Genomic DNA, 126025 nt, shown 5'->3' with positions numbered 1-126025 from the left:
TATGTATTCATTTTCTGTCCGAGTCCTTTGTCCATTTTTGAATTGGATTGTTCATCTTATCGCCACTGAGTGGTAGGAGTTCTTTATATATTCTGGTTCCGGGTCCCTTATCAGACATACTATTTGCATTATTTTCTCCTAGTTTATAGGTTGTTTTGTGGCTTGGAGCGGGTAGTGGTGAGGATCAGATCCAGGCACTTGGGAATTCTAGACAAGTGTTCTACCACTGAGATATATCACAAGCCCTCTTGTGATTTTCCTAATGAAGCCTCTAGTACAAAACGTATTTCTTCCTTCTATCCCCTATGGACTCTACATGGCCAATTACATGATCCTGCCTACAACTTTGAATGTTGAAGAAATAATGCAAAAGTGTGCAGGGTCATTTAGTGATTTTTCAAGACAGCTACTAAAGTCGAGAATTTAATAAGAGTTAAGCATGATGGGCACACACACAAAATCCTAGCCCTCAGGAGGTTGAGGCATTATCAAGAATTTAAGGCCACTTTGAGCAACAAAGTGAGACCTGGTCTCAAAACAAAATCTGTGGGATAGCAGGGTCCACAGCTATATGGGTAAGTGTTATATTGCTCATGGGTGAGAAAGAATTATCCTATCAATCAATGCTATTCTTAGCTTTATATCATGCCATGCCTGGTTTATGACCTTGCCTTTTCCTCCAGGATTCTGATGGACTTTATGGATTATGGGACATTCCTTTCTATTAGCTGGGGTAGGCTGACTTAAGCTTTGAAAACTTAACAAAATCTTGAAATGACTTCACACATACAGATTCTTCCCCACTTACTTCAACAGGATCTTCTCCACAGCCCAGACTGGACTTAAACTCATGATCTTCCTGATCCAGCTTCCTGAATGCTAGGATTGTAGGCATGCAATATCACACCTAGTCAAATATATTTCTTGTTTATGCAAGATTTACTGCAGGTCTAGCAGCTTTTTAGAATAGTTCCGTTCCAAGTGGTAACTCAAGGTGCAGGCAGATGAATATTCCACCATCTTGTGGCTGATTCGTCTGGATTTTAGGAAAAGAAGAAGGAAGAGAGAGCAGGTGGAGTGAGTACCAGCTATTAAATGCACAACCCATTGGCCAGAACTAGCCACATGGCTTCACTAAAGAAAGTTTAGTAAGTAGTAAATGTCTCTGCCACATTTACCAATACTTCTAGTTTCAATAATTTCAGTCTCAATAATGAAATTCCAATACTTCTGATTTCATTTTCTGTTATGTTAACCAGAGACATTGCTGACATGGCTGCAAAATTGATCCACGACTATTAAAGACTATGGGGATGCAAATATTTGAGTTAACCTTTTCTGACAATAAGTGATAATGCGTTAAAAATTGGTATTACACATATATTTAATGAAGAAAATGAAAAGTCCTTTATAATCTCACCCCAAGATAACTATTATTTATGGTTTGTTACATATTCTTTCTATTCTCCATGCTATACAAACAAAAGAGTTGTATATACATAGTATTTTTGCAAGTGCCTTATTTACTTGCTACTGTGCATTTGAAATCATCCTATGAATACAACATAATTTACTTGAGCAATTCTCTATCAATGGATAATCAGCTTTTGGTTTTTAGTGTGGGATTTATGCAAATATTTTCCCAAGTTTATCTCTTGATTTCACTTGGAATGGTTTGGTTTTGTTTTGGTTTGGTTTAGGTTTTTTTTTTTTTTTTTTGGTTTTTCGAGACAGGGTTTCTCTGTTGCCCAGGCTGGCCTCGAACTCACAGAGCTCTGCCTGCCTCTGCCTCCCGAGTGCTGGGATTAAAGGCGTGTGCCACCACTGCCTGGCTTGGAATGTTATTTAACGAATGTTTAACTTTACACAGTTGAATTTATCTACCTTGTATTGTTAGCTGGAAAAAAAATGAGAAGTCTGTGTATGGGATTACACTTGTATACAAAAGCAGAGAGTAAGAGTAAGAAAATATGTTTACATAAAGAAACAATGGGGGTGAAGGATTACTCAGTTGCTAGAGTATATGCCTTGCAAGCACGATGACCTGAATTCAATTCTCAGAGCCCACATAACCACGGCAGGTATGGTAGCCTACACTTTTAATCCCAGTGCTGTATAGACAGACACATGAGAATCCCTGAGACTCACTGACCAGCCAGTCGAGCCTAACTAATAAATTCTCTTTATCTGTTTGTTTTTCGAGACAGGGTTTCTTTGTGTAGTTCTGGCTGTCCTGGAACTCACTCTGTAGACCAGACTGGTCTTAAACTCATAGAGATCCACCTGCTTCTGCCGCCCAAATGCTGGGATTAAAGGCATGCGCCACCACTGCCTGGTTAATTGATGAGTTCTGAGCCGCTGCCTTGAAAAAGGTGAGTGACCCTCCTGAGGATGACACTGAAGGTTTTCCTGTTGCTTCCAAGCACATGCACACACACAAACATACACATATAATACAAGTCCAATAGAAAAAGAAGGAATGAATACACCAGAAGTTAATAAAAATAGTTACTATATAGAGTTCAAGGGGAACAGCTGTGTGAGGACAGATTGTTGATAATAATTTCCAGGGTACACTTTACATACAGTTTCAATTTTTTTTAACTATTTGTATTAGTTTCCTATCTGTGGTATAACAAATTACCACAACCATGGCTAAAATAATGTACTCAGGGGTCAGTAAGATGGCTTAGCAGGTAAAAGCATTTGCCACCAAACCTAACAACCTGAGTTCAATCCTTGGTATCCACATAATGGAAGAAGAGAACTCCTCCAAGCTGTCCTTTGACATTCACATGTACACCATGACACATGCACACGTGCACACACACTAAATAAATCAATGTAAAAAAAATAACATGCTCAGCATGCAGAAGGCCATGGGTTCAAGCCTCAGTTTTTGAGGTCAGAAGTCTGAAATGGGTTTTACAGGGCCAAAAGCAAAGGACACGTTCTTTAGTGCTAAGGGGAGTATTTCTGTATTTCGTTCCCTGTCATTTCCAACCTCCAAAGGCTCCCCACATTCCTTGGTCTATGAGCACTTCTTTCAAAGTCAGAAATGTAAACTCGTTGTTTCTCTTCTTTCCCCTCTTTCCCCTCTCTCCCCTCTCATTTCTGTACCCTTATAATTAGATTGATCCTACCTAATCAATCCAGAGTTTTATTCATATTATCAAGATCCTTAACATCTACAAAGTTCCTTCTGCTGCATGCTATAGTCTATGTGTATATGTTCTCACAAAATTCCTGTGTTGATCCCTAACCTACATGGTGTTAGTATAAAGAAGTAAGGCCTTTTGGAGGCTCAATCTTCATGAGTGGCATTAGTTGATACTATAAAAGAAAGGCCTGAGAAATCTTGTTAGTTCCTTTCTTCCCATTAATCATGTGAGGATGCATTAAAAAAGCTGTCACATATCAAGGACAGACTGTCATTAGACACTGGATCTGCCAGTGCCTTGATCTCATACTTTTCATCCTTCAGAAGTATGAGACATAATTGCATTGTTTACAAAGTACCCATCTGGCCTATGAACTAAAACAATGACCAGTATGGCACATTATCCATAAGGGTGCAGTAGTGGTATACACACCTTGGCAGTAACCAACAGCTGTCTAATTGGACTTAAGGCCTGCTCAATAAGAAGGAAATCATGCCTGATACTGGAAACCTACTCAACTACCGAGAGCTAATTAGGTCACAGATCTCAAAGGAGAACATATTACCACCACTTTACGAAGCCAGCATAATTCCTAACTACATTTTAAATATTTATCCTTATACTCACAGATAAATTTAAGTTTCATCCGTTATCAAAGAAACATTTCCTTGTAACAGATGGAGACTATTACAGAAAACCACAACCAATCAAAATGCAGAGTTGTGAAACTCACTGATACATCTACAACACAACTCCTTCGCATGAGGAGGTGGAAAGACTGTAAGAACAGGAAGTTTCCTGTGAGATTGTGTCTCCTAGAAATGTCAGGGACGCTACATCCATGAAGTCTCAATAATATGGCCGCCTAAACATGACCTGAACAAGGACAACACTAATAGACATGCTACCAAGGACTGGGAAAAGCTCATGGGGTCTTAACCCTAGACAAAGAACTACAGGCAGCTACGGAATGCTGACAGCAGGAGGAATAGTCTTCCCCAGAGAAGAACCTCCAAACTGCTTGTCTAATACCAAATGGTCAGCCTTGAAATCACACATACACAAGTAACTTTATATGGACTGAGCATGTTGCAGTCATACATTTAGGTGCGCGTGCGTGTGTGTGTGTGTGTGTGTGTGTGTGTGTGTGTGTGTGTGTGTGTGTACACTAAAGAAATAAAGGCCACAAATTTGAAAGAGAGCAAGACAGTACATAGGAATGGCTGGAGGAAGAAAACGGAAAGGGAAGAATTGTGTAATTATATTTTAATTTAGAAAATATTAAAAACAAATTATCCATCTAAAGCAGCTATTCTCAACCAGTGAGTCATGACCCCTTCAGGCATCACATATCAGATATCCTGCGTATCAGACATTTACATTATGACTCATCACAGTAGCAAAGTTATGAAGTAGCAACAAAGTAATTTTATGGCTGGGGTTACCACAGCATGAGGAGCTGTATTAAAGGGTCACAGCATTAGGAAGGTTGAGAACCACTGGTCTAAAGCATGTTCTTATAGCATCTAAACTGCTTAAGAGGCCATGTAAAGTATGTATTTTCAAGTTATTGGGAATGATGTAGAAAATCTTGGAAGGTAATTCTTTAGCATTCCACACTATATAAATAAATTACCTATTCAATAAAATAACAAAACAAAGTACGCTGAAAACATCATCTTTTCAGTCACATGAAAAAGCCCTTTCCCACTCCAAGCTATAAAACATCTATTCATACTTTCTTTTGAAACTTTGAGCGCTGTTGTAACTAATAATAATAACAGTTTTTATTGGGGTATAATTTACATAAAATGAAATGCTCAGATCTTAGTGAAAAGTTCAATCGGTTTCAACAAAGACATGAACCCATTGTAACCCACATCTCTATCAAGATACATAATATTTCCATCCTCCTAATGACCCTTCAAAATCAGCCTTCTTACCAAGTGCTATTATTCTTTCTTCTATCCAATGCTTTATGTTATTCTGAAAAATAAAAATTGAATCACACAGGATGTGCTTTAGGGCGAGGGTTGTCTGGCTTTATTCAGTCAGCATAATGACTCTGAGATTCATCCCAGTTGTTGCTTGCATCAGGATCCATACCTTTCCTGCTAAGCAGTCCCCTTACGTGTGCATGCTTGTGTCTTAATTTCCTTATCCATTCACCTGGTGGCCATATGTGGCTTCCATTTCCCCTTTTTCAATAAAATATGAGCGCTTAAAATTTTTTTAAATTAATTATTTTTATTTCTATGTATGTGTGTGAGCCCACATGAGTTTGTGTGCACTATGGACAGAGGCCAGAAGAGGACGTTGTATCTCCTGGAACTGTTGTTACAGATGGTTTTGAACTAACATGTGGGTGCCGAGAACTTAACCTGGGTCCTCAGCAAGAGCAGTAAGTGCTCATACGTGTGGAGCCATCTCTCCAGCTCCTAATATTTCTACTTTTTTGAAGACTTGTAATTTATTTGGGCATAAGCAATAAGATGGAGATATGACTTTATTTTGCCAAATCACAAGGGAATTGAACAATTCATCTTTTCATAAATAAATTTATCATTGTTAATAGGCTAAATTCTTCATGAACCTAATTTTAAAAAGCATTCTGCTGTATTCCATTAATCTAGTTTTCAGTTTTGAACCAGTACCGCTATATTTTAACTCCTACAGCCTCACAATTTCTTTCATTAAATGCTAAGACTGGTGGTTACTCATTACTCATTACTCATTAGTCATCTCAGAATTTTCCTTGTTATTTCTGGATCTTTATTTTTCTAAAGGAAAACAATTTTTATCTACAAGATCAATTTAAACTTATTTTAATTTCATGAACTGTATGAATCAATTTGAAGAGTATTAACATTTTTATAAATATTGACTATTTCCCACATTTTTATTTGATTACAGTATTTATCTATTTATTGTGTATACATGTGTGTGCCTGTGTGTATGTGCCACAGTGGTGGTCAGAGGACAATTCGTAGGAGTTGGTTTTCTCCTTTCATATTGTGTACCAGGGACTGAGGTTAGATCGCTGAACCCTATGCACATATATTTTATAACCTATAAGGGAGTCTCTTAACTGTACAGTGAGGTTTCCAGAAAGATACAAGGACAAGGTTTAGAAAGAAATACAGAAATTCAAGTATGGCTCAAGGGAGGGGAATGCATAACTGCATGAAATACAGGAGAGAACAGAGCAGAGGAAGTTACTGTGTTAGTGGTGATTACCGTATTAGTTATCTATTGCCGAGTAGCATCCACACATTTACTGGTTTAGAACAACAACCCTATTTATCTCAGAGATTCTATTGGTCAAGAATCTAAGCACAACTTAGCTCAAGTCCTCTGTTTCAGGGTCTCACAAGACCCCAATAAAAGTGTCAGAGGAAGGGCCCACTCCCAAGATCACACGGTTATTGGCAAATTTTTCAATCCTTCTTTAGTGACTGTTGGACTGAGAACTCCCTCAGTTCCTGGTCTTCAATTTCCTGACACATGACCTCTGTAACATGGCAACTTATTTCATCAAAGCCAACAAAGGGGCTAGTGTAAATCACAGGCAAAGCAACTGATGGAATGTGCAGGGCCCTGGGTATGCTAGCCATTCACACACACACACACACACACACACCCAACAAGGTTATAGAAGTCTCGGTCCTAGATAATCTAAACACTTAAACTAAATCCCATCACCTTTGCCATACACACAAATTATACACAAGTCTGTATGTCAACTCACACCCAAAAGGAGGGGTTACACAGGAACACCAATACAAAAAGTAAGAATCATGGAGGGTCATCCTAAAGGCTACTTATCACAGTTACTAAGAAATATAAAGTTCCGTAAATTTAGAATCTTTAGCTAATTCAAAATTTGCCAAAGGATTTTCCTAGAGTCTCCCGATACATGGGAAAAAATACAAGTTTCTCCATACAAGCTTAATTTCTTTGGGGTTTTTTGTTTGTTTCTTTTTCTTTTCTCTTTCTTCCTTCCTTCCCTTCTTTCTTTCTTCCTTCCTTCCTTCCTTCCTTCCTTCCTTCCTTCCTTCCTTCCTTCCTTTCTTTCTTTCTTTCTTTCTTTCTTTCTTTCTTTCTTTCTTTCTTTTTTGAGACAGGGTTTCTCTGTGTAGCCCTGGCTGTTCTGGAACTCCCTCTGTAGACCGCCTGACGTCAAACTCAGAGATCCACCTGCCTCTGCCTCCTGAGTGCTGGGATTAAAGGTGTGCGCCACCACTGCCTGGTTTTCTTTTCTTTTCTTTCCTTACTTCCTTTTCTTTTCTCTTTTTTTAAATAAATTTATTTATTTATTTTACATCCTGCTGCAATATCCCCTCCCTCTTCTCCTCCCACTCTCTCCCCACCCACCCCCACCCCTGTCACCCCCAGTCCACTCTCCTTTTTCTGTTTAGGAAAGGGCAGGGCTCCCATCAAAACAAAACAAAACATGACATGACATATCAAGTTGCAGTAAGACTAAACACCTCCCCTTGTATTAAGGCTGGATGAAACAACCCAGTAGGAGGAAAGGGGTCCCAAAATCCAGCAAGAGTCAGAGACAGCCCCATTCCTGCTATTAGGAGTCCCACAAGAGGGCAAGCTCCACAACTGTCACTCATATGCAGAGTGCCTAGATCAGTCCCATGCAGGCTCCCTGGTTGTTGGTTCAGTCTCTGTGAATTCCCATGAGCCCAGGTTAGTTGTTTCTGTGGGTTTTCTTGTGGTGTCCTTGACCCCTCTGGCTCCCACAATCCTTCCTCCCTCTCTTCAGCAGGATTCCCCAAGCTCTGCCTATTGTTTGGCTGTGGATCTGTGCATCTGTTCCCATCAGTTGCTGGATGAAGCCTCTATGATGACAATTGAGGTGGCCAGTTCAGGCTACATATCCGCTATTGCTAGGAGTCTTAGCTGGGGTCATTCTCCTAGATTCCTGGGAGATTTCCTTGCACCAGGTTTTTACCTGACCCTTTCCAGTAATCTCTTTCAGTACTCTCTCCCAATGGCCCCAAATCTGATCACTAATGTTCCCATCTCCACTCACTCTCAGTCCATTCACAAAATCTCTTCTATTTCCCCTTCCCAAGGAGATCCACATGTCCCTCCTTGGGACCTCCTTGTTACCTAGTTTCTCTAAGTCTGTGAATTGTAGCATAGTTACTCTTTTTTTTTGTTTTGTTTTTTGTTTTTTATTATTATTTTATTTTATTTTACAATACTATTCAGTTCTACATAACAGCCACGGATTCCCTTGTTCTCCCCTTTCCTGCCCCCCTCCCCTTCCCCCCAGCCCACCCCCCATTCCCATCTCCTTCAGAGCAAGGCCTCCCCCAAGGACTGAGATCGACCTGATAGACTCAGTCCAGGCAGGTCCAGTCCCCTCCTCCCAGATTGAGCCAAGCGTCCCTGCATAAGCCCCAGGTTTCAAACAGCTAATTCATGCAATGAGCCCAGGACCTGGTACCACTGCCTAGATGCCTCCCAAACAGATCAAGCCAATCAACTGTCTCACCTATTCAGAGGGCCTGATCCAGTTGGGGGCCCCTCAGCCTTTGGTTCATAGTTCATGTGCTTCCATTCGTTTGGTTATTTGTCCCTGTGCTTTATCCAACCTTTCAGCTGGATCAAGAACAGAGAGGAGAACAAGGAATAGGAGACCATGGTAAATGAAGACCACATGAGAAAAGGAAGAAACAAAGTGCTAAAGAGGCCCACAGAAATCCACAAAGATACCTCTACAAAAGTCTGCTGGCAATGGCCGAGAGACAGCTGGGACTGACCTACTCTGGTGATGGGATAGTCAAACACCCTAATAGTTGTGCCAGAAACCCCATCCAAGGACTGAGGAATCTGGATGCAGAGATCCACAGCTAGGCCCCGGGTGGAGCGCTGGGAGTCTAATTAGCAAGAAAGAGGAGGGTTTATATGAGCGAGAATTGATGAAACCAAGGTTACTCTTTATTTTACAACTAATATCCACTTACAAGTGAGTATATATCACGTTTATCTTTCTGGATTACCTCACTCAGGATGATATTTTTCTAGTTCCATACATTTGCCTTCAAATTTCCTGGTGCCCTTGTTTTCAACAGCTGAGTAATATTTCATTGTATAAATGTACCACATTTTCTGTATCCATTCCTCGGTTGAGGAACATTTGGTTGTTTCCAGGATCTGGCTATTACAAATAAAGCTACTATGAATATAGTTGAGCAAGTTTCCTTGTGGTATGATTTAGTATCTTTTGAGTATGTGCCCAAGAGTGGTATAGCTGGGTCTTGAGGTAGATTGATTCCCAGTTTTCTGAGAAACCACCATACCGATGTCCAAAGTGACTGTACATGTTTGCAACCCTACCAGCAATGGAGAAATGTTCCCCTTGCTCCACATCCTCTCCAGCATGAGCTGTCACTTATGTTTTTAATCTTAGCCATTCTGGCAGGTGTAGGATGGTATCTCAGAGTCATTTTGATTTGCATTTCCCTGGTGGCTAAGGATGCTGAACGTTTCTTTAGGTGTTTCTCTGCCATTTGAGATTCTTCTATTGAGAATTCTCTGTTTAGATGTTATTTTGATGTCTAGTTTCTTGAGTTCTTCATTTATTTTCGAGATCAGCCCTCTGTAAGATGTGGGGTTGGTAAAGATCTTTTCCCATTCCGTAGGCTGCCGTTATGTCTTATTGATGGTGTCCTTTGCCTTACAGAAACTTTTCAATTTCATGAGGTCACATTTATTAACTGTTGATCTTAGTGTCTGTGCTATTGGTGTTCTGTTCAGGAAGTTGTCTCCTGTGCCAATGTATTCGAGGTTATTTCCCACTCTCTTTTCCATCAGATTCAGTGTATCTGGATTTATGTTGAGGTCTTTGATCCACTTGGACTTGAGTTTTGTGCAGGGTGATAGCTATGGATCTATTTGCATTCTTCTGCATGATGACATACAGTTGGACCAACACCATTTGTTGGAAGATGCTTTCTTTTTTCCATTGTATAAGTCAAAGTATTGTTATTCACAGATAATATGATAGTATACATAAGTGATCCCAAAAACTCTACCAGGAAACTCCTACAGCTGATAAACACCTTTATTCAAATGGCTGGATAGATTAATTTAAAAAAAATCAGTAGCCCTCCTATATACAAATGACAAATCGGCTGAGAAAGAGATCACGGAATTAACACCCTTTACAGTAGCCTCAAATAAAATAAAATACCTTGGGATAACTCTAACCAAGCAAGGGAAAGACCTGTATGACAAGAACTTCAAGTCTTTGAAGAAAGAAATCGGAGAAGATATCAGAAGACAGAAAGATCTCCCATGGTCATGGATCAATAGGATTAACATAGTAAAAATGGCAATCTTACCAAAAACAATCTACAGATTCAATTCAATCCCCATTAAACTCCCAACACAATTCTCTAAAGACCTCAAAAGAACAATACTCAACTTCATATGGGAAAACAAACAAACAAACAAAAAACCCCAGGATAGCTGAAACAATCCTGTACAATAAAGGAACTTCCAGAGTTATCACCATCCATGACCTCAAGCTCCACTATAGAGCTATAGTAATAAAAACAGCTTGGTATTGGCATAAAAAACAGACAGATGAATTAATGGAATGGTATTGAAGACCTTGAACCAAATCCACACACCTATACACACCTGATTTTCAACAGAGAAGCCAAAATTATACTTCTTTTTCTTTACTGAGACGAAGTTATGTAGCTCAGGATGGCCTCCATCTCCTTGTGTAGCCAGTGGAGACCTTGAACTCCTGATCATCTTGCCCCTACCTCCCTAGTTCTGAGATTGCACCACAGTCAGCTTTCTTTGATTCTTTGAGGCAAGGCCTCACTAATTAGCCTAGACTGACCTGGAATTCACTATATAGTCCAGAGCATTCTCAAACTCTCTATTCTCTATAATGTACATTGGTAAATCGTCATGTGTTGTTATTTTGAGTTCACCGAAAAGCTAACTTTAAATTGGGATTGTCCTCAACCCATTTCAGACCAAAACATGTTTGTCTCAAAGTGTCCTCCAAGTTTACTTGATTGGGGATGGATTCCCCTGCCCAACTCAGTGACAGAAGGGGACAACAGTAGGACAGCCAAAGAATTAAAATACTGTGCCCTTGCCAGGCGGTGGTGGCACACACCTTTAATCTCCACACTAGGGAAGCAGATGTAGGTGAATCTCTATGAGTTCGAGGCTGGCCTGGAGTACAGATGGAGTTCCAGAACAGCCAGGACTACACAGAATCTGTCTTGAAAAAAAAAATATTGTGCCCTTAAAAACAGCTAGAGGGTAAACCATTTCTAATAGATGTGACTATTATTCATCCCATGGTGTAAATGTGCCCACAGTGGAAAAGTGAAGCTGCAATTTCAGCCATGGACAGTTCTGTCATTGGAAGCACAGCGTGGAGAGAAAGCGCAGTGGGGGACTTCAGTTGACTGCCTCAATTTCTGAAGTCAGTTTCTGCTGCGTGTCATGAGCCAATCTGATATGATCTCTTTCTGTTGCTATTTGGTCTTTTGTTTTATTTTTTGTTTTTACTTGAAAGCTTTGCCCCAGGGGGAATCTCTTTATGGTGAAGTTCAGCTGACTGCCTTCGAGGAGCTTCCTCAGTGGATCTCTACTGGATGTTTTGAGTACCTAATTTGAAGGGGTTTTTTTGTTATCTATCTATCCATCAACCATTGGCTATTTATTCCTTTACTTTGGCTTGCTCTATTCTTAATGAATTTCATTCAAACCCTAAAATATGGCTGTCATAGGTCATTCTCTGTACCATACAGAACATCTTCCTGTATCCACATTCTGAGTGCTGCGATTACAGGCACGTGACACTATGTTCAGCTCAACTTTAATTCGATGAAAATTATGATCTCTGGCAAAAGAGACTCCAGGCTCATATAGCCAGATAAATAGTAGTCACATCCATTTATGTAGCATTTCAGCGCTTTACAAATCTGCTTTCCTGTCATGTTTTAATTTGATTTCCTTAACAAACATATGATGTAGCCAGACAGTAAAACTAATGTTTAAAGAGAATATATAGCTACTTCAGATCTCACAATCAGTGGGAGGCAAAACTAGCATGAGAATGTCGAGTTTTCAGTTTGCAGCTTATTACATTAGAGTGCCTTCTCCAAATACCAGAGATATATTATTGCTTTTCCTCTACAGCAGGTAGCGTCTTCCACCATCTTATCTTTCTGAGTTTTTTTTTTATTTATTCATTTATTTCACATCCTGACCGCAGCTTCCCCCCTCCTCTCCTCCACCCCCAATCCATTCTTTGTCTGTCTCTGCTCAGAAAGGGGCAGGCCCCCCATGGGTGTCAACAAAGCATGGCATATCAAGTTGAGGCAGGACCAAGCTTCCCCGCCCCCCGCGCCCCCTCCCCCCGCCCGCCCTATTCAGGCTGGGCAAGGCAACCCAGCATGAGGAATAGGTTCCCAAAAGCCAGCCACAGCCAAAGCACTAGGGACAGACCTTGTTCCCACTGCTAGGAGTCCCCCAAGTAGACCAAGTGTGTAAACAGTTATCTTAGTCTTTCTGAGTTCTTATCCTGCCTCAGTTATATCTAGCCAATCATACCGGTCTCACTCCATCTTCCAGAATTTCCATAGGGAATAAGAGAAAATGTTTATAAGGCTCCCAGCACACTGTATGGTACTCAGCAGTTCTCTCTAAATGGAAGCTGGTAGGTGTTAGCATCCTTTCAAGTGTTATAGCCCAACCTCATTGCCAATCACTTCAAGTGCCACCTCTTCACCTTAATCTCTATGGTAATATGTCACCAGATATAAGTTGCTTTTAGAAGATATCAAAACAGGAAGACACTGTCAATCTCCCATCACTTTCAACAAAGCGTATTTAGTTGTCAGCAGTGTGCCTTTAGAGTTTCAACCCCCCACTCAAAAAAAGCAGAGTCTTAAATATTATAATAAACACCAATTATCCAAAATTTTGTTTCTTAGTGTCATTATCTGTCCAAAACAACTAGGCTTCTTGGAAAGTTGGCGAATTCCAGGGCTGAGGAAAGGAAAATGTAAGAGGTCTGGAACATCTTCTGGTGTGAAAAAATAAAGAATAGCTCAAAGAAAGATGGAGTCACAAAGACTAAAAGCATGGAGGAGCCAGCCTGAATGGAGTGGTGGTTAAATTTGTCTATCAACTTGGTTAGACTGACGGGTGCTAGAAAACGGGTAAATCACCGCTTCCAGGTATGTGTTTCCAACAAACTGAGTGAGGGAGACCCACTCCAAATAAGATCAAGTATCATCTAACTAGATAAGGACCCAAATGGAATGGAGAGGAAGAGGGGAACATTCTTTCTCTCTCCAGTTCTTCCTTCTAGAATGAACAGGTTTTCTGCAGTTGCTGGCCTTGGACATCGGATTTCGGGGACTTTGAGCTCCAGGTGTTAGAAATCTGGGTACCAGCATATGTCTATATACTGGTGGGTTCTTGGTTCTTTGGTCTGGGCCAAGGTTGAAGGGCTGTATCACAAGCTTTCCTTGTTTTTAGGCTTTCCACTCTGCTACCCAAAGATGACCACTTTTCAGCCTCTGTGGTGTTGTCAGCCAATCTAATTAAAGCCCCTTATATGTGTTTTATTGATTTTTTTTCCTATGAAGGATCCCGACTAATAGAAAAGGTTTCCTCCTAGTTGAATATGGGACATTTGAATGTTAATATAAAGAATGAGCCTGGCAGCAGTGGTGCATGCCTTTAATCCCAGCACTTGGGAGGCAGAGGCAGGCAGATCTCTATGAGTTCAAGGCCAGCCTGGTCTACAGAGTGAGATTCAGGAAACCCTGTCTCAAGAAAACATGAGCAAAAAAAGAATGATACTAATATGCTATAACTTGCTGAGTCCTATATATCCACATATATTCATATATATCTCCATATATATATGTATATGTATGTATATCCTTATCCAGTGGTAAGAATAATTCTCCTCTACATTAGAAAAACAACGTTATAACAATGATAGCATTTGAAAATCACCATTTGACAATCCCAGTAATGATAATTGTTTCAGGTGAATGTAAAAGACGAGTAGGTTCAAGTCTGAGTAAAGATATAATTACAGTAAGTGTGATGCATCTTTCTGCAAGATACTATTAAGGACAGTAACTTAACCATGGAGAAATCTGGAAGCTATTCTTTAGCCATGTGATCACCATTAGTAAAACAAATAGAAATTTGTACCAAAAAGGACACATCATCACTCCTGTGATCTTCAGACCAAAATGTATAACCAAATATAATGACGAAAATTACCAGAAAAACTCAAATTGAGGGATAGTCAAAAAATAACTAGTTTGTACTCTTGAGAAATGTCAGTGCCATGAAACACAAAGACTGAAGAATTCTACCATAGTGAGGCTAACGAGATGGAATAACTAAATACACAGACTTCAAAGGATTCTTTTGATATAAGAAACATTGCTGGGGGCTAGAGAGAGATCTCAGTTGGTAAAGTATTTGCCACACAAGCATGAGAACCCAAGTTCAATCTCCAGGACCCATGAAGAAAGCATGTCCCTGTAATTCCAGTACTGGGAGGTAGAAACACAAGGGTCCCTTGGGTTCACAGGCTAGTCAGCCTACCCTAATTGTCAAGCCCCAGGCCTCAGTGAAAGATTCCACCTTAAGAGAGAATGTGATGGCTCCTGAGGAATAACAATGGGTTTAACCTTTAGCATCCACATACATGTACACTCGCACCCACACACATACATGCACATGAACACACACAAGGCATGGATGTGTGTTTTCATCACTCCTATTTAACATCATACCATGAGATAAAAGGAAATAAAAGAAAGGAGATAAAAAGGTATGCAGATTGGAACAGAAGAAATAAGAAATGAAAGTGTCTCTGTCCGAATATATTACCTATGTTGAAAATGTAAGCCTCTTGTAACTAATAAGGAATTATGGCAAAGCTGCAAGATAACAAGGTCGGGCTACAAAGGCCAACTGCTTTTTTATATAGTAAAAGACACAGTATCATCTGCATAAGAATCCAAAACTTACTTAGGTATAAGTCCTAACAAAAATATGTACAAGATCTGTATGAGGAAAGACACAATGCTCCAATGATAGAAATCATAGAAATCAAAGACAAACAAATAAAAAGATATTCCATGCATACATATAGGAAGAAATATCAAGATGCAGCTCTGCCCACCTCAATCTAAAGCAGTGGTTCTCAATCTGTGAGTGATGATCCATTTCGGGGTCATATATCAGCTATCTTGAATATCAGATATTTACATTACTGTTCATAACAGTAGAAAATCACAGTTATGAATTGGCAACAAAATAATCTTATGGTTAGGGGTCAACACAACAGGAGGAACCGTATTAAAGTGTCCCAGCATTAGAAAGGGTGAGAACCATGGATATAGAGACTCAATGCAATCCTAAACAAAATCCCAACAAAATCCCCCCAAATTTGTTGGACATCAACAAAGTATTTCTGAAGCTTCCCTTAAAAGGTAAAGAACCTGGCCGGGCAGTGGTGGCGCACGCCTTTAATCCCAGCACTCGGGAGGCAGAGGCAGGTGGATCTCTGTGAGTTCGAGGCCAGCCTGGGCTACCAAGTGAGTTCCAGGAGAGGCGCAAAGTTACACAGAGAAACCCTGTCTCAAAAAACCAAAAAAAAAAAAAAAAAGGTAAAGGACCTAGAATATCCAAAATGACACTGAAAGAGAAAAAAAATGAAGACTGATGCTACATGACTTCAAGACCTACCCTAACACTGTAATAAACCAGACAGTGTAGTACTGGTGAAGGAACAGATAAATATGTCAGTCAAATAGAATAGAAAGCACAGACGTGAGCACAGACTAGTGAATGATCTGAACAAAGGAGCAAAGGTAATTCAATAGAGAAAAGATGGTCTTTTAAACAATGTGTCTGGGACAACTGGACATCTACATGCCAAAGTGTTTACCTAGACAGACTTTACATTCTTCACAAAGTAGCTCAAACTTGATTATAAGCCTTAATATAAAAATGCAAAATTATAAGATTCCTAAAAGATAACAGGTAAAACACAGTGGCCTTGTCTTTAGCAATGACTTTTTGGATCTAACATTACACAGACACTGTATGAGTGAAAACAATCAGTAAGTTGTGTTTTGTGAAAATAAAAAATTTCCCTGCTGAAGACACCGTTAGGAAAAAGAAAACACAAGCCAAATAAAGGGAGAAAATATCTGCAAAACACATGTCTACTACAGGAAGGCCTGGTATTCAAAACATGTAATGAACTTTTTTGGTGCTGGGGACCAAACTAGGGTGTCACACCTGCTAAGCATGGATTCCACCACAGAGATACACCCCCATTCAACAAAGAAACTTACAGTTTTTTTTTGTTTTTTGAGAAAAGGTTTCTCTATGAAACAGTCCTGGTTGTCCTGGAACTCACTCTGTCGACCAGGCTGGACTTGAATTCACAGAGATCCGCCTGTCTCTGCCTCTCATGTGCTAGGATTAAAGGCGGGTGCCACCACCACCCAGCAACAAAGAACCTTTCAAAGGCAACAAGGAAACAAACTAGCTTTAAAATTGGCAAAATTTCTGAACAGATCCTCAGTAAAGGAAATATACAGACAGAAAAGAAGGACATTAAAAGATGTTCAACATCATGTGTCATTAGGAAATTGAAAATTAAAATGATTATCAACACACACTTATTAGAAACAGCGCATTCCAAACCCTGACAACACCAAATGCTGATGAGGATGTGAAAACAGGAATTCATTAAGTGCTAATAGGAATGCAAAAACAGAACAATCATTTCGGGATATAGTTTAAGAGTTTCTTACAAAGATAAACATCATCTTCCCACATAATCCAATAGTTGTATTTCTGGGTATTCACCCAAATGGCTTAAAAATAAATCCATACAAAAATCTGCATATAAACATTTATAACAGCCTTTTCATTACTGCCTTTAATTGGGAACAACAAAAATGTACTTTCGCAGGTGAAGTACTACAATAATCCATACAATAGAATATTAATTCAACAATAAAAAGAAATTAAAAAGCATGGATAAACCTTGCTAAAGGTGGGGGCCTGGAGAGATGACTCAGTAGTTAAAAGCACTGGCTGCTCTTCCAGACCCGGATTCAATTCCCAGCACACACACACGGCAGCTCACAATTATCTGTAACCTCAGTTCCAGGGGACCCAACACCCGTGGCAAAACACCAATGCACATAAAAGAAAAAGAAAAGCCTTAAAGGTGTATTGTGAAATGAGGAAGGTCAACCTAAGATGACTACATCCTGTATCATTCCAACTACGTATTCTGGAGAAGACAAAACTACCATGACGACAAAGATCAGTAGTTGTTGAGTAGAGTAACCCATGCCCTTAATCCTAACAGTTGAGAGCTTGAAGTGAGAGGATGAAAAGTTCTAGGCTAGCCTGGGCTACATAGCAACACCTTGTCTTCAAAAATTCATGATTAGGACTGGTGAGACGCCTCAACAGATGGAAGTTGGGCTGTGAAACCCTGGCAACCTGAGTTTTGATCCCTGGAATCCACGTAAAGGTGGAAGGAGAGAACCAACTATAAATTGTCTTCTGAACTCTAAACATATGCGTGCTCAGAATAATAATAACAATAATAACAATTATAATAGTAAATTTAAAAATAGTGCCTATTGAGGGTTGGAGGAAAAGGGATAAACAGCATAGAAAAATTTTATTATATTTTTATTATTTAAAACAATTTTTAACTTTAAATAAATTTTGATCATATTCTTGCCCTCCCCCAAGTCCTTCCTGGTCCTCCCCCCTCCCTACCCATATAACTTGAAGTTCTTTCTCAAAAAACAAACAGAAAACCAATACAACAACAAAACCAAGGAAATAAGATAAAATACCACCCCAAACAAAACACCAACTGTAACCAAATAAAAGCACACAGACAAACTGTGGCGTCCATTATACACTGGCCAACTACTCCTAAACACGAGGCCTATCTTGGAGTGGTTGATATACCCAGTGTCATTCATTCCATTGAAGAAAACGAATTTTCCCTCTCCCAGAAGGCATAAATGACAGTTCAGTTATTAACCTTTACCCTAGTAGCTAGGTTTTCTTTCTTTCTTTCTTTCTTTCTTTCTTTCTTTCTTTCTTTCTTTCTTTCTTTCTTTCTTTCTTTCTTTCTTTCATTCATTTTAAAAATAGAACTAAATAAAATATTATAAGACAAGACAAAAACTATCACATCAAAGTTGGACAAGACAAACCAACAGAAGGAAAACAGCCCAAGCGAAGGCACAAGAATCAAAGACCCACTCGTTTGCACACTCTGGAGTCTCATAAATACACTAAACTAGAAGGCACAATATATACACAGAGGACCTGGTATAGACCTGTGCAGGCCCTGTGCATGCTGCTCTAGTCTCTGTGAGTTCATGTGAGCTTTGCTCAGTTGATTTAGAGGGCCTTGTTCTCCTGGTGTCCTCCATCACCTCTGGCGCTCACACTATTTCTGTCTCCTCTTCCACAGGGTTCTCTGAGCTCTGAGGGGAGGGATTTGATGGAGACATTCCATTTAGACATGAGTGTTCCAAGGTCTCTCACTCTGCGCACTTTCTAACTCTGGGTCTCTATATTTGCTCCCATATGCTGCAGGAGGAAGCTTTGAGCACAGAGAATTTTTTTTTTTCAAGATGGGGTTTCTCTGTGTAACAGCTTTGGCTGTCCTGGATCTCGCTCTGTAGACCATGCTGGCCTTGAACTAACAGAGATCCACCTGCCTCTGCCTCCCAAGAGCTGTGATTAAAGGAGTGTGCCATCACCACCCAGCAAGAACAGAGAATTTTTAAGGCAGTGAAGCTATTGTGTATGAAACTAAAGAGCATTTATGCCATACGTTGTCAAAATTCACAGAATGAGCTAGGCATGGTGGCTGACAACTGTAGTGCCGGCATGTGGTAGACTGAGGCAACATAGTGAGAACCTAACTTTAAAAAGTTTTGGAATATACACTAGGATAGGATGAGAGTACTTGTGAACTTTGAACTCTGTACTTTCAACTCAATTTTTTTTATAAATATGAAACTGCTTTGAAAAATAAATGTATACATATATATATATATATATATATATATATATATGCATGCATATCACACACACAGAGTACTAGAGCTTGAACACAATTCTTCACAGTCACCAGGAAAGCACTCTGCCATTGATATGAGTTATGTCCTCAGCAATTACATGTGTTTTTTAAAATGAATACAGTACTACTATATATTACAATATGGATGAACCTTGGAAACATACTAAGTGAAAGAAGTTGATCATAGGAGGTCATAGTCTGTATTATTCTGTTTTATATGAAATGTTAATAAAAGGCAAACCTTTAGAGACAGTAAGTAAACTAATGGTTACATCGGGAATGAGGATATTGATGGGTGATACCTGTGGGGTATAGAATAACAATGGAAATATGAAAATATCCTAAAACATATTATAGTGATGGTTGGACAACTGTATGACTATACTAAGAGCCATTGTGTTCTATACTGTAAAGAGCAACTTGTATGGTTCATGAATTATATTTAAATAAAGCTATTTAAGAGCCATAGACTATCTAACTGAATACCCACTACCAGGTATGCGAAACCTCATTTAGAGTTATTAGTCAGGGGAGTCCAAGAAACTCCCAAAACAATATAGGCTATGGCTTTTGCCCTTGGTGGTCACCCAGAAGTTGAAGGTAATTCCTTACTGCTGAAGAAACTAGACACTTTGGATACAGGATGTGGAATAATCCAGCTGGCTCTGACTCAACAGTATCTTCCCTGAGGAAGAGCTTTCATAGCACCAGAAGTTGCTATGCAAGCTGCCAAGGGAAGAAAGTAATCAATAGTCCTACCCAGCTGTAATAGCTATGAACCACAACAATGATCAGCTTGGCAAGATATCCCTAAAGATTCAATAGTGGTACTCACATCTTGGTGCTTACTAACAGCTGTCTAATTGGACTTGAGGTTTGCTCAACTGTAGGGAAATTATAACTGGTACTAGAAACTGTTGTATGACAAAACTTCCTGGGAAGACCAAACTTCAAGTAGGGAACCCAAAAGAGACCAAAGCATGGGTATCACCAAAGTCCAACCAACTTGGTGAACCAATGAGTTTTATTGGGGTTACTTACAGAAATATGGGTGTTAGGGTTTCTATTGCTGTGATGAAAAAGGTGGGGGAAAAAGCAAATTGGGGAGGAAAAGGTTTATTTTGCTTACACTTCCACATCACTGTTCATCCCTGAAGGAAGTCGGGACAGGAACTCAAACAGGGCAGGAACCTGGAGCCAGGAGCTAATGCAGAAGCCATGGAGGGGAGCTGCTTACTGGCTTGCTTCCTATGGCTTGCTCAGCCTGCTTTCTTATAGAACCCAGGACCATGAGCCCAGGGATGGCACCACCCACAGTGGGCTGGACCCTCCCCCATTGATCACCAATTGACAAAATGCCTTACAGCCAGATTGGGTTTTTTTTTGTTTTTTTTTGTTTTTGTTTTTTTGTTTTTTTTTTTTTTTTGGAGGGTGGGTGTTGGAGACAGGGTTTCTCTGTGTAGCTTTGGAGCCTGTCCTGGAACTCACTCTGTAGACCAGGCTGGCCTCGAACTCTCAGAGATACGCCTGTCTCTGCCTCCCGAGTGCTGGGATTAAAGGCCTGCGCTACCACCGCCTGGCTACAGGTGGATCTTATGGAGGCATTTTTCTCAATTGAGGTTCCCTCCTTTCAGATAGCTCTAGTGTGTGGTTCCCTAATTCAGATAACTCCAGCTTGTGTCAAGTTGACATAAAAACTAGTGAGGGGTGACTTACAGGAGTCAAAATGACTCAAAGACAACTGCATTACCAAGTCCCATCCCAGCATGGGTGACAACAGTTCACGGAAGCTGGGAAAGCTGGAGCACACTGCACAGCCTTCAGATAGCTCAACAAATTAAGGAATGTCCCTTCCAAGTGACTCAGTTGGTCTAAACCTCTTCCGGGCAGCTTGGCAGCCAGTCTGGTCTCACAGTCTTTGCAGTTTTTTTTTCTGCTGAGTCTTTTTGAAGCTAGGCTCCTCTGCATGGCTTCTGAACATGCAGCTCAGCTTGCGTTTCCTGAGAGGGACTCTCAGCTTTTATTGTTTACTCTGGTGGTGGTGGTGGTGGGGAGCTAGTGAATCTGGTCAGTTTCAGGGAGTTATTGAAGCTATTTTTTAGCCCCCAATTTACTAAACCAGCATCATCCCTAACTGCATTCTAAATGCTTATCCTTACACCCACAGATAAATGTAGCTCTCACCCCTCATCAAAGAAACTTCTTTTTGCAAGAGACAGAGACTGTTCCAGGAAAAGCGCAACTGGTCAGAATGCAGAGAGCAACTAATGGTGGGTTCCCAGCACCAACAGACAAAAACATCTACAATGCAAGTCCTGCACCAAAGGAAGAGGGGTAGAAAGAGCGTACAGAAGGCCAGGTCGTCTGCTGGAACATTCTATCCTCCAGCTATAGCAGGGAAGCTACACCCATGAAATCTCGGCACTGTGGTTGGCAAAACAAAACCTGAACAATCCCAACAATAGTTGGCATCCTGATGTGGGTGAAGAGGTGATACAGGCAATTAAACAACTGACGGAAGAGGAAGCGCTAGAATTCCCCAGGATGAGGCCCCCTAATTAGTTAGCCAATACCAACTGCTCAGCCCTGAAATCCCATACATACAAGCAACACTGAACGGCTCAGCAGGTTGGATTTACATATGTGTGTACCAACAATAATTAACGAAAAAGAAGCCATTAGCTTGAGAGGGAGTGGGAGGCAGAACATGAGAGGGGTTGGAAGGAGAAGACGGAAGAGGGAAATGATGTAATATTTTAATTAAAAAAGTTTTTAAGAACGTACAAGCTAAGTGTGGTGACTCACACTTGTAATCCCAGCACTCTGGGGGCTGAAGCAAGATGATTGCAATAAATTTGAGGCCAGCCTGGGGCCAGCCAGGGCTGTGTAGTGAAATCCTGTTCAAAAACAGGTATGCTAACCAAAGAAAAAGACAAAAACGACCAAAGAACTCCTTATATATGCACAAGCATGCAAGCCTGTGTCCTCCCTCTAGTTCCCAGAACCTGTAAATGTGACTGAACTCCATACCATGGTTCTCACATCTGCAGTTTCAACTAAGAACTGAAAATATTTTTTCAAACCGTATCTGGACTGTACATATAAAATTTTTTTCCTTGTCATTGTTCCCTAAATAACAGAGTATAATAACTATTTACATAGCATTTACATTATATTAGGTATTATAATCTGGAGATGACAGAGTATATGGGAGGATGTGTGTAGGCTATTATGCAAATACTACATCATTTTACATAAGGGACTTGAATGTCTGTGGGTTTTGGTATCCAAGGAGAGTCCTGGAACCAGCTCCCATTGGCTACTGAGGGATGAGTGTGTAGGCTTAGACTATCTACAGAGCAGCCACACACGGAAGTGCTCACAGTGGAGATCCTCAGTGGAGAACTGGAGAACTGAGGCTGAAGGCTAAGACACTTGTCTTTCACTGAATACCTTCTTTGTGCCAATCAAAGATTTTCTCCTGTGCATTTATTACATACTCCAAATACTACTGTTTCCAGGAAGCCTCCAGTGGGTTTCCTAACTTCTCTTAAACAATAATCTCTATACTATCTCTCAAAATAAGATACAAGGGGGAAAAAAGCCCTAACCATGGCCAAACGAATCTAAAGAAAGCAAGTAAAAGCCAGGTGTGGTCATGCATACCCTAATGCCAGCACTTGGGAAGTGAAGGCTGGTAGATGAGTTCAAGGCCAGCCTCAACTATGTACTAAGTTCAAGGCAACTCTGGGCTGCATGAGACCTTATCTCAACCTCCCATCCCCACAAAAAATAAAAACATGGAAAAATATGAGTATGCCAAAACCATCACAGAAACAAATTCTGTGCCTATATCCATTCAATGGAATATTTTGTGGTAATTTAAATGTTTATAAAGAATTCTAATTCTAAGCCTGGCAAGATGACTCAACATGTAAAGGTGCCAAGTCTGATGACCTGAGTTTGATTCCAGGAATCCACATGGTGGAAGGAGAAAACAGACTTCCACAAGTTGTCCTCTGACCTCTCTCTATACACATCCCATACACATAAAATATCAATCAATGTAAAAAAAAAGTTAAAGAAATTTAACTGGAAGTGTTTGTGAGACAGTGGGAGTATAGAATGGAACACACAGCATGATCCCATTTTTTTTTAAACTTAAACTAAAGGCTAAACACATCAATCAAAATTCTAACATTGGTTGTATTTGGGTGTGGAATTTGTTCTCACCAAGGAACATGCATTAGCTCTATAGAGAATGGGGGCTGTTTTGTTGTTTGGGGACTTTGGGGTGGAGGGCTCAGTTGCTAATGCTCCTCCAGTTAGTCACATGACTTTTGTGCCTGTGCATCTTGACCTGTCCTTGTTGTGATGGTGGCAGTGTGGGTGGTGGTGCTGGAGATCCAACAAAGAGTCTTGTGCATACTAAACAAGTGCTGTACTATTGGTCTATATTGCAGCCCTTGGATTTTTGAGAGTTTGTTATTTAGCCCAGGCTGGCTTCAAACTCTCAATCCCCCCAACCTTCTGCCAAATGCTGGGATTACAAGCATTCAGCACCATTCATGCCTGGCCTACGTCTCCTGCTTTAGTTCATTCTGTTTGTTTATTTTATTATGTATTCTCCTAATAATTCTCATTCCCTTCCTAATATCTTAAAAGACAAACATTAAAATGTTTTGGTTTAGGTTTTATTAATTAATTAATATGTGTGTGTGCATGTATGTGCATGTGCCAGTGGAGATCACAGGAGTGTTGGGTCCCCTAGAGCTGGAGTTACAGGTGTTTGTGAGCTGCCTGGTGCGGGTTCTGGAAATCAAACTCCAGTACTCTACAAGAGCAATTGCACACTCTTAACCTATAAGCCATCTAGCGAGCCCTTTAAAGTGTTTTTATTGCTCTGAAATAAGGTCTTACGTAACCCAGGCTATCTTCGAACTTATTATCTAGTCAAAGCTGAAGTTGAACTCTTGATCCCCAGGTCTTCACTTCTCAAGTCCTGGGATTACAAGCTTGCACCTCCCGTGCCCAGACGAATTTTCCTTTTAGTGTCATAAAAATTTGGATATATGTATCTATTCCTGCACACATATATGTGCATATATACCCTGGTTGTCCAAAAGGAATGTTGTGAGAGGCCAGAACAATGTGCAAAGTAACTTCAAGTTAGTCAGAGTTAGTTTTGCCATGCTTTTTCTTGGTTATATGGCTCTGACAAGTTGTCAAAGTTTTTCAGTACCTGTTTCCTTAGGTACAAGGGGGTACTGGTTTGAATGAGAATGTCTCCCATAGACTCATGTGTTTGAACACTTGACCTCCAGCTGGTGGAACTGTTGGGGAGGTTTGAGTGGTGCTGCCTTGCTGGAGGAAGTACTCCATTGGGTGTGGGCTTTGAGAGTAAAGGCCTCGTGGCACTTCCAGTTTGCTTCATGTTTGTGTTTGAAGATGTGAGCTCTCAGCTTCCTGCTCCTGTTGCCATGGTTCCCCACCATGATAGATTCTTATCCTTCTGGAACCATAAACCCAAATAAACCCTCTCTTCCTTCTCTAAGTTGCTTTTGGTCTTGATGTTTTATCACAGTAATAGAATCGGCAGGCAAAATAATAGCACTTATTTCAGAGGGTCCCTCTTTTTACATCCTCAGTGCCTCCCTCTTTGGTTATGATCTAATTGATTTGTATTACTGAGCCATCGTACCCTGGATCAGATGATCCAAGACACACCTCTTTCCAGATAAACCAGGCCATGGAGTAGTGGAGAGATTTTCAGGTACCAGGTGACACCACTCAAGTTCTTTTGAGTAGGAGAAGGCAATTATGAAACGGAATGCAAATTTCACTGGTCATAAAATCATTTGCGTATTCGGATTCATTCAATGAATATTCATTGACCATTCATCTGGGAAGAGTCAAGTCCTGAGCTTTAGTAGAAACAGAGTCATTGCCTTGAGGAGCTTTCAATTTGATAGGCCATTGAGCCCCAGACATTAGAGCCATGCTATGTAAGGAACAGAGGAGGTTGTGGGACTTTAAGAACCCAAAGAACCTGATCCCATTGAGGAATCAAAGAAGGCTGCTGGACGAAGTTACATTTGGACAGCTGAGTTCACTGGCTTGGAGGAGTCAGTATTAACAGGAAAAAAAATGGTGCAAAGATACCTAAAATAGGAAAAGCATGGAACGTTGTAGGAAGAAATTGTTAGTTCAGTGGTGTGAGGCCAAAAATGGTAAAGGACGAGTCTTGATGTTTGACAGAGAACAAAAGTATGGATGGTCATAAATACCAAAGAAGGAGCTAGAACTTCATCCTGTGGCAAATGAGTTATCATAGAAGGAAAGAATGCATTGGCTTTGTGTCAATGTCCTCACATTGCTAGTGTATAGCATATTAATCTAAAAATGGACAGTCTAGAAGTTAGGGTGTAGAATTAGTGTGATTAGTGTGAGGGACATTAAAACTAGATCAGGGCAGTGGCAGAGGATGAGTGGTAGATTTGACAGACAGGAGAAAACCAGCTGGACCTGCTGGAATCAGCTATGAGGAGACAGGAGTTTGAACTGCACATAAGACAGAGAACAGAGAGTGGGGTGTGTTGCACAACTGTAAACATAAAGGTAAGCACCAGAGGAACTCTGTGGACTGTGGAATAGGATAGGCAGAAAGCCCTTTCTGGAGGAGGAGGAGGGATTCAGGCCAAGACTCACTGAGTGACTTTGGGCCAGTCACCTTGTATTTTTCTGGTCCTTTGGTTTTCCACCTGCTAAGTCAGAAGACAGAGACAAATTGTGAGGACTGCATTACTTAAGGGGATGCTAAGGGCTGGCAAGATGGCTCAGCACATACATGTGTCACCACCAAGCCTGAGGATCTGAGGTCGAGCTCAGGATCACCATGACAGATGGAGAGAGCCAAGTCCAGCAATTGTCCTCTGAACTCCACATGTGCTCCATGACACATATGCAACCACACACACAAAAAAAGAAAGAAAAAAGAAGAAATGCTCAGGATTCAGGAAGTGCCTAGCCTTGTGGGTGACTTGGGTCAGAGTGAGTGGGATTGTGTGATATTTGCACAACAGTGCTGCCTTTGCTTCAGGCAGGAAGTACATTGATGGCAAATCTCCATTGCTCACTTGACTGGATTTGGAATCACCTAGGAGACACACCTCTGCGTTTATCTGTGAGGGCATTTCCAGAGAGGAGTAACTGAGGAGAGGAAGATGCACCCTGAATGTGAGTACAACATCCTATGGGCTAGAGTTTCAGACTGAATAAAAATGGAGAAAGGAGAAAGCCATCTCAGCATTCATCTCTCCCGGATCGTGACTGTGGATGCAATGTGCCCCACCACCTCATGCTTTTGCCACCATGCCATCATTCCCTGCCATGTTGGACTGTACCCTCATACCACGAGCCAGAATAAACCCTCTCATCTTAGGTTGCTTTTGTTGGGTATTTTGCCACAGCAATGAGAAAAGTGGCTAATACAGACATCCCTTTATTCAGCTGATGAAGTTATGGGGAAGGGAATATATGACCAGAACACATGTGCCTTTGGAGGCCATCAAAGGCCAAGGCAGATGAATCAATATTACCATGGGAGGCTCTATATTGGCAGTCAGCATAGAGGCCTAAGAGATCACCAATCTCGATCTCAGAATTGCTGTGTGGCCGGGCGGTGGTGGGGCACGCCTTTAATCCCAGCACTCGGGAGGCAGAGCCAGGCGGATCTCTGTGAGTTCAAGGCCAGCCTGGTCTACAAAGTGAGTTCCAGGAAAGGCGCAAAGCTACACAGAGAAACCCTGTCTCGAAAAACCAAAAAAAAAAAAAAAAAAAAAAAAAAAAAAAAAAAGAATTGCTGTGTGGTGCCCGGTCAGTTGTAAACCACTCTGGGTCCTAGTTTCCCATATGAAAAAGAACAACAAAAAAAAAAACAGGTGTGTGTGGGGGGGGGGGTGGATGAATTTTTCTCAAGGGCTTACTCCAGGTGCTTCAGTTCCATGACACAAAGTGCTTTTTAAAAAGGGAGTCGAGGGGCTACCACTCTCTTTATCCCTGACTTTCTTTGTGGTCTTGAGCCAGCTACTGGACCTCTCTCAGCCTATTTTCACATCCAAAATATCAGGAGATCGGGGAGGAAGCCCCAACATCCAATGATTCTCCCCAGAGGACGCTCACCCTCATCTGCAGCTGAAAAGCTTTGGGCAAATCAGAGGAAAGTGAGACACTGGTCACAGATGAACCCCTTTCCAAATCTTCTGTCTTCTCCCACTGCCCTCCCCGCCCCACTGTCAGGAGCTTGCAGCACTGGCTGGCTTGCCAACTTGTTGCCATGACAACGGGTTACAAATAACTCAGATGCAGGCAAAGATTTTAACCCAAGAGCTGCTGGGCTTCTTGTTCCTTTCCCAGACCAGACTAAAGGAACAATGCCACAAATTCTTTAGGATCAATTTACTCTCCTGCTGACAAGACTGCCAAGGTTCATCAGTGTCACAAGAATAAGACCTGGCATTCCAGGTCTTCTGAAAACCTGGTTCAAATCTTTCCAATCTTATTTCCCGCTCGCCCCCATTAAGAAATGATCGCTCCTATTTTTGACACCTGCTGTCTGACAAGCCTGGTGTTGGATGCTTTATATGCAGTATCTATGAAAATCTCCCCAAATTTCTACTAGGTAGAAGCTATTGTCCCACCTGGGACTATCTGCTGTCTGAGACATTGTGCATGTTACAGAGGCAAGAACTGAGATGCACAGATATAAGGATGTCAGAGGTGGAATTCAAACTCATATCCCTAAGATTCTCAAACATGGACATTTTGTCTTGCTCATGCTTCACAAATGTAGGTCTACATTCTTGGTATATACAGATAAACTGTGGGCAGTTAAAACTCTAGATTCTATAGTCCAAAAGGTGAAATACAGCTGGGCACAGGGACTCATGTCTGTAATCCCAACTACTGAGGAGGATAAGACAGAGAGATCAAGAGTTTAAAGTCAGTCCAGACAATTTTGTGAGATACTGTCTCAAAAAAAAAAAAAAAAGACGAAGAAGAAAAAGTGTGTTGGGCATGGTAGTGAACTCCTTTAATCCCAGCACTCAGGAGGCAGAGGCAAGTGGATCTCTGTGAGTTCAAGGCCAGCCTGGTTAATATATCGAGTTCTAGATAGAGCTATAAAACCTGTCTCAAAATATCTTTTTTAAAGGGGGGAGGGTACTTGAAGAGATGGCTCAGCAGTGAAAAGATTTCTGCTCTTCCAAAGGATTCATGCTCAACTCCCAGCACCTACATGGTGATTCACAACTGTCTATAACTTCAGTTTCGGGATCCGACACTCTCTTCTGGCCTTTGTGGGCACTAGGCATGCGTGCAATACACTTACATACACGGAGACAAAAACATTCACACATATAAAATAAAAATAAATAGATTTTAAAAAGATGCAATGAGTTTATCTGATCTAATCTCTAAGGCTCCAGAAAACAAAAGTAGACGAATCAAGGATAGAAGACCATGCCTCAGACTTTTGACTACAAACAAGTGTAGATCAAGGGTAGAAGCCATATCTCCAAAGTTCCCATCAATGGGAGAGAAATTTCAACAGTGTTCTGGCAAGCAGAAGATGAGTTGGAGGAGTGGTAACTGAGAACCAGGACAGGGAAAGGCATGGGCCTCATCCATACCTGGGTAAGGATTCATAAGGAGAGAGCTGATCTACCCTGCCAAATCCAATAGGACAGAAAGGTTCACTTACAGTGGGAGCCGGATGTCAAGTCCCAAGCAGGAGAGTTAAAAGTACTTGTTGTACTGGGATGAGGTGGCCGAGTGGTTAAAGCGCTGGACCACTGATATTTGTTGGGGCTCCTGCCTGTCCTGCACTTTCCCTTTATCAAACTCTCATGGCCCTGGGTAGACATGACAAAAACCCAGCAAGTCTCAGGGACTTTCCAAACATACAGGAAAGCCCTCCACTAGCTATATTGAAAGGTCTCCTAACAGATTGTGTTAGGTCCCTGCTGAGTCACCTCAAAGGGAGCTCTACTAGGAGAACTGACAGACCCCTGCCACCTGCACTGGGCTCCAAATCAATCCACTGTTTTAACTGAAGGAAAAGAGGTGTGTGTGTGTGTGTGTGTGTGTGTGTGTGTGTGTGTGTGTGTGTGTGTGAAAACTGCCTTATTGAGATATATCAACTAATGTTGCTTCAAATTGCTCCGATAGTATGAACACACTATGAAGAATCACAGTGAGTCATTAGTTAAAAGTCTTTTCAGGGCTGGAGTGTTGGCTCAGAGTTAAGAGCATGTACTATTCTTCCAGTTCTCAAGTTCAATTCCCAGCACCAGCATACACATCAGGCAGTTCATAACCATGTGTAACTCCAGCTCCAGGGGAATCCAACACTCTGGCCTCTGCAGGTGCATATACCACCATCACCACCACACACATAATTAAAAATAATAAAAATAAATATTTTTTAAAGAGCCCTTTCAGTTTCAAGTAACAAAATCTTGACTGACAGTGGCTTAAGCATATACAGCTTTATTTGTTTATTTTCCCAATGAACTGTGTGTCACAGGTTCAGCTGCATGGCCAGGAAATGAACTCCTTCTAACGTTTTTATAATGTCTTCATGTTTAGGCTCATCTCTTCATGGTCCCAAGATAGCTGTCATGTGTCTAGACCACATGACTATATTCAAATCATAAGGAAGGGGACAGAATCAATCATCTATGTCTCTTTGCTCAGGAAATCAAAGGGTTTTGCAGAAAGCCCTGAGAAAATAACTCGTTGGTCATAGGCAAGTTATATAGCCATTCTTAGCTGCAAAGGAAGCTAACAAAATATCTAGCTCTTTAGTCTCTGAGTGGCAGTTGGCAGGGAGGATGAGATTGGGCATTGTAAGTGACAGAAAAATGCCCAAACCAAGTAACATGGTTGAAAGTAGTTACTGCTAGTAGTTACTGTTAGACTATCTGTAGAAGAGAGTGTGACAGGACATTGTTAGGTTTTATTTGCTATCTTCTAGGACGGCTTTGCTTTTTAAAACTATGTGTATCGTCTGGAGCTATGGCTCAGCAGTTAAGAACACTTGCTGTTCTTGTAGAGGACCTACGTTCAGTTCCCAGCACCCACATAACACCTCATAACTCTCTGGATCTCTAGCTCCAAGGGATCCAACAGGCCTCCACAGGCACCAAACACACAAATAGTACCCATATATGCATACATACAGGCAAAATACTCATACTCATAAAATATAAATAAATTGAAAACAAAAAAATAATGGGCAGCTAGCTGTGGGGGTGCATGCCTTTAATACCAGCACTTGGGAGGTAGAGGCAGGAGGATCTCCATGAATTTGAAGCTAGCCTGGTCTACATAATGAGTTCCAGGACAGCCAGAGATACATAGTGAGACTCTGTCTCAAAAAACCAAAGACCGTGATGATGATGATGATGATGATGATGATGACATGATGATAAAAACCCTATGTGTCTAAGAGATTCAATGCCCTCTTCTGGCCATGACAGGCACAGAATAAATGTGGGACATAGACATATATGCAGGCAAAATGCCCATATACATAAAAGGAAAGTAATAAGTCTTAAACAAAACCCCCAAACAACAAAACTCAACAATAACAAGAAAGTTATATGCATTGGATTACATTGATTAAAAAAAAAGAAAAATATATAGTATAGGGTTTCTAATGAAGGAACATATTTAAAAAAATAAAAGTTGGACTACTTCGATGTCTCCAGAACAATGGATGTCAATTCATCATGGAAGGAAACTTACCAGAATTGGCCCTTCACTTAGACTGAGTTATCTCAGGGGTTCACCTGTGAATCATAGGGGAAAGTGTGCTGTTGCCATTAGTGTAAATGTGGGCAGTGCAAATCAGTGTGGTTCTGTATAGCAGTTTTAAGGGTTGACTGTGGTTAGACAGTCTCTATCCAATATCATCTTAGCCCCATGAGCCCTGGCAGCTCTCTCTCCTCTATGAAATGACAATTCAAATGTGTGTCATGTATTATCCACTTATTTAAAATGCCATCTGGAATGTGGGCTGGGTATGTAGTTCAGTTGGTCAAGACCTGTTTAGCATGTATGAATTTCTGGGATTGATATAGCACTTCATAGAACCAGGCATGGGTGTCTTCCCTGCCTGTAAGTCTGTACATCACGTGCATGCAATGCCTGAGATGGCCTGGAGAGAGCACTGGATGCCCTGGACACATTTTTATTTTATGTGTATGAGTTTACATTTATGAATAAGAGTATCTTAGCTTTATGCTTATGACTGTCTTTCTTCATACATGGTTGCAGTGGTTTGAAAAGGAACAGCCCCATAAGCTCATATATTTGCATGCTTAGTCCCTGGTTGATGAACTGTTTGGAAGGATTAGGAAGTGTGGCCTTGTTGGAGGAGGTGTGTCACTGGATGTAAGCTTTGAGGTTTCAAAAGCCCACTCCAGACCCAGTCTCTCTCTCTCTCTCTCTCTCTCTCTCTCTCTCTCTCTCTCTCTCTCTCTCTCTCTCTCTTCTCTCTCTCTCTCTCTCTCTGCCTTCCAATCAAGACATAGAACTCTCAGCTCCTTCTCCAGCACCATGTCTGCGTGCATGCTGCTGTGTTCCTCCATGAGGATAATGGACTAAATCTCTAAAACTATAAATCAGACCCGATTTAATATTTTCCTTTATTAGAGTTGCCATGGTCCTGGTGTCTCTTCACAGAAAAAGAACACTAACTAGGACATAGGGTAAAAAAAAAATTTTTCTTTTAAATTATCTTTGAATATTTTCTTGGTCTTTTTATCAGTTCTTTGAGAATTTCATGCACTGTGTTTTTATTATTCTCATCCTCCTTCCCCTCCTCCTCACAGATCTACCCTTTCCCTACCTACCCAATTTTGTATCCTGTTTTGTTTTCTTTTGTTTTTGTTTTTGCTTTTGTTCTTGTTTTGATTCCATGCATCAAGTCCAATTTTGCTGCCCATCTGTCTTAGATGTGTGGCTTTCCTGGAGCATGATCGAATTACTAGGACCAACATTCTTTTTTTGTTTGTTTGTTTTTGTTTTTGTTTTTTGAGACAGGGTTTCTCTGTGTAGTTTTGGTGCCTGTCCTGGGACTCGCTCTGTAGACCAGGCTGGCCTTGAACTCACAGAGATCCACCTGTCTCTGCTTCCCGAGTGCTGGGATTAAAGGCATTCGCCACCACCCCCCAGCAAGGGACAACATTCTTTTTTTTTTTTTTTTTTTTTTTTTTTTTTTTTTTTTGGTTTTTCGAGACAGGGTTTCTCTGTGTAGCTTTGCGCCTTTCCTGGAACTCACTTGGTAGCCCAGGCTGGCCTCGAACTCACAGAGATCCGCCTGGCTCTGCCTCCCGAGTGCTGGGATTAAAGGCGTGCGCCACCACCGCCCGGCAAGGGACAACATTCTTAAAGAAAACTGACTTTCCCTCTCTCCGTGGCTATCAATGGGCAATAGCACCTCATTTGGGGTGGGACTTCACGTTCACCTCCCTTTTCCATGTTGAGATTTGGTGTGACTTGAGGTTGCATGGAGCTTGTGCATGTTGTCTCAACGGTTGGGAGTTCATATGCCCTGTTATGTCTGGAGGGCACTGTTTGCTTGTATTCATCCACTGCTTCTGGCTCTTATAGTCTTTCCACCTCTCTCCCACAGTAATGCCTGAGCCTTGGGAGGGAGGATAGGATGTGATACAAATGTCCCATTTAGGGCTGAGCATTCTGAAAGTCTCCTATTCTCTGAGAGGGAGGTACATACATATTTTTGTCCAGACCTTTACTCACAGAAGATGCTCACAGGGGGCCACATCAGAAGCCCTGCAGGCTGAAATCACTGTCAACTCCTGCTGGAGGTAGAGAGGGGTGAGCCTTGATTGTTGGTTCCATTAAAATATTATTGGTGTAATTTTTAAGAACAACTCACTCTGTGAAATGTGTCAATGAATATTGTGATCACCTTGTGTGGGCTGTGGACCACTGTAAGGTAGATGTGAGAATATTCTGGAAAGAAAATACAAACGTGGAGTGTTAACTGGAGCTGGAAATGCAGTTGATCTAGGAATGGGAAATGGAAAAATGATCCCCTCTCTCTGATACTGAGGTAAAGAGCTAGAGCTCTGGACTGCAAACAAAGAGATCATCTTGCCCATGCCTAGGCATCTGTACAGGCAACCTCCCTCAGACAGGCCTGAGTAGAATTCTTTTAGAGGGTGAGAAAGGTACTATCTGGAATAAATGAATTTTTTTCCACCAGGCATAATGGTGCATGCCTTTAATCCCAGCACTCAGAAGGCAGAGGCAGGCAGATCTCTGAGTCTAATGCCAGCCTAGTCTACAAAGCAAGTTCTGGGACAGCCTGGGCTACACGGAGAAATTCTGTCTAAAAAAAGAAAAAAAAATTCTTTCTTGACTATCACCGTCTGTTATCACCAAGATTCTAGTAAAGTTCTGTTAAACATACATACATACACAGAAGATGTTGTACCTGTTTTCAAAATAATAAAAGTATTCTTTGTCAAAAGTACCTTTGGGTTAGCAGAGTATGTGAAAAGGATGGGTGAACATACACAAGGATTCGGGAGAGTAGCAGGAATAACTTTCAGTGTTCTATAGACTATAGGGGAACTATTGATAACAGCATTCGGATGTATGTTTAAAAATTGCCAGTAAGAAATTTTGAATGTTCCTAACACAAAGAAATGATAAATGTAACATATTTCAGTGCACTATATACCAAGCATTGCTACTCATAAATGTGTACAATTATTATGTATCAATTAGAAATATTTTGAGCTGGAAAAGCAAGGAAGTGAGAACAAGTAGAGCAGACCATCTAGGAGATTCATCAGCCAAGTGGCAGGAGTTCTACAAAGAACAGGGAAGGAGAAAATTACCTAAGAAAAACCAGTGATTTCTCAGGGTACAGGAACTTGAGTCTTCAGACAAAAATGGTCCATCAGTACAGCAGGTGACCAGAAAAATAGATGAAGGAAAGCATACATCTGGACATATTATTGTGACATTTAAAAAAAAGGAATAGTTTTTTTAAAGCCTTTAAGCTCCTAGAAGTGGGGGAAACAGGTCACAATCAAAGGTATGAGAATAATATTAGCATATGACTTAATCAGCAACTGTGTTTTAAAAAGTAATACTTCCAAAAATCAGAGAAAATTATTTCTAACACAGAATTCTAAAGCCAAAGTATAAATGAAATGTGAAGGTAAATGTAACAAGTACATTTTCAGACGTTCAAAGATCCCCAAATTTACCTCTTAAGTTACTTCAAAGCAGGGCAATGATGACACTCGCCTTTAATCCCAGTACTGGGGAGGCAGAGGCAGGGGGAGCTCTGTAAGTTCGAGACCAGCCTGGTCTACAGAGCAAGTTCCAGGACAGCCAGGGCTGTTACACAGAGAAACCTTGTCTTAAAAAAAAATAAAAAAAGTTACTTCAAGGTGTCTCCAATAAAATGCAGGATTCCTGAATCAGTCCGAAATCTTGGATATGCATAACAGAACCAGAATTGGGTGAAGTTAAGGAGGAAGGGGGCTTGTTGTGACATTAGCTGATGCAAGTCTGAAGAACTTGCCTGAGACAATAGAACAGGAATTAGAAAGGCCAGGCAGGAGGAATCACGACTAAGGCCCTAAGTGCAGAAATAGCCTGGGGAAAAAGCAGCCATTGGTACTGCTTCTCACAGTTGATCATGGTGTGTATGATATTACCATCTCACACCATAGCAAATGAACTCTGCATCCCTGTGTCTGCGGCCGTGGACTCCAGGGTTTCATTAATCATAAGCTTCAAGTCATGACACATTAGTCCAGTGAAGGCTGCCCTTCTTTTCTCACATTACTTTCCCTGTCATTCTCATTTCCTTGCTTGTGTTAGTGAGTCTCTCTAGTAGCTTAACTCTTTCCATTCTTTCTCATGCTTATTTGGATATATGCAGACCTATGGAAATACACATTGCAATATACACTTACATAAATGATATCATGGTATAAATCTCATTCTGTTTCTTTTTCCACTCAACACTAAGGTTAGGGGACTATTTGTCCATGTTATTATATGTAAATCTGTTTTTGTTTTATACCTTTCCATCTGTGGAAACTCTATAGTTGCTTATCTAGTCCCATTATGTTGGACACCTAAAGTGATCCCAAGTCCTCACTCACTACCTCAGAAACTGATACAACAAACAAGCTCAAAATATATTTCCTTAGGACTTGTGTGACAATGTCTCAGAATATATGCCCAGGCAGGCGGTGGTGGCGCACGCCTTTAATCCCAGCACTCGGGAGGCAGAGCCAGGAGGATCTCTGTGAGTTCGAGGCCAGACTGGGCTACAGAGTGAGTTCCAGGAAAGGCGCAAAGCTACACAGAGAAATCCTGGAAGAAGAATATATGCCCAGGACTTGGACCGCTAGGTCCACAAGGGACAACCAAACAACTCTCCAGAAAAGCTGGACCAGTTCTCAGTCTACCCACAGTTGCCTTTCCCTCACATCTGTATCAGCACATGAGAATATCGAGAACTTTTACACACTTCTCACCACTGTAGTAATTTCTCACTGCTATTTTCATTTATCTAATTATTAGCAGAGTTAAAAATCTCAACATGTTCAAATTTCCTTTTGTGTAAATTACTATCCGAATCCTATGTCCACATATCTGTTGAGTTGACAATCTAACTTTTCATTGTCTTTGAGATTATTTTTATATCTGTTTTGACGCAAACTGTCACTTTGTAACCCAGACTGGCCTTGAACTCATGGAGATCACCCTACTTCAGCCTCCAGAGTACTGGGATTACAGGATGCACTACCATGTCTGGCTTTACTGCCTGCTGATTAAGCCTCTGTTTTACACACTACAAATACATTTTCCAGTCTATTATTATCCTACTTCATATATTCCTGGCTCCTCTGTGTTGCTGGCACCAGAGTCAAATCTATGAACATAATGTTCAGGGTTTGTTGACTGATGGGCAGGGAGAGGAAGTATTGACCATTTTTGGTTGCATAGTAGTAAGTGGGGGCCCTACCTCTCACCAAGCCATCCATTAGAGGGTAGCCTAATTTAAATGGTGGGCAGCCACTAGAGTTCACTAATTCAGTTCTCCACCATCCATATATAGTCTTTTCCCTATACTTACAACCTGAAAAAATACTCCCTTCTTCATATAGTACAACTACACCTGATATCACCAAATTTGCAATAAAAAACAAAAATTAGTACGTTTTCAGGTATAAGCAACAGAAAACGAGACTCACTCGGGCTCATATGATAAATGCAAATCATTGACTCACTTGATGGACCACAGATAGGGGAGACGTCAGGGGTGAGATGGTCTGGAATATGGTTCCTTTTCTCTGTGGCTCTCTTGCTTTTATTTACCTCTTCTGCTTGCCAGCACCACCCTCAGGTAAGTATTCCACGTGTTCAGAAGGTGGTTAGTAGTAGCAGTGGGGCTACGTGCTGTTTTGTTCCTATACAGGGAAGATGAGCCATCTCGTCCCTCAAAAGCCTCACTGTGACTGGATCATTTTCTGAACCACTCATCACTGTGACTGGGGACTGAAATTACTCAGGTCAGTACACCTATGAAGACCAATACCTAGATGTGGCTCTGGGGTCAAGCCAAATTCTGTGGTTGTTATAAAGTGGGGCAGATGGAATGAGGGCTGGAGAATAACCACAACATCCACTCTAAAGGTGTAAACTAAGAAAGAGGAAGCTGTGGGGTCCAAGAAAGATTGCCCTGCCTAGAAGAGCAATGAAGAGCTATCCCAGGATGACAGCCGGGCAGGAGCCCTAGAGAGCAACCATTCCCAGGGAGCAGAAAGAAGAAGGGCTCCAGGAAGGAAGGTTTCTAGAGAAAACTGGGAGCTTCAAATGATTTGTATGCTTTCCTTGGGAATTTGGAATAACTTAATAAGGTTCTAAAATCAAACCACGCAAGGAAAAGAAAGCAATTAGAAACTCCAAGGGGCCAGGCAGTGGTGGCACACGCCTTTAATCCCAGCACTCAGGAGGCAGAGGCAGGTGGATCTCTGTGAGTTCGAGGCCAGCCTGGGCTACAGGGTGAGTTCCAGGACAGCCAGAGCTACATAGTGAAACCCTGTCTCAAGAAAAAACAAACAAAACAAAACAACAACAAAGGAACTCTAAGGGTCAGGGACTGAATAAGAAAAGAAATGTGGGCTGAGAGGATGGTTCAGTCAGTAAGGGCTTGCCTTGCAAGCACACAGACTGAGTTCCATCACTAGAGACCACATTTAAAAGAAAAAGCTAGGCTTGGTGGTGTGCTCATTTGTAATCCCACTGCTTGGAAAGTAGACACAGGTGGATCCCTGGGGCTAGTGGCTAGTAGGCCTAGCCTATTTTCTGAGTTCCAGGTTGGGGAGAGACCTTGTCTTTAAAAAAAAAAAGTGGGTGGTACCTGAGGAACAGCACCCAAGGTTATCTTATGGCCTCCACACACAAGTACACACACATACGTGCCCAAACACAAACATGAACACACAAAATTATGCAAATAGTATGAATAGTTTATTAACTTAACTCTTTAGAATGATCAATCAGCAAAGCATGGATGAGTTAATTATAGTCACAAATAGAATGTAAGTTTTATCAATCTTGTTAATAAAAAATAAGAGAGAAGTCAGGTGTGTCGGTGCACGCCTTTAATTCCAACACTTGGGAGGCAGAGGCAGGTGGATTTCTATGACCGCAAGGCCCGCCTGCTCTGCAGAGGCAGCTCCTGGCCAGTAAGTAACACCTATGTCAAACAACAAAATACAGATGACAGAAGAGGTATAGAGATTATAAGTATATATGTAGTTGGTGACATGGCTTTATTGAAGTCTTATGAGGAGCGCAGTTAGGTAGTATACATAGCAGGAAGCCAATAGATAATAGCTAAAATTGACAAACAAGTTGGTAAATAGAAAAACTGTGCATTATTTGGAGATGTGAAGATAATTATTAGAAAAAAATGAAAACAGATGTAGACTAGTAAGTAGACTTACAGGTCAAAATGACAGACTTATCATGTGTTTATCTCCACTCTCTTCTGAGATCCTGCTAAATGATAGTAAAGGAATTATAAAGGTAATAAAAACACCTTTGTACTATACTACTATGAGATGGAGTCTAGGAGCATATCTATCAATAACACAGAGATTTCAACAAATTTCTGGAAGATAGGGATCAAATGGCGAATTGGTATGGTGGTTTGAATGTAGTTGCCCCTATCATCTCATAGGGAGTGACGCTATTAAGAGGTGTGGCTTTGTTGGAATGGGTATGGCCTTGTTGGAGGCAATGTGTCACTGTGGGGGCAGGCATTGAGGTTTCCTTTGCTCAGAATACTGCCCAGTGTCTCAGTCAACTTCCTGTGGCCTGCAAGATGTAGGACTCTCAGCTACTATTCCAGCACCACGTCTGCCTGCACCCTGCCATGCTCCCCAATATGATGATAATGGACTGAACCTCTGAAACTGTAAGTGAGCTGCCCCAATGAAATGTTTTCCTTTATAAGAGTTGCCATGGTCATGGTGTCTCTTCACAGGAATAAAACCCTAACTAAGACAATTGGTGATTGAAGAAGCATGGTGGATGAAGCTACATCCTGGAGCATGTGTAAAGGTGGTGCCTCTGAGAAAGAAGTTGGCCTTTCTCTGCAGAAAGTTTGGAGAGCTTTGGGTCTTGACAATGCCAGGTATGATGAAAGGTGGGAGTGAGCTGTGTGACTGAGAACAGGGAGGTTAGTGGGAAGCCCGTCTGCCCAACTATCTACCCTTATGCACAATGTACAGTAGCTGGGTGTCTACTCATTAGGCAAAGACAGGGGACTCTTCTTGAAGGAACTGAACTGTCTCCGAGATAGGATCTTGGTGTTCTGGCAACCAGGGACTGTATGTAGCATAAGAGTCAGAACTCTTCTTCTCATCCTATGGGGAATCTGTCAGTTTGCCTAGCCACTCCTAAACTTCCAATAAGATTTTTATTGCTATATTTTTTTTAAAACTTTTACTGGTTTGTTTTGTTTATTTGACTATATACATATATAGAATTTTATTCTGATTCCTCCCCCACATACACACTCTCTTATCTCCGTTTCGTCCCTGTTAACACCCCACTCCAACCCATGCTAGTCTCTTTCCCAGATTCAGAACTTCTGGTTTGGTTTTGTGACTCATTTTAACCAGGACCATTTATGCATTGAAACTACCCCTGGAGTCTGATGGGGTTATTAGTGGGTATAGAAGTGAAGGCAATGATTTCCCCTGAATCCATCAACAGGAAATGTCCAGCAGTGTAGCCTGAGGCCCTCTGGAGTTCCCCTTCCACCCATGCCTGACTGTTGATGGGTCCATTTTTGTGCAGAATCACTGAGGGCGTGTCTTTAGCAGCCGGGAGTTTGTAATTGCAATGGTTATGCTTTGCCCCGAACATGACATTTTATAGCTCTTCTCTTTATTTCCTGGCTCTTACATTCCTTTCATCCCTTCTTCCGCAAGACTCCCTGAGCTTTAGTGATGGTGCTATCATCTCTGCATCCACCATGGTTCACTGGAAAGAGAGTGTCTTAGGGTTTCTATTGCTGTGAAGAGACACCATGACCACAGCAACTCTTATAAAGGAAAACATTTAATTGAGGTGGCTTACAGTTCAGAGGTTTAGTCCATTATCTTTATGGTGGGAAGCATGGCAGCACGCAGGCAGACATGGTGCTGGACAGGAGCTGAGAGTTCTACTTCTGGATCCACAGGCAGCAGGAAAACACTGAGACATTGGGTCTGACTTGAGTATCTGAGACCCTCAAACCCAGCCCCCAGTGATACACTTACTCCAACAAAGCCACACCCACTCCACATCTCCTAACAGTGCCACTCCCTATGGGCCTATGGGGGCCATTTTCATTCAAACCACAACAGAGAGGCTTCTTGGATTAAGGCTAAGAGTCCATTGCTACATTAAAGAAATATCAGCAAAGAAGCACCGATCACAAGGTTTTCTTTGAGAAAAGACCATGAAATATTCCAAAATAAGCAGAGTAACTGGGCAGAGAGCTGGTTAACAAATGAGTGGCACAGTGGTAGGGAGCTAAATCTGTTTTTCACTTCAGATGTTTCCGACTGAAGGCCAGAGCACCATCGACCAGATAATAATTGCTCTAGTTTAGCCAAACATCACAAAAGAAAATTGTGGTCGTACTCCCACTACACTAACAAAGGCCAACCGGGAGTTCAGATTTTCACTCTTACTGGATAATCCTTCTCTTCCCACTGAGGTGGGACAGCTAAAACGCCCATTCCCACCTAGCAATGAGGAACCCCTGGTGGGGGTATCCAATGGAGACTGAATAGAGACCTTGACTATTTCTCTACCCACTAAATTAACGAGGCAGGGTCTCTTCTTCCACTGTAATAATTGTGCCTGACAATGGAAGCTAGAACAGAAGACTGAAATGAGACCCAGCATCTCATAACACAGTAGCTGAGATACCCGGGTCTCAAATGACAATCACTCACTGCACCAAGAACCAGGAAACCCTCAATATGAGTGAGGAAAACAAAACAAAACGATGGACATTCACACCAAGGTGACAGAGATGTTAAAAACATCTGAAAAGTTTTCAAGGGCAGGGAGTCACCACAAAAATACCTCAACAATTAGGAATAGTCTCAAAACAGATCGGAAATTAGAACGTGAGCTACTGAGATGGTTCAGCAGGTAAAGGTACATGCTGCCAAGCAAGCCTGACCCCTGAGTTTGATCCCAAAGGCCTACATGGTGGAAGAAGAGAGCTGATTTCCATAAGTTGTCTTCTGACCTCCACATGTACACTGTGGAACACACACACACACACACACACACACACACACACACACACACACACACACAAATAATCAACAATGTAATGTATTTTAAATTGGCAACTGTTAGTAAAGAAGTAAAAATATATAAGGGGAAAACCGTGGAAACTTTAGAACTGAAAATATAAAATCCCAAATAAAGTCCTCAGTGGATATGACAATAGCAAAACGGAGGGGACAAACCAAGGGGTTAACTTAAAGACAGAAACACAGATGTTTCCCAATTTGGAAAACAAACTTGGAAGAAATGAGAAGAGCCCTAGGGACCTATGAGACTACTATGGAAGATACGACCTTGTGTCCTTAGGGTGCTGAAAGAAAAGGAGAAAAAGTGATATAAACTGTTATATCTAAAGCAGTCAGACTCACTACTAATCAGACACCATTAAGACAGGGTGTTAGAGCTGGTTGGTGGTGGTGCATGCCTTTAATCCCAGCACTCAGGAGGCAGAGGCAGGCGGATCTCTGTGAGTTCGAGGCCAGCCTGGTCTACAGGGTGAGTTCCAGGACAGCCAGGACTGGTACACAGAGAAACCCTGTCTCATAAAACCAAACACAAACTGAAGTGAAACAACTGGGTGTTAGAAGACAGTGCAGAGAGCTGGGTATACAGACACACACTTATAGTCCCGAAGTTTGAGAGCCTCAGAAATCCAAAACCAGCCTGGGCAACAGAATGAGAGATGTCCCCATCACCCAGCCTCTCCATAATGGAGCAGTGCCTTCAATGTTGAGTGGGAAAAATGATATGAAATCTCAACTTTATAGCCAAGTATCATGATAAAGATATTTTCAGATATGTGAAATAATATTTTTCCAATAAGAGGTGACACTCACATGTCTGTGTCAACCAACAGCTGTCTAATTGGACTTAAGGACCACACAACAGGAGAGAAACCATGCCTGGTACTGGAAACGGAGCCAGATTCTCCAGGCTAATGTGGTCATGTACCCTAGAAAAGAATCCACTACCACCACTTTGCTAGACCAGCATAATTCCTTCTACATTGTAAATCTTACCCTTCTATCCACAGCCAAGTGCAGCCACCACCCCTCATCAAAGAAGCCTCTCTACAGCAAATGGAGACCATCCCGGCAAACCACAACTGGAGACAGTGCAGAGATCAATAGACCATGGGGAGCCCAGCCCCACAGATACACCTCTTCACAGCTCCTGCATCTATGGCTCAGGGAACATCATAGGAACAAGAGGAGGTGGAAAGCATGTCAAAATCAGAACACCAGGAAGTCGGCTGTGAAACAGTCTCTCCTAGAAAAGGCTGCATAAAACAGATTGAAACAGCTGAGTGGTGGTGGCGCACGCCTTTAATCCCAGCACTCAGGAGGCAATGTCAGGCGGATCTCTGTGAGTTCGGGGCCAGCCTGGGCTACAGAGTGAGTTCCAGGAAAGGCACAAAGCTACACAGAGAAACCTTATCTTGAAGAAACAGAGCAATGGCAAGACCAATGGACATGTTAATGTAAGAAGGGTGTCTTAGTTAGGGTTTTTATTGCTATAAAGAGACACCATGACCATGGCAACTCTTATAAAGGAAAACATTTAATTGAGGTGGCTTACAGTTCAGAGGTTTAGTCCATTATCCTTTTTGGTGGGAAGAATGGCAGCATGCAGGCAGACATGGTACTGGAGAGGTAACGGAGAGTCCTACATCTTGTAGGCAACAGGAAGTCAACTGAGACACTGGGTGGTATCTTGAGCATATATGAGACCTCAAAGCCCACCCCACAGTGACCCACTTCCTCCAACAAGGCCATACCCACTTCAACAAGCCACATCTCCTAATAGTTCCCCTCCCTATAAGATTATGGGGGCCAGTTACATTCAAACAACCACAAGGCATAACATTTCACAGGTTCTCTCCCCTATACAAACTACAGGCAACTAATGGCTGCTGGGAGAAGGAGGATTAACCATTCCCACGGATGAGCCCCCTTATTGATTGCCTAATGTAGAGGTGAGCCTTCAAACCATGTACAGACAAACAACAAAAATGGACTCAGTAAGTTATATTTATATATTTTGTGCATATGCATATATATAAATACATAATAAGAAAAAGAGGCTATCAGCTTGAGTAGAGGCATGGGAGTGGTCCAGTTGAGGGTAGCTGAGAGGGACTAAAGGGAGGAAAGGGAGAAGGAAAAGTAATATAATCCTAATTCAATTAAAAATAACAATAATAATGATAAAACAAAAGAAATCTATTTTTTTTTTCCGAGACAGGGTTTCTTTGTGTAGCTTTGATACCTTTTTTGGAACTCACTCTGTAGCCCAGGCTGGCCTCAAACTCACAGAGATCCACCTGCCTCTGCCTCCCAATTGCTGGAATTAAAGGTGTGTGCCACCATCGCCTGGCATAAAAAAAAATCTATTTTCTATACAATCTTTCTGAGAAAGCTATTTGAGGATGTGATCCCTCAAAACAATGGGGAAAATCAAGCAAACAAAATCAAAACCCCAAGATCTAATAAACGGTAGCTATAACCATAGAAAGTGGTAAAGAAAATTCCAAAATGACAATCCATATTTGAAAAAGAAATGAAGGTCCCTAGAAAGAAAGGTCTAAAGGGGAGGGTGGAGACAAAAATCAGACTAAGTGGAATTTTTTTAAATGTATAATTCTTAATGCAGTGGAGATTCTAAAAAGAAAAGGGAATATGTGATAAAGCAAGAAGAAAAATTAGAAGCCAGGAAAAAGAAAACTTGCTACAAAGCAAAAATTTATTAAAATATATTGGTTGGCTCTAAAAGAAAGACTATTAGTCATAGCAATAGCTGTATAGTGCTCTTTAATTTCTAGAATCATACTATAGAGAAAACACCAAAAAGCGTAAGTATAATCATGATCACAGCAGAATGTAACCATCAGGTTGCTAGAGCAGTTTTGACAATATGAAAGGACAGATGAGAAGATTAGATGTGGTGGTGGAGGCAGCCGTGCCATAGAGCAGGAAGAGTAGGTATCCCAAGTCATGTCATCCACAAAGCAAGTTTGAGTCCAGCATAGGCTACATAAGACACTGTCTCAAAACAAAATATAAAACACACACACACACACACATGAATAAATAAATAAAACCCAACAACAATAAAATAGAGTGCTTTCAAGATGACTGAGCAGATAAAGGCTCTTGCCAGGAAGCCTGAAGATTTGAGTACAATACCTGGAATCCACATGGAAGAAGGAGAGAAATGACTCCTGCAAACTGTCCTCTGACCACACATGGACTGTGGCATATGTCCTCATAAATAATTTCTAAAAATGTAAGTCTCAGATGAATGTCCATGTTTCAGAAATTGGAAGGTCAATAGAGAGGGTGTTTCTTATTTAACAAAGCTCTGATCAAGAAATATTGTCTCCTCCTCCACTGTTGGTGGGAATGTAAGCTTGTACAACCACTGTGGAAATCAGTATGGCGGTTTCTCAGAAAATTAGGAATCGAACTACCTCAAGACCCAGCCATACCACTCTTGGGCATATACCCAAGGAATGCTGATTCATACCATAAAGATACATGCTCAGCTATGTTCATAGCAGCACTATTTGTAATAGCCAGAACCTGGAAACAACCTAGATGCCCGTCAACAGAAGAATGGATGAAAAGAAATGTGGTACATATACACAATGGAGTACTACTCAGCAGAGAAAAACAATGAAAGCATGAAATTTGCAGGCAAATGGATGGAACTAGAAAAAAATCATCCTGAGTGAGGTAACCCAAACCCAGAAAGACAGTCATGGTATGTACTCACTCATAAATGGATTCTAGATATAAAATAAAGAACAATCAGACTACAACCCATTTAAAAAAAAAAGAAATATTGTCTCAAGCCAGGTATGATGGCACATGTTTGCAATCCCAGCACTTGAGAAGTGGAGGCGGGAGGATCAGGGGTTCAAGGACAGTGTCAACTACACCGTGAGCTCAAAGCCAGCCTGGGTTATAAGAGACCCTGTCTCAAAAGCACCACTACCAACAACAAACAAGCAATGGGAAGGGGAATATTGTCTCCAGTTCATAGACAAAAACAAAACGTTCCTTAGGTTCAGAAGGTTATCCAACGGTGAAATGAAATTACATTAGAAATAAAAGGTAAAAACTGAACTTGATGTGAATGATCTAACTTCTCATTTGTCAAAGAACACCTGTGTGTATGGTCTGAAACTGGTTGCTGTTAAAAATGTCCACACAGGATCCTGAAGAGATGGCTCCGTGGTTAAGAGCGCTTGCTGCTCTTGCAGAGGACCTGATTTTGGTTCCCAGAACCCATGTTCAACAGCTCACAACCACCCGCAACTATAGCTCCAGTGGTTCCGATGTCCAATGTCCATGAATACCTGCGCACATATGTTTGTACACACAGAGAGACACACATGTAGACATAAATAAAAATTAAAATTAAAGTGTTGCTTTAAAATGTTCCCCATGGTACATTAGTTAGGTATGGAGTTAACAATCAGGAAAAAAATAACTGAAATTAAATATCAAAAGCGAGAGTGGGCGGGACAGTGGACTCCTGCTTTCCATAAGACCTACTATGCTGATTTGAGTTTTCTAAATAATGTGCCTGCATTCCCTCATTTTTAAATGAATGTTTGATTTTAAAAAAAAATTAAATCACAAAGGATACCCTTGTCGATGAACTTTCTCTGTCCCTCCAGATTTCCTGGTCCCTGCAGACTTCATGTAATAGTTTGGAAATCTATTGCAGTCTCTTTCTCTTAAATGCAGCCCTGATCCAGTCAGACTGTAATGATTTTACTGCTGTCCTCTTACTTATCTCCCGAGCTCAGAAGCCCTTCCTCATTTTCACCAGCCAGAATCCTCCCTATTCTTAAACTCTTTTCATTTCTTTTCTTTCTTTCTTTCTTTTTTTTTTTTTTTTTGCTCTGGTGTTTTGCCTGCCTGTATGTCTGTGTGAGGGTGTCAGATCTTGGAGTTACAGACAGTTGTGAGCTGCCATGTGGGTGCTGGAAGAGCAGCCAGTGCTCTTAACTGCTAAGCCATCTCTCCAGCCCCTCTTCTAAAACTCTTAACTGAAATTCTACCGTCTGAAAAAAAAACAAAACAAGAATCTTGGCCTCTAGCTGAACAACTTTCTCACACCTCAAGGGTTCTCATGAGTCCTCATTCACAAGTCTAATGATGACACTCAAGTACACTTTATTCACATACATAATTTAGGTCAGTGCTTTATGCCCCCAAGCTTTTTTTTTTTTTTTTTTTTTTTTTTTAAGACAGGGTTTCTCTGTGTAGGTTTTCCTGGCTGTCTGGAACTCACTCTGTAGCCCAGGCTGGCCTCGAACTCAACAGAGATCCACCTGACTCTGCCTCCCGAGTGCCGGGATTAAAGGCGTGCGCCACCACCGCCCGGCCCTCCCTCATCTTCTGTAACACTAGCTGCTGGACTGAAATTCCTAATGTATCAGTCTGTCTCTTTTCTGTTTCAGATCCTACAGCTTCCCCATTGTTCATGAGGTCAAAACTAAGCTTGATTGCACGGCTTCCACCAGTGTTACCACAGCATGGACCAATACTAACTACTCTCTGAAACCCATATACTTACACTTTCTCGGTTTAGGCAGCTCCTCATAATGTTCTTTCGTCCCTTCCCAGATAACTCCTCTTTCAAGGCTCAGTTGAAGTACACTTTCTTCTCTAAAGGTGTTACTGAGCAATTCCTCCAACCCACCAGACTCCGGGGAGAACCACCCAGTGCTTTCTATAAGCTCACCCTGCCCCATCTAGACTTCTGTTATATCATCTGCTACATTTAGTGCACTTCTCTGAGTCACTACTTAAACTGTGAATTTCTGGAGGCCGGAGAACTCAGAGTCTAGTTGAGGGCCTGATATGCAGAAAAGAACTCAATATATGCTTGGAGAGCAGATGAATGGGAAGAGTGGATGCAGCAAAGAACGAACGAGTCAACATTCCTATCCATGCATAGACTAAGAAGGAAAAACCGAATTGGACAAATGAGAAAAGGGAATCAACAAGCAAACGAGTGAAAAGTACATGAGAAAAGGAGGTCACAAGGGAAAGAATCAATTCTCACCTCTGTGTCTTGCATCAAACTCCCCAGGAAGAACTTCCCCGGTCTTCACACATCTAAATTGCACATGTGTTAACCTCTTTTAGATGACAAGAGCCACAGACACACTTGCATTACCGATGGCCGTTTAAAGCATCCACGGGGAAACGAGACAGGAAGGGCTTCAGAGGCAAACTTGAAAATGGCTTTTGCTCCAAAGCAGCTCTCGAGCCTGGCTTGTCTTGTCACCCCCTCAGTTGAGGCATTCTGTTGCTCCTTTCTCAAAATGGTGACTCAACTACTTCCTGGCTGTATTTATACCCCTCCTACTGCTACTGACTAACTTCTTTCTGGTCCCCGTGTCTCTAGCCCATGGCTTTCACTGCCTCAGCGCTTCTAGGACTTTCTGCTCCTGCTGCTTTGAGGCTCTTGGGACTTTGGCTTCCATTAACCCATGGGTTCTCCTCGAACTTTCACTTGTCGGTACCCGGCTGCTTCTCCTGTTCCCATTGTTTCTACCGCGTGCTTCAAGCTACCGGGTAGCGTCTCTTTCGGATTCATCACACCTGCTGCCTCGTGGGTCTTGTATATGTATTCAAGCCTTCTGCTGCTTCATGGATTTTACATAATTTGTCTTGTGGCTCCTGCTACATCGTTGCCTCCTTTGGGCCCTCAGTGCCTTGTTGCTTGATGGCCAGCCCTGTGAACTCATGATACAAATATCTCACAACTTAGAATTTTTGAAAAGATTTTTTTTTTATGTTATGTATGTGTGTGAGTGCCTGCATGTATAGATGTGTACCATGTGTATGCCTGGTGCCCACAGAGGCCAGAAGAGGGCATCAGATCCCCTGGAACTAGTGTTACAGGCTGCCACATGGGTACTGGGAACCAAAGCTGGGTCCTTTTCAAGAGCAGCCAGCGCTCTTAACTGTGGAGTCATTGATCCAGCCCTATGATTTATGATTTCTACAGTTTTGCTGTGTAAGTTTCCAGCCTCGGTGAATTCTAATTGTTCACTTATTTTGAAAACCACAGATTCAACTTCCCCGAAATATCTATTTTATACATACATGCCATTAGGTAAGCCACCCACATAGGATGGAATCCTCACAAGATGTAATCCTTGCCGGGCAGTAGTGATGCACGCCTTTAATTCCAGCACTCGAGAAGCAGAGGCAAGTGGATCTCTGTGAGTTCGAGGCCAGCCTGGTCTACAGAGTAAGTTCTAGGACAGCCAGGGCTACACACAGAGAAACTGTCTCAAAAAAACAAAACAAACATATAGCACGAATCTTAGAAGGTCTTATTAATAAAAACAAACTTGGAGCCAGGTATTGGGGTGAACGCTGAAAGATCAGAGAAGCAGAACAAGCCACAGCCACCTCACCTCGCCAATTCCTCAGCTGATCCTGTTTCCTCAGACTGGATGCCTCTCAGCTGAACTGTGCTACTCAAAAGCCTAAAAGCTTAACCAGGTCTAGTTCCTCATCCTCACGCCTTAAATATCTATTTGCTTCCTGCCATCACTTCCTGGGATTAAAGGCTCTTGTTACCACGCCTGGCTGTTCCAGTGTAGCTTTGTACTCACAGAGATTCAGACAGATCTCTGCCTCTGGAGTGCTAGGATTAAAGGCGTGTGTGTGGCACCATTTTCTGACTTCTATATCTAGTGACTGTTCTGTCTCTGACCCCAAATAAGTTTATTAGAGTGCACAATATTTTGGGGAACACAGTATCACCACACAAACAAACAAACAACAAAAAGATGGAATCCTTACTCCAGTCCACTTAGGAGGCTGCTGACCAGCCTAGAAATTTGCTACCTTGGTTCCGATACTATCCCAGTCTAGTCATCTGTAGTTGGGCCTGTGAAGTCACATGGTAGAGTGTGGCAACTTACATTAGAGAAACCCCTTAGAAGCAGCAAGGCAAGGTTTGTTTTTGTTTTTTGTTTATAGTAGTATAATTGGCAAGCATTGTTTGCCCTGATTATACATCAATTGTCAAAGCTCACCCTAAGTCCCACCTTCCTTACCATTTCTACCTGTCGGGATTAGAACCTGGGTCCCATTTATGGCTCCAATACTTCCTAGTAGTAGGACCTTAGGGAAATTAATTTCTCTCCAAAGACCTTAGAATTGACAGTCTCTAAGTTCCTTTATAGGTTTGGTATAGTGGACATCTCTTTATATGCTATTGGATAAAGGATACAGCTTACCTGGGTGGGTGGGGGGGAACCTTCAAAAATATTTAAGGGAGAAAGAGGGAGTTGGAGTCCTAACTAGAAGAGTCTCAATGCACATAGGAGGTGCTCAGCCAAAATGTATTGAACTGGATGGGTGAATCAGTGACTGGGGGATGCAGGGGAACATACAGTACACAGAATGCTTAACTTGAGGGATGAGTTCCAGGTGCTGAGGAGGCTAAAAGAGGATTCTGATTCAGAGATGGATGAGGAAAAGACAACTGGGATAGAGTAGGAATATGGCTATTCATATATATCTCAGTCACCAATCACACCAACACTCAAGTCTTCAAAGTACATCTTTTGGAAACTTAATGTGTCTGGATGTTCTGCCTGCATGTATATCTATGTGCCACATGCATGCCTGGCGCTGAGGCCAGAAGAGGGCATTGGATCCCCTGAAGCTGGAACTGCAGTTTTCAGTGCTCTGTGAGTACTGGGGATCAACCTCTCATCCTCTGGAAGAGCAGCCAGTCCCTCAGCTGCCCAGCCCCTCAGTTCATCACCTTGGCTCCTATCTCATCACGTTCAATCTATTTCCACTGTCCTTGTTATAGCAGACAGCCTGGTCTTTTCGCCGTTCCTAACCTCCACCCTCTTCTTCACAAATGCACTCATTCACGCATTCATACACTTGAAATCTTCCCAGGTGGTTTTTGCCATCAGGTACTGTGCTTTCTGCAGGGAATAAGCCAGGAAACAAGCTATGTGCAGGCTCGCCCTTATGGTTTGCTGTATTTGCTTGAGACAAAGTAAGAAGCCATTCATAAGATGCTGGCTGAAAGGGAAACTGTAGTCACAGGTGCCCAGAACATGAACATCTAACCCAATTCATTCCCATCCAGGCTGTCTTGTCTCTTTGGCTCTGGAGTGTCTGTCCTCTGCTTAAACCTGGTTTCACAGCTCCCACAAGGTCTTCAAGCTATGGTTCCAAAGTCTGCAGGACCCTAGTTATTTGGGGAGTAAGCACTTGAGGCTGAGGGCTTTCCCCACATGCTGAAGTGGAAGGTTTGGAAGCGGGAACCCATGGATGGCTTGTTCTTGGGTACAGCAAGTATGGGAACTATAATGTCCCCTAAGCCCAAATTCTAGCCAGACACTTAAAACTCTTTGTTTGGTGGGTTGGAGAGATGGCAGAGCAGTTAAGAGCTCTTTCAGAGTACCCAGGTTTGATCCCCAGGACCCACATGGTGGCTCATAACTTTAGGGGGTCCAATGTTGTCTTCTAGTTTCTGTGGGCATGTACAACACTCATACACATAAAATAAAAATTAGCATTAAAAACATTTTTAAAAATCATTTGGTTCCTGATTGCCTTCAGCATCTCTTGCTGCTTTTCTCCACCCCTGCAATCCTTATGCTCCAGTGCTCCTTAATTGCTATTTCTGGCTCCCAGATCTTCATACATACCATTGTCACCGCCTGGGGTTCCCCTCTACTGGAACTAGTGAATTCCTATTCACGTCTCAGTTCAGGTATCACCTCCTGGGCTAGAAAATGTCTTCTTTGAATCTCTTAACATCCTTCCTATGCTTCTGACAGACCTGACTACCCAGGGTGCTTATGAATTGGCTTCTAACTAGGCAGTGACATAACTACTCAAAGCAGGATAAATATTTGACTCATTTTTATATTCCAGGTGTGCAATACTAAGATTTCCAGAATGAAATGTCTGATTAAAGGAAGATACTAGTGTGAAAAGCACTCAACTCCTTAGACCAAGGTAATCGGGCCAACCTAGCTCCTTGTAAGGCATGGGATTCTCCTTGGGTTTAGCTTCCTTAAACACCCCATGGTGTCCATCGGAAAGCAGTGAGCAAAGGGAGCTCCAAGTGGAAGTCTAGGCTCTATCATTAATCTACTCGAATCTCACCTCCCTGATCCTGAAGACTTTGAAGCACTTGTGTTCCAGTGTGCCTGGGCCACAGTCTAAGGCATCTCATGTAATCCTCTCCACCCCATAACGGAAAGGGTTAGTTATCTGGGTTATTATCCACACCTACTGAATCATATTTCCAGAGGTGGGACCAGAGCAATTTATTTTTGAAAAGCTCCACATCCTTTGGATTGTGGGGGTGTGGAAGGTAACTGCTGATTTTCATTACGAGCCCTTCTGTACTATTTTAATTTTACCTGTGTATATATTGCTTTTATCTTTTAAAAGGGGGGGGGTGGACTTCACAAGTGATTCTGATGTATAGCCAAGGCTGTTAACCACCTCTGCAATGGAAAAGCAATGGAATGAATTAAAGAAAAACAAACCTGGGTTCAAGCTCAGTGTTATCTGGGGTATTTAACCCCTTGTGGGGGAAGGTCAGTTTTCTCATCTTTAAGGCAGAGAATAGCAACTGCTATCTTTAAGAATCTGGGATGAGCCTGGTGGTGGTAGCATACGCCTTTAATCCCAGTACTCAGGAGGCAGAGGCAGGTAGATTTCTATGAGTTCCATTCCAGCATGGGCTACACCGTAAAACCTTGTCTTGAAAAACCAAAAACCAAAACCAAAAAAAAAAAAAAAAAAAAGTAAGAAAGAAAGAAAAGAAAAACCATGTAATTTCATGGCTTTTGTATGCTTGTATGTATGGACATATGCGGAGGTCAGAGAACTTGCAGGGGGCTGGGTTTTACCTTTCATCATGTGGGTCCCAGGGATCCAACTCAGGATATCAGACTTGGTAGCAGGTGCCTTTACCCACAAAACCGTCTCATCAACCCACAGTATCATTTTAGCTAATGAGGTTAGTTCCCAACCAGATCTTAACATGTTAGGCTGACAAGTGACCTATTAGGCTTAGTTTCTGACAACTCAGCTTGGGGCCCAAGCAGTTACCATGTATGACTGAAATTACTGGCTTCCTCAGGCTCTCCATCAGTCAGATAAACCCTATTCTTGCCTTGGCACTTTCCTGGTAACCAAAGCATCCAGCACCTCCCAGAGCTGGCAGTTCCTTCTGTCCCTTACAAGGGTCAGAAGCCCTTCCAGGCCCAGGAATAACAAGACTTGTGTTTGGAGGGGCTGGTGTCTAGTGGATAGTGCATTGGTGTTTTGCCTGCATGTATGTCTATGTTAGGGTGCTGGATCCCCTGGAACTGGAGTCACAGACAGTTGTGAACTGCTATGTGGTGGGTGCTGGGAATTGAACCTGAGTCTTCTGGAAGAGCAGCCAGTGCACTTAACCTCTGAGCCATCTCTCCAGCCTCATGAATAAGGTTTTTAGTGAGAGCCTGACATCATTAAATCCTATGAGGTAGGTAAATATTAACCCCATCTTACAAATGAGGGAACCAGGGCAAAGAAAAGTCAAATGATTTGCTCAGCAACCATTAGTTAAGTGGTAAAAAGTGGAAGCCGACCTGTAACTGTCTCTCCTCAGAGCATTCTCTACTCTTTTTTTTTTTTTTGGTTTTTCGAGACAGGGTTTCTCTGTGTAGCTTTGCGCCTTTCCTGGAACTCACTTGGTAGCCCAGGCTGGCCTCGAACTCACAGAGATCCACCTGGCTCTGCCTCCCGAGTGCTGGGATTAAAGGCGTGCGCCACCACCGCCCGGCGCATTCTCTACTCTTAATCCCTGACTAAATCTTAATTTGTCAAGGTCTTGCTCAAATGTGAGCTTTTCCACAAAGCATGGAAGTGATAATCCTCTTGTCAAGGTCCTTGTGATATCTGACTAACCAGAGTAATTGGTTACCTTACCATTTCCTTACCATTAATATATGATCCCTGAACTGGGTGGCGGAGCATGCCTGTAATCCCAGCACTTGGGAGGCAGAGGCAGGTGGATTTTTGTGAGTTCAAGGCCAGCCTGGTCTACAGAGTGAGTTCCAGGAAAGTTAGGGCTACACAGAGAAACCCTGTCTCAGAAAAAAACAGAAAAAAAAAAAAGATGGTCTCTGATTCACCTTAGTATTTTAAACACAGGCCCAGGCAATTGGGGGTTTCCACTATGTGTCAGATGAATACACGAATGAGCCCACGAAAGAGTGACTGAGGGCAGTTTAGTGACTACCTATAACTCCTGAGGTCCTAGCTACTTTTGCCCATCTGGTGTGCTAGTCATCCTATGCTCCTTTAGAATAAAACTCTGATTATGCTTCTCCTTTAAAACAGGCATCCAATATTTATTTTGCAAACAAATCCATATGCATATAGGCAATGATACACATAAGGGGGGGCATAATTTCCAGAGAATACATGATAATGGGTGATGAGAGAGATCCAGGAGATCGACAGAAGGGCAGATCCAGGATCCAGACAAGAGGGCAGAATTCTTCCTATTGTTCATTGGGGTTTGGGTTGGCATCTGGGTACTTGGTGAGGTCGAAGGTCAGGACTTTGCTGATCACACAGTCCCCTTGCTGAAGGAGGGGAAAATGTCAGGAGAGAATTAAGAAAGGTGTACAGCCCAGGACCAGAGGCTGAAAAACTGCCTCCCTATCTACGTATCTGCTCAAAGGCCAGGCAATGGTTCTTTCTGGAGATGAGAGAAAGCCTTCTATGCCACGTGCCTTCTTTCTTTGCCTACCTCTACGCTTTGCTCCTGTCTCCACTGTCTGGCTGCCTCTGCCAGGATGGGCTGGCTAAACGTTCAGGGCAGGGCTCCAACAAGCCCCCAGGGCCGCTCAGGACCTGATCCCCTCCACTCTTTCACGGCTGCTTTCTCTTCCTGCCTTGGGGAGTTGGGCAGGAAGAGGACTGGCTCCTGAGGCCAGCCCACCCTACCTCAGGATAGACTCCAATGAGGCTCTCAGCCTTGGTGTAGAATTCCTCTTTGAGAGAGATGACAATAGCCTGGAAGTTGCAAGTTGACTGCTCCTTGATGTAATTTGCCACCTGTGGGAGGGGTGTTTAGCAGGGCTCAAGACCTCCCATTTTCCAGTCCAAGTAAGCAGGTGGGGTAGGGAGTAAGGGAGACTAAGAAAAGGCTATTGAGGGTTGGGGATTTAGCTCAGTGGTAGAGCGCTTGCCTAGCAAGCGCAAGGCCCTGGGTTCGGTCCGTAGCTCAAAAAAAAAAAAGAAAAAAAAAAGAAAAAAGAAAAAAAAAAGGTTATTGATTATCAAAACAAGGATGACCCAATCCTCCTGGAACATAGACGAGGCAGCAGGAATAACTAGGGCACAATCAAGAATTGCTCTCTGAAACCCAGCCCCAATTTGGGGGCTTCCCTCCCAGACCTCAACTTTCTTGCACTCACCTTGCCAATGTTGGTGTTATCCAAGGCAGCATCAATTTCATCCAGGACAAAGAAGGGGGCTGGCTTGTAGCTGGGAGGGAATGAATGGATGAGCTACTAATAAGGAAAGGACAGTGAGAAGAGCGTGCCAGCCCCACAGCCAGAACAGGGCAACTAACTGCATTCACAGACCAAATAACCCAAGTCTAAAATTTACAGTGGCCTAGGCCCCAGAAAACCCTCCTCAGTATCTGGCTCTGTGTGCCACTATCTCCCTATGACCATGAAAAACAGGGCTTTTTCCAGGAACTTCCAGGTTGGCTAGGGAAACAACTGTCTTCAAAAAGCAAGCTATCTGTAGGTCTACTATATCCCAACATACATCACACTCTGACATGCCTCCTTGCCTCCATACATGCAGCAGCTTCAGCCTAGAATGCTTGCTGGGTGCCTTAGCAAACTTTTCTTTTAAAAAATTATGTGTTTAAGTGTTTTTCATGAATGTATATATGTAGTACGAAAATCACAAGAGGTGTTGAAAACCAAACCTAGGTCCTCTGCAAGAGTACTTAACCACTGAGCCACCTCTCCTGCCCCCAAACACTACTCATGGTTTTTACCTTTCCCTGCCCATCACTTACCCTTAAAAACCTTCCTTAGCCCATCCCCACACTGAAGGTTAGCTGTCCCTCCTCTGTGTCGGGCTTCCTCTAGTCTGTGAGCTCCTTAGGCCAGAGACCATGTCTGACTCATCTGTCCCCGTGCTCTCAACAGGGTCTGGTACAGAGCAGCACTCAAGAAATGCTCACAAAGTGAGACTGTATAATTCAACGCTAAGTCGTAGGGGTCATATTTAAGCACTACTGGCCTGGGATGGGGATGTGTCAAGGTAGGCCAGAGGTCAAAGAGGGCTTCCCAGAGGAAGGGAAGGAGAATGAAGAGGTATGTCAAGCTAGATATGTACAGAATAGCTTACTAGCTAGCAACCATGTGAGGAAAAGCCTAGAAGTGGAACTAAATACAGAAAGATAGGCTGAGTGGATGGGGGTAGATGGAAAAGACAGGTCTAAAAAAACCAAGGGAGATGTGCTACAGTAGATAGATAGGGAAACGTGATACAATGCAGATACTAAAACACCTTCACCTATGCAGATCTCTGCATACATATCTTTGGGCCCCAGAGTGTCTGGTTGCCTCAGCTCTGTCTCTCTACCAACTGCCCTATGGGGCAGAGCCTTACCTGTGGATGGCAAAAAGCAAGGCCAGAGCTGCAACTGTCTTCTCCCCGCCGGACAAATTGTCCATAGGCCGGAAGCGTTTGCCAGGAGCTACACAATTGTAGTTGATGCCATCCAAATAGGGCTCTTCAGGATTCTCGGGGCCCAGGAATGCCTGGAGGAAGACAGAAGGGGGTGAGGGCCTGGATGTGTGGATGAGCATGGTGATGGGAAGAGGGGAGAGCAACTGAGGAGGAAGGGTAGGAACTGGTTGCAAAAGAGCTGCAGTCTACCTGGGCACTGCTATTTCGGGACAGAGCCTTATAGATCTCATCAATGTTGGTAGCCACAGACTCAAAACAAGCATTGAATCGGTCAAAGCGCTCCTTCTTAATCTGTTCAAATGCCTGCTTGGCCTTCTTTGCTCGCTTTCGTGCTGCCTCAAACTCTGCCAGACAAAAAAAAAAAAAAAAGAGCAGATGATGAGCTCTCAGTGCCCTGGGTTCTGCCAGGGTCGAGAACCACACCCTGGCAAGAACAACCTAGAAATGAAACTTCTAGTGGCAACCTACAAAGGGAGAGACATGCCTGAAGAGCGCCCCACAAGGATCAGTAGCCAGTGAGTTGGCCACCGCCTAGTCTAGTCCTAGAGCCACACAAACACGAATTCTCACGATTCCATGAGCTCTACCAGCTATCTTGGCACCATCATTTGCTCCCAGAGAGCAAGTAGATAACCCCCACTGTTTAGGGTAGCAGGCAATGTAAAAACAGGAGCAGTCGTGACATACCAGTACACCGTTACCACACCTTCCTTCCGTCTTCTGCTCTCATCTAAAGGCTAGTCTTACCATCTGAGGTCTCCTGGAACTTGTCTCGGACACTCTCCAGCTTTTCCATGGCCTTCATGTTGGGGGCAGCAATCCGCTGAAGCACACTCTGCTGCTCATTCAGCTTTTGCTGTAGTGTGTTCATCTCCTGCTTGATTTCCTCCTCCGCCTGTGCATCCTGTAACCCCACACCCAGCAACAGTAAGGAGCATCTGCCCCAAGTCCAGACTACCTGAGAGATGAGTGGAGCTTGGGGATCTGCTTCTATGCAGAAGGCAAGTTCTTTTCCAGCTTGGTGTCTTTCACAAAATCTAGCTTGAAGTAATTGTTCCAACTATCACTGAAATTCTAGGTGAATATGGCTTTCTCACCTTTAGCTCTTCCTCCAGATCCTGCCAACCTATTTGTCTCTGGAGGAACAGCTGCGAGTGGCCCTCTCTGGCTTAGCCCAAGCCATGAGCCAGCACCATCCCAGGGTGACCTAAAGCTCCTCACAGACTGCTCTGGCCTCCACTTATGGCTCCACGATAACTCAGGCAGCTCATGCTGGCCTCTTAAATCATTGCATCTGAACAAATTCCACTCAATTTTGGTTTAGGGCCCCTTATAGCTACTGTAAATACATGTTTGAATTTGTGCCTCACTGCCACTTTTAGTTAATAACTACTTTGAATATCCACCAAGAGCTGTTCCTGTATTCACAGAAGTCAAGGAGCTAACAGAAACACGACTAAGTGAATAATCAGAATAGTGCAGGATGAATGTAAAGACAGTGACAAGCAGGGTTGAATCAGCACACCAAAAGGGAACCCGATTCTGATGGTGGTCAGGGAAAGCTTCCAGGCGTGTGGGTAAGTTAAAGTCTACGGGATGAACAGTAGAAGATAAAAAGAGTAGACACGGCTTTGTATACAGCCGAGAACATCACAGGCAGAAAGAAGCTAGAGAGGAGGGTCCTCATTGGTTATTCATTGAATTCAAAGCAATTCAGAAATAATCAACTTTAGAAGCCACCCCTTTTACAGAATCAATATGGCACTACGAACAATTTGTGTGCAGACATGATCATGTTCATGCACTCACAGGAAGTATGCTGAGGAACCATAAAGGAAGTGAAGTGAGACAGACAAGCAAAGGACAGATTCTAAAAGGCCGTACAAAACATACATTTTTATCTCAGAGGAGACCAATGTGATTTCAAGAGTGAGAAGGACGTGAATATATTTATATTTTTGGAAACAGAGAAGAGCCCTGGTATCCCTGGAAGCTAGAAGACAGCATTAACTCTCCTGGAACTAAAGTTACAGATAGCTGTGAGCCATCATGTGGGTGCTAGGAACAGAACTTGGGTCTACTGCAAGTGCAATAAAAGCTCTTAACTTTTAAGCTATGTCTCTAGCTCCAAAACTTATATTCTAATAAGCTATGAAATTTAAATGAAAAAAAAAACAAACAAAAATCTAAAAGTGAAGTGCTTCATTTCTAAATGCACATGATCCCTAAAGAACAATGAGACAGACACAGTAATGAAAAGTACATGGAGAAAAGCCCTGAACACTAAGGTAGATCAAACTTTATTAGTACTATCATTTTGGGACAGGGTCTCACTATGTAGTGCTGGTTCTCTTGGAACCATGTAGACCAGGCTGTCCTCGAACTCACAGAGATCCAACCAGCCTCTGCCTCCCACGTGCTGGGATTAAAGGAGTGCGCCACCACACCTGGCAAACTTTAAAGGAAAATCTAATATCAATGCTTGTTAAACTGTTCCATGAAATAGAAAGGAAAGGAACATCACCAATTTCGTTCTTTTGAAGCCAGCCAGCTTCAAAATGAGGTAAAGATAATGACAAAAGAAAAGTATAGACCCAAAGTCCCCAGTGAACACAGACACTTACATTTAACAATTCAAGAACGTATCAAGATCATGACCAAGGACACAAGGCTAGTTCAACATATGCAATCACGAACTCCCAACAACAGTTACCTGCACAGAGCCACACAGGACAGTTCTTGTCAGTAATCAGTGATGGAAGAGAAAGGTGCTTGGCTGCTCATGGGGCCATGACTCTTCCTGCTTATTGAGTTTCTGAGAGTGGTGAAATCATTTTCTCCAGTTATGTACCCAGTGCTGAGACCACCAAGCTCCCCCAGGTAGCTCCAAATCTGTTCGTTTGGACAGCCCTAGTTACTCACCAAGTCACAAAACAAGTAGACATGAACACGAGAAAAAGACTTGTACTGATGGGGGTGAGTAGGTAGTGGCAGTAGAGATGGGAGAGGGTGTGTGTGATAAGTATGCATCATGTACATGTGTGAAATTGTCAAATAATGTTTAATTAATAACACATTAAGAATTAAAACATATGCAAATCAATACATGTAATTTAACAGTGTAATCTTTTTAGATTTACTTTTAAGATATTTTATTAATTCTTTGAGAATTTCATACATGGATACAATGTATTTTGATCATATTCACCCCCACTCTTTCCCTACTCCTTCTAGATCAATGGTTTTCAACCCGTGGGTCACAACCCCTTTGGGAGTTGAATCACACTTTCACAGGATTCACCAAAGAGTATCAGAAAACACAGATATTTACATTACAATTTCTAACAGTAGCAAAGTTCCAGTTAGGAAATAGCAATGAAAATACTTTGACGGTTGGGGTCAGCACCGCATGAGGAACTGACTGTTAAAGGGTCGCAGCATCACAAAGGGTGAGAACCATTGGTCTAGATCCACCTCCACTCCTCCATCCCTCAGTTTCCAGTCATTTTTTATGAATTTATTTACATTTTTTCATGCAATATATTTTGTTCATATTCTCTTCCCTCCCCCAACTTCTTCCCATCCGGCTAACTTCATGTTCTTTCTCTCTCAGAAATAAATAAGTAAAACTTTAAAAAGAAAAAAATCCCACCAAATCCCACTGAGTCCAGTATGCTCTGTCCATATACTAACAAGGGTGAGACCATCCACTAGCACATGGTCCACCTTTCAAATTTACATTTCCTTAAAGAAAACTAGCTGTCTCCCTCAGAATGTATCAACCATTAACAGCTCTTCCACTAGATGTGGGGGTTCCTGAGCCTTTCATGTTACAATGTGTTTTTTGTTTTTCAATTAGGTATATGAACCAGTGCATGGGATTGTACACATGAATGCTGGTACCCAGTGGAGGACAGCAGTGTCGTGGTTGAGCTGCATGAAATGGGGGCTAGGAATCAAACTCAGATCCTCAGCAAGAGCAATGCATACTCTTAACTGCTCTGTCATCTCTCTAGATGACCATGCTAGAATGCTGACTGGCTCTGTCTTACACAGAAGAACCACAGCTGCTGCGTGGGCCTGTGCACAGGTGCGTGTGAGCGCAGGTACCCAGGGAAGCCGAATGCTCCAGATCTCCCTACAGCTGACATTACAGACTGTGAGCCATTTGACATAGGTGCTGGAAACCAAACTTTGGTCCTGTTCAAGAACAGTATGTATTCTTAATTGCTGAGCCATCATCCTTCCAGCCAGCCATATAAATAATTGCAAGGACAAATACATGACCATTTCTATATAGATACAGAAACAGCCTTTAACACAGTTCAACATGCCTTCAAGATAAAAGTCCTGGAGAAATTAGGAACAATGCAACATACCTCGAACAATAAATGTTATATATGACAAGCCTATGGCCAACATTATAATAAACAGTGAAAAACTGAAAATATTTCCTCTAAAGTTTGGTATGAGACAAAGAAGTCAACTCTCTACACTCTTATCCAATACTGTGCTGAAAGTCTTGCTCGAACAGTAAGGCAAGAGAAAGCCATAAAAAGGATAAAAATAGGAAACAAAGAAGCGAAATTACTCATATTCGCAGAAATGATTCTGTTCTTGACCCTATACACTCTATCAAAAATGTTTACATTTAATAAACACTTTTAGTAAAGTTGCAAGATAGAAAATCAATATACAGGGCTGGAGAGATGGCTCAGTGGATAAGAGCACTGACGGTTCTCTTTCAGAGGTCCTGAGTTCAATTCCCAGCAACCACATGGTGGCTCACAACCACCTGTAATGAGATCTGGTGCCCTCTTCTGGCTTGCAAGGACACATGCACACTGAACACTGTATGTATAATAAATAAATCTTTAAAAAAAAAAAAAAGAAAATCAACATACAAAAATTAGTAGCTCTCGTATATACCAACAACAAAATTCCTGAGAGAGAAATTAGGAAAAAACAAGCTATGCACAATAGCTCCCCCCAAATAAAGTATCTAGTAATGTAAAGACTTATACAATGAAAACTTAAAAAAATCAATTAAAGAAGATACTTTCCATGCTTCTAGACTAGCAGATTTTGTTGTGAAAATGGCTTTTGTTACCAAAAGTAATCTACAGATTCAATGCATTCCAATGCATCAAAATTCCAACGACATTCTTCACAGAACTAGAAAAAAAAATCTAAAAATTAATACAAAAACACAAAAGACCACATACAGTCAAATCAATCCTAAGTAAAAAGAACATTGCTGGAGATGTTATTATGCCTGTCTTAATGTTGTATTACACTCCTAGCTAGGGAGCTACTGGTAGCTGACAGCTGCTGGGAAGGGGCGAGTCAGTTTTCTCTAAGGCTGTGGCCCCTAGTAGGCTGATCAGACTGTAGTGAAAGGCCATAGATCCAAGAAGATAGAGGCAGCACTGACTTTATTTGATGGGTCTATCAAAAAGGAGGAGGAAGAAGATGACACCAAGTTGGGTAGGTAGGGAAGGAGGGTTGGATCCGAGAAGACTGAGGAGAGGGGGTGAATATGATCAAAATACACTGCATGAAATTTTCAAAGAATTAAGGGGAAAAAATTATATCACAGAACAATAAAAACAAACATGTAGACCAAAAGGATAAGACAAGACCCAGAAATAAACTCACAGTTGGGGCCATCTAATTTTTGATAAAAGCATCAAGAATATCTACTGGAAAACACGTCTTTTACCCTAAACAAAAACCATGCCAAAATGGATGAAAGACTTACTTTAAAAACCTTCAACTCTGAAAGTGTTACAGGAAGATAGAAAGAATACACTTGAAGTTACAGGTATAAACAAGAACTTTCTGAACAGGACTGAAATAGCTCAGAAAATAGTCCCAAGAACCAATAAATGGGACATGAAACTAAAAAAGTCTGCATAGCAAGAGAAACCATCAGCAGAACAAACAGCCTACACAGTAGGAGAAAATCTTTGCCAGTTAAGCCTCAGACAGGGGACTGATATCTAGAATATATAAAGAATTACAAAAAGTAAAACACCCAAGTCACAAAACTGCCAATCAATAAAAGGGTTAATGTAATGAACAACGGATAGCTCTCTAAAGAAAAAACACAAATGGCCAATATTTCAAAAGGCCCAGCAAGATGGCTCAGTGGATAGGGTACCTGTCCCAAACCTGAGTTCAAACTACAGAACGCACAAAGTGAAAGGAGAGAAGTGACCTCCACACATGTGCCATGTGCCAGTGTATGGACATACAATAAATAAATAAAGGTAACTATATATATATATATATATATATATATATATATATATAGTAAGTGTTCACTACTATTAGCTAGCAGGAAAATGCAAATTAAAAGTGCTTTGAGATTCTATCTCACCCTCAGTCAGAATGATTATGATCAAGAAAGCAATTAACAATAAATGCTGGTGAGGCTGTGGGAAAAGAGCAGACCTTATTCACTGCTAACAGGAGTGTAAATATTGCCATTAAGGAAATCAATATGGCCCCTCAAAAAATTCAAGACAGCTGAGTATGGTGGGGTACACTTTTAATTCTAGTACTTGGGAGGCAGCAGCAGGAAGATCTCTGAGTTTGAGGCCAGCTTGGTGTACATATCGAGCTCCAGGACAGCCAAGGCTACATAGAGAGACTGTCTCAAGCACCCCACCAAATAAATAAATAAATAAACAGCAAAAATAAATAAAGATAGAGCTCACACATGACTCGGCTATATTAGTCTTGGGCATATGTCCAAAGGACTCTAGATTCTGCCACAGAGATACTTGCACATTCATGTTTACTGCCGTACTACTCACAATTGCAGGGGAATGGAACCAGATTAGATGCCCTTCAACAGAAGAATGGATGATGAAAATATGGGATGTATCAACAACAGAGTTTTACTCAGGTGTTAAGAAAAATGAAATTGTGAAATTTTCACGAAAATGGATGGAAGTGAAAAGTATTAATTAAATGAGGTGCCCAGTCTCAGAAAGACAGAGATTCCAAATTTTTAATGTTTGCATGTGTGTAAATAAGGGGTATAGACTAGAAAACTAGAAAGGAGACCACCAAAGTATTGAGAAAGGAAGCACGGGGGGGGGGGGGGGGTGACAAGTGACAGGAAAGTGGAAAGGAGGGTACTGAGGCTGGAAGGGCACAAGGGAGGGGGAGAGATGGGCAAAGTGGGGAGGGGGACAAAAAACAAATTTTATTAGAAAAAGGCCATAATGAAAACAAAAAACAAAAAACAACCACTACACTAAAAAGTCACACCCAATTTATGGAAAGGAAGAAAATAAAATCCTGTTTGAAGATCTCTACAAACTGATGAGGAATAGTCTGTAGAATAGGCTTTTAAGTGAAAATTAAAGTATACGATAGTTTACTATTATCTAAAAGGAGGTGATAATATGAATACAATTGCATGTAAACGTATTTGTATTTTAAAGCCACAACAAAGGGCAATATACAAACTAATTACAAAGTGCCCTACTGATGAAGAGAAGGGGACAGAAATAGAAACCAGAATTCACTTCATGTACCCTGTTTTATACTTTTGACCTTAGAACCATATGATCCTGCATAGTTATAAAACAAAACTAAATAGAAATATGAGAAATGTTTGGTAAAAAATATCGGGAACAAGATGTTCACAAGATGACAAAGCACCACTCTAGAGATTCTTTGCTAATTAATGACAAAGACAAAAGTGTGTGCTTAGCAATGAGGAACCTGGCAATTCATACTTTTAACTATGGGATTAAACTCAGCATCATTTGTTAATAATGGACAAATGGTGATAGGATGTACGTCATGGTGAAATACAACATAAAACACACTACCTCTGCATCCTGAGTGCCGGGATTACAGGTGTGTGCCCTCACACCTAGCTCTAGAGTTGAACTATCTTACTGCCTGTATTTTCTTCATAAGGCTCAGGATAAAAGAAGACGAAGAAAACCAAAGTGTACATGTAGTATAATGTGAAAGCCAGGGAGAGAAGAGAGATGAGAGAAAGAAAATATGATAAAATTGGGTCAGTAAGTTGGCTCAGACTGACAACCTAAGTTTGGTCCCTGGGACTTACATGGTGGAAGGAGAGAATGGACTCCATAAAGCTGTGTTCTAACTTTGCACTCATGCTGTGGTACTCACACATCATATATACACATAGGCACTTTTTAAAAAAGGGTTAGGAAACAAGATTTTTCAGTGAGAGTAATTAGAGACATAAACCTAAGGACAACGATGTTAAACTGGAAATTTCAGTTTTAATTAGAAGTATCAATATGAACTCTGTAATAATTTTATTTTTTCCTTCAAATTTACTTAAGAGTTATAGAAAAACTAAGCAGTCAGCTGTCTTGAGCACTCCAGTGTCCAGATGGTAGTTACCAAATAGTAGCATTTCCCACTGAATAAAGGAGTCAAGAGCTTCTCAGGGAAAGGGGTAAGAAATATAGAGGATGAGCCTAGACATATCAGGAACTAAGGAAGATGAACAAAGACTTCAAAGGGTTATTATGTCAAGATGATGCAGAAGCCAACCCGAATGCATTCCCATTGGCTAAATACAGAGCACCAAGAAGAAGCACACGACTGAACCCACCATATGTACTTAAACTCCTAAAGTCCCAATGATAGAAAACCAGTCGGTGAACAAGTGCTGAGAATGCCAGGAAGCAATTCCTAACCACGTGACTTGATGATGCAGGGAGAATGAAGCTGCCTGTCCTATGTTACTGGACCTTAGGGCTACCAAGTGATGAGAGGAAACTGCTCTATGTATTTTGGCTAATAAAAAAGAAATTAAAGAAGATGGCCATTTTACAATAGGGACCAACAAAATGATCTTCGTATAACAAGACCCTACAGATTTCCTGCAGAAACAACACTATTCCTGGGGAGCAAAATACCCACCCTACCATTGAGAAGCAATGCTGTAAAACAATAAGGATTTTTGGAAAATAAAACCAAATACCATTATTATACCTAAGAATATTAACAGTAATTCTAACATCAAAAGTCAGTACTGAAATTCTTGTTCTATAAATTCTTTCTTAAAGGTTTGCCAAAGCTGAATTCAAAGAAGGTGCAAATGCTGGATATTTCTCTGAAGTTTCATCCTCCAAGTATCTTCTCCACCTCATTTCTCTGCAATGGGTTCAAGTTAGAGGCACCCACTTGGATGGGCTGACTGCTTTCTCAGTCTGTACCAGTGGCTCTTTTGTTCTTTTCTTTGCTCTACTAGGAACTGAACTAACGGCACTGTGCAATTGGTAAGCACTCTATCACTGAGTAATAGCCCTTCTCTGCCCTTTGAAATTTCCCATCTAGCTACTCAGGAGACTGAGGTAGAAAAACTGCTTGAGCCCAGGAGTTTGAGGCCAGCCTGGGCAAAAGATGAGACCCTGTCTCAAATAAAATATAATAAAAAAAAAGAAATGAAGTTTGCCACAGACTAAACTTGGGCAATTGCATTTGTGCTTTATTTTACTGGTCCCTCTAGTACCAATGCTTCTCATACAATCAGGTCTGGGGTTTCAACCAAAAATGGACTGAAAATAGCCTTTTAAAAATTCTGTTTGTACGAATGGAAACACATGAACTATGAACCAATGGCTGAGGGGCCCCCAGCTGGATCAGGCCCTCTGAATAGGTGAGACAGGTGATTGGCTTGATCTGTTTGGGAGGCATCTAGGCAGTGGGACCCAGTCCCGTGCTCATTGCATGAGTTAGCTGTTTGAAACCTGGAGCTTATGCAGGGACGCTTGGCTCAGTCTGGGAGGAGGGGACCGGACCTGCCTGGACTGAGTCTACCAGGTTGATCGCAGTCCTCGGGGGAGGCTTTGCCCTGGAGGAGATGGGAATGGGGGGTGGGCCGGGGGTAAGGGGAGAGTGGCGGGAGAGGGGAGAACAAGGGAATCCGTGGCTGATATGTAGAATTAAATTATATTGTAAAATAAAATAAAATAATAAAAAAATTCTGTTTGTAGGGGCTGGAGAGATGGCTCAGCAGTTAAGAGCACCCACATGGTGGCTTACAATTGTCTATAACTCCGGTCTGAAGGGATCCAATGACCTCCATAGGTAGTGGGAGTGCACAAGGTACATGCACATGGTACATGCACATACAAGCACATAAAATAAATATATCTAAAACAACTATGCCTGTTACTGAATGTGTAGTGTTTTCTTGTCATTATTCCCTAAATACAGCATAGTAACTATTTACATTGCACTGGGCATTATAACTAAGCTAGAGATGATGTAAAGTATTAGGAAGCCAGGTGTGATGGCACCTGCCTTTAATCCTAGCACTTGGGAGGCAGAGGCAGGTAGTTCTCTGAATTCAAGGCTAGCCTGGTCTACATAGAGAGTTCCAGGGCAGACAGGGTTATAGAGTGAAATCCTGTCTCAATAAATAAATGAATGGCCGGGCGTTGGTGGCGCACGCCTTTAATCCCAGCACTCGGGAGGCAGAGCCAGGCGGATCTCTGTGAGTTCGAGGCCAGCCTGGGCTACCAAGTGAGCTCCAGGAAAAGGCGCAAAGCTACACAGAGAAACCCTGTCTCAAAAAACCCAAAAAAAAAAAATAAATAAATAAATAAATAAATAAATGAATGAATAATAAGCGAAGTATGAGGGAGAATCTGTTTAAGTTACCTAAGAATGCTAGAGCATTCTTATATGAAAGACTTGAGTGTGGAACATGTGCAAGAAACTGTGTCATGACAGCAAGTAACTGACATGTGCAAAAGGAGTTACAATTCTATAGTACCACATATGCTACAGTCTCACGGCCACAACCAAGACCTGAAATTCAATCAAACTCTACATTCATTTACCAGTTTATAGGAAATACTGGGAATGAAGAACATAATTAAGTAATATCACATAGATATAATCAGCCAAATCCAGAGTGCAGAAAATCCTACAGGACCAATTTCATGGTTTGTTTCTTCCATAAATAAATAGAAAAAAGAGAGACAGAGATAGAGAAACAGACATAGGAAAAGTTATAGATTAGCAGAGACCATTTTTAACATGTGTACTACATTTCATCCTGGTTAGTCTTTTGCCAACTTGACACAAACTAGAGTTATCTTGGAAGAGGAACCTCAATTGAGAAAACGCCTCCATTAGATTACCTATAGGCAAGTCTCATGTGGGAGGGCCCAGCACACTTCAAGCAGCGCCACCCTGGGCAAGTGGTGCTGGGTGGTGTAAGAAAGCAAGCTGAGTAAGCCATGAAGAGCAAGCCAGTAAGCACGTCCCTCCATGGCCTCTGCTTTAGTTCCTGCCTTCAGATCCCTGCTCTTCTTTGAGTTCCTTCCTTGGCTTCCTTCAGTGACAGACTGTGTGGTAGTCTGAATGTGACTGGCTCCTATAATCTCATAAGGAGTGGTACTATTTGGAGGTGTGGCTTTGTTGGAGTGGGTATGGCCTTGTTGGAGGAAGTGGCTCACTGTGGGGGCGGGCTTTGAGGTTTCCTATGTTCAAGATACTGCCCAGTGTGTCAGTCGACTTCCTGTTGCCTGCAAGATGTAGGACTCTCAGCTACTGCTCCAGCACATCTGCCTGCATACTGTCATGCTCCCTGTCATGATAATGGACTGAACCTCTGAAATTGTAAGTGAACTACCTCAATGAAATGTTTTCTTCATAAAAAGAGTTGCTGTGCTCATGGTGTCTCTCAGCACTAGAAACTGTAACTAAGACAGACTGGGAGGGACTAGGACAAAGCTGAACAAACCCTTTCCTCTTCAATTTCTTTTTGGTTAGTATATCGTCACAGCAATAGAAAAGCAAACCAAAACACGTTTGAATCCTCATGTGGACACAGACAATGAAAAACTAGTTACTGAATACTAGACAGAAAAAAAGTAATGCTATTTTATTGTATATGGTGGTATAGTATTTAGTTTTCTTAAGAGCCCTCATATTCTGTAGATACATGCTGGGGTAATTATGAACACAACAATGCTTCAAATTTGCTTTAAAATTGTCCCATGGTAGGGGTTATAAAAATCAAGATTGACCACAAGTTACTAACTGCTGAAGATGGGTGACTGGTGCCTGGTATTCATTATACCATTTTCCTTACTTCTATGTATATTTGAAATTATCCATACATTTAAAAAAAATAAAGACATTTCCATAATAATGAGGAATGGACTACAAAGCAGAATATTTCTTGGAGACTAGTTCCTATAGGAACCTATGTGAAGTGAAAGTGGCCTTCACCGAGCTGATACAGCAACAATGAGCAAGCAAGATAGAATCCTCAATACATTTAGGACGCAAAATTGATAGACCTTGCTAATTAGTCAATCATGCAGAGTAAGTGGGGGAAAGTCAAGAATGAAGCTTAGATTTTTGTATCTGAGCATGTGAGAGGCACTGAAGAAGATGTGGGGAAGAAAGCTGGAGTTTGAGGTAAGCTGTGGGACCAAGTGTAGAGATGCCAGCTGGGGTGAGGACAGAGAAAATAATCACAATGCTAAGGAGGACAGCAGCTGGGGCAGAGCCCTGGGAAGCACCTAAGGCCTACATGTTTACTGCACAGGTTGTTTTCAATTCTGTGTGCACCTGGGCTTAGGCTAGTGCATACATACGTACATACATAGATGCATACATACGTACATACATAGATGCATACATACATGTAGGGATATGGGCAACTGAGGGTGCAAGAGGCTCCTGACTGAGTCATCCTTTCCTAGCCACTTCTTTCCTTTTTAGCCACAGACTTCACTTGCCCCACATAGGTTAACCTTTCTTGAGACAGCTGAGAAGATGCCAATGCCTCCTAGCCAGAATTCTTACCTTCAGATCCTCACACAGGTCACCGTAGTCAATCTCGATGAGGGCCTCTCGAGCATAGATACTGGATGTTTTCTGGGAACCACTCACTGACTCCTCTCCCTGGGAGCTACCCTGCAATGTTGAGATGGAGGGAGAGGCAGATGGAGCAGACTGCCATCTGTATCCCTCTAGAGATTAGGGGTTCCTTTGAAGCTTTCTATGTCTTCGATGCTAGATGACACTGAGGCAGAGGCCAACAGGAAGGTCCAAATTGAAAACTAGACCTTCTCTACCTCTCACCAAGTTTCTCCATTTCTAATGTGAGGACAATGCCCAGCCAGCAGAGCTATGGTTAAGATTATGAATGGTTATGCCACGGCCTACCAGGGTCTGGAATACTAGTGTTCAAAATACTTTACTGAATTAAACTGAAAGGCTATGTGCGAAGAGCTCCTCGGTTACAATTCCCCACTCCTCATTAGCATCTTTCACTTGTAATCGATAAAATGCCTCAGCCTCTCTGATGTTGCTCCTTTTCCTCCACCTAAACTTCCATACCTCTGCATTGCTGACGTCCTCTACCCAACCCTCTTCTGGCCAACTTCCCTCACTGCAGCTAAGCTAATTAATCTCTTCAGGTCCTCCGGTTTCCGATCTTCCTCTGCTCTTGCCTAATGTTCCTCAGTTCTCACTCCTACCAATGTTCAGTATTTGACAGAGCTAAGAGCTCAAGTCCGTAAGCTTAATGAATCACTTCATTGTCTTTCTGACCACTCACTAGCTTGCAGCTCTCCTCTCAAGTCAATGTTCCTCTCAGAACAAAGCCTGACTTCACTACCTCCACCTTGCCACATCTCTTTTGCATCTTTACATCCCTCACAACTCTCTGCCTTTAGTCCTATCTGTTGCCTGCCCTTCGCGGCCATTTTCCATCTCCCATCTCTGGTTAGTTGTTGACAGATCACTCCCACCACCCACCATAATACTCACTTCTTCCTGACTAATATCATCCATGGTGCCCTTTGACAGTGGCAATTTGATGTCCTGCATCTTACAGGCCTGTAGCAGGTTGTGGCGGTCACTGCGCTTCTGTTCAAGCTTGGTCTCAATGGCTGTCACCTCCTTCTGTAAATGAGTCATTTCCCTAAAAAGGTCCAGGTAGCTATGTTAATACCCAAATCTGGAAGGCCGCCTGCTTTACCTTCTTCCACCCATCCCAAGCTGGAATCCACTCACTTGTTGGCACCCCCAAGCTTCTTGCGAATCTCTTCCATCTCGTGGTTCTTGTCATTCACTTCTGACTTTTTGGCCAGGTGCTGATTCTTAAGGTCCTGTAGCTGAGCCATGGTCTCATCTATTATCTTCATGTGTCTTTGTTCCTCCTGGTCCCAGCAGGAGATTAAACCAAGAAGGGAAGATTCACCTTGGAACCTTCTTTTGCGCAACCCTTCCCAATAGGCAGTTTGTTGGAGTTGTGTGTCACTTTTGATCTCTGTTTTCACACAACTAACTCCTCAGACTTCTTTTATCCTTTCCTAAATCATCTGGTTGCCTTCTACAACTACAATTATATAAACTGTCTGTTATAGAGGGATAGGATGGGAGGGGGCCTGAAGGGGCGGGAGGAAGGAAGAGAGGGATCTGTGATTGGTATATAAAATGAATAAAAATTTTCTTAAAAAAAGGAAGAGTTCAAACTATGGAAAAATAAAGGGGAAAGAATGGGGGATTCACTTGTAATCCCACCAGCCAAAAACAAACAACTAACATTCTAGCATATTTTCTCCCTTTACAAACAACTTTAGGGTTGAAATTAGATTTTAACTTTATATCATAATTAATGGGGTTTTTTCCTTCTTCTTTTTGGTTTTGAGACAGGTTTTTTCTCTATGTATTATGTATCCCTGGCTTTTCTGGAACTCACTCTGTAGACCAAGCTGGCCTTGAACTCAGAGATCCACCTACCTCTCCTCCCAAGTGCTAGGGTTTAAGGCATGTGCCACCACCGCCCAGCTCAATGTTTTATTTTTAAGCATTTTCCCAAATCAAAACTTTTGTCATATACAGCATAATATTTGTATTTATTTTTCCTTTATGTACGTGGTGTGTGTGTGTGTGTACATGTTCACTCATATGCATGTATATGCCACAAGTTTATTTATATTAAGTGTCTTCCACAATCTTTTTTTTAAGATTTGCTTTATTTTTAATTATGTTTATTTATGTATGTTGAGTATGTTCCTGTGAGTGCAGGTGCTTCAGGAGGCCAAAGGATGTCTAGGAGGTGAAGTTATAGACAGTTGGGGAGAGCCATGTAACCTGGGTGCTGGGAACCAAACTCAGGCCCTCTAAAAGGGCGGTATGCACTTTTTTTTTTTTGGTTTTTTGAGACAAGATTTCTCTATATAACAGTCCTGGCTGTCCCGGAACTTGCTCTGTAGGCCAGGCTGGCCTCAAACTCAGAGATCCACCTGCCTCTGCCTCAGGACTGCTAGGATTAAAGGCGTGCGCCACCAGGCCAGTATGCACTCTTAACTGCCAAGCCATCTCTCAAGCCCTTCCACCTTATTTTTTAAGACAAAGGCTCTCACCAAACCTAGCACTCATACTGTTAGATTAGCTACCTAGCAAGTCCAGGGACCCTCTTGTGTCCGCCTCCCCAGCACTGGGATGACAAGAGTCAAGTGGGAGAACAGTTGACATTCTTAACTGCTGGGCCATCTCCCTAGCCCACATTTTCATTTTTTCAAAGAAAATTCTTTCTCCCCCCCTTTAATCTTTAAAAAAATAATCTTATTAAGGGAGACATGTTGGGCTGGTGATGTGGCTCAGTTGGTAGAGTGTTTGCCTCATGCACAAAGCCAAGGATTTGATCCCTAGCACTGCATAAAACTGAGGGATGCTACATGCCTATAATCTCAGCATGTGGAGGCTATAGAGTCTGAGGCCAGCATAGAATACATGAGACCACGTCTGTCTGTCTGTCTGCCTGCCTGTCTCTGTCTGTCTGTCTGTCTGTCTCTCTCTCTCACACACACACAAGAAGAAGAAGAAGAAGAAGAGGAGGAGGAGGAGGAGGAGGAGGAGGAGGAGGAGGAGGAGGAGGAGGAGAAAAAGAAAATGCATCTGGAATTAATTCTCAAATAACTTATAAAAATAATGAATATACAGAATGCTAAAGCAAACTACAGCAACACAATAACTGATAAATTTTTGTGGAGGAGAGTTCTTTGATAGTCAGCCTGCTATATACACTGATTTTTGTAATACATGGGTTCACTGGAACATCAGCATTTGGCTAAAAGCTGTACTATGCTAGGTGTGGTGGCACGCACCTTTAGTCCCAGCACTCAGGAAGCAGAGGCAATTGGATGTCTGTGAGTTTGAGGCCAGCCTAGTCTACAGAGTTCTAACCATCCAGGGATACATAGTGAGATTCTGTTGTTTTGTTTTTTGTTTTTAAATGTACTGAATGTTTAGATATTTTTGTCATTCCCTAAATCATATCAAGTATAACAACTACTTATATTGCATTAGATATGATACAGAGATGATTTAAAGCATTCAAGAGGGTGTGCATATGTGGTGATACATTGTGTACCTAATAAAATTTGCTTTAAGATCAGAGAACAGAACAAGGCACTAGATTAAACATAGATCCATCTGGATCTCTGGGAGTTCAAGGCCACGCTGGGCTACATGAGATGATTCAGTCTAGGAGAGAAACAGAGCCAGGCATGGTGGCACACGCCTTTAATCCCAGTACTTGGGAATCACAAGCCTTTAACCCCAGGACTTGAGATCTCACGCCTCTGCTACCAGTATTTGGGGAGCACACACGCCTTTAATCCCAGCACTAGGAAGGAAGTAAGATGGCTGGGCGGAGAAAGGCATATAAGGCTTGAGGGGACAGGAACTAAAGCCTTTCCGGCTGAGGCCTTTTCAGCTGGAAGCGCTTTTCGGCTAGAGGCCCTTTTTGGCTGGACCCCATTCGGCTGAGGACTGAGAGACATTCAGTCAGAGGATTCATGGAGTTGGCAAGGTGAGAAGTAGCTGTGGCTTGTTTCTTTGTCTCTCTAATCTTTCAGCTTTTACCCCAATATCTGGCTCCAGGTTGTTTATTGTAAGACCATTTAGCAATTCATGTTACATGCATAGTTTACAGACAAACAATGCACCATTTAATACATTTTATACATTCTAGTGCTGGGGGTAGAGGTCCCTAGAAAATCTCCTGTGAGTATCAAATGAAGGCTGTACTATTCTGACATCTTTCTGCTAACCAACAACTCTATTCAAAATGAAGTAAAAAGTCACATAACTACACTATCTTGGAGCATCCAGATGTAAATTTAGTCCTGTCCCATTATTTTACTAGCTAATCGGCAAGTGTATGTAAGATTCCAGTAACACTATTCTAGATCACAAAGGGTTAATGAAGAAATACAAAAGCAACAAATACAGGCATACAAAAGTCAAGTGATATGTTCAAACCAAGAGAACCAAATCGTCTCAGGAAGGAATGCTATAAGGAACAAGGGTTGCACAGGGATTTAAACAGAAAGAAATATAAGGAAAAGTCACCACACAAAACACAGTGACACACACATGCCAAACAGCATGACTGCAGCAGACACTAGCACAGTCATACCATGAGATGGCTGTGTGTCAGTAAAACATCATCTGCTGCACTGAATTTATGTGGCTAATCTGATTTAGGGTCGAGACACTTGGAGCTATGCCTCTAATGGTACTTGCCAGCCTGTTCTTTCAGGCTGCCTTCCAGCTCCTCACCTTCTTTGTGGGCTCCCAGAAATCCTTAAACCCCCACCAGCATGTTTCAGGCTAAGTCTGAGAAAGCTGTTGATGAAGCGAGCAAATGATGAAATGCTGTTCACCTACAGTCACTACAAACAAGTGGCTGTGGGCAACATAAACACAGAACAACTCAACTCTGGTCCATTAGACCTCAAAGGCAAGGCTAAGTGGAATCAGTAGAACCACTAAGGAAAATGCATAAAAGCTTCTGTTGACAAAGTAGAAGAGCTAAAGAATAAAATGAATATTAAGAGATTAGATTTGGTTGCCAGCCAGGCATTTAACCTATACTGATGCAATTTCTTGTTTTTATCAAATACTGGATGTATGAAATAATGAAAACACCCTATGGCACACTTAGCTGGTTGGTGAGATCATCTGTTGATCAAAAATATGAAAATAATCAGTTGAGGCTTTTAGGACAGAGTTCTAACAGATTAAAAGCTGAAATAATTACTGACCTTCTCTAAGTCATTTTCCTCTAATATCTATTAAAAGTACAAGTCACCCTTTTCAAAAATCCAAATTTTATTCATTTTGCTAGCATTTAATTGGCAAGTTTGTCTTGGCTTTTGGTTAGGCATTAAAAATGTACAACCTTTTTTTTGAGATAGGGTCTCTCTACATAGCCTTGGTTGTCCTGGAACTATTTAGACCAGGCTGGCCTTGAACTCACAGAGATCCTCCTGCCTCTGCCTGGGACTAAAGGCGTGTGCCACCACACCCAGCATAAACACTCATTTTTATATTTAAGTAATAACAGGATTTAAGAAGCTCTGGCTTGGCTATCTTGGAAAATACTTTTGCTTTAAATGAGATCTATATGTTACTAAAGTTTAAAGGCCACTAAATTATGTATGTACATAATGCCATATAATTTTCTAAATTCCTACTTTCCAAGGGGCATTGGGTAGTCTCCAACTTGGAACTATAAATAAGGTTTATAATAAATGATTATGATAAATATCAATGTGTTTGCACAAAGCTTTGCTAACACTCTGGATTACCTCCTCAGGTATTACTGAGTTAGAAGGCTGAGTTAGAAGCTTTTTGATAGATGTTGGAATGTTATATAAGAATACTGGTCTCCTGCGCCCTATGAGGTACTGAGAAATGTTTTGGTTTTAATTTTTGGATAGTGTGAGGCTAGAGAGATGGATGACTCAGTGGTTAAGGGGGTGTGCTGCTCTTCAAAAGACCTGAGTTCAGTTCTCAGTACCGACATCAGGTAGCTCAAAACACTATCTGTTACTCCAGCTCCAAGGGGACCCAACATCTCTCCCACATTAGGCAGTCAAAACTGCGTGTAATTCCAGCTCTAGGGTATCCCAGGCCTCTGGCCTCCACAGGCACCTGTACTCATGTGCATATACCCCATACAGATATAAAACCATAAATCATTAAATGATAGAAAATAAAGTATACCCAATGCTACTTTCATTTGTATTTCGTTGATTCCTGGGGAAAAAAACTAAATTATTTATGTTTGTGAGCTATTTCAATCTTTTGGAATGTTTATGTCACATACTCATTTCTCCCCTGTTAAGGTCTTGGTGTTTTTCATTAAATGAAAACTGTAGAAATTATAGGTATTATACCTGTATGCATCATATGTATTCCAAATTCCCCCCTGTCTTTTCCCTTTCTCCTTCCTTACCTTCTTAAGCTTTTCTATCTCATTTTCATCCTTTTTTACTGTCTGCTCCCACATGTGTACTTTATCCTGATCTTCCTTCAGCTGGTTCTTCTCAAAATCCAATTGGATGCCCAAGCGAGTCTTCTGATTCTCAAATTCCAAGCTGTAGAAAGAAAGAGGAAGTAGACTTAGCGCTCAGGGCCTCTCAGATACTGAGTCTCAGTCACCATAGCGTCATCCACTCACATGTACAACAAACTGTGCCCAGAAGCTGCAACTCTAAAGACAGGAATCTAAGCGGAATTCCATCTATCCCCCCCCCCTTTAGATACCAGAGACTCCAGCACCTTCTCAATTTACTAGGAGACATAAAAAAGAAAAGAAAACAAAGGTTCATCTAAAACCAGTTATAAGCTTTATCAGGCGTCTATGTACTTCATGAAGATTATCTCTATTTCTCTACTCAACAACTCCCATAACAAGGCATTAATACCCTTACTTTACACAGGAAACTTAGGCTAAGAGGTTTAAAAAAAAAAAGAAACTTTCCCCAAGGCCACAAAGGTAACAACTAAGCAAATATCACATGAGACTGGAATCCAAGTCTAACACCAGAATCCATGCTCTTTCCTATAATGTCATCACTGTAGTGATGTATAATGTAGTGTAGTATAATGTATAATGTAGTATAATGTAGTGGACTTACTTATAGGGCTAAAATTCCAATTCCTCCACCTGGACGTAGTACAATCTCAGTTATATTCTCTATACTGCAGATTCCTCATCTGTAGATTTTCTAATTGAGTTAATGTGTGCAAAGTAACCACTCAGTATATTTTAGCTATCATCATCAATGTGAGGAATATTGGCTGTAATCAGCTCATTTTTGCCCAAGGGTTTCAATTCTTTCTAGCATCCTAAGCTCTGCCCCAAGATTTTAGAAGCTCCCAAGGGGCAGAGATTCGGTAGAATAAGAAGATTAAGAAAACACTGAATTCCTGCTATTTTGCTATTGTCCTTTCCCTTACCTCTTCAGAAACTCAAAGTACATTAACAGCATATAGACACTAGCAGCCAAGCAGGGCTAGCTTTCAACTGCCCCACCAATCAATCCTCAATGTAGTGTGATAGATGCTGCCAGATGTCATGCTAGCAGCTTAAACCTATTAGTCACTATAATACAAATGGAATGTAATTAACTCTACAATTTGGAGGTATGTAATTTTGAGGCCAATCTCCTAAGTATGACTCATAAAGCCCTTGGTGATCTGGCCCCTACTGACCTTTCTACCTCCCCTGCCTTCCTCCTGACCCGGTTTTTATGTGCCAGGCATTCAAAACTACTTAGTATTCAGAACAAAGCATGCTCTGTCACACCTCTAAGCATGTTGTTCTTCCTGGCTGGAACTCCTTTTTGTCCCTGCTTAGCTGGCTAAATCCTACTCACTCCTCAGATCTCTAATTCACCACTCCTTGTTCTTTTAATGCCTTTCCTGATAGTTGAAGGCAGGTTCTAAGTTTCTGTAACATATGGTTGGCTCTTTCCTTTTTGAATTTCAGATGAGTTGCGCTAGTCAAATGTCACAGTTGATAATAAATTTGTCATTACTCTCTATGCAAAACCCTTTCCTTATCTCCTTTATTCAGCCTTTGATTTCTACTCTCATTATCTCCCCTTACTGTGAATACATATCTCAAAGTGACACACATCCTGGGCTAGGGAGACAGCTCAGTGGTTAAAAGCACTTTGCTCTTCCAGAAGACCTGAGTTCGGTTCCCAGGCCCACAACCACCTGTAACGCCAATTCCAGGGAATTTGACACCACCTTCTGGCTTTGTGGGTGTTAGCACACATATGGCATATTCTGAATCTCTCTCTCTCTCTCTCTCTCTCTCTCTCTCTCTCTCTCTCTCTCTCTCTCTCTCTCTGGGTCGGTCTCTCTCTCTCTCTCTCTCTCTCTCTCTCTCTCTCTCTCTCTCTCACACACACACACAAATAAAAGTAAGTCTTTTAAAAAATGCACATCCTTAAAAAATGTTTTAAAATGTATACAAATGTACCACATTATCTATACCATTCAGTGTTCCAATCCATAGCAGATTTCTAAGTTAGCTCTCTGTGTTACTGCCTATAGATCTATTCGTGTTTGAACTGCTCCACAGTACTTCAGAGTCTATGTTTATCACATTTAATTTAAACTTTCACCACAATGGCGGCCATCTATATTGCCATCAATACTACTCAATAATACAGATTATGCACAAATGAACAACCCTCAAATCTCCTTGGATCCTGTAACAAGATTCTCTGGGACATACACCCACAGAGCGACTAAATGTGTATGTGTACCTCCATATACTAAAGACATCTTATTTTCAGCAAATACTACTATGTTATTTTAACTGGCATTTCTCTGATGCAGAAATCAAACAATTCCTACAGTTTGCAAAGATTCAAACTCTTCTTTCTTTGACCCATTTTTTAAAAGTAGGTTTTTTGTCTTCTTGAAATTTTCCTCTTTATTTTCCAACCATACTATCCTGAATTTCATCATCTACCTTTTCCTCAAGAACTCTCTAAGTTCACTGAGGGGGAAAAATAGCACCCAATTCAATTTTATATTCTTTGAACCTAGCTTGCAGTAGGAAAGCAATGGATATTACTGTAGAAACAGTAGCGCTAAGGGCTGAAGCCCAGGGCCTCATACATACTAAAGGCAAGTAACACTTTCAGCACTTTCTTTTTTCCTGTATTCAGAGGCAGGGTCTTGTTAAGTTCAAGGCTGGCCTTGAACTTGGAATCCTGAGTACAGGATTACAGGCATATGCCACTAGATGTACGCCTCTAGATGAACTCTTGACTGAGACCCAGGGTCCAGGGTGTGACCTCCTTCAATGGTGATTATGTCATGTTCATCTGCCTCACCTCCATCTCCCTTACCTCCTCCAATATCTAGCACAAGAAAACCTAGTACAAAGTAGATATTCAAAAAGACTTTTAAAGTGAGACATTAATGGCACATGCCTATGACCCCAGCATTGGGGAGGTTGAGGCAGCATTATTGCTAAGTTCTAAGCCAGCCTGGGTTGCATAGTAAGTACCAGACCAACCAGGGTTTCAAGCAAGACTATCTGAAAAAAGCAAAACCAAACAAGATTTACTGAATGAATGAATGAGTGCACATATGCCACGAATGAACTAAAGTGAGGCGGCCTGTGCTGCAAGGGGAGACTGCATCTTAAACATCAAAGTTAGAAACAGTATAATATACTAGACAATAAAATGAGGGAGAGGCTTGTTTCTTTTCTGGTTATTCCTCCAGCCTAGAACCTCTTCTTTTCATTCCTAACCTCCAACACACAAGGATAATGGTAAAACATTAAAAATGGTAATGTTTATCGTTCTTTGTAGGTGCTACTTATTATGCTGCATAATTCACAACGATTATTTCATCTAATCCTCCCCACAATGCCCCAAGATAGGCACTACTGTCTCATTTTATAAAACTATTGTTCAAGGTAATGATTTTAATACAGGTAAAGCAGATTTAAAGGTGGCACTTTTACCCCTCCAATAAGTCTGGTTCTAAAGAACTGGTCGCTGCCCGAGGACACACGCGACTCAAGGCTGCAGACATGCATCCCAATACCTTATAATACTACTTTCACTTACCGCTTCTTGGCAATCTCATTCTGCCGCTTCACCTTTTCTTCCTCAAATTCTCGGATGTTGCGCACACCAATCTCCCGACAAAACTCTTCAAACACCTCATCTTCTACCTGAGGGAAAAGGCAAGGAGGGCAGAGGCATTATTGCTTAAAGTCCTACTTCCAAACCTAGTCTTGTTCTGATAAACATGCCCACCCTCTACCAACCTGGTTCATCTTCTCCTTCAAGTCTTTCATTTCCCTTTCTCGGCTCTGGATGATTCTCTTGATATCATTAATGCGAGGTCCAAAGTTGGCCAGCTCACTCTCCAGCTTAGACTTTTCCTACAGACAAGAGGTTGAAAGACAAGAGACTAGAATGTGTGGAGGAAAAGAACTTCCTTGCCAGTACCAGCCCCATGGTCAACAACCACTGAGAAAGCTTGACTTAGCACCAATATCCCAGTCAAATTATAAAACCTTTAATCCATAAAGCTAGGCACACAGTAAACATCATTAGTTGTAGGTTCCCAATCCCTTATTGATAACCCCAAATATATTTTAGAAGTTGGACTGTTTTTCAGAAGAAGGTGAATCTAGGTTTTATGTAACACCTCTAGTTTGAGTAAACTGGGAAAATGTAGAATTACAAAAGAACACATTAATATACCCAATCCACAGACACTGAAATTCTTACAACTCACTGTTTTTGTTTATCTGTCTGTTTTTTCCCTTGAGATATGATCCCACCATATAGCTCAGAGTGGCCTTGAATTTTCTAATCTTCCACATCAGCCTCCAATGTACTGGGACCGTAGGCATATGCCACTAGACTGGCCCTGTTGCTCATTCTCAACTGACTTTTAGAAATCCCAATAGTCAGGCGGCGGTGGTGCACACCTTTAATCCCAGCACTCAGGAGGCAGAGGCAGGTGGATCTCTGTGAGTTCGAGGCCAGCCTGGTCTACAGAGCGAGATCCAGGACAGGCACCAAAACTACACAGAGAAACCCTGTCTAGAAAAACAAAACAAAATAAAAAAAGAAGAAATTCTAATATTTATTGAATGAACTGCATTAATAACAGTATCTAACATTTACTGAGTGCCCACTGTTCTAAGAACTTCATAGATATTCATTCACACGTTCCATCTCTGTAATAATCATACAAAATAGACAATAACTTCCATTTGGTAGATGAGGGAAGATGAGAAACCTGACGAAGAGAAGGTAAGTAAATTGCTTAACGGGATCAATACCGCTGACAGAAGATCTGGACCCGCACCTCCCACCCCATCCCAGTGTCTGACTCAGCTATGCTATCCTCAACAGAAAGGAAGCAAAGTGGTCACTGCAACCCTCAGTGCAACCTGGGAAGGCCTTGGAGAACACCAGGGCTGAGGGCCAGGCCCTACCTGGAGATTCAGGGCAAGATGCCTTGTCTTAGTCTGCTCTAGGTCACTCTGGGAGTACTTCAGCCTCATTTGTAGCCCATGGGCCTGGGACTGCACCTGCCGCAGTTCCGCCTCTTTCCGTTTGGCCTTCATCTGCTCCTAAGGGACAAGAAAAAAGGGCCATGTGGTGAGTGGCCAACCGGAGCTCAGGAACCCTACTCCGAAGTACCAGTTGCTTGTCGCTTACTTTCAGCTCCTCTGTCAAACGCTCTTTTTTTTCTTTCAGCTTGTCTACTGCTTTTTCATCCCAGCGTCGTGCCTTTGCCTTGAGATCACTGGCTCCACCAGAGATAACTCCTGACTTCTGGAACAGGGTTCCATCCAGTGCCACTGTCTACAACAGCGAGAAGAGGTGGAAGAGATGGTGAAAACAGGACTCTCCAGTACTGCACCTGTGCAGCTCCAACCTGGGAAAAGGGGGCCATACCTTGTGGCGTTGGTGACCTCCAAAAGCAATGCGTCGGGCATCCTCCACATTGTCACAAACAAGGGCATTGCCACAAGCATACTGCAGAGCTTTTTTGATGTGAGGTGGTTCATAGCGAATCACATCAATCACTAGCTTGGCCCCCTTCAGCTCCCGGAGTTTCTCATCTGTAGGTTTGACCTGTGTAAAGAATCTTATGAAGCAACAGAATACATAAAGCCAAGGTGAGGGGCCCCTCAACACTGCCTTGCCTACTCCCACCTCCTCTCCCCCCCACCGAGAGAGAGAGAGAGAGAGAGAGAGAGAGAGACAGAGAGAGACAGAGAGACAGACAGAGACAGACAGAGAGACAGAGACAGACAGACAGACAGACAGACACACACACACACTCTTACCTTCAGGTAGTCAAGAGGCAAGAAGCCTTACCTCCAGGTAGTCAAGAGGCAAGAAGGTCTCAGGCTCTCCACGTTGCTCCTTGATATACTGAATACAATCCCGACCTGTCTTCTCTGAGTCCACAATAATAGCATCCATGTTCTTTCCTAAAACCTTGGTCACAGCAATCTGATACTTCTTTTGTGTAGGCTGGCAGAGGTCAATGAGGCGGCCATACTGAGTAAAAGAAGAAGGGAAAACTGAAGTGTAAGGCTTAGGAATCCCAATTACTAGTTCACAAAGAAGGGCAAGATAAAACTCCGTATATGGAACAATGAATGCAACTATGCTGCTTATTTGTGAAGTCGGTCCTCAATTTTTGCACCTGTATAATACCACTAAAATGGGAATGGACTGAGGGGAGGCACTTGTTAGACTTGCATGGCTACAAGCAATTTAGACCAGTACAGTGGTCAATTCTAATGTTCCTTCCAAAGACAGAAGTTTAGTTAAAGGAGGATTAAGGACTGAATAAACATGTTACATGATGGAAGACCCAATTAACACCTCAGAAGCAGCTCCAAGAAAGACATCACATTGTCTCTAGGATCAATTATATTGGAGGCTTAAAGGGTAAAGCCACAGGTTTCCTAAGACTGTTTTTGGAATCAGACAAGACTGACTGAAAGGCCACAAGCCTTAACAGCCTTACCATAGAAGACAATTTTGAGTATGATACACTAGTTAATTTTTCTGTTTTTGAAACATGGTCTCATTATTTAGCTGGGACTATTCTGGATCTCCTTATGTAGCCCAGGTTGGCTTCAAACTCATGATCCTCCTACCTCTGCCTCTCCATTGCTAATATTAAAGATAGGCACTGCCGGGCGATGGTGGCGCACACCTTTAATCCCAGCACTCGGGAGGCAGAGCCAGGCGGATCTCTGTGAGTTCGAGGCCAGCCTGGGCTACCAAGTGAGCTCCAGGAAAGGCGCAAAGCTACCCAGAGAAACCCTGTCTCGAAAAAAACAAAAAAAAAAGATAGGCACCATGGCACCCAGCTTTACACTGGTTACTTATTAACTGATAACTGAATGGAATTATAGTAATATGCCAGTGTATGTTTTTAAATTTTTTTTAATGATCCCTTTTTTATTTTTTATGAACATTGGTGTTTTGCCTACATGTATGTCTGTGTGAGGGTGTTGGATCCCCTAGACAGTTGTGAGCTGCCATGTGGGTGCTGGGGGTTGAACCAGGGTCCTCTGGAAAAACAGCCAGTGCTCTTAATCTCTGAGTCATCTTTCCAGCTCCACCAGTTTATCTTTTGACTTATGGTTGTTTTGATGTAAAAGATTTGTGTTCAAAGATCAAGGGAGGACTATGATATTATGAACTACATTTAGCCATAGATTGAGATTCCTGACACAGTTCCAAAAACTAAAATCATAATGAGTTGACTGATCACTGACTACTCCTAGGTAACTTTCCTGTGAGAGCTAGTCATTACAGAGACCAAGGCAGGATTAGAAGATCAGGCCTTCTTGTCCCCTGTCCCACACCTAAGAGGAAAAGATGACTAAAAGTTGAGTTAATCATCAGTAGCCAATGATTTAATTTGTTGTGCCTATGAACCCCCTCCTGTGGTGGTAATCTAATTGTACTGAAATGTGATTTTGATTGTATGTTAATAAATAAAGTTGTCCGGGGGTCAGAGCTATTAGAGCCATAGACAGAGTGTGGCGGTGGTGGCACACGCCTTTAATCCCATAGATCTCTATGTGTTCAGGGATATAGCCAGCACTGGAGACATATGCCTTTAAGACCTAGGGGGCTGTACATTCAGACAGTGACGAGGCAGTCACGTGTTTGGGTTTACAACCAATGAGAAGGCAGAATGACTGGAAAATCGACTTACAGACAGGAAGTAGCTCTCTTTCGCGAAGCTGGGACAGCAGGAGGAAGGGTGAGATTTTAGCTCTGAGCTCTGACCTCTCGGCTTTCTCTTTTACATTGTTTCTGTGTTTCTTATTTAATAAGATGGTTGGTTACATCTATACCCTCCCACCCATAAAAACTTGAAAGTTCAGGACTGGAGAAATTAATCAGCTTGCTGCACTTACAGAGAACCTGAGCTCAGTTCTGAGTATTCACGTCAGGTGGCTCACAACCACCTGTAACTCCAGCTCCAAAGGATCTGATAGCCTCTTTTAGCCTCCTCGGGTACCCTCACTCACAAGTATAAACCCACAAATGGAAACACAGATACACACACCCCCACCCCCATAATTAAAATTAAAATAAACTTAAAAAGACAACAAAAACCTTGAAAGTTCTATGTTCATGCTGGGTGCTGTAGCAGAATATTATTTTAAGGTGTGATACTTTTGTTTATGTTGCATCTGTTTAACTCTGTGAAGCTGTGTTACTGTGCCTGTCTAAAACATCTGATGGTCTAATAAAAACTGGCCAATAACAAGGCAGGAGAAAGGATATGCCGGGCTAGCAGGCAGAGAGAATATATAGGGGGAAAAACCTGGGAGGAAAAAGAGCTAGCAGCCAGAAGAGGAGGACTCCAGGGGCCAGCCACCCAGCTACATAGCAAGCTATGGAGTAAGCAATTTACAAAAATAAGAGAATGGAAAAAGCCCAGAGGCAAAAGATAGACAGGTTAAGAAAAGCTGGCTAGAAACTAAGCTAAGCTAAGGCAGGGCATTCCTAAGTAAGAGTTTGGGAGCTGGGTGGCGGCCCGAAAAAGTGCCAAACAACAACCTACAACAGGGTGTGGTTATTCATGCCATTCATTAGTCCCAGGACTCAAGAAGCAAAGGCAAGCAGATCTTTTTGAGTTCAAGGACAGCTTGGTCTACATAATGAGTTCTAGGCCAGCTAGTAGCATATATAGTGAGACCTTGCCTCAAAATTAATTAATTAATTGATTGATTCAGGGAGCTTCTACATAACTCAAGAAAAGGCTCAGGATGTAAGGGCACTTGCCAAGAAGACTGATGACATACATGAGTTCAACTCCTGGAACACACACTGTGGAAGGAGAGAACTGACTTCTGCAAATTGTCCTCTGACTTCACACATGTCTGACAGAAAGACAGACAGACACACATACACAGAGTAAATGTGTTTCCCTGAAAACCACAAGAAACTCTAGCAAATTAATCAATGGAGTAGGTCATGGAAACATAATTTTCAATCAGATGGTCAGAATCACAGGTCAGTCTAGGCTTACAATTGCAATCTGAAGTGAAAGGCCATCTTATGGGACTGAGTCCTTAACCTATGGTATCTATCTGATGCTATCTCCAGATAATGCCAGAAAGGATTATAGGACACCCAGATCGAGTCTATTGAAATGCGGGAACTCCTGAACACACACATCTGGTATCAGAATCGAAGTGCTTTATTTATTGGCTGTGTGAGAGTAGGAAGAACACTTGGGTTTTATCCTATCTCACAGAGCAGACACCATACTATATAGGAAAAGCCTACTCTGGCTCCAAAGTCATTGTGACAGCTTCAGGCAGTCACATCTGAATGTATACTCATTTTTCAAAGACTTTTATCATTTCATAGGCCATTACCTAACAAACACTGATAGATATCTTATATACATTACCTCAAATTCTTACAAGCACCCAATAAAGTAAATAACTTTTACTAGATCCCTTCCTGCACCCCTAAAATCAAGCATGGTTCCTTAAGAACCATGAGATTAAAAAGAGTAAGTACTTCCCTAGCAGTCCCTATAGGAATGATCAGTGTGTATTTATAGAACCAAACTAAGTTGCACCCAAGGACAGGATAATACAGAAGAAGAACAATTCAGGGCACCTAGGAACTCAGAATTAGACCAAGAGGTCAAAGATTTGATAAAGCCGGGGAGTTCCCTAACAGCCAATGGCCCAGTTAGCACACGCCAATGGAACCCCTATAGAAAATTACACAAAGGTACTTCTTTGAAGGACAATTCCTAGCCTATGTCTGCCCACCTCCAAAACCTTTGTTGTCCCTCCCACTCCCCAAAGAGGAATGGATATAGCAAGACAAAGCCATCAGGAAGATGCAATTGTAATGAAAAGAGCCCATGACTGAGCGAGGGAGATGGCTCAGTGGGTAAGGCACTCGCCATGTGGAGTTAGGACCTAAGTGTGAACCCCAGAACCCACATAAAACAGGACATGGTAGCACACAGCATCCATAATCCTAATGGCTGCTATGAGGATATGGGAAGTAGAAGCAGGAGAACCCCAGGAAGCTTGTTTGTGGGCTAGCTATCCTGGCATACACAGCAGAAAAACAACCACGATGGTTCAGAGACGCCTCGGTGGTTAAAAGCACCACCCATGTAGTGGCTCACAACCATCTGTAACTCTAGTTCCAGTGGACTGATGACTACTGGACATTGCAGGCACCAGACATGCATGTGGGGTACATACATACATGAAGGCAAAACAATCATATACATAAATCTTAAAAAAAAAAAAAAAGGCAAAAGGCAACACGAGACCCTGTCTCAAAAAAGCTGGATCCATTCTTGTGGCACATATACTCACAAATACACACACACATTAACTTTTTTATTTTTATTATTTGTAATTATGTGCTGTGTTTGCATGTACATGCCCAAGCCCTCAAAGGCCAGAGGCCTGGGATCCTCTAGGGCTGTAGTTATACGCAGCTGCGAGCCACCTGTTATGTTAGGTCCTCTGAAAGGGCAGGAACTGCTCTTAATCACTGAGCCACCTCCCCAGCTCCCAGTAAATAAAATTTTTAATTTGGAAAAAAAAAAAGGATAAATTGAGCATGAACAGCAGTTCTCTCACAAGCTTTGCTTCTTTTCTTTTTCAATTTATTTTTTATTTTATATGTATGTGTTTTGTCTACATGTATCTGTGTATGTGTAACTAGTATCCACGTAGGCCAGAAGAGGGTGTCGGATTCCGTGGGTGCTGGGAATTGAATTCAGGTCCTATGGCAAAGTAGACATGGTCTTAACTCTGAACCACCTCTCCAGTCCAGGCTGTTTGGGTAGGACATTTTAGCTGAGTTTTCATTTTCCCGGATAAAAGTAAGACTAGCTATTCTGTCTTCATAGTGCTCTTCAGCAGTCTCCTTTCCACTGGCACGCCACTCCCTCCAGGGAGGAGGAGCCTCAGGAGACTCGGCAGGTAGACACTTCAGTTTCAGATCTAGGAAAGTGGAAACTTCTAAGTTTCTAGAAGACCTTTCTCAGCTTTATACAAGTAAACACCTGCTGGAGGAGGAATCTCTGACAGACAGAGGCAGAAATAAGAGATTCTTAACTGTTGAGCAGTCTGAAAGCTGTGCCAAGAGCTCCAGGGTTGTTACTTTTGTGAGGTGTCACCCACCACTGGGGTATGCTTTTGGTGATACGTTCTGTCGTGGGTTCCCTTTCTGAGGTGAGTAGATCTATGTATCATGTCTCCCCATAGAAAGTCTATCACATAACACAGGGTGACTGACAAGGTTGACAGTGAGTCTCAATACATGCTTAGAAAGAGTCCCTTCCAGTCTTACCACAGAACCAGGGTAGAGACGCTTGATGCTCTCCATTATCTCTGCTTTTCGCTGCTGGCGACTGCTCTCCTGGCGGTCAATGCGCGCATCCCCCAATTGCTCCATCACCTGGTTCAGCTCCTTATTGATCTCATCAATACGGCGCTTGGCCATCTCCACCTCCTCTGTCAACTCTCCCTCCAGCTTCTTCTGCTCCTCTAGGGACTGTCTGTCAAGTAAGAAAATACAAGAGTTAGCCTGTGTGGTGAGAGAATCTGGGACTGAAGGACTCTGGGAGACCTGCCTGAAGAGGAACAGGATAAACATAAAAGAGATGTGGAAGGAGAAGAGAGCATTGCAGAGCCACATACTTGCTAGTGGTAATATACTCCTCTAGCTTCTCGATCCGTTTTTGATTCTCTTCAATCTCCCGAAGCTTTTGCTTGATCTTGGCCTGGGCAATAAATACATTCCATTACTAGAGGGTGAGCCCATGTGCTATATTAGCTTACACCCCTATTGACCCTACTCATCCAAAATTCCAACAGTCCAACACAATCTGTCACTAATGCAGGAGGCCTACCAAAACGCAGAGGGGTCCAGGGCATCACAAGAAAACCCACAGAATCAATTAACCTGGGCTGACAGGAGCTCAGAGTCTGAACCAACAACCAAGGAGCCTGTATAGGACTGATTTAGGCCCTCTGCACATATGCTATGGCTGTGTAGCTTGGCATTCATGGGAGACTCCTAATAGTGGGTGGAGGAGCTGTCTCTGACTCTTTGACTGGCTTTTGGGCCCCTATTCCTCATCCTGGACTGCCTTGCTCAGCCTTAATACATGGAGAGGTGCGTAGTCTCACTGCAACTTAGTATGTCATGTTTTATTGATATCCATGGGAGGCCTGCCCTTTTCTGAACAGAAACAGGGGAGGAGTGGATTGGGAGGGAGGGCAGAGGGGAGGTAGGGGGTGAATGGGAGGAGAGGAGGGAGGAACTGTGGTCAGGATGTAAAATATATAAATTCATAAATTAAAAACAAAAGGCAGAAACGCATGCAAAGTCCAGTCTCCTGATGGATGGGGCTTCCAAAAAAATCTCTCAAAAGGTATTGCACCCAGCTCAGGTTTCCTCAGCAATCCAAGGCTCAAACCCAAGCAAAGTAAAGCTTCACAGACCTCTCTGACCTTGCTGTCTCAGCTGTAAGATGTAGGTAATTTCCACTTCATAAAACACATAGTAAGTACTTAATACAGGGCATGCATTAATGTGAATGCCTACAATGTTCTTTGAATTATTTCAGTTATTTAGCTGAATGCTTGGACCACTATAGGCTCTTGTGATAACATAAGAACTTTCTATCATTACTAGTAATACTAGAGCAGCAGTAAGTGAAGTATATTTGGTACTAGTGTGAGCTTTAGAGCCAGCCTACCCAGGTTCATATCCTGAGCCTACAGCTAAGCAATTATGGGATTACTATTATTATTAAGCAGATTACTTCACCACTGTAATATAGTTTCCTCATTTGGAAAGTGAGGATAATAGTAACTATCCCCTAAAGGCATCATAAGTATAGAACTTAAATAAGTGAATATGTGTAAAGCATACTGTTTAACACACAGTAGCTGCCTGTCAGATATAAACTTCTGTTGTTATTAAAACTATCATTATTTCCTTATTTAAGGATTATCACCCCTGATCTTTTTGCTTGTTGTTGATGCTGGGAACTGAATTCAGGGTAAATATGCTAAGCACACACTGCTGCTGAGTTCCACCCCAACGCCTCATCCTTTAATTTTGCCTACCTCTGTCTCTACTTTCTTCCGCTCTTCCAGATCTAGACGGTCCTGGTCAGCTTTCTGGTCTCTATTAAACTTCTCCAGCTCCTGCGCCAAAGTGGCTGCCCTCTTGCTAGCTTCTTCTTTCAGTCGGTGGTATTTCTTGACCTGTGTTAAGAACAGGAAAAGAGGACAGGTTACTAAGTCAGCATATGTTAAGTCACTAATCTTTTTACCAGAAAGCCTTTCAAGACTTACCTGATTCTCCTCCAGGGTCAAGTCTCTGCCCTGACTCTGACTCTCTTCCTCCATCCGTTCTTCAAACTCCTGTCGGGCCTTCTCCACTGACAACATCTCCTTCTCCAGCTCATCCATGTCACCTTTACGTTTCTTGTAATGCTTCTGAGCATTCTGAAGGGACTTCTTGGCTGCTTCAAGCTTCTTGATTTTGTGGGAGGTATTCTCTTTGGCTTTGATGTACTGAGGCCGCTTCTGATTCAACTCTGAGTCCTTTTCCCTTTTGCCAGAGGGAAAAGAGACAATCAGTTAGTTAGTCCTGCAGAAGGTAAGTTCCCAGGCTTTTTATCCCAAAAGATGGAACTATGTATTCCCAGCCAATCTCATGGAAACATCTTAAAGAACAAGAGCCTAATGCCTTGTTCTTTATCCTCAAAAACAAACAAAACAACAACAAAACAAAAATCAGGAGGGTGCAGTTTGAGTACTTCTTGGAACCTACCATCATCCTGGCATTCTAGCCACCCCAAAAGACAAAAATACCGCCCCTGCTTCAACCCTTGCAAATCTTTGGAGTTCTTCATGGCAATAGATTTCACTGTCCCATAAGGTTGAAGCCAACGCTAAGACAGGTCTCTCATTAAAACCCCCCACAAATACCGTTTACTGAATTGCCTTCATCTGATCTAATCACTTCACATCTCTGTCCTTTAAGCTTCTAGATACAGTGTTTCTCTTCTAGGATGGCCCTCTTGGTCATCTAATAGCTGTACTTCCTACTGCTTCCTCTTACCTGCTAACTTGTTAACCCAGAGCCTGGTTCTTTTATTCTTTTTTAATTATTTGTATCACACACACAAGCAAGCATGCATGCACACACATTAGTGTATATGTGGGCACATGTGTGCTACAACATGCCCACATGCAGAGATGAGAGGACAACTTGTGGGACGCAGTTCTCTCCTCCACCATATGGATCCCAGTGATTTAACTCAGGTTACTAGACTTGGCCTCAAGCACCTTTACCCAATGAGCCAGATCAAGGCTGATCTACCTTACTGCCCTAAGCCTGAGGTCTTAATCTTCTATTGTATTCATTGAAAGTCAAGAAATGTGCCTGGTCAAGGAGAAGAAAAACAAATTAGTACACACAGTAGACTCTAAGCTCAGAGGATCCTAAGGGAATAGCACAACTGTTTAGTTTCCTACAAGCTACAGGCCTGGGTGTGCCTCTTACTTGATCTCCTTCTCAATCTGCTGCTGTTCCCGCATCATTTTGCCCAGCTCTTTCTTCTTCTCCTTCAGCTCATCCTCTACCTTGTCCATCCGCTTCTTGTCCTTCTCAATTTCCTTGTTCTTAGCAGCCAGTTCCTTGTTGAGCTTCTCAATCTCCACTTCATTATGGTAAAGCTTAAAGAGCTGCAACTGTACCTGTGCTCGTACCACCTCATCCTTCAGGCGCTGGTAGCGGTCCGCCTAGCAAACAGGGGTGGGGATGGGGCGTATCAGTAAGGCACTGCCTTTAGCTTGGTCCTTTAGATCTCAGAGGCAGTCAGCCACCAACCTCTTCTTTTTCTTGTTTGGCCTCCTTGCGTTCAGCTGCAATATTTTTCTTGCGGTGGTAATTAAACTGCGTGTCCTCTTCAGCCTTCACCATTTCTTTCTTTCGCTTGTCATACTCTTGTGCTAGTTCCCCAGAGCGACTAATTTCTTCAAATAGAGCTGTCCTCTCCTTGGGGTTCTTCATGGCAATAGACTCCACTGCGCCCTGATAAGGTCAAAACACTACCCATTTAAACCTCTGCCAGCTCAACTCACCTTGCCCACTTCAAAAGTTAATCAACCCTCCTCTCCCTAACTATTGCCACATTTCAAGGCTTTTGAGGGTGGAGGCCAAGTAAGTACTGAGCATTAAAGGTCAGTATGTACTCCACCACTGAGCTTTATTCCCTGCTCTTTGTTTACTTTTCTTACTGTAAAACAGGGTCTCACTAAGTCGTCTAGGCTGGCTTTGAACTTCCTCTGTAGCCCAGGTAAATCTTGAACTTAAAATCCTCTTGCTTTAGGTGGGAGTATGGGCCTGCACCACCAGGTCAGCCATATTGGGCTTTAATGGCACATTCTCTGCCTCTGAACACAAAGAGACAAACACAAAGGTAACATAGTGGCATTTTATGTGCAATGACTAAAGCAGCCCAGAAAACTCAAGCTTGAGAGGCAAAAAAATAAAAAACTTCAGTAGGGAATTCTATTTGGGAAAGGCGGCCTTACACAGGTGACATCTATGCTGACTTTGGAATATATGGGAAAACTAACCAAGAAAAGAAAAGAGGTGAGCAGGCTGGAGATAGCATGAGAGACACTGGGTTTAATCCCTAGCACCACAATCACACGGGGGGGGGGGGGGGGGGGGGGGAGCAACACACACGCACGCACGCACACACGCGCTAAAGAAAAAGTTATTCCACAATTCGACATACAGGAAAATGAACACACAAAGACCCGCATGCCAAAACAGAAAATGAATCTAAGAACTACAAGTGGTTTAATTAGGCTGGAGTACAAAACTGAGGAAAAGACTATTGGAAGAAAAGGCTACTAAGGTAGGAAAGAAAGAATCAAAGGATAGTGCTTTTTGAACAACAGGCTTGGAAGTTTGTTTTCTCATCCTAAGTCAACTGTTCCCAAACTAGCTAGCTTCACAATAACCTCGAGCTTGGTATAACATAGGCTGTGCCCTACCACAGAGTCTCTTTAGCTCATCTATCTGGAATGGAGCCTAAGAATGTGCATTTGTAATGTATTCCCAAGTAGTGCTGATACCGCTGGTCTAGGAACTACAATTTAAGAACAACCATCCTAAGACAAGAAGGAATCACTGAACTGCTTTACAGAAAGACAGAGCAAAAAGACTTGTGTCCCTATTAGACTATCCCAGCTGACGGGGAAACTGAAAGAGGCCAGAATGGAACTAAAAAGCCCACTAAAGAATGTGCTACATTAGTCTAGGGGAGACACATGAACTTGGAACAGGCCTAGTTGGAACAGGAAAGGCCAACAATAGCTGCAAATAGCCAATAATGATTTAAAAATACCCAAAGGGGGCTGATTAGGTGGCTCAACATTTAACAGCACTAGTGGCTCTTCCTTCTAGAGGATCCAGGTTCAGTTCCCAGCACCCACATGGCAGCTCACAACTATCTATAACTCTAGTTCTAGGGGGATCCAATATACTCTTCTGGTTTCCATGGACAGTGCACACACTGTGCACATACATACATGCAAGCAAAACACTCATACACATAAAATGAAAATATTCTTTAAATGCCCACAGTCTGAGTATGGTGGCACATGCCTTTAATCTCTGGACTTAGGAGGCCAGCCAGGGCTACACAGTGAGAGCCTGTCTTTAAAAAAAAAAAGAAAGAGGGCTGGAGAGATGGCTCAGAGGTTAAGAGCACTGCTTGCTCTTCCAAAGGTCCTGAGTTCAATTCCCAGCAACCACATGGTGGCTCACAACCATCTGTAATGAGATCTGGTGCCCTCTTCTGGCCTGTGGGGATATGTATAGACAGAACAATGTATACATAATAAATAAATAAAAAAAGAAAGAAAGAAAGAAAGAAAGAAAGAAAGAAAGAAAGAAAGAAAGAAAGAAAGAAAGAAAGAAAGAAAGAAAAGCCCACAGGAGAACCAACTACTGTCACAGTATTAAAGTAACATAGTTTCCAGCTGCCTTCTAAATACTCCTCCATATGCCCACAGATAAGTGTAAGTTTTACATCTCAAAGAAGCTCCTTTTTGTTTTCCAACAGAGACAATTAGAGAGATCCACAACTGGTCAAAATGCACAAAGTAAGTGACCACAGGGTGCCCTGGCCCAAATGTATCATCTGTAACACAGGCCCCACATCTACGGTTCAGCGAACATCTCAGAGACAGGGCAGCAAGATTATAGGAGCCTCAGGGCCAGGGTGACTGCTCCATGATAGTTTCTTCCTGACACGACAAAGATGGTGTTCCTAAGAACTCTTAACAATATGGCTGTCAGCCCAAGACCTGTGAAGACTCTATCAATGGACACAACAATATGGATGGGGGAACTTTCAAACCCTGAGAGTTGCTAAGAGGGTGCACCATTTACCCCATTGCCCAACCCATCCCCACAGGAGCAAGACCCCAGCCCTAAAAACATACAAATAAGGGCAAATACTAATCGGACTCAGTAGAGGTGTGTGTAAATAAATAAAACAAATATAGGGGCTGGAAAAATGGCTCACTGGGTAAGAATACTTCTATTCTTGCAGAGGACTCTGCTTTAGTTCCCACCACCTACATAGTGGCTTACAACCATCTGTTAACTGCACTTCCAGAGGGTCTGATGCTGCCTTCTGGCCTGTGGGCACCAGACACACTACACATGTGGCACACATATACATACAAGCAAAATACCCATACATATAAAATAAAAATTAAAAAAAAACCTCATCTATATACACAGAAGAGGTCATAAATTACAGAAGAGGTGGTTAAATAAAAGAGTTGAAAGGGAGAAAGAGAATGTGGAAATGATGCAAATACAGCATATAAAATCTTCAAATAAATTTTTTAAGGATTAAAAAAAAAATGTAATTTACTAAGCAAGGTGGTACATGCCTTTAATCCTATTACTCAGAAAGCAAAGGCAGGCAGATCTTTTTAGTTCAAGGCCTGCTTAGTCTATATAGTGAGTTCCAGAGAAGCCAGGATTACACAGTGAGACCCTGTCTTTAAAAAAAAAAAAAGCCCACCTGGAAGACAAGGAAGTTCCGAGCTTTGATGAGAATGCCCAACTTCTCTAACTCTTCACTGTATTCATGTAGCTGGACAACTTTGTTGTTGATCTTGTACTCAGAAGAGCCCCCTACAAGACAATGAATGAGTTAGCAAGGGTCAGGTAGTCTTCCTATCCTAGTCACAAGTCTATCTGCTTCCCTGGACTCAAAGAGTCTTCGGATCAGCCTTACCCACCTACAATGACACGGGCAAAAGTGCGGTCCTCAGCACCCTCCTCAGAGTAGACCATGCTCACAAAGGCTCGGTTAGCAGCTGGCTTGCCTACAGGAGCTCCATGGATCAGGTCCCGCAGAGTCTTTACTCTCAAGTTGCTGGTTTTCTCACCAAGCACAAAGCTGATGGCATCCATGAGATTTGACTTACCTAAGGGAGAAGGGGACAGAGCAGAAGAGGGAACACAGGGAAGATGGGACGAGGAAAAGAAATAAAGGACATTTGAGAATAACATGTGTTCTTTTCTATTTTATTTTCTAATGTCAGACTAATGAAAAACAGAAAATAAACTGTTGTCAGAAAACTGGATCAATGACCTAGGAAAAGTAGTTCCTTTGCAGTTATTACTTACAGTAGCTACTATGCCCAGATGGCGAGGACCCCTCAAAGACCATGACAGAGACACCAAATCCATATGTAAAAGCAAATAGGCTTTATTCAAGCTGGAGCTTGGACTCCAACACAGTAAGACCTTGTCTCAGGCCATATCATCAACAAATCAAAACAACCCCCCAAAGACTAGAAAGACTAAAAGGAAAACAGATGTAGTAGCATGCTTCTAACCCTAACTCAGCACTCAGGAGACTAAAGCAGAAAAATTAAGGGTTAAGAGTTCAAGGATGGATCCTGTCTGTGGTGGCACCTGCCTTTAATCCCAGCACTCAGGAGGCAGAGGCAGCCAGATCCCTGAGTTCATGGCCAACCTGGTCTACAAGCAAGTTCCAGGACAGCCAGGGCTACACAGAGAACCCTTAGCTTTATGAGTTAAAACAAGACTGTGGGATGTTCCACAATACAAATGGCCTGTTCTTTTAGAAAAGTCACTGTCTGTACCAGGAGTATAACTAAGACGTAGGGCTTTGCTAGTACACACAAGGCCCTGGGTTCCATCCCCCGTTACTAAATAAAGGCAATGTCTAAAATGAAAGGGGTTGAGAGAACCATCCTGGAATACAGGCCATTACTGAGATATATGCAAATAGAACATGGATGTTACTATACATTAATCTTTCGTTTTATTTTATTTTAGGAAAAAAATATCTACATAGTCCAGGTTGGCTTCATAATCACAAGTTTCTTGCCTCAGCTTCCCACATGCTAGGATTACAAGTGTGTGACACCCCACCCCACTTGAGAACATGAACTATGATTAGACTCTGGTTTCAAAAAAAAAGAAACATTTTGGGAAGCAATTAGAGAAGCTTGAATATATATTAGATAAACTGAGCAACTATAGAAGCTTGAAGCGTAAAGAAAAACTAAAAAAATGACATGAAAAAAATTCCTTTGTTGTAATAATGAAATAGTAGTAAGACAGGATTATGATTTTTTATATGAATGCTGAAGCACTTAAAGATGAAATGTTATTAAGTCTTCAATTTATTTTCAAATTTAATTTCAAATGTTTGAGAGAGAAAGAGAGAAGAGAAAAAGACAGAGAGGGAAGAGAGAGAGGAGAGACTGACTTCTGCTAGCACATATATGTTTGCCAATGTTCATAATACAAAACTTGGGAAGAAGCAAAGGAATAAGAAAACCTATGAAGGCAGGCGGTGGTGGGGCACACCTTTAATCCTACCACTTGGGAGGTAGAGACAGGTGGATCTCTGTGAGTTCGAGGCCAGCCTGGTGTACAAAGTGAGTTCCAGGACAGCCAGGACTGTTACACAGAGAAACCCTGTCTCAAAAAAAGAAAAGAGAAGAAAAGAAAAAAGAAAGAAAAAGAAAACCCATGAACAGGCTGGTGAGATGGCTCGGCAGATTAAGGCACTGGTCTAATAACCAATAACTAATACCAAGCCTGGTAACCTGATTTTGATCCCCAGGATGCATGCATATAGAGGAAAGAGAGAACTGACTCTGCAAAGTTGTCCTCTGACCTCCACACATGCACCAAGCTTGCCACACAGCATAAGGACTTGAGTTTGGGCTCTTAGCAGCCACTTAAAAAGCTAGGTGTGGTGGTGTATTGTAAGACAAATTGCTAAATGGTCTTATAAAAAAACTGGACCCAGATAAATGGGGTGAAAACTGAGAGATCAGAAGAATAGGACAAGCCACAGCCAACCTCACCTCACCAACTCTTCAGCCTCCAGAAAGAGCTACTTCCTATATACACACGCCTATATGCCTTTCTATGTCCTGCCATCTTACTTCCTCTCTCTGCCCAGCTACATCACTTCCTGTCTGTCTGTACAGACCTCCAGACCTACTGCTGGGATTAAAGGCATGTGCCACCATGTCTGGCTCTGTTCCCGTGTGGCCTTGAACTCACAGCCTCCCCCGAATGCTAGGATTAAGGGCATGTGCTACCACTACCAGACTTCTATGTTTAATATAGTGGATGGCTTTGTCCTCTGATCTTCAGATAAGCTTTATTGGGGTGTACAAATAAAATATCACCCCAGTGTATTCCCATAATCTGACATTGAGAAAGTGGAGACAGGAGGATACTTTGGGCTTGCTGTCCAGGTAATACAGCACAGCTGGTAAACATCAGGCCAATGAGAACTCCTGTCTCAAAAAATAAAGCTGGAGTTGCCAGATGGTGGTGGCACTCACCTTAATCCCAGCACTCAGGAGGAAGAGGCAGGTGTCTACAGAGTTGAGTTCCAAGACAGCCAGGACTGTTAAACAGATAAACCTTGTCTTGAAATAAAGAAATAAATAAGGTGGAGTTGTCAAAAAAAAAAAAAGACACTAACATCAACCTCTGATAAAAACACACATAATAAATGTCATTTTAAAAATCCCAGCACTTGGGAGGCCGAACCAGGTGGATCTCTGTGAGTTCGAGGCCAGCCTGGTCTACAGAGTAAGTTCCAGGACAGGCACCAAAACTACACAGAGAAACCGTCTCGAAAAACCAAAAAAAAAAAAAAAAAATTCCTAAAATCATTAAAGAGTGGAAACTTGGTATGCTTCTGGGTCTGTTCAGATATATACCACTGAATCACATACTTGGAAAACTCTTGTACGTTTTGAAATCATTCAGTCCAGTCTCTTGATCAAACAAGGGAGAAAGAGAAAACCTTAACAAAACAAACTTGAGTAGCAAAACCGGTACCAAGCTTTTGATTTTTGATACAGGGTTCTGCTATGCAGCCCTGGTCTTCACTGTGCAGCCCAGGTTGACCTGGAACTCACAGCAATCTTCTTCCTTAACCACACAGGTAATGAGATCATGGGTGTGTGCCATCACACCTAGCAAGTACCAGGTCCTCAAACTTTTAAAATTTATGTTACCAAAATTATATCATTAGTATACTATTTTTAACACACTCAGCTTCTTTCAAATATCCAATCTGTGTGTATGTGCATGCATGTGGAAATCAGAGGTTGATGGTGGTTGTCTTTTTATTTTTTTAATAACTGTTCACCTTATTTTTTTTTGAAACAGAATCTCTCTTAGACTGGAAGCTCACCAACTGAGCTCTATTAGCTGGCCAGCAATCCTCCAGTCTCCACCTCCCCAGTGTTAGGTTATTGGGTATATAGCACCACACTCAGCTTTCTAAGTGGGTGCTGAGAATCCAAACTCCATCTTGATGGTTGCGTGACAAGCACTTTACAGACTGAGCCATCTCCACAGCCTTATCTTTTGTCTGACAGCATCCTGGACTCTTTTTAGTGCTTGTTAAAATACCAATGCATAATCAGCTATTTTCTTAAAAATACTACAACACATGATTCATGCAACTCTGTGATTCATGCTCACATTAATTACCCAATTTAGCTTATCCAAAAGTCTTAGGAAATAAAGCATTTTCTCTACTTTAAAGAGGAAGAAACCTAGTCATTCCTCAAGTTAAACGTGTCAGTGAGTTCTTTACTTCAACTGACAGGGTGATAAAACAATCTCCCTACATCATCCAGCTTCTAGATCCTTGCTCATCGTCCTTCACTCTGTTACTTGTTTTGTTAAAGACCTTAAAAAATGAACCTTGTAAGGCAGCGGATGTGACCCAGCTGAGTGTGTGCTTATCTAGCATGTACAAGGCCTTCAGTTCAAACCCGAACACTGTATTAAACCAGACGGAAGTGCATACCTGTAATTCCAGCACTCTGGAGATGGAGGAAGGAAGACCAGAAGGTCATGCTTGAACTAAACAGAGTTTGAGATCAGTTTGGAATACAAGATCCTATCTCAAAAAATGAACAACAACAAAACCAAGATCAACTTGGTGTTCAATAAATGGCAGATCTGCCAGACAGTGGTAGCACATACCTTTAGCCCCAGCACTTGGGAGGCAGAAGCAGGCGGACCTCTGAGTTTGAGGCCAGCACGGTCTACAGATCAAATTCTAGGACAGCCAGGACTACAAAGAGAAACCCTGCCTTGCATAAATAAATAAATAAATAAATAAATAAATAGCAGGTTTATTGTTCTACAATCTAGATTCAACTGTCTAGCCAGACGCAGCACAACTAGCACATAACATAAATTGGAATTCAGTCTTTCAAGCACCAATTTCCAACCTTTCAGCTTCTTCCTTGATTTTCAAGACTCTTACTAACAATTCTTTAATATTGTAGACATTTTTCTAATGTGCAATTCGAACACTAACAAAACATCTCAAGAAATGGCTTCTTGAGGACACTCATACACTAGTGATGAAGATACAAAAAATGGGCACTATAAATTTGTGACAGAAAATAAAGTCTGTGTGCCAGGGAGAAAAAGCAATTTACAAAGTGGGAACCAAGGGTCAAGGACGTCTTCACAAAACCAAGCTCTGGAGGATATGGAGAGGCAGAAGGCAGGTGTGGAGACAAGAGGATTCAGAGTTTGAAGCCATAAGATATTGTCTCCAAAAAAAAAAAAAAAAAAAAGACTTAAAGAGGGTAAGGACTCAGGCCAAGGGCCTTTTCAAAACAGCTGGATTATAATTCTAACAATGCTGAGGGCAATGAATTTTTTATTTTTATTTTTTTTATTTTATTTATTTATTTATTTATTTATTTATTTATTTCGGTTTTCGAGACAGGGTTTCTTATTTATTTATTTATTTTGGTTTTTTGAGACAGGGTTTCTCTGTGTACCTTTGCGCCTTTCCTCGAACTCCCTCTGTAGCCCAGGCTGGCCTCGAACTCACAGATATCCACCAGCCTCTGCCTCCCGAGTGCCGGGATTAAAGGCGTGCACCAACACCGCCCGGCGAGGGCAATGAATTTTACACAACACCAAAACCCTAAGAAACTTAGTGACTCAAAGCATTAGCCCTCTAGGCCAGTGGTTCTTTACTTTCCGTTTTCTTTTTCTTTCTTGGTTTTTCGAGACAGGGTTTCTCTGTGTAACAGCCCTGGCTGTCCTGGAACTCACACTGGCCACTAACTCACAGAGATTCGCCTGCCTCTGCCTCCAGAGTGCTGGGATTAAAGACGTGCACCATCACCGCCCGGTTTAACTTAACTCCTTTTCTACAGAGCATTTATAACGGCCTAAATATTATCATATTTTGTACTTTTATCTTCTTTCTCCTCTAAGTTTCCTGCGGTCACGGACTTGGCTTATTTTCCGCATAAACTTAACTGATAAACCCAGAAACATTCACCAAATTTGGCAAGCGAACAAGTTCAGGCTCATTGCAGCTTCCCGATAGGAAAGGGGCCAATCGAGGCAACAATCTCTTAGGTGTGTAGGGGGCGAGGGTCGGAATCCCACTCTGCTGAGCGCAGAGCTGGGTCTAAAATTCAAAAAAGTGCCATAGCCGAAGAGGAAAAAAGGAAACTGGAGCCTTCCAATGAGAAGCGCCGGGGCGGAAGGAGGCTGGCTCAAGCAGAAAGTATACTACCTGGGACTGGACAGTGACAACATTCCCAAAATTTCCCACAGGTATCAAATTTAAGACCAGGAAGGTGGAACAATAACAGACAGAAAGGAGCCACCGGCCAAACAAAAGGTAGCAAGTTCTAGGAACGCCTCTTTTGGCGGGAGGGGTTGTGGGAAGGGCAACACATAGTTCGGCCCACACCACTCCGGCCACAGAGGGAGCTGCACAAAATTCGGCCAACTGACATTTAAGAAGCGGCTCGAGTTAAGCGCACGGCGGAAAGGGGAGCAAGTTCAAGCGGAATCCCCCCAAGAGGAGCAAGGGCCATTTTAGGGTTCACAACGTCTCAGGTTGCATGGGGTAGGTTGTACTACTCTGCAGACAAACAAGGGGTACCGGACCGGGACGCCCGCAGGGCTGCCACGGATTTATCTCACCAGAGCCATTGGGTCCAATGATGGCGGTGAACCTCTGAAATGGTCCGATAATCTGTCGACCCTTGTACGATTTAAAGTTCTCGATCTCAATCAGTTTCAGGAAACCCATGACAGCAGCGCTACCGTAGGAAAGCCGGCACCTTAGTCCTGGGACCCGAGGTTAGCCCGCGCGGGAAATAACGCGGTGCAAACCGGGTGTACGGTAAACCTCGCGATAATAAGTACAAGCCAATCAGGATTTCCGGCTCCCCGTGCCAGGGGCGCAGTCACTTCCGCCTGAAATAGAGCCTCTGTTGATTGGTCGCCCGGCTCGAGCTTGTGCCGGCACTTTGGGCCCCGCCCCCCTTTGTAGTTGCACCGCAACCGTCGAAGCGGTAACACACAAAGCTGCGGAAGCGCTAGTGCTGAGGAGGGCTCTCGCTTTCTGGGAGAATCAGAAAGCAGGCGGGGGCCTGAGCCCACGCTTGCTGAGACAAGTCAGAAGTCACAGCAAGGTTATGCCCTCCCGGCTCCCCAGGGCGAGTGGGAGGCGGGCACCCTGCTGTCGTTTGTAGTCTAGCTGGTCTAGGGGGCTCCAGCAAAGGGCTCAGTCGAGAATTGGAAGGCACCCTCGGAGGGGTAGGCGGTTTGAACCAGAAGGACGGTCTTAGAGAGGACTTAGGTGAGGTAGATTGGAATGTAAAGGAGGATGAGGGGACTCCTAGACTCCTAGACAACGGAGATACAAGTTGGGGAAAGTTGTATTCTGAGATACCACCCCTATCTTCTGCCTCTCTCTTATTTCTCCAAGCAGAATTCCAAGACTGCTGTTGTAAATCCTAGAGCCAACTTGGACCCAGTCCACTTAGGAGCTTCAAAATTGAGAAAGGTATCTTATGTGAACACCAGGGGGCCACGTCCTTAAGCCAGTGCTCCAGCTTTGTCCTTTTCCCTTTCTCCTTGCTATATCTGTTTCTCCCCAATCCCATTCCCACTGCATCATATGACTATGACACCTTCCCTCTTTATCCCTATCTTTCTCTTCACTCTCCTCTGCTTGTCTACCTCCCTCATTGGCTTTTCTGTTTCCCTTCTCTCTCTTCTTTATGCCTTGCCCTCCTCCATTCATTTCTCAATCTATTTTCTTCAGATAGTGGTTTCCACAGCTATTCCTGTAACTTTTTTTTTCCAAGACAAGGTTTCTCTGTGTAGCTCTGGCTGCCCTGGAACTCACTGTGTAGACCAGGCTGACCTTGAACTCAGATATCCACCTACCTTAGTTTCCTGAGTGCTTAGATAAAAGGCATGTGCCCCCACCACACAGCTCTGTAACTATTTTAAGATTCGTTTTTATTTGTATGTGTATATGTATGTATGTATGCCACGGACACAGGGCATTCGATCCCTTGGAGCTGGAGTTACAGGTGGTTGTGAACCACCTGATGGGTACTGAGAGAACTCTGGTGTTCTGGAAGATCAGGACGTGTTCTTAACCACCAAGCTGTCTCTCCAGTCCTATTCCTGTAACGTTTTAAATGTCTAAAAGCTGGGAAGAGTCCTAAAGAGTCTAGGAAAGTGAGAAAGCTCACTTGATAGAATCTGATATGGAAGTCACAACTGAAGCTGTGTTGGGAAAACAGTCACAGTCAAGAAAGGGGAATAAAATAACCAAAGGCAATCTCATAGTTTTTAGAGAAATTACTATTTAATTTTCAAAGGTGAGATGGAGCTTGGGAGAAAATTTAACTATTTCTAAATATAGACAAAATGCAGTTTCAAATGGATTAAAAACAAATGATAAAGGCAAACCCTTAGAAATTGTAGAATATCTTTATGAATTTAGAATAGAGAGATATTTTGTTTTAGGTGGGTTTTTTGTTGCTATTTGGTTCATTGGTTTTAATATTTTTTATGGGGGAGGCAGGGTCTCTCTACATTGCCCTGGCTGTCCTGAAACTCACTATGGAGAATACTTTTGTATATATACCAATAAATATGGATCATATCCATCCCCACTCCAGCCTCTGTCCTCTAAACTCCCATAATATCTGCCCTCTTTGTAACTCACTGAGTCCAATTAGTACTGCCCATATGTGCATGATATGGATCTGCAAGAAAATTGACTCTTCCTTAGCAGGCATCAACTTCTAATAGCCCTTCAACTAGGGATGGAGCCTCATGAACTCTTCACCCACCCATGCTGGAAGGTTTACTAGCTTGCTCTTGTAGTACAGGTCTCATCCAGGTAACCTCAGCTGCTGTGAATTCATGAGTGCACGGCCCTGTCATGTCTAAAAGACAGCACCTCATGGTATCCCTCCCCTCCTCTGGGTCTTTACATTCTTCCCACTTCTTCTAACACAGTGTTCCCTGCACTTTGGAGTAATGGTGATAGACATCTCATTTGGAACTAAGCACTCAACAGCCGCTTATTCTCAACAGTTTGAGCAGTTATGAGTCTCTGCATAAACTTGCCTACAGCAAAAAGGAGCTTCTCTGACCACAATTGAGAGCAGCACTAATCTATAAATATAAATATATTTGTATTTATACATTTAGAAGGCAATTCACAAAACAGTAGTAGTAGGTTCTTCCCTACTCCCCAGAGTACTCCCCTAGGTACTTCCCATGACCTCCCCAGACATGGACTTCTGCTAGCTTTACAGTACTAGGCACGAATTCCCTCTTATGGACCAGGACTCAAATCTAATCCAAGTGGTTGGTTACCCTCATTAAGTCATGCCAGATTACACCAGTGGGCATATCTTACCTGGAAGGTTGGCATTGTAGCATGCAGGGTTCACTGCTGGGTAAAATGTCTTTTCTACCCTAGTGGAAGGCCTGGTAGCACCTTCTGGAACTATGAAAGCTAGCCAGCATGGAGGACATTTCTTTGTGGGTCCAGATTGATTTCTCCATGCCCAGCAGCTAAACTGGTATCTTTAGCATTAGGCTCTTACCATTTAGTTATGGTAAACAAACCAGGAGGAATAGCAGTACCCTATGTTTTAGGTGCCTCTGGGACCTCCCTAACAAATAACTTGGCACAGAGATTTATGTTAAATAACTCATCTCTTCTGAGAACACCCATGATGGTTGTTTTTGAAACAGGCCTCTGTAGTCCAGGATGGTCTGGAACTTACTATTTAGTCCAGACTGGCCTCCAATTTTTAACAGTCCTCCTACCTCAGCCTCCCAACTGCTGGGATCACCTTGCAACAGATTTTTTTTTAAGTAACTAGAAACACTTAATTCAAAGAAAAAGATGGGTAAATGTGACTAAATATAAGTTTACCAAAATTCCCTCTGTGATGTGAAATGAGGGCTGGAGGAGGGCTCAGTGGTTAGGAAGCACTTGTTTAATCCCAGCACTCGGGAGGCAGAGGCAGGGAGATCTCTTGAGTTCAAGGCCAGCCTGGTCTACAGAGAGTTCCAGGACAGCCAGGACTACACAGAGAACCCTGTCTTTGAAAAAAAGGATAAATGTTTAAGGAGGCAGAGTTACCTTAGTTTGAACATTACATAGCATATTATGTATTGAAACATAATAACCCATAAATATGTATAATTTTGTTTTATATATTCACAAAAAATAAAATTTTTAAATGCAAACAATCCCTTAAATGAACACAAGATGACTGGGCACTTCACAAAGCAATAAGTAAATGGTTGAATACATGTGAAACTTCATTAATAATAAAGAAAATTTCTATTAGAATCAGTAATTATAAACTGATGAGGTGGCATTTGCAGCCAGGCCTGACCTGAGTTTGATCTCTGGATCCCACATGGTGGAAGGAGAGAGAGAGCTCCTGCAAGTTGTGCTCAGCCCTCCACAAATGCACTGTGGTATAATCGTGCACACCCACACACACACACACACACCATTACTGGTGTGTGTGTGTGTGTGTGTGTGTGTGTGTGTGTGTGTGTGTAAGTCAGAGGACAACCTGTAGGAGTGGGTTCTCTTTCACCGTGTGGGGCAAAGGTGCTCTCCTACCACGTGGATCCAAGGGTAGAACTCATAAGGCCTGGTTGCAAGCACTTTTCATCTCATTAGTCCCTTGGTGGTTTTAACAGTGTATTTTACTTAACCCAGTGTATCTCACTTGACAACTCACTAGTTACACAGGGCTGGTGGCTTTAGATAAAGTCTATCTTCCAATAAATATTGGTTGAGAAGCTACATTAGTTTCATATTACTGCTATAACAAATCGTCCCAAACCTAATAAACTAATAAAAAACTTACTTTCATACAGCTCTAGAAAGCAGAAGTCCAAACTGGGTCTCACTGAACTAAAATTAAGATACTAATTGGGCTTCTTTCCTTTTGGAGACACTGAACCTTGCTTTTATGAGGGTGCAGGGGATTTGAACTCAGGTCCTCAGGCTTGCACCAGCACTCTACCCACTGAGTCATCTCCCCAGCCCTGGAAGCATTCTTTAACCCAGCCTTCCCCCCCCCCTTTTCTTTTTAGGTGTGAGGCTAGCCTTTAATGATGAACCATTTATCCAGCCCTCCCTCTTCTTAAAATAGCCCTACTCAAAGCCAATATCCTTGTCTTTTTGCTTAACTTCAGTGGTCTCCACATTGGCTGTCTAGCTTCTTCTATATTGTTTTCTGTTGCCCACTCATCACACAGATAAGCAGCTTTTCTGAAATACATTTCCCCTTTATTTTATTACTTATCCAGTCAGATAATTAGTCCATGTTCCTTCATATTTTGGAAGGCCCAGTTTTGACACATAAGTAGTGGGGGCTGGAGCTTGCAAACAAATCATATTCTCTTGTCTTACTTGCTTGAAATCCTCCACTAGCTTCTCATTACACTGAGATCCAAACTCATGCCAGGGTCTTTTTTGGAGACAGTTTAAAAACAAACTTTGTTACATTTATTTAGTGGGGGGAGGAGAACACTGGCATGCACATGTGGAGGTCAGAGGACAACTTGTAGGAGTCGGTTCTCTTTCTACCATGTGGGTCCAGGCATCAAACTCAGATCCATCGGGCTTGTTGACAAGTATCATTACCCATTCATCCATGTCACCAGCCCTTGAGACAGTTTTCTTGAAACTGGTTCTTACTCTGTACTTGAAGAGGACCTTGAACTTCTGATCCTCCTGTCTCGCCTCCCCAAGTGCTGAGATTATAGGCATGTACTACTCAACCCAGGTTTATGTGGTGCTGTGGATTATACCCAGGGTTTCCTGTATGCTAGACAAGCTTTTTACCAACTGAGCCTCGCTCCCAGCCCCATTACTACAGGCTTTGAAGAGCCAGTCCCTACACCTTTTTCCATTTGTCTCATGCCACTGTCTCCCTTGGTTACAGTGCTCCAGGAACACTGGCCTTTCTTCAAGTACTCCAACTCTTCCTAGTGCTATAACTTCCAATAACCATTTTGTAACTGAAATAGTTGACAAAACAAACAAGAAATTATATATATATATATATATATATCCCATATGTAAGTTTGGAGGCCTGACAAAATAGCAATCAATGAACCAACTCCCCAACTTAAAGTAGGTGTAATTATAATCTTAGTACTTGAAAGACTGGTGAAGTATTGCAACTTCAAGCCAGCCTGGGTGACACAGTGGAATCTTGTTAGAAAACAAACCCCTCAACATACAGATTACTGGTCCCATTGAAATGCCTTGTTTCTTTTCAAACTACTTCCCATACTGCAAAATCTATTATTATTCTCTCTGTAATATTTATATATATATATATACATATATATATATATATATATGAATCCATGAATAACATTTTTCAAGTTTTCCTGTTTATATTTGAGACAGTCTCTTGCTGTGTAGCCCAGACTGGCCTCAAACTCACGATCTTCCTGCCCTGGCCTTTTGAGTGCTAACAAAGGGAGTTAGACCTTATCTTTTTGTTTTATTAATGTAAAATAAGTGAATAAATTTATCTTTTAGACATTTGTTTTAAAGCTACTTACAAAAATTTTATTATTCTTTGAGGATTTTGTATAGTTTCGCTCATACTCACCCCTCCCCCAACCCTTCCCAGATCTATCCCCCTTCCCCTGCCCACCCAACTTTTGTGCTCTTCATTTTTTTTCACCCATCATGTCCAATTTGTGCTGACAATACATTATTGGATGTGTGTCCTTCTACTGTAACATGGTCAATTTAAGAGTAGGGCTTTGCAGATCATGGTTGGCACATACCTTTGTTTGTTTGTTGTTTTTAGAGACAAAGTTTCTTTGTGTAACCGCCCTGGCTGTCCTGGAACCTGATTTGTAAACCAGGTTAGCCTCGAACTCACAGAGATCTGCCTGTGAGTTCATCCCAGCACTTGGGAGGCAGAGGCAGACAGATCTGAGTTCAAGGCCATCCTGGTCTACAGAGTGAGTTCCAGGACAGCCAGAGCCACACAGAGAAACCCTATCTTGAAAAGCAAAAATAAAGAGTGGGCTCTACACTCTCAAAGAAAACTTGGCTCTCCTCTCCCAGCAGCTATCAGTTGCCAACTTCCCTAGGGGTGGGTCTTTGTGCCCACTTCCTTTCTGCATGCTGGGATTTGTTCTGGCTTGAGTTTGCACAGGATTTGTGCATGCTGTCCAAATCTCTGTGAGTTCATATGTACAGCCCCCGCTGCTATGTCCAGAGCATACTGTTTCCCTGTATTCATCCACCACCTCTGACTCTTAGTCTTTCCATCCCTTCTGCAATGTCACTGAGCCTTGGACGGAGGGGATGTGATACAGATTTCCCATTTAGGGCTGAGAATTCTGTAGTCTCTTGTTCTCTGCACCTGGGACTGCTTTACAAAAGCTTTAAGCTAAGGAGTGCAATGGTCAGACTTGCTTTCAGAAAGATCCCCGTGGTAGCCAGGGCAGAGAAGACATTGGAGAAACAGACCATCAAGGTCTCTGGGAATATTGCCTGCCATTAGACTGAAGTGTGACAGTGTGGTGACAGCAGAGTTTGAGGACACAGATATGAAACATCAGAAAGTAAACTCAAGATCATAGCTGGCGAGATGTTATAAAGAAGAACTAGAGGTATGATATAGTGAAGGACAGTGCCAGCATTAATGGGCCATTCCATCTCTCATTGCTCCAGATGTATAAGTTAGACCTCCTACCAGATCCCAAGGAGATAGCAGCCATTGAGGCTAGAAGAAATCGAGAAAAGGAACGACAATGCCGATTCTTCAACGTGCGGAACCGAGTCATGGGGGTGAGTGGGTAATGGAAAGCACTTTACAAAGCTGGGGTTACTTCCCTCTTACGCCTAGAAAGGAATGGAGCAGTGCATTATAACCCCCCTGGATTCCAGAAGGCCCTCGGACTGGAAGGGAAGGAGCTGGGGAACTAACTTCATATACGTGGGCAGGCTTAAGAAGAGTCAGGATTGTGCAGGGACAGACGATGGGGTGACAGCTGGCTCCTCTCTGGTCAGCTCCTGGACTGTAGCTGGTTCTTGAGAAACAACATGGAGCCACAAAAGGGTGTAAAGACTATTGAAGGGATTTCTGCACGGCTAAACATGATACTGTTATATTAGTTATTTTTCCTGTTACTATGACAAAATCCCTGCCAAACAAGGAAGAAAGGGTTTGGGCTCAGTTTGAGTATATAGCCCATTATTGGGGGGAAGGAGCAGGAAGTGGTGGTCACTTTGCACCCACAGTTAGGAAGCAGAATTCAGTTCACTTCCTCCTTTTTATTCAGTCCAGGACCCTAGTCCATGGTATGGTATGGCCCACAGTTAAGACAGGTTTCCCCACTTAAAATAATCCAATCTAGAAACTCCCTCATAGACAGGTCTAAAGGTTTCTCTCCTAAGTGATTCTAAATGCTATCAAGCTGACAGTATCTTGTGTATTTTTACTTGGGAGGCAGCATGTGGTGCTCTGCATGCTACAGTGTGAATGTGGAGGTCCCAAGATAACTTGCGAGAGTCGGCCCTCTCCTTCTACCATGTGGCTCTCTGGTATCAAACTCTCTCAAGCCTGAACCTTACCCACTGAACCATCTTACCAGACCATGTTGACAGTATTAACCTTCACAACCGTGAACGAAGCTGAGGGATAGAGACTGAAAGGGATGTTTTCATCCCTTTATCCAGTAGGTCCTGAAGAGCTATAGGGGAACTTAAAGGGGGTAATTTCTATTTTTTTTTTTTTTTTGGTTTTTTTGAGACAGGGTTTCTCTGTGTAGCTTTGCACCTTCCTGGAACTCGCTTTGTAGACCAGGCTGGCCTCAAACTCAAAGAGATCCGCCTGCCTCTACCTCCCGAGTGCTGGGATTAAAGGCGTGCACCACCACCGCCCGGCAAAGGGGGTAATTTCTAAATAGCATCTGTGTTAGAGCATTCAATGTACCATGCTGAGAGTCTACTCTAATTTAGCTTCTTTCTTTGAGATCCAGGTGGATGTGGATGCCCTGAACTCCCAGGTGGAGGAACGAAAGCTTCGGGAAGCAATGGAGCAAAGCAAAGATATGGCTTATGGTAAACACTCAAGGCTGGGGCAAAACAAAGGTAGAACTAGAGAGAATGGGCTGAAGTTGGGCAATTCTGCCTCTGAAAAGAGCCTGAGGTTCTGGGAGTGATAAGCCAGATGAGGAGCAGAGGCCAGGCTGACTGGGCTCCGTTCTGATGTGTCTTCATGTCCCTGTCAATCACTCCTAGGTACCAAGCATGCGCACTATGATCTGGTAGCACAGATGTTAGAGAAGGAAGAGGCAGAACGGGCATGTCGGTTGTCCAAGAAAGTACAGGATTTTCGGGAGCAAAGGCAGCAATTCAGGAATGGACAAGAATGTGACTTCTGGGATCCCAAACAACTCCAAGAGTTTCCAGTCCCTTATTATGACAGTGGCACGTACTTTGGCCCAGCCAGCATGCAGTACTTCCATGGAGAGGACCCGGAAAGGGCCTCACGACTGAAAATGCAGCAAGAACAGTTCAGATACAACTTGGAGAGACAGCTACAGGAACAACAGGCAGCCAGAGACGAGGAGGTGCGTGCAGGTAAGTAGCCAAGCAGGGAGCCCACCTGGTCTGGGGATAGCACTATGTGGAGGTAGTTACCCATCCAGCTGAGGCAGAAAGGTTAGTCTGTACAAGCCCTAACTTCCCTGACCTCCTTCAGCAACTGACACTCTACCCATCCATCATGATTTCTTGGCATTTACCTGATGGAAGCATTTTACAGTTCTACTTGAGACAGGGTCTCATGGAACACACACTGGCTTTGAACTTGCTATATAGCTAGGGATGACCTTGAAGTTCTGATCTTCCGGCCTCTGTCTCCCAAGTGCTGGAATTATAGGCATACACCACCACACTGGACTAGGCAGGGAGTTCTCTGAGACAGGAGCTAATTCTGTGATATCCTTAGAACCCAACAAATAACCTTGAGACTGAGGCTAGAGAGACGAAATGACTTAAGGCCTCACAGCTCAAGCATGACAGAACTACATTGTTATCCAAGTTGCTGTGCTTTGGCTACCCCGACCCCAAAGGGTAACTCCTTCCATACCGGTGTAACTTTTGACACTCAGATCTGTGCAACAAATATAAAGTATGTCAAACAAATAGCTAATGAGTAAACCAGGAATGGGGCCTAGAAGAGGCAAGTGCAATACCCTGGCCATATTTTTCTGTGTAGCTTTGCTTAGTGACCAGCTGCGCCTAGCCGTGAACACAAGAGCAGCTGAACTAGCCAGGCTGGAGGAGTCCTGTCGAGCAGCCATGAGGACTGCTATGGCTAATGCTAACAAAGCCCAGGTATGTCCTGAACTAGCCAGTGCACTAAGCCCACCCCAAGTCTTGAACCAAGTCCTGGGAAACCTTAACCACAAACCTCACACCCCATTCCAACCAGAGTAAGCATTCTCATTTCCCCAAGGACTACCCCTGTCACTTACGATCCTATTAAAGCATAAGTCACCTCTCTCCCCACCTCCAAATACAGGGTGACTTACAAACAGGTATTGGCTTTTCATCCCTGACCTCTCAGACTAAGTGCAGAGAAATTCCCTGGCCATTCTATCCCCCTCCATCATACCCTTAGGGTCATTAAAAATTCATGCTATGTCTCTCCCTTCTCTCTGAGATTAGTAGGGCTCTATTTTTTCCTACCCCTTCAAGTAAGTTTCTTAAGGCTGGGCCCCCAAATGCTTACATTACCACCAGGCCGCTAAGAAGGCCCTGCAGCAGCGCCGTGAACAGCAGCAGCAACAGGAGGCCAAACTCAAGGAGATCAAGAAACAAGTCACCAGTGATCTTCTGACCGAGAACCCTCAGGCTGCCCAGCGCCCCCAGGCTCCTCACCGGGTCCTGCCCTACTGCTGGAAGGGCATGACTGCAGAGCAGCGAGCCGTCATCAGGAAAACCCAGGAAACCCAACGACAGGAGAAAAAGGAACAGCGCCGAGTGGAAAAGTCCCTGGAAGCTGAGTGGGGCCGCCAGACCGTCCGCCTGGCTGAAGCAGCCCTGGAGCTGGAAGAACAGGAGAGGCAGTTGTGTGCGGAATTTCGACGGGGGCTGGGCTCCTTCAACAAGGAGTTGGCTAGGGAACAAGCAGCCCAGTGAGTTCTCCAGTACAGCAGCGGGGAGGAAGGCGGGGGCGGGGGGGGGGGGGGGGGGGGGAGGAATGCCAAGGACCAGGGAGAGGGAGAGAACATCACCTGTGGCCTTTGAATTTTCACAGGCAAAATTACCTGAATTCAGTCATCTACACCAATCAGCCGACTGCCCAGTATTACCTCCAGTTCAACACCAGCAGCCGCTGAAGCCTGGATGACCACCTCCCTTCTCACCTATCAACCTCACAGGTGGCCAGGAGTCGTCCAGAAAATGCTACATACCCCTATCTCCAATCTCTCCTCAGTAGGAGGGAACTAAGCCCCAAACTCCACTTTCTACCCTAGGGAATAAAATTATTCACTATAGTGACCCCTGTGTTGTTAAGGTGCACAAGTGTGAGATACCGCCTTTCCCACTCCACACTGGGGTTGTTCTTATGGATCCAGCCTCGGATCCTTCACTGTCTTCCCCATGTCAGTTCCCCTCATGCATAAGACTGCTCACGCCCTGGTAGTTTGAGAATTTATTAGGCACAGAGGGTGACTGGAGCAGAGTTACAAAATGGCTGTTAGCTTTCCTTCAAGCTGGAGAGAAGTTGGTGTTTTTCTTGCCTTCACCCTTTAAGGCTGCATTCGAATGGCCCCATCCAGCCGGATGACCTCTCCATTCAAGAATGGGTTCTCAATTATGGCCTGGACCGCATGAGCGTATTCAGCAGGGTCACCGAGTCGGCTGGGGAAGGGCACCTGGCTGGCCAAGAAGTTGCGCACTTTCTCTGGAAGGGTGGTAAGCAGTGGGGTGGCAAACAAACCTAGACGAAAGCACCAAAAGCAAAGGTTCATTTCTGTTCTCATAGTCGCTTGGTTCTTCCTCACTGCAGTGCTAAGCTGCTGATATTTAGGTAGTGGACACCTCCTCTCATCTGTCTACAGATCCCACCCAACTCTAGGGATGGCAAGAAAGAGAAAGAAATGCCTACCTGGAGCAATTGTCATCACACGGATGCCTATGGGAGCCAGGTCACGAGCAATGGGCAGTGTCATGCCCACTATGCCCCCTTTGGATGCAGAGTATGCAGCCTGTCCAACCTGGAAAAAAGAGTGGAGATCATAGTCAGGAGAGCCCCCCCCCACACACAGTCATTCAAATAAGAACTTTGCCTCCATCCACATACCTGGCCCTCAAAGGCAGCCACACTGGCAGTGTTAATGATAACTCCACGTTGGCCTCCCTGGTCTGGTTCATTCTGACCCATCTCCCCAGCAACCAAGCGGATCACATTGAAAGTGCCTATGAGATTCACCTGGAGGGCGGGTAGAACCATGATGTGGGATCTAAGGCAGAGGCTGCTTTGTGTTTGCTTAAAAGCTGAGTACCCACAGCCAGACACTTCTTATTCCTACCCCTGGAGATCTACCAAGGCCTTACATTGAGAACCCGCTGGAAGTCTTCCAAGGTATGCACCTGGTTCTTCTTTTGGTTGTATGTCTTAATGGCCACTGCAATACCTGCACAGTTGACAGCCACATCTATGCGGCCAAACTTTTCTTTTGCTAGAGTCAAAGCTGCTTGTACATCCTTCTCAGAGGTCACCTTGAAAGGGAGACATGAAGGAAAGGTATTCATTTCCTGGCATACACACACCACTAAACCTAGAGAGGAGGGCGAGCCCAGTCCTTGAATGGGGGCAGAATTGTGTGAGCAAAAGGGAGGCCAAGAGAGAGTTGTGCTAAAACAAGTGAAGCGAGTGAAAGGAAAATGGTGGAGACTACAGAAAAGTACTGCAAAGTATTTTTCAAATCTATACTCTTTGGATTCCTATGCCCCTGGTAATTCTCAGCTGCTATGGATCAGGGCACTATACAACCTTGTTTTGCTTTTTTCTTTTGCAGTATTGACAATTAAACTGAGGGGGTCTCGTACATGCTAGGCAAGAACTCTACCACTGAGCTATATTCCGATACAACCCTGTTGTGAGAATTGCTCACAGGAACATGAACTAGCTTTTTTTTTTTAAAAAAAAAAATCCCTTCCTGTGCAGTTCAGGTTTTTCAACTCTGTAAATATATAATCACTGGGCAGATAGGCATTTCCAACTGTTCATATCTCCTCCAGGAAATTCTGGTGTGTCCAGTCCTCGTCGCCGTTCTGCTGAGCCCTGGCTTTCAAGTTCTTATTGCAGGTGCCCTCATGAGCTCAAGGACTCAGGTCAAAAGCTGACGGGCGATGGATTTATTTATTTGTATGTATGTGCGGGCATGTTTGTGCCAGGGCACTCATGTGGAGGTCACAGTCAGTTCTTTCCTCATACCACGTAGGTCCTGGGGATCAAACTCAGGTCGTTACAGATGGCAGCAAGTGCTTTTACCTGACCGACACCCATCCCCCCCACCCCACCCCCCGACACCACTTTTATGGGAGAAGCCCCGCCCCCCGAGTTTCCTCCTGCACACTCTGGCGGAGTCGTGACTCACGTTGGCTGGGGCAAACATGCAGCTCTCTCCTAACTTCTTGGCTTGGGCCTCACCCCCCGAGTTAGGTAAGTCCAGAAGCACCGCTGTGGCCCCCTGTCCCACCAGTCTTTCGGCCGTAGCCAGGCCAAGGCCCGAGGCTCCTCCAGTTATTAGTGCCACCAGGCCCTGTGAAGAGGTACAAGGTAAACTGCTGCGGTCCAACACCCCCCACCCCCTTTCACTTGCCAGTTCCCGAATTCTGCGAAGAAACAGGGATAGTCAAAGACCCAACGGTGCTTCCTCTCCTCACCGCTGAGACCGCGGGGAGGGGAGGCCGGGGTTGGGGGGGGGTTAGGGGGTGGGGGGGGCGTGTCTCATCCCAGGCGTGTTTCCCTGCGACCCCTCACACACATGTGCAGTTGAACGTTGAACCCGATCGCCAGAAAACGAGGCCCGGAGAAGCAGGACCCTTTTCCCCAGGCACCCATGTCTCCTCTCTAGTTCCTGCCCGTGCAGTCCTAGCCTGCGCAAAAACAAACGTTAGAGGCACAGAGCAGTCTACCTTCACGCTCCGACACGCCGCAGCCATCTTGCACAGGTCTCGCCACCAGAGGAGGGGTTTCAGTCCCTTTGGCACAGGCGCTCGCTGATTGGTTGACACAGAGCCGCCTACTGGGGCGGGGAGCAGCGGCACACGCGGTGTCGTGGGGGAGGGGAGGGGGAGGGAGGGGAGGGGGGAGGACAGGGCGTGGCCTGCTGCGTCCGGACCTTGGAAAGGGAAAAGCCGTGGACTCGGTCTGAGGAGCGTTTCGCTGGTAGAAAGAGCCTAAGTGGTCCCTGCATGGTATCACCACCCCTTCACCCCGCTCGCTAGCTGACCGTTTGGCATGCAGCCAGCTGCAGCAGAGGAAGACCGGGCAAAGATAGAAACCCAGCCCCTTTCTCAGTAAAGCTTTCAAGTGTAATTGAAACCGATTCCTAGCTGCCAGGTTCTACCGGGTACACAGAGAAATAATACAAGGTCCGTACTTCCCAGGAGGACACAGTTCATTTGGAGAAAGATAAAATTACAGGACAGACAACGAAAGGGGCTGATTTTTTTTTTTTTTTCGGTGACGGAACCAAACCCCAAGGCTCTGTACCTGTTACGCAAGTACTCTACCACGGAGCTACAAACAGCCCAACTACAGATTCCAGAATATTGAGCTGAGGACAGGGAAAGGAAGATTCTGAGATACAGAGAAGCAGCCGCAGAGAGAAATACGTTGAGGCAAGGAGAGAGAGGCCAGACAACAATACACTTCGTGCTTGTGGGTGGAGAGGGTCATTGGGAGCTAAGGATAGGAGGCAGGCATTACGAAACAGGTATTTCTGAGAAGCAAACTCACAGAGACAAGAGCGTCTCTCATTGCCTCAGCCTTTGCTCTATGTTCCTGTGTTCGATGCCCAGATCGCCCAATGTAGATTGGGCAACATCCAGAGACTGTTGTTAAAAAAAAGTTAGGTCTCTAGTCACTCTAGATGAGCTTTCAGCCAATATCTCAATTAGAATCTTTAGGATGGACATCTAATCTGTCTTCCATCCATGTTTTTTCTCAACCCAAAGTCTTCAGGCCCACAAATTTCAGCCTACACTTTCTGCCTGCAACTGTACTGTGCTTTAATATGTTAAGTATTCTCCTATGGACTTCCCTCAAGGACGACTGGCTGTTGACAGCCAGTATACCTATATTGATTTTCACTACTTTATCAAACGGTTTAGCACCCACTCACAATCTTTTAACATTTGTGTGTGTGTGTGTGTGTGTGTGTGTGTGTGTGTGTGTGTGTGTGTGTGTTTATACTGTGTGGGGAGTCCAAGGGCAACTGTAGGAGTTGGTTTTCTCCTTCCATCATGTGGCTTCTGGGAGTCAAACACAGATCATCAGGCTTGAGCCGTTTCACCAGTCCCAGGCTCACAATCTAAATGTTTGGGTGAAGTGTTCCCATCAACTGTGACCCTAGCAGTCTGGAGGAAGAAGCATCATAGCTGTAGCGAACTTGAGACCATGCTGCTTTACTTACATAGCCAATTTCAGGCTAGTCAGCCAGGAGTAGACTACATAGTGAGTCACTGACTCAAAAAAAAAAAAAAAAAAAAAAGCAGTTCTCCTACTGGGACTGAATTTTTTTTCGAGACAGGGTTTCTCTGTGCAGCTTTGCGCCTTTCCTGGAACTCACTTGGTTGCCCAGGCTGGCCTCGAACTCACAGAGCTCCACCTGCCTCTGCCTCCTGAGTGCTGGATTAAAGACATTTGCCACCACCCCCACCCCCGGCTGAATTTTAAGAGAATAAAGAAAAGGGGTAGCATTTTTCACTGGCCTCATATACTTTCTTCAGTTACAGTGGCCTCTTTTGTGTTCATTTTTGCATTCACCTGTTCCTGCATGGCTGCTTTTTTTTTTCATACAGAAATAAAGTAAAATAATGCCTCCCAAGAGGGGTCCTTTCAGACCACTCAAGCTGTAGCCACATCACGACTATATAGTGCATATTTGAATCTCTACATAGCGTTTAGAAATCCATCTCTTTCCTTCAGAAAGGAAGGTACTGATTTTGGGTGGGTGGGGGCAGGGTCTCTCACTCTGTAGTTCAGGCAACTCACTACATAGACCAGGCTGGCCTAAAATTTCCAGGAATCTTCCTCAATCCTCCTACTTGAGACTGCTGAGTACTAGGATTATAAGTATGAGCCACCATGCCCAGCTTTTTTCTTTCTTTCTTTTTTTTGGTTTTTTTGTTGTTGTTGTTTTTTGTTTTTTTGTTTTTGTTTTTGTTTTTGTTTTTGTTTTTGTTTTTGTTTTTCGAGACAGGGTTTCTCTGTGTACCTTTGTGCCTTTCCTGGATCTCACTTTGTAGACCAGGCTGGCCTCGAAGTCACAGAGATCCTCCTGGCTCTGCCTCCCGAGTGCTGGGATTAAAGGCGTGTGCCACCACCGCCGCCGCCGCCGCCGCCGCCGCCGCCGCCACCACCACCACCACCACCACCACCACCGCCCGGCTCCATATCCAGCTTTAAAAGTAAATTAATTAGGGGTTGGGAATTTAGCTCAATGTTAGAGCGCTTGCCTAGCAAGCACAAGGCCCTGGGTTCGGTCCTCAGCTCCGAAAAAAAGTGAATTAATTAGTTACTAATTAATTAATCTGTACGTGTATGTCTGGTCGTTTGCATGAGTTTACATGCACCACATTCAGGTGGGAGCCCTCAGAGGCCAGAAGAAAGAATCTGATCCCTTGGAACTGGAGGCACAGATAGTTGTGAGCCACGATGTAAGTGCTAGGATCCAAACCTGGCTACGGATAGTCTTACAGAGCAGTAAGTACTCTTACCCTGAACCATCTCTCCAGCACTCACCTCTTCTCTCTCTCTCTCTCTCTCTCTCTCTCTCTCTCTCTCTCTCTCTCTCTCTCTCTCTCTCTCTCTCTCTCTCTCAAATATTATTATGGTCCAGCCTAGTAATCTTCTTCCCAGGGGCCCAGAAGAGAAGTTACAAATAAGCGCAAATTATTTTCAGGAAAAGAATCTAAGTACACCGAGCTCATTCATCTATCTACTTTATTCCTCTGGTATAACATCCTAGCTACACAGCTTCAGTTCTGCTCTCATGTCTAGCTCCTTTCTTGCCTGATTTCTCTCTACTTTTATCTGCTGTCCCTTCTATGCTCTATCTTTTTTTTTTTTTTTTTTTTTTAGGACAGGGTTTCTCTGTGTAGCTTTGCGCCTTTTCCTGGAACTCACTTGGTAGCCCAGGCTGGCCTCGAACTCACAGAGATCCGCCTGCCTCTGCCTCCCGAGTGCTGGGATTAAAGGTGTGCGCTACCACCGCCTGGCTCTATGCTCTATCTTAATTCTCTCATCTTAGTTCTGCCCCATGTTGGTCTTTCTCATCTCATTCTTACGCATCCCATTCTTCCCCATCTGGCTCTTCCTCATCTTCCATCTCATTCTTCTAGTTCTCCATCTAGTTCTCCAGTCAAAATCCTCCTCAGTCTCTGAGGTTTACAGTTCTATACCCATGCAATAGCAGTGCTCTAGCTAAAGCAAGCTCACCAGGTTTGAATTCTTACAGAGTCATAAAGGCAGACAAGAGTTTTCCTCAGGCAGTGACCATCAGGCTTTCTTTTACAACCCAAAAAGGGAGTGGTAAAGGAGGAGGTCAACTAAGAACTAAATCAGAAAAAGGGAATTTATGTGCTCAAACTACATTCCTGGAAGTGGTTAGGTAAATGTTAGGAGTCTATAATGTTAGTATAAATACCACTAAGACTGTATAAGAAAGGAGGGTCTGAGCTAATATACCTTAATTCAGGAGATCATTTGGCCTTGAATGCTTGGTAGGTATTTCAGATAAAATACACTGTTAGGAGTTCTTGGAAGTATGCATAGCATACAAGGAAATCATTGCAGGAATCGGCTAATATATATACAAAAGCTAAAATATCACCAAAACTTCGTAAGCCATGGCTTGACCTTTGGGAAAGTCCTTGACATTTCCAAGTAGTAGCTTTTGTGATAGTAGCTGAATTCCATTACATTTTCCTTCGGCTTGCAGCAACACTCTCTCTCTTTTTAAATTCCAGACTATATGGCCTAAGTTAGTCCCAAAATCACTATGTAGCTGAGGATGACATTGAACTCCTGACCTCCTACCTCTACCTTCCAAGTGGTGGGATTACAGATGGGCACCACCACATCCAGAGAGAAAGCATATTCTATATGATCTAACTCTTTATACTGCATATATTCTATACTACATAGCTTCTAAGAAAGGTCTAGGACATAGTAAACATTAAACATTTTTTTAAAAGCTGAGTGGTGGTGGCAGACACCTTTGATCCCAGTATCCAGGAGGCAGAGGCAGGTGTATCTCTGTGAGTGTGAGGCCAGTCTGGTCTACAGAGTGAGTTCCAGGACAGCCAAAGCTACACAGAGAAACCCTGTCTTGAAAAAAAAAAAACTTAAAACCCCTTAAAAGGGCTGGAGAGATGGCTCAGAGGTTAAGAGCACTGACTGTTCTTCCAGAGGTCCTGAGTTCAATTCCCAGCAACCACATGGTGGCTCACAACCATCTGCAACGAGATCTGGTGCCTTCTTCTGGCCTGCATCATACATGCTCTATACATAATAAATAAATAAATCTTAAAAAAAAAACCCTTTAAAAGGAAAAGTTTGAAATGGCACACTGTATGAAAGAAGAAATAATCTGATAACGCTTGGTCAGGTTTTTGTCACCTAATAAGTTTGAGCTCCAAAATTTTGAAACCAACTTATGTTCAGAACTTTGGGCATTGCAAAACTGTTCCCAAAGGATTGTGGTGAGTTTTACTCTGATCCAACTGGGTCTTATTTGTAGAATTCATCTCCTTCTGGAAGGTAAACCTTAGGGTCTTCTGCTCATTTACCTATTAACAAGCCAGTGCCAAGAATGTAGCCTGCCATGTGTGAAGCAAATGGGAGAGTTGTTAAAACACAAATGGATTAATTTTGTCAACCCTAACTAATAAGTAAATAAATGAACACGGGTGGTTTATTGCCTAATAATGAAAAACCACAGAAGCTTTTTGTTGGTTATTCCATAACCATAAACAAAAAGTACTTATAGCTAGAAGCAATGCTACACAACTGTAATCCCAGCTACTCAGGAATCTAAGGGAGGAAGATCGGGAGTTAAAAGCCATCCTTGGCTACATGATGGGCTTGAAGCCAGCCTGAGTACATGAGCCCTGTCCAAAATAAAAAAAAAAAACAAAAACAAAAATATGTGTAAGAAAAAATAAAAGACTTAAAGGAGCTGTTGGCTTGTAGCAAGAGTTCTGTAGAGTTTATTACCGTTATTCTTCAGAGCAGTGTTGTGTAGTCCTTCGTATGCTGTGAACACCTCTGGAAACCATGCAAAGTCTAGAGAATCCCTTCCCAGAAAAATGTATGCATTCTATAAGACAAATAGGATTATGAAAGAAACCTATACTGAAATACAAATACCAAAATTACAGAAATCCCACATCTGCAAAGTAGAAGTGTATGTGCTTCTTTTTTATTTATTTATTTATTTATTTATTTATTTATTTATTTATTTATTTATTTATTTATTGGTTTTTTTGAGACAAGGTTTCTCTGTGTTGCTTTGCGCCTTTCCTGGAACTCACTTTGGAGACCAGGCTGGCCTTGAACTTACAGAGATCGGCCTGCCTCTGCCTCCCGAGTGCCGGGGATTAAAGGCGTGTGCCACCACCACCCGGTGTGCTTCTTTATTAGTACATGAAATAAAAATTTATGTGCCTGATCTTGTCTGATCATGGAAGCTGAGCAGGGTCAGGCCTGGATGGAAGAAGACATATGCAGTACCATATTGTGCTCCAAAAATCTGGTTTCTGAGACGGGGAGATAGCCCAGTAGGTTAGAGTGTTTGCTATGTGTGGTGGTTTCAGGGAGTGGCACCGTTAGAAGGTGTGGGCTTGTTGGAATGGGTGTGGCTTTGTTGGAGGAAGTGTGTCGCTAGAGGTGGGCTTGGGGTCTCAGATGCTCAAGACAAGCCCAGTGTCATCAATCTAGCCTACCAATCTAGATGTAGAACTCTCAGCTCCTTCTCCAGCACCATGTCTGTCTGCATGCCACCATGCTTCCTGCCATGATGATAATGGACTAGACCACTAAACTGAAAGCCACCTCTAATGAAATGTTTTCCTTTATAAGAGTTACCATGGAGGTGGAGGGGGGGCGTTGGAGAGATGGCTCAGCAGTTAAGAGCACTGACTGCTCTTCCAGAGGATGTGGGTTCAATTCCCAGCACCCACATGGCAGCTAACAACTATCTGTAACTACAAGACCTGACACCCTCATTATAGATATACATGCAGGCAAAAGCACCAATGCAAATAAAATAAAAATATTTTTTTTTTTAAAAAAAGAGTTGCCATAGTTATAGTGTCTCTTCACAGTAACAGAAAACCTAACTAAGACACTATGCAAACATTAGAACCTGAGTTTGGATACCTAGCACTCACGTAAAAAAAATCAGGTACAGCCACATGTGCAAGCTCTGGATTCAGTGAGAGACCTTCCTCAAAGGAGTAAAGTGGAGAATGATAGAGGAGGACCCTTGACATCCTCCTCTGGTCTCTACATGGGCATACACACCCTCACACACACACACATACACACATACACATGTATACATCATACACAGAGGCATACCTCACACACAACTTTTAAAATCTGATTCCCTTCCTTCCTTCCTTTCTTCCTGTCTTTCTATAGGGTTTCACTATGCAGCCCTGGAACTCACCATGTAGACCAGGCTGCCTCCAAACTCACAGAAACCCACCTGCCTCTGCCTCTAGAATGTTGAGATTAAAGGTGTGAGTCACTATGTCTGGCTAAAATCTGATTTCTATTGGTGATAAAGCCACAAGAACTAATTCTACTGTAGTTTGTTATTCACACATTATCTAGAAGGATGTGGTCCATGTCTATTAGTGAAAGTGAAAATAAATAGGAAGGTTTTTTCCCCCAGACAAGTTCACAGACTCCTTGAATTTTCTCTACTGACTCCAATAGACTGGTGCTTAAGCACTATGTTTAGAGCAAATGGAAACCATTAAGTCAACGCTGCTTCTCAGTATTTCCAAAGTTGTCTCAAGGCACACCATCCATTCCTTGGGGATTAGAGAAGAGAGATCCTGTTTGAAGATGCTCTCTCTCCCCATTGGATTTGTGTTCCAGACCCTTCCACTTTCTTAAAGATTTGTACCATTAAGCACTCTCCCTTTTTATTGTATGCATTTCTGTCTCAAGATCATTAGAAAATATGGACTAAAAAGGCCAAAGGTTACATAGCAAGAACAGTAGAACCTAAAAAAATGCAAGATTATGTCACAATCCTCAGTGTGTATTACCTACCAGGGGAGAGAGGGAAAAGTGATAGTCCTCATCACCAGAGCTGCACTGGCTTTCTCTGCTGCTGAGGGGACACTGGCAAAGAGAAAGGATCCCCACGTGATGCATGCAGAGAGCATCCAAATGTGGCCTGTGATTTCCAAATGAGATGAGACTCGGCTGGAATGAAGGGTTTGAACTCAGCAGGAGTGATGAGCGCTGAGAGAATGTGTGCTTAGGATTCATGCTAGCAGAAGGTTTGTCGTTGAATAAATTGGGAGTGATGGCTGAAGGAGCCTGTGTGATGCTTTCCCAGGGTCACAGGGACTTGACTGTTGCCCATATCAATAGCTCCTTTCCTTTTCCTTTGGAACCCAGGGCCTTGTACATGCTGAGCACCAGTTCTATCCTAAACACTGAAGGTCATTTACCAGCCTTTATGTAATCAGAGCTTTCTTACTGCATTTGACATGGTTGATTGCTCTCTCCTCCTAGAAAATCCCATCTGTTTTCTGTGATGCCTCCCTCTCTTGCCTCTTTAGAATTCTCTCACTTCTTTCTTAGGTCCCCTCCCTAGATTCTTTTTCTTCTTCCCTCTTTTTAAGGATCTCACCCACCTTTTGCTTTTAAATATTTCCCCAGTACTCTACCTTCAGCCTACTGACTCCACTGAACTTCAGAATCATAGCCAACTATTTACTGCTCCCACATACCAAATTACTCCATCGCTTTGTCCTGAAGTAAGCTGAGTCATTGTTCCCTAAACTTGCTTTATCTCAGTTGGTAGCAATACCATCTTCCCAGGCAATCAAGTCATCCCTAGGATTCAGGCATGCTTTATTGTTGTGGAAATTACTTTAACTATGTAAGGATGTGTTACATTTGGTTATGTTGCATTTGTTTAACTATGTAAGGATGCGTATTTAATTATGTAAAGACATGTTGCATCTTTTTCACCTTGCCTGCCTAAGGCACCTGATTGGTCTAATAAAAAGCTGAATGGCCAATAACTAGGCAGGGAGGGGATAGGTTGGGCTGCCTGGCAGAGAGAATAGATAGGAGAGAAGAACGAGGGGAAAAGAACAAAGACAATGAGGAGGAAAGAAAGGGACATGCCCAGGGCCAGAAGCCAGCTATTGCCAGCCAGCCAGACACTGGAGGAAGCAGGAAAGTAAGCCATAAGAACAGTAAAAAGCCCCGAGGCAAAAGGTAGATAAAGAGAAACAGGTTAATATAAGTTAAAGAATAAATGCTAGCCAGAAATGAGCCTAAGCTAGCCCAAGCATTCATTACTAATAAGTCTCTTGTGTCATGATTTGGGAACTGATTGGTGGCCTAAAGAATAAGCCTGGCTGGGGGGTGGTGGCCCACACCTTTAATCCCAGCACTCGGGAGGCAGAGGCAGGCAGATCTCTGTGAGTTCGAGGCCAACCTGATCTACAGAGTGAGGCCCAGGATAGGCTCAAGCTACACCGAGAAACCCTGTCTCGAAAACAAACAAACAAACAAACAAACAAAAACAAAAGAATAAGCCTGATACACTTTACTTGATTCAATCAATTGCCAAGTCCCATTGATATAACTCCTAAGCATATCTTTGGTTTTTTGTTTTGTTGTGATGGTGCTGGGATTAAGCCCAGGCCTCCTGCATGCTAGGCAAGTGTTCTGCCCCTGTGATACTTCCCAATCCCTAAATGCATCTTGGATTTGCACTTCCTTTCTCCTGCTCTCCTATAACTTTCATCCAAAAGCTCTTACCCATCCTATTTCAACTGGTCGGACTCCATCCACTGTTGTCCCTCTTAAAAAGATGCTTCAGGAAGCAAGCCAACAAAAGCTTATTCCCAAAATCCAATTTTTTTTTTCTTTTTTCTTTTTTTGAGCTGAGGACAGAACCCAGGGCCTTGCGCTTGCTAGGCAAGCACTCTACCACTGAACTAAGTCCCCAACCCCCTAAAATCCAATTTTGAAATACCTTTGCTTAAGTACCTTTGGTGATCCTCCCTTGTTTTCTTTTTGAGAGAGGTTCTCACCATGTATCCCTGGCTGACCTGGAGTTTCCCCCTCACTTTTAAGGTTCTCCAGCGTCTGATGGATGTGGACTGTCTAACTTCAGCCAGTATGACACTATATTTTTTGGTAATAATGTATAACCTTATAAGTTCCTACAGTAGTGTGACTGTTACAGAAGGAGATCACCAAACTGCACTTGGAAAGATGGAGAATTCAGGTTTATTATTGCTCAATAGCACTTGAGATAATGCTTGAAACAATAGGACCCTAATCCTTTGTCTCATTCAGTTCTTTTGTTATTGTTTTGTTTTGTTTTGGTTTGGTTTTTTTTTTTTTTTTTTTTTTTTTTTTTTTTTTTTTTTGGTTTTTCGAGACAGGGTTTCTCTGTGTAGCTTTGCGCCTTTCCTGGGACTCCCTTGGTAGTCCAGGCTGGCCTCGAACTCACAAAGATCCACCTGGCTCTGCCTCCCGAGTGCTGGGATTAAAGGCGTGCGCCACCACCGCCCGGCTTGGTTTGGTTTTTCAAGACAAGGTTTCTCTGTGTAACAGACCTAGCTGTGCTGAAACTTGCTTTGTAGACCAGGCTGGCCTTGAACTCACAAAGATCCACCTGCCTCTGCCTCCTGAGTGCAGGGATTAAAAGCATGCGCCACCACTGCCTAGCCTCATACAGTTTTTATTGGCAATACAGCATCACATTTTGCCATTTTTTCTGATTAGTGGACTTTAAATTTTAGTCTGTGTGGTTACAGATCTCTAGCAGAAATTTTATTTTTCCCAATTTTCATTTTTTTCAAATTAACTTTTATTTTTATTTTATATGTACAGTGTCCTGCCTGCATGTATACCTGTATACCACATGTATGCAGTGCCCACAAAGGCCAGAAAAGGATGTTGGATCTCCTAGGACTGGAGTTACAAATGGTTGTGAGCCACCATGTGGGTGCTAGGAATCAAACCTGGGTCCTCTGGGAGAGCTACCAGTGCTCTTTATCATTATTTGATTTTTAAAAACAAGCAAGCATGTTTACAGAAACAAACAGAAAAGGCCAAGGCAGTTATTTGGGTACTGTCTACTTCTCTATTTCTCAAGGCAACTGGGATATGGCTCTTGGCATAAAGAGCAAGTGCAATTCCAAGAGACAGTGTAATGTTTTGTTTTGTTTTGTTTATTTTAAGACAGGGTTTATCTGTGTAACGGTCCTAGCTGTCCTGGAACTCCCTCTGTAGACCAGGCTGACCTTGAACACACAGAGATCCGCCTGCCTTTGCCTGCCAAGTGCTGGGATTAAAGGCGTGCGCCACCACCACCCAGCTGAGACAATGTAATATATTTTATCCTCAATCAAGGCTACAGTCCTGCTTAACTCTTTCCTACCATTTAGCTTTCCTTTACCTTTTTCATTCTACGATAAGACTTAACCCACTTTTCCTTCTGTAGCATTACCAGATAAGCATATGGTGCAAATCTCTGTGTGCCTCGTATTTTTTATTGTCAAATCGAACAGTTCTACCCCACAAATGACTCCCAGGATAGTGAGATACTCCTCAGGCACCTACAGCTCCATATGCCTGCCACTGAGCCAGCACCCACCCTCCTGAAAGACTGGAGATCTAGTTTGACCTCTATCCACATTGAGCAATAATACAAGGCACAGTGCATAAGAGAATGGCATTGTTTGCTCAGTGAGTAGATGCATCTGAATGATACTGCAATAAGCCTGCATCCTCTGGTGGACTCAGTAAATGTCCCAATCAGTATACAGTATAAATCCCACCTACAATCCGCCCTCCCTTCACGACCGTGGAAGAATCCTTTCATGCTTTCCATACCCATCCAGGTAGGCAGTCTGGAAAGCTGGGGATCATCTGTACATTTAGTAAAGCTGTTTCAGGACCAGCTGGGCTTTTATTTTCTTTTATTTGACTCTCTCTTTGGGTTTTTTAGAGCAACAAGGAGTGGGAGGGTGACAACCATATCCCGGACATAAGGAGGTGAGGAAAACAGCAAGGGAGAGAGTGGGGAAGAAGGAAAAAGAGCTCTGAAGAGCCCAAAGAAAAGCAGGGGGAAACAGGTAGGAATAAAGTCAAGAAAGGAGAAACCAGCTGGCACCAGTATAAGGAGTGACAGATGCCTCAACCAGGAGGCGGAAGCTAGTGGGGGGAGGCTATGGCACTCTGTACAAAGCTGTTCTTCCCCTAGAACTCCTCCCCAGCCCTCCTGCTAACAGAGGTGAGGCAAAGTGGGATACTCCACCTGCTTGTGGTCAGAGGCAGATGCTGGGGCCCCCCAGTTCTCCAGCTCTGGGGAGGCAGATTCTCACACAGCCCCAGCAGCCCCAAGTAGGGAGGCTAAGGGAGAGAAGGTGGTAGTTAGTAGCTTCCACTTGGTTCCAGCCCAGGGTAGAATTAGGAAAGACTCAGAACAGAATAAAAGACTGTGGGGGAAGATGAGTCTGCCTGGAAGGGGTCGCAGCTGCTTCGGAACCCCCCCTCCCCCGCTCTTGTGGTTGGAACAACATTCAGAAGTGGGGATCCTGCAAGTGGGGGTGCAAGGCTTCAAAGGCACCCTCTATCTCTGTACAATATCTTTATTTTTTTATCACGTGTGTACATGATGGGGGCATGCCTACTGCAGCACACATGTCAAGTGTAGAGGACACTTTTTTAGAGCTGGTCCTCTCTTCACGTCGGGGCTCTGGGAACTGAAATGAAGGTGCCAGGCTTGTGTGGTAAGTGCCTCTACCCACTGATCCATCTCATCTGCTCCTCAGCCTTTCTCTTTAGTTAGACCAAAGGTAGAATTTACTACAAGGTAAGGTGTGGCGGTCTCAAGAATGAGAGTGGGAAATGGGCAAACAGACCATTGCAGAGGAAGACACACTCTCAAGGGGTGGGAGGAGACAACTTCCAGGGCTACCATGGTACTGACTTACATTTTTAGGCAGGCTTTATATTGTTTCCAAAGTCTTTAGAACAGACAGCTTTCCTGAGGATTGTTTTCCTGTCCAAGTGATTGACAGGCCCCTTTGGGTTAATTTAGGGA

General features: G+C 42.8%; 3 protein-coding genes across 5 annotated transcripts; 1 reads left to right on the top strand and 2 right to left on the bottom strand.

Moving 5' to 3' along the window:
* Nucleotides 1-53668: 53668 nt before the first annotated feature.
* Smc1a (structural maintenance of chromosomes 1A) lies at nt 53669-100324 on the bottom strand. 2 transcript variants are annotated; one of them, XM_006993992.4, is made up of 25 exons: nt 100052-100324; nt 93802-93990; nt 93582-93694; nt 90356-90559; nt 90029-90267; nt 88813-89071; nt 88582-88722; nt 87145-87227; nt 86795-87002; nt 81293-81478; nt 80867-81046; nt 80627-80773; nt 80401-80538; nt 79216-79332; nt 79013-79119; nt 75361-75502; nt 70122-70267; nt 69876-70029; nt 68907-69017; nt 56817-56973; nt 56259-56413; nt 55989-56140; nt 54770-54839; nt 54297-54407; nt 53669-53932 (listed from the first exon to the last, which is right to left on the bottom strand). In XM_006993992.4, the coding sequence occupies exons 1-25, from the start codon at nt 100158-100160 to the stop codon at nt 53849-53851; spliced, it is 3702 nt and encodes a 1233-aa protein (XP_006994054.1). In that variant the 5' UTR covers nt 100161-100324; the 3' UTR covers nt 53669-53848. The 2 variants fall into 2 exon arrangements, with proteins under 2 accessions (XP_006994054.1, XP_015842965.1); XM_015987479.3 differs by lacking the exon at nt 54297-54407 and having other exon boundaries at nt 100052-100269.
* On the top strand, nt 99950-110966 carry Ribc1 (RIB43A domain with coiled-coils 1). 2 transcript variants are annotated; one of them, XM_076561902.1, is made up of 8 exons: nt 99950-99974; nt 100845-100919; nt 107124-107240; nt 108434-108515; nt 108696-109037; nt 109678-109796; nt 110205-110599; nt 110722-110966. In XM_076561902.1, exons 3-8 carry the CDS (start codon nt 107124-107126, stop codon nt 110801-110803), a joined length of 1137 nt encoding a protein of 378 aa, XP_076418017.1. In that variant the 5' UTR covers nt 99950-99974; nt 100845-100919; the 3' UTR covers nt 110804-110966. The 2 variants fall into 2 exon arrangements, with proteins under 2 accessions (XP_076418017.1, XP_006994053.1); XM_006993991.4 differs by lacking the exon at nt 99950-99974 and adding an exon at nt 100412-100545.
* A 139-nt stretch (nt 110967-111105) lies between these two features.
* Hsd17b10 (hydroxysteroid 17-beta dehydrogenase 10) lies at nt 111106-113741 on the bottom strand. The gene is made up of 6 exons (XM_006993990.4): nt 113613-113741; nt 113072-113236; nt 112026-112190; nt 111772-111900; nt 111577-111685; nt 111106-111408 (listed from the first exon to the last, which is right to left on the bottom strand). The coding sequence occupies exons 1-6, from the start codon at nt 113637-113639 to the stop codon at nt 111218-111220; spliced, it is 786 nt and encodes a 261-aa protein (XP_006994052.1). The 5' UTR covers nt 113640-113741; the 3' UTR covers nt 111106-111217.
* Between the last annotated feature and the right edge of the window lie 12284 nt (nt 113742-126025).

This window comes from Peromyscus maniculatus, chromosome X (assembly GCF_049852395.1).
Source record: "Peromyscus maniculatus bairdii isolate BWxNUB_F1_BW_parent chromosome X, HU_Pman_BW_mat_3.1, whole genome shotgun sequence".
In the NCBI taxonomy this organism is placed as follows: Eukaryota; Metazoa; Chordata; class Mammalia; order Rodentia; family Cricetidae; genus Peromyscus; species Peromyscus maniculatus.
Note: the sequence above shows the minus strand (reverse complement) of the source record. Positions and strands in the feature narration are given on the sequence as shown.

Bases quoted from the DNA above. Each gene is read 5' to 3' on its own strand.
- Smc1a (XM_006993992.4), bottom strand. From the start codon at position 100,160: ATGGGTTTCCTGAAACTGATTGAGATCGAGAACTTTAAATCGTACAAG. The intron at 81,479-86,794 runs GTAAGACTGGAA...TCTTTTACTCAG, and splicing joins GTCTCTACCCTGGTTCTGTG to TATGGCCGCCTCATTGACCT. The intron at 75,503-79,012 runs GTAAGTGAAAGT...TTCTTTCTACAG, and splicing joins AATGAGATTGCCAAGAAGCG to CTTGGAATTTGAGAATCAGA.
- Ribc1 (XM_076561902.1), top strand. From the start codon at position 107,124: ATGTATAAGTTAGACCTCCTACCAGATCCCAAGGAGATAGCAGCCATT. The intron at 108,516-108,695 runs GTAAACACTCAA...AATCACTCCTAG, and splicing joins AAGCAAAGATATGGCTTATG to GTACCAAGCATGCGCACTAT. The intron at 110,600-110,721 runs GTGAGTTCTCCA...GAATTTTCACAG, and splicing joins GCTAGGGAACAAGCAGCCCA to GCAAAATTACCTGAATTCAG.
- Hsd17b10 (XM_006993990.4), bottom strand. From the start codon at position 113,639: ATGGCTGCGGCGTGTCGGAGCGTGAAG. The intron at 111,686-111,771 runs GTATGTGGATGG...TCTTTTTTCCAG, and splicing joins TGGCTGCCTTTGAGGGCCAG to GTTGGACAGGCTGCATACTC. The intron at 111,409-111,576 runs GTAGGCATTTCT...GCTTTCGTCTAG, and splicing joins TGTGATGACAATTGCTCCAG to GTTTGTTTGCCACCCCACTG.